The sequence below is a fragment of the Sorex fumeus genome, unplaced genomic scaffold, assembly GCF_029834395.1.
Source record: "Sorex fumeus unplaced genomic scaffold, SorFum_2.1 ptg000095l, whole genome shotgun sequence".
Taxonomy (NCBI): domain Eukaryota; kingdom Metazoa; phylum Chordata; class Mammalia; order Eulipotyphla; family Soricidae; genus Sorex; species Sorex fumeus.
The window spans coordinates 892,030-1,015,025 of NW_026606152.1; the positions used below are offsets into that span (position 1 = coordinate 892,030).

The 122,996-nt window shown below is 65.3% G+C and overlaps 2 protein-coding genes across 2 annotated transcripts; both read right to left on the reverse strand.

Moving 5' to 3' along the window:
- Positions 1-1,472: 1,472 nt before the first annotated feature.
- On the reverse strand, positions 1,473-5,564 carry FCN2 (ficolin 2). The gene is made up of 7 exons (XM_056132670.1): positions 5,486-5,564; positions 5,125-5,241; positions 4,587-4,700; positions 3,014-3,144; positions 2,653-2,782; positions 2,302-2,436; positions 1,473-1,723 (listed from the first exon to the last, which is right to left on the reverse strand). Exons 1-7 carry the CDS (start codon positions 5,562-5,564, stop codon positions 1,473-1,475), a joined length of 957 nt encoding a protein of 318 aa, XP_055988645.1.
- A 767-nt stretch (positions 5,565-6,331) lies between these two features.
- On the reverse strand, positions 6,332-78,516 carry COL5A1 (collagen type V alpha 1 chain). Its single transcript, XM_056132719.1, has 66 exons — positions 78,397-78,516; positions 61,308-61,475; positions 59,499-59,712; positions 58,545-58,707; positions 56,602-56,733; positions 49,566-49,703; positions 48,869-49,102; positions 48,405-48,566; positions 48,248-48,304; positions 45,351-45,392; positions 45,176-45,238; positions 43,617-43,691; positions 43,349-43,441; positions 42,885-42,941; positions 42,272-42,325; positions 42,009-42,062; positions 41,203-41,256; positions 40,719-40,772; positions 40,149-40,202; positions 39,421-39,465; positions 38,409-38,462; positions 37,699-37,743; positions 37,396-37,449; positions 37,277-37,321; positions 36,887-36,940; positions 34,966-35,010; positions 34,547-34,600; positions 33,602-33,646; positions 33,107-33,160; positions 32,909-33,016; positions 32,384-32,437; positions 31,786-31,839; positions 30,795-30,839; positions 30,654-30,707; positions 30,089-30,133; positions 29,869-29,922; positions 29,200-29,253; positions 28,570-28,623; positions 28,079-28,186; positions 26,296-26,385; positions 26,158-26,211; positions 25,656-25,763; positions 24,665-24,772; positions 24,196-24,249; positions 22,570-22,623; positions 22,387-22,494; positions 22,102-22,155; positions 21,865-21,972; positions 21,163-21,216; positions 19,724-19,831; positions 19,265-19,318; positions 19,070-19,123; positions 18,679-18,732; positions 18,171-18,224; positions 17,708-17,815; positions 17,578-17,631; positions 17,447-17,500; positions 16,830-16,937; positions 16,286-16,339; positions 15,934-15,969; positions 15,711-15,764; positions 14,919-15,174; positions 14,580-14,692; positions 12,758-12,826; positions 10,682-10,915; positions 6,332-7,359 (listed from the first exon to the last, which is right to left on the reverse strand). Exons 1-66 carry the CDS (start codon positions 78,491-78,493, stop codon positions 7,213-7,215), a joined length of 5,493 nt encoding a protein of 1,830 aa, XP_055988694.1. The 5' UTR covers positions 78,494-78,516; the 3' UTR covers positions 6,332-7,212.
- Between the last annotated feature and the right edge of the window lie 44,480 nt (positions 78,517-122,996).

Consider the following 122,996-nt stretch of genomic DNA (forward strand, 5'->3'; position numbering starts at 1 on the left):
GATGGATGCTGAGAGTGTGAGGGTGCCTGTGACCTGCCAGATATGCCCGCCTTCAGCCCCCACATCCTGGGGAGGCCAGTGGCCCCGGAACCGGGCAGGGACTGGCCGGAAGTGGGGCTGGGCACAGACGGGGGCTCACACAGGCTGTCTGCCCTGAGAGACCTGGCAGGGGGCCTCGGGGACGCCTGTGCCCGGGCCCCCGCCGGAATGGCTGCCCATGTGGGAGCCTTAGGAGCAGTGTGCGAGGTGGTGGGTGCCCCCCACGCCGGCAGTCCCCCACTGCAGGCCGTCCCCACCTCCCCGGGCCCCACCCCCTTTAAAAAGGAATATTCTAGAGACGGGAGTACTGGGCAAGGCTGCATGGTGGCACAGGGCAGGGGCCACCTCAACCGGGCAGGGCCCAGGCCTGCAGCACCTGGACTGTCCTGGTTGGCCGGGAATCGCAGCGAGGACACCGTGGGGCCTCCAGGACTACCCCCTGCCCCCAACAAAATTCCAAATGTGCAAAGCCCGGAAAGGTGCAGGAGCAAGGGCTTTCTCCCCCTGGCACCTGCTGGCACCTGCCAGCCACGCAGGGCCCCCGCGTGCCCCGGTGGGAGGTGCGGCCGAGCGTGGGGGCTGGGGCGTCTTCGGGCGCGCCTGGTGGGAGGGAGGCAGGAGGTCCAGCAGGAGAGTGCTCACGGCCCAGCGCTTTCTCCTTTGCTCCTAGTTACTTTGGTTCCTTGGGGGGAGGGTTGGGCCACAGCAGGGGTCTCTCGGGGCTGATCCTGGCCCCTCTGGCTGCTTTCAGAACACGCATGTGCTTGGGCTGCCACACCCCAAGGCCTCGGTGTCCCCTGTGGGGCCCCGCGCCCCCTCCCCGCAATCAGGTAAAGAGCGAGCGCCAGGCGCCCGGCATCCCTTGCGTCCTTGCCCCGTTCTGTTCTGTCTCATGGCCACCAGGCACTCAGAATCTGCTCCCGGTGCTTCTCGGCCCATGCTAGGCCCCAGGCCCACCCAGGGGGTGGGGATCGGGGTCCCCCACCGGGCCAGCCTGCACTCTGCCCCTTGAGCTCTGGTGAACGCGGGCAGGTCAGCGTGGGGGGACAGGCAGGGCAGGGTGGCCAGTGTGCTCCAGCTGTTCACTCCAAACCCCGGGAGGGCTGGTGGAGGGCTGGTGTCCCCCACCCCGCGTCTCCCCTTCCCTGTGGATGGCGCTGGCTTTGGCTCCGTGTCAAGGGAACCAGGCAGGGGACAGAGATCTGCTCACTTCACCGGACACCCCAGAGTGCCCCGTCGTGGAGGGTCGATCCCCCACCCAGCCCCCCACTCCCAGACATGCCGCCAGAGCCTCCAGTCAGGAGCAAACACTTTTACATCACGAGTGAGGTGCAGAGCTTGCGGGAAACATGGGTAGCTAGAGGGGTCTTAAGCAAGCCGGGAATCGGGGAGGGCGGGGCATGCCCCTCCAGGCTGTGACCCCCACAGTGCCCCTAGGTGGGCCACAGCTTCATCTCCGACGCCTTGTAGCTGTAGTGGAAGCCCTTCCCCTTATGCCAGTTGATGCCATTGGCGAAACTCTCGTGTTCCCCGCCCAGGTAGCGGCCGTTGAGGTTGGACCAGTGGCAGTTTTCGTACCACCAGGCCCCCTGGTATACCTTGGCGCAGTGGCCCGAGGTGCTCTTGTCATTGTCCCTGTCCTTGGTGGAGAACTTATGGCCATGATGTGGAGTCAGGGAGTCGCCTACGAGAGACAGGGGGACCTGGGACCACCTGCTGGGCCCCCCACTTGCTCCTGGACCCTCTGGCCTTCCCACCCCCCATGCAGACGCAGTGCTAGGGATGGGCTGGGGCTGGCAGGCACGGGGGGGGGCAGAGGCGCAGGACCAGCTGCTGGGGATGGGTCCTCCCCAGACCAAGACCCCCACCACACCAGGGCCCATTTCTGCCCCAAGGCCTCTCTGCCCCCCCCTCCAGCTCTGCTCCCTAGGGGCAGGCTCAGCAGTAGTCTCGATCTGCAAATGCAGGTGTGCCCCATGTTGGCTTGGAGGCACCGAGGGGCTGACACCCACCACGGGCATAGGTCCAGACTTCATGGGGCCTGGGGGGACCCCAGTGTGCTGGGCACGGCCCCCTTGTGAGAGGGGTTTTAGCCCTGAGGAAAGGGACCACTCAGCAGGTGGGCACCCCTAAGTCCCAACTCCAGGCGTAGGGTGGGGCCCAGGGCCCACAACCAAGCTGCACGGAGCTGCTGACGCCACCTGCAGGGCATATGGAGAAGTGCACCCAGAGCGGGCGGGGAGGGGTGAGCGGGACCCTCACCTGCATTGCCCTGCAGGAAGGGCCCCAGGATCAGCTTGTAGTGCTCTCTCTCGCTCCCCATCTTGAAAGACCTGTAGTGGGCAAACTGGCTCTCGTTCTTGAAGTCAACCAGGTCCACTCGCAGCTCCCAGGTGCCTGTGGGCAGTGGCCAGCGGGTCACCCCAGCCCACGGACTGTGCCCAGAGTGGGGAGCAGGAGGGGGCAGTGCTGAGCCTCAGGGGCCCCAGATCCACGTCAGGGGATGCAGGGACCCTGGGGGCCGCCCCTCCTGAGAGAGTGACGATGGGGTGAGGGCCGCGCGTCCCTCCTGAGACAGTGATGATGAGGTGAGGGTCGCCCGCCCTGGCCTACCCTGGGAGGTCAGCGTGTGGATGTTCTCGTTGCCCAGCCAGAACTCGCTCTGCTGGCTGCCGAAGCCCTGCCGGTAGGACGCCCATTCCCGGTAGAAGTCCACGGAGCCGTCGATGCAGCGCTGGAAGACCTGGGGTGGGTGGGGGTCGGGTCGGGGGCCAGGAGGAGTGGGTGGGGGGCAGGGGAGCAGGGGTCGGGTCACCTCAGCACCTCCCCCAACGTGGGTCCCCGGGTGCTCCCGGCCTTGGGGCCCAAGGACTCTGCTCCCGCACTGGCCGGGAGATGGGGGACAGTCGCCCTTGCCTGTGTCCCGCTGGGCAGCAATCTCAGCCCCGCGGGGCCCCGTCCCGCTGCCACTCACGGTCCAGCCCCCGCCATCGGTGTCCATGTCACACAGCACCACCAGGGGCCGGCAGTCGGGCAGGAAGATGGTGTACCAGCCACTGAGGGCCTGTCCCCTGGACAGCACCTGGCGGCAGCTCCGCGGGCCTGGGCAGGCGGGTGATGTCAGGTTAGGGGACACAGGTGGACCCTGGTGTGGACACTGGCTGGGGGTTAGGTCCTGGGAGTGGGCACTGCAGGGTGGCCCTGGATGAGCTGGACGCCAGGGGCTAGATCCTGGGGGTGGACCTGGGGGGGCCTGGAAGGTGGACACAGAGGGACAGACCCTGGGAGCACAGGACTGCGCATCTCTGACACGTGACAGGCCTGGCACAGAGTGAGGCGGCCCGGACCCCCTCCCAGGCCCTGGACGCTGTGTACCCACCTGAGAGGCAGCGCTCGGCCACCCAGGAGGCTCCTGCGGAGACACAGGGGCACTACTAGGGAACATATGACCCTCTCCCCAGCTCTGACCTCTGTGCCCTGTTCCCTGACCCCCACACCCCATGCCAGACTCCCAGGGTCACTGTGGCCTTGCTGGGCTCCTGGGGAAACTGAGGCCTGAGCCTGTCTCTAGGCCAGCATCCTCTGGGGACAGCTGGGACAGGCTCCCTGTCGTGGCAGCTGTGGGGAGTCTGGGGTGCGGTGGGGGTCTGGGCACTAAATGGGCCCTTTGTCCACTGACACCAGAGTTTCCACAGTGAAAGCGGTGGCAGAGTCCCCTGGACGGTTGCCGGATTCAGGCCTCACCGCGACTTCAGGGGCCCCGTGGGCATGACGGGGACACACATAGTTCACCCTGTGTCAGCTCCTGCTCCCCAAGCCCTTTGTAAGAGGGGGAGGGGCCTCAAGGGGACTCAGTTCCTGGGTCATGGTTCTCTCCTTTCCCCAGACATTTTGCAAGGGAACATTCTAGAACATACCATGGACACCATTAATTGTATCATACACATAGACCAGATCTGTGTCCATGGGTGGAACGCACTTGTGTCCGGACCAACTTGTGGACCAGAGTGAGTCCAGTTCCTCCTTGTCTCTGCTGTCCTTGACTCCAATGTCTGGGAACTGTGCAGGCCTCAAGGACAGCCCAGGGGCAGAGTCAGGCCTCAAGGAGGGGGGGCGGGGTTAGGGCTCCTGCTTAGGGTCCCCCAGGACATCTCTTGCTGGCGAAGACCCCTCCCATCGTCCCTGGGGCCCTTGTCCCTGCCCCCAGACTGCTGTCCCAGCAGGGTTGTTGTCCCCGACCCCACCTCCCCTCCACACACATCCAGCCTGAAGTCCTGGCTGGACCCTTGTCCTCTCACCCCACACCCCATGTCCCAGCAGGGCCCTTGTCCTAGCCACAGGCAGTCCCTGCCCACAGCCCCAGCTCATCTTTCTCCCCCCCAGGGTCACTGCTGAGGGGAGCCGCTGTCCGGATCTCCCTCCCTTGGGTGCAGTGTGGCCCCGAGAGGGGGCCTGGCCCCACCTGGTTCTCCCAGGAAGGAGCTGTGTTTGCTTAGCTGTGCTGAGGCGGGTCTCCGCATGGGGGGTGGGAAGGGAGCTGTGTCCCCTGGGGCAGGCCCAGCTCTGGAAAAAGGACCCCTTGGTTCCCCCACTCAGGGTTTTCTTACCTTTGGGCCCAGGGGGTCCTGCCTTTCCGGGGGGTCCAGAGAGGCCCCGTTCCCCTGCAAATCCAAGGCACATCCTTGACTTCAGCTACGGGGGGGGGCTGGGTCCCCTGGGATACCGTGCTCCCCCGGGGGCTGTTTGGGGCTGATATTTGCCAGGGCTGGTCTCTGGGGCTCCTGGGGCAGGAAGCAGGAAAGGGTCCCCCAGCACCCAGGCACAGGGGCCCCGGGACCAGGTTGCAGACCCGCTTCAGCCCTCCTCTGAAACATGAATCGGGGAGCCCCTAATTTCCGGGTCTCCCCTCTGCATCCTGCCCTGGACAGCCCGGGACTCCGAGGGGGAGAGGGGTCAGCCCCTCAGCTGCAGCCCATCTGGCAGCTGATTGGGACTGAAGGGGCGCGGGGGGCTTCAGGGCTGGATCCCCTGGTCGGCTCAGCCCTAGCCTGGGGGAGACCTGTGCGGGCCGGCGGGGCCACCTACCGTTCCTTCCTGCCATGCCGGCCTCTCCCTTGGGACCCGGGGGCCCAGGCAGTCCTGGGCAGTCTCGGAGGATGCTGAGTTTGTCGGCGCTGCCATCCAGTCCCAGCACCTTCACCTCTGCGGACACACAGCGCTTGTCGGCCCCCGCCCACCCCGGCTTCGGGCGCCTGCCACGGCGCCAGGTCAGGTAGGTGGCAGTGACCCTAGGAGTGTGCCCAGCTACCCAGGCTGCCAGGGGCCCTCGGCTGCCCCTCGGGGCCTGTGTCTGGTGCCCTGGGGGAGGAGGGGTGGGATGAGCGTCATGGTGGGCGCCAAGCTGTGTCTGGGGCGCCCCCGCCCCTCACCCGTCAGCTGAGCTCACCTGGGCAGGTCTGGGTGCCGCAGAGCCCCGCAGAACACAGCAGTACCAGTGCCAGCACCGCCGCCCGGCCGCGCCCCATGCTCCCGGCCGGCGGCCAGCGGGGTCTTTCCTCTTATATGGCCCTTGGGACCTCGAGCTCTGCCCTGGGGTGCTCCTGCCCGCTGTGGCGCCAGCTCCCCCACCCTCAGGAAGACCCCAAGGTCAGCGGCAGATCCTGGGGTGCTCTCATCCACTGTGAGAGTGGGGTAAGGAAAAAACAGGAATTCGTCTCTGCAGAAGGAGCCTTAGAGGGTGGCTGGCCTTGCCCACAGCCGGGCCAGGTTTGATCCCAGCACCCCCCACGGTTCCCCGAGCCTGCCAGGAATGATCCCTGAGCACGGTCAGGAGTCAGCCCTGATTATCGTGGGGTCTGAGCCGCTGAAAAGAGAAAAGGAAAATTTGACTATGAGAAAAAAAAATTTTTACATGTGTAGGCCTTACCTAAATGAAATTCATTTAAACTGCAAAATATATTAGCATGGAATTTTTTAAGTTTATTAATGACAGGTACGACATGGTTTTTACCACAATGAGATCCAAGTATAAAATTTAATGCAATATATTTTGGGTTCCAGAGTTGAAAACTTATGTAAATGAGAATAGGCACTTTATTGTGTCCTATTGATTTTAATTTCCTTATTTATACAGGTGACAATCCCATAGCAATCACAAATTGGCTTTCACTGGTTTATTTTCTGAGCATTTTATTTGCCATTTCTTTAAGTGCGGTTGGAGGAGCAACATAAAGTCAGTCAATCTGTTCCGAGCCTCCTTAGGGGGCGCTGGGGCTGGAGGGCGGCTGGGGACTCCGGTGGGGACACCGCGTGCCGGAGACAACTGTGTTGTGAGCAACTTGGTCAATCGCGGTGTTTTCATAAAAATCCAGTTTCAAAAATGACTCCAGGAGACCCGATGCAAATATAAGAAGTGATTTTATTGCAATATACCGTCGCCAGGGGTCTGGGGAGAATGACACGTTTGACTTCAATAGAAACGACATCAGCTTGGGAGGGCCAACGGAGGGCGGGGAGAGGTCTGGACAGAATCACATGACCTAGATACGGCCACTTCTCGGACCTGGCCTTCCCGGCAGAGGTCACGGCAAGGACGGGCATCCTGGCCCCAGACTCGCCCCGGAGGGTCCCAGGGAGCCTGGAGCTGCGGGGCGGGCGGCGGTCGCCCTCCCCCCGGCCCGCGGCCAGCCTGCTCTTCACAGTAAAGGGGCTGCCTCTCCCGGCTGGCCCCTGGGGTCCTCGTGTCCGGCCGGCCACGCCGAGGGCAGTCCAGTCTGCGCCGCCGCGGCCCCCGCGAGGCAGCAGCTCCACCCGGTCCCGGTCCGAACCCCGGAGTTAGCACCACGCGCACGGGGTCCCCGGCGGATGGGCCTGCCCCGGCCGCAGCAGGCCGCGAGTGTCCCCTGGGGGCCACGGCCGGCACCCCCCGTGGCACCCAGAGGCCTGTCCACGCAGATAGCACCACGAAGGAGTGTACGAAAGAGCACCGAGTTGCAGTGAACGGCCACGGCTGCCCGTGGTGCCGCCCCCGGCGGGGGTCTGCGGGGGGCTCAGGACCCGAGCGTCAACACCTCGGTCTCCCGGGCGCGGGGGTCTAGGTCATGTGATTCCGCGGCTCGGGCGAGGGACCCCGCGACGGCGCTGAGGTCAGAGGTTGGTTGGGCCGGGCGGCTCCTAGCCCAGGAAGCAAGCCGGGCCCACTTCGAACCCGAACTTCTGGTTCGCTTCTCCGAAGTCGTTGAACATGAGGTCCACGACGGGCACCTGCTCCACCTTGGGGGTGTCCAGCTCCAGCACGGTCTTCTGGTAGCCTTTCCTGGTCTGCGCGGGGAAGGGGCGCCAGTCAGGGGGGCGGGGAGGGGCGCCCCCCCACCGAGATTCGCCCCAAGTCGGCCCCAGCGATGGAACATTCCAGACGCCAGAGCCTGGTCTGAGAGTGACCAGCAGGGACAGCAGGACCAGCAGGCTGTGTCAACGTTGTGGGGAGGGGGCTGGCCAAGGCCAGGAGGGGGACGGGCGGCTGGGCAGAGGGGGTATGCCCAAGGGGGCTTTGGGTCCTGGGGGGAGGGTCTGATCCAGGCTGCCCGGCCCCGGCTGGCCCCGCCCCTCCACGCCCCGCCCCCCACCCCGCCCCTGACTGGAACAGGCCTCCCAGAGCGGGAACTAGCCCGCAGGGGTGGGGGGGCGCCCCTTCCTGCCCCAGAAGGCACCGGTGCTGAACTGGCAGGATGGCTTCTCCCAGATTGATGGGCCCACCGCTCCCGATCGCCGGAGCGCTGCGAGGGGCGTACTTAAGGCAGGGCATGCTGGCAGTTAGGGGGTCCTACCCAGGAGCCATAAACAACCATTAGTAGCCAGCAACGGGACCCCCGTGTGCACAGCTGCTAAGACACGGGAAGTACGGGGTGGTTCCTTGAGCATCTGGCCACCCTCCACTCAGCGCGACCCCCCAACCCACCACACATGAGAGTGTGAGGGGCCAGGTCGGGGGTCCTGGGACCTGGTTCCTATGCACGCATGGACAGCAGTCTCTCTGGGAGGGTGGAGGGCGGCTGCTGCTGCCATGGCCTGGTGGGGGGCACTGGACCTCCAGTATGAGTCCCCCTTAAGTGGCAAGACACTGACCTTCCAAATCACGCCTGGATGCATTGGGGTGGGCCGCACTTCCTTCCACAGGTGCTCCCTCACGCCCCCCATACCCCATCACCACCCTCTGCCCACCAGCTGCTCCCCAATCTCGGGCAGTGCCCCCACCCTGCCTGGACACCTCTCTGCTTTTCCAGGACACCACCCACTCCTTCCAGAGTGAAGATGTCGGGGTGGGGGCCAGTGTCCTGTGGGCGTAGCTCTGGGCTCCCAAGTCTGCTCTGGTCACCCCAGGACATGCCAGCTTAGAAGGGACCCCTGCTGGGGCTGACCAGTAAGGGCATGAGCCTGGCAGGCCATGCTCAGCTCGGGGTGGCCCAGGAGATGACCATGGCAGTGACCTTCAATGTGTGGTCCTTCACCCCATGGGTGACTGTGTCTCCAGGGGAGGGCTGGCATCGTGGGTCAAGGCAGGGGTCACTGCTCTACGTCCTGCAGTGTGTGACACCCTGACCCTACCCCACACATGCACACAAACATGCACACGAATGCAGGCACACATGCATGTGCACACACATGCACCGCCCACAGAAAGTACATGCAAATGCAACAGCCGCACACATGTGCGGACACACAACACACACCTGCCTACACCACTTGGGCTCTCACATACCAGTCTGTGATAGTTGCTATTTTAATTTCTTGTGATCTGCTGTAACAGCTAGTCAAAGACAGCGCGGCCTCGAGGCTTCCTGTGCAGCTCTGGCCTGACAGCACGGGCTGCTGTCCGCTTAGATAGGCCGGGACCACATCCTGTTTTCTAGTATTCCTCCAGGATGTGTGGGGAAAATTATTTTTAGGGGGCTTTGGGTCACACCCGGTGGAATCAGGGGACCAAGTGGGGTGCTGGGCACTGAACCCGGGTCAGCCGGCCCACTGTGTCTGTCTCTGTGCTCCTGACAGTCTTGGTTTAACCTCCCGACAATGCTGTGAGCCGTGACGCTGTGCGGCCCTTCCCTTCGGAAGGCGGCTTTGGAGCAGAGATGCCGCCTGCGTCCAATCAGCTGTCAAGGGGGTCGAGTCGTGACGTGCCCTGGGCACATGACGGGGAGACACGACGTGTCCTGTGCCCCTTGATCTCGGCTAACTCACTGAGCAAAACAATACCCCTCCCCACATGTGTCCACACACTACACATACACACACGCATGACTCATACGCACATACACATATCACTCACATACATATAAATATACATACCTCATACACAACATACCACGCGTACACAGATCTCTCTTTCTCCCTCTCACAAACACCCCTCAACACACACACACACACACACACACACACACGCACACACACCCCCCCCACAATGAGGGGATTATCTGGCCCCAAGGGCTGCAGAGTTGTGGTGGAGAACCAGCCGCCACCTTGTGTGACTCTGATTTTGGGCCTCACACCCTGGCGTGCCCGGGGCCTGTCCTGCTCTGTGCTCAGGCCTCTCCTGCGGGGCTCAGGGGCCCTGTGTGGTGCTGGGCCTTGAGGCGGGGCCGTGCCCCTGCGGGTCTCCCCCCACGGCTTTCAGCAGTGGACCCGGAGCACAGCTGGAAGCACGGTGGCTGCGCGGGGGCGGTGGGGAGCACGCGGGGCTGCAGGAGAGCCACGAGGCCCAGGCAAGGCTTGTGGCTGGCCCGAGAGGGAGTGGGGGGCACTTTGGGCGTTGGTACTGCCAGGATGGGGATCCTGGCTGGCCCTGCCGCTGCCCGAGCCCCTGGGCCCGCCCACGTCACCAGCTGACCCAGCGGAGCTCCGAGAGCAGCAGGCAGCCCCTGGGCACCCAGCCGGCAGCTGTCCCTCCAGGACTGGCCTTCCAGAAGCCAGTCACCATGGACAGCTGCCCTTCCTGCTGGGAAAATGGACGCCCAGGGAAGCCCAGGCTAGAGCCGCGGCCCCGACCTCGGGGGTCCTGGTGTCCCCTCAGTGCCGGGGCCCTGGTGTCCGCGGTGCTTCTGTGCGGGCAGCTCACAGCTGGGCGCTCCTTCCAGCCTCCCTGGCTGCGCTCCCAGAAGGGCCCGGGCGGTGCTATTATTATCTGCCTGTGAGGGGGCGCGGTGGAGGGTGATCTCACCGCTGCCCCCCACTTCCTGGAAGCAGGCCGGGCCACGTGAGGAGTGTGAGCAGGGGCGGGGGACGGAGGCCCCGTGTTCCCAGACCCCCCCCCCAGGCTCCCTCTGATCCCCACGGGGATGCGCAAGGCCCCACACGTGCCTCAGTCTCGGGAAGGAGGACAGGGCATCACGCGCAGGACACACCGGGGAGCCCTCCCCAGCTCCCTTCAGGCACGGGGGTGGGGGGGAAGATTCCCCCCCATCAGGGCAGCGCAGGGCTCAGGACCAGCCTGGACTGTGCCTACTCAGACGGGGTCGGGCTGGGCAACAAGGGGGTCTCGGGCGGGGGCTGCGGGGGGCGTGCCGCGGGCTTCCTGCTGGAGGTGGCCCAGGCACTGGGGTGTCTGGAGAACAGGTGGTTCGAGGAGGCCCCGCCCGCGGCCACTCACCGCGCAGCCGTCCACCAGCGCGCGGATGTACGGGCTGTTGTCGTAGGAGATTTCCTCGTCGTTGGAGCCCAGGACGCGGATGGCCTTGTCGTAGCTGCCCGTGGCTGCGTCCTGCCAGGCCACCGACTGATAGCAGTTGTAGGTGATGTTCTGCCGGGCGGACGCGCTCAGGAGCCGCAGGAAGGTCATCTGCACCACACCCACCGGGGTGCCCTCCGCGTCCACGTATGAGAGCTGTGGACACAGTGGGCGCTCAGTGCCAGGGCAGCTCCCGGCCCACCTGCCTCACTGCCCTGTGCCCGGGCCACAACCACGAGATGCCACCGGGAAACCTGAGCCCCGCCGCACTGCCCCGTCCGGGCTCTCATGGACCCACGCTCGTGGCCTGCAGCAACCTGAGGAACCATTTGCTCTGCTCCACCTGCTGGACCTTCCCCACCCTCCACGGATCAGTTCAGGCCACCTCCTCCAGGAAGCCTGCCTGGCTCGTGTCAGTCTTTTCTGCCAGGCCACCAGTCTCAGGAGGCCAGCACTGCTGTGGCACCTGGCCAGCCCCCTCCCTGAACTGTGCGGCCCTGAGGGCGGTGCTGGGCACAGGCGTCCTGTCCCAATGCCCCAGGCAGAGGAGAGGCGCTCAGGAGACCCCGAACCACGACAGGCACCACAGTGGCCTGTGTCACGCGTTTCGGCTGAGAGCCGCTAGGTACTGCCGCCTCGAGCTCCTTCCTGTGCCCAGGGGCCCACCACAGCGGTCAGCGACCGGCTCCTGCTGAGTGGGGGCCCCCGGCCCTGATTCAGTCCCACCCTGCCGGGGAGCAAGTGAGAAGGAGGAGGAGGAGGAGGAGAAGGAGGAGGAAGGGAGAAGGTGAGGAGGGGGAGGGGAGGGAAAGGAGGGAAAGGAGGAGGGGGAGGAGGAAGGGGGAAGGTGGGGAAGGGAGGGAAGGGGGAGGAGGAGGAGGGAAGGGGAAGAGGGAGAGGAGGAGGAGGAGGAAAGGGCCACTGCCCACAGCCACGGCTCTGGTGACGCAGGGCGAGGCGGGAGCAGCCCCGGCCCCTGGAGAGGAGACGCATATACCGACCGACCGAGCACTGGCGTCTGCTGTCGAGGCTCCTGGGACTGTGACTGACTCGGGAGCATGCAGGGATGGCCAGCGGGGACCCAGACACAGAAGGACCTGAACCCGGTGCCGCCCCCACCAGGGTTCCCGGGTCCCAGCGGGTGTGGGGGCTGCTTGTCCTTACGGGGAGGCACCTGAGCCAGCGGCGGCCGGTGGCTCCTCCCTCTACCCCTCCCCCCCTTATGCCAGTGGGGGTCTGTCAGGGTGCCCCAAGGCTCTGGGCCTTCCGGGAGGCTCCTCTGTGTAGCCTTGGGCTCCACCGGGAGTGGAGAACATTCCAGAAGGCAAACTCATCGGTGCCTGCACAAGCCCCGTGTCCAGGGGACCAGAGAGGGCGGCATTTGGGGCTGGATGCTGACAATGGCGTGCCGGCCGTTTTCTCAGAGAAGGGGGTGGGGACCCTGGCTGGGGGAGGCGGTGAGTGTCATGGTTGCAGGAAGGGCCCCATGGGTCCAGCAGCCACCATCCCTTCGCCCCTGCACCGCGTCCCCAACGCTGTCCCCTCCACCCTCCCTCCAAGTGGGGGCCGGGTCAGGTCCTTCTGCGTGCCAGTCACTTGGCGAGGAGCACAGGGAGCGGGGGATGGGCACAGGGCGAAGCGGTGGTGGCGGCCAGGGCTGGGCAGGAGGCCTGGGGGCTGCAGGCACGGGGCGGGGAGGGGGCCCGCGCCATGACCCCGGGCGACAGTGGCCTTTCACCCGCAAGAGGACGCCCGGTTCCGTGCAGCCCGCAGGCCTGCTGGCTCTGACCCGGCCGGGTGCCATGCTGGCAGGGTCAGCGCTGCAGTGGGTGGCCCTCGGGGGCCAGGAGGGGCAGGCTCCTGCCCACAGCGCCATGCATGGGTCCAGCGCAGAACATCAACTCCCGGCAGTGTCCAGGCCAGGCCCAAGGGCGCCGACACCCGGCGGCTGCAAGCTGGTGCGGTGGCTCGGCCAAGCAGGGCAGTGCGGCCACTTACCAGGGACCCGCGCTTGTACTGACTATACCAGGTGGACGGCCGCTCTCGGGGCCAGCGGGCCAGCTTACTCTGGAAGATAGGAGATGGCGTGAAGGCGGCCGCGCAGGCGCTTACCAGTTTACCGCGCTTGAACTCGCTGAACCAGGAACCCGGGTTTTCCTTGGGCCAAGAAGTGATTCTGGCCTGGGCGGGCCACGGCGGGGGGAGAGAGAGAAAGGAGGGTCACTGCCGGAAGTGCGGGGCGTGTGCTCAGCATGTGGCTATGGTGCAGTGATGGACTGTGACTGTGTGGGTCAGAGTGGGCAGTGCCCGGCTTGTGTGGAGGGCGGGGAGTGTGCTGTGTGGTTGTGTGTCTCCTGTCCCGGTGTGGGTGTGTAGCTGTGTGTGGTGTGACTGTATGTCCCTGTGTGGGTGTGCAGCTGCGTGTGTGTGACTGTGTGTTCCTGTGTGTAGCTGTGTGTGTGGTGTGACTATGTGTCCCTGTGTGGGTGTGTAGCTGTGTGTGGTGTGACTGTGTGTCTCTGTATGGGTGTGTAATTGTGTGTGTGTGGTGTGACTATGTGTCCCTGTGTGGGTATGTGTCTGTGTGTGCGGTGTGACTGTGTGTCTCTGTGTGGGTGTGTATTTGTGTGTGTGTGGTGTGACTGTGTGTCCCTGTGTGGGTGTGTAGCTTCTGTCCCCGTGTGTCCGTGTGTGCCCAGGGATCCATGGAGTCAGGGCTGATGTCTCCCCAGGAGTGTGACTCCTCCACGGGGGTGGTGTCCATGGCTGGTCTCTGGGCCAGGCCCGGCCCAGCCTCCAGTGCTGTGGAATGGACAGACGAGAAAGGCCTCCTCCTCCTGGAGGCCCACAGCTGGGCTGCTCCCGGCCGGTGGTTCCCGCCGGGCCCAAGAGCCCTGGGCTTAGGCCCAGCTCCAACCTCCTCTGAGCTGCCGAGACGTCCAGGCGGCCACCAGCACGGGGGCCGCCCCAGCCCTGCACACGCATGCAGACGTGCCCTGGGAGCGGGACGGGTGCCCAGCGTCTGTGCGGCAGTGGCGCCGGGGGCTCCTGGGCACCCCCCACTCCTCCCCAGTATGGGCACCGCCTGCCTGTCCTATACACATGCACACACGTACACGCACATGCCCATCCACGCACACACATACATGTCACAGCTGTCCACACAGACTCATGCACACATGATGCACGTCTGCCCACCCCCCACCTTCTACCCTCCCCCACAACAGCCCCAACCCCCGCAAGTCACTCGCAGACCAATGCCCCGCCTGTCTCGGGACCCCTCCTTGCCTCCTACCGCACTCTGGGAGGCTCGGGGCCCGACAGAGCCCGAAGGCCGGAGAGTCTCGCCTTGAAGGACCTGAACAGACCCCAGCCCCAGGCGCCCACGCCCCTCCTTGGGACTGACCCACCCCCAGGCCCTTGATGGTGACACTGGGAGATGTCAGGGTATTGTCAGGAAGATGGCCGGGTAAAGTCGGGGTGACACCAGGTAAGGGGGTGATGTCGGGGGATACTGGGGTGATGGCCGGGTGATGGCTGATGTTGGGGTGCTGTCAGGGTGATGTTGGGGTGACAGCTAGGAGATGTCAGGGTGATGGTGGGTGATATCAGGGTGTTGTCAGGGTGATCCCGGGAGATGTCGGGGTGATGTCAGGTGATGCTGGGGTGCTGTCAGGGTAGTGTCAGGTGTTTTGGGGATGATGTCAAGGTGACACTGGATGATGGCCAGGTGGTGTTGGGGTGACGTTGGGTGATGTCGAGGTGTCGCTCTCTGCCAGTACCAGCCGTCAGGAGTCCCTGGAGCCGCACCCAGACTCACCCCCTCGGACTTCTTGTCGGGGAACACACAGGTGGCACCTCCGCCCGTGAAGTTGCAGTAGACTTTAAAGGAGTCCCCAGAGCAGCCCTGGTTGGGGTCCACCCAGTATTCACCTGTTTGGGGCAGGGGTGGTCAGTCCCAGCCCTGGCTGGGGTCCGCCAGTATTCCCTGCAGGGGTGCGTCAGCCCCACAGCCCCAGGTGTGTAGAGTTGAAGGTGCAGCCTCACCGCAGTCAGCCAGCATCGGCCTGGGGCCAGCGGGTGGTCCCGTGGAGACCCCTCTCTCCCCGCCACGGTGCCCCCCAGCCCCTTGCCACAACCCCCTCTTCAGGTGCCCTACCGTCCGGGAAGTCGGGGTGGCAGAGCTGCAGGTCCTTGCAGCTGCGGGCCGGGTTCTGCTGGGTGCCCAGGGGCCGCTTCATCTGCTCGATCTCCATCTTCAGGGAGTTGAGGGAGCCGAACACCTCCTCCATGCCGTCCGCGTAGTCCACGTAGCTGTCGCCCTCCGCCTCGTCCAGCAGCTGGCTGGCGTCGATGTTCCTCCGGGTGCGCGAGGCGTGCATGGGCAGCGGCTGGATGACCTCGCCCGGGGGGCCCTGCAGGATGCGGCGGCCGGCCGGTGGCCGGGCCAGGTGTTGGCCGCCCTCTGCTCAGCCACGCCCACCCGGCACAGGGGGCGGCTCACCCGCCCCCAACTCTGCCCGCAGCCGGGCCCACGCCACCAACCTGACACCACATCCACGCACACACATGCGCACAGACACATGTACAGACATGCAAACACATAGGTGTGTGCAATACATGCATGCACATGAGCAGAATGTGTGCACGAGGCACATGTACACAGAGAAACACACAGGCGTGTGCAGACACACATGCATACGCACCGTAAAGTTCTGTGCACGAACACGCATGCACACATGAGCAGACACGTGGGCAAGACACGGGCACACAGACACGTGACAGGTAAGTGCAGGCGTGTGCACACATGTATGCCCTCATGCATGTGGACCTGCACATGCACACGTGTGCTCCCCTCCCCCACACCAACATGACTCTTCAGCTCTGCCCACCCCCAGGGTCTAGAAAGTTCCCCCCAAACCTGGACACCCCCCGGCGTTCAGTCACTCACCGGTGGGCCAGGTGGGCCTGGATGACCTGCCTCACCCTTGGGGCCAGTTGGACCCTGGGGACAACGAGAAAAGAGGAAAAGGCCTGCGGTCATGGGAGGGGACACGCCATGGTCATGGGGAGGGGACGCGTCTTGGCCGTGGGGAGGGGTCGGCCTGTGGCCGTGTGAGGGGACACGCAGTGGCTGTGTGCCGGCCCCCAGAGCCTGGCATCAGGATACTTACCGAGGAGCCCTTGGCACCTTTGGGCCCGGGGGGACCCTGGAGGGAGCAGAGGGAGGGCGTCAGGAACAGGTGCCCCCCCACCTCCCACACCCCCGTGAGTTGCCGCTCACCCACTTCCAGCAACCTTCGCTTGTGCCTGCTGGACCCGTCCACATGGGGACAGAGGGGACCGAGTCCCCCACACCCCCAGACCTAGGCCTTGGCCCATGAATCCACATCCTGGGGGGAACCCGAGGTCGAGCCTCCACAAATGACTTCAGGGCCACTTTCTCGTCACTCTGCTGGATCCAGGGCCCAGCCCCCACCTTCCGGCCGACTGTCCCACCCCCCGGGCTGACCACCCCACACATACCGGCATGCCAGGGGGTCCAGGGGGGCCGAGGGGGCCGGAGGGACCAGTGATACCCTGGGAAGGCACAGGAAGGGCAGGGTTAGGAGCACAGCACGGGCAGGCAGGGGCAGGCACGGCTTTCCTGGGGCTGGTTGGTGGCTCCCATGCGGGCGGCACCTGCAGCTCTGCAAACCCCCAGACTGACCCCCACAGTGACCCACCCCAGAGTGACCCCGACTCTGTGACCCACCCCAGAGTGACCCCCACACTGTGACCCAACCCAGAGTGACCCCCACACTGTGACCCACCCCAGAATGACCCTGACTCTGTGACCCACCCCAAGTGACCCCCACACTGTGACCCAACCCAGAGTGACCCCCACACTGTGACCCACCCCAGAGTGACACTGACACTGCTTCCCTGGGCCTGTGGGAACTTCTGGCATTCATGGGGCCCAGGGAGCCCCAAAAGGGCCCATACCCAGGGGTCCCGGCTAGTTCCTGCCCGGGATGAGCCCGGAGGCAGCAGGGTGGACACTGGGGGCGCCCAGCCCCTCCTGGCGCACCTGTTCTCCCTTGGGGCCCGAGGAGCCCTGGGGGCCAGGGAGCCCGCGGTCGCCCTTCTCTCCCTGTTCTCCCGGGGGTCCGATGAGGCCGATCAAGCCCGGGTGACCCTGTGGGGACAAGCATGGGGGTTCAGGTGCTGAGGCCATGCAGACATGGGTTGGAGCTCCGGGGCGGGCGGGAGGCCAAGGCTGGGGGGCTCTGGGCGCACATGTGCCGTGCTGCTCTGCAGAGGGCCCCCACAAACTCTGTTGGCGCTGTGAGCTTGGGAGGCTCTGAGCTGCATAGCCTCACCTGAGGGGGCACGGGGCCCCACCGGGTGTGCGCAGCAGACGAGAGTCTGCAGGAACCTCAGTGGAGGGAAGGCAGCGCCCGTGCCACACTGCGGGCCCACACAGGGTGTTGGGATAGACAGGGCATTGGGGCAGACAGGGCAGCATTGGGACAGGCAGGGCTTGGGGTGGGGGGGTGTATGGGGCATTGGGGATAGGTGGGGCGTTGGGACAGATGGGGCGTTGGAGATGGGGCATTGGGGATGGACGGGGCATTGGGACGAACAGGGCAGAGCCAGTCGGAGCCACTGGGGAAGGCCGAGCCTCAGGACACTCGGCCTCCTCACCTTCTCCCCCTTGGGGCCGGAGTCTCCTTTGAGGCCGGGGAGTCCTGGGGGGCCCTGCAGGGGAGACAGGCATGAGCACGGAGAGCCGAGTCCCCTGCGCCCCACACCCTCCCACGGCAGTGTGAACTCACCATGGGCCCGGGGGGCCCGTCAGCGCCCGGGGATCCTGGGAGGCCTTGCTCACCCTGAAACACAGCGGAGCCCTTGAGCCCCTGCACCCACCCTGCCCCGCCCCTCCCCTGCTGCCCCACGGCCCCTCACCACGGGGCCAGGGATCCCCCGCAGGCCGTCGGGGCCCGGCTTCCCGGGCGCGCCCTGGGGTCCGATGGGGCCAGTCTTCCCAGGAGGCCCTTCCAGGCCGGCTTCTCCCTGCGGACGGGGGAGGGGTCACTGAGGAGGAACAGGCAGCTGCCCGAGGGGCCCAGCACCCCCACCCTGCCGCTCCCCTCCCCAGAACTCGCAGACCTCAGCTGGGCAGGGCCCTGAGCTGGGCAGGGCAGGCTGACCCTCGAGGGGCTTCAGGGAGACGGAGCGTCTCCAGAGCCTGAGGGGTGACGGTGGGTCCCTGCCTGCACCCCATGAGGTAGGGGGCGGCCCCCACAGCCCCCACACTCAGTGTCCACCCTGAGGGAGGTCTGGCACTGTGGGGGCACCGCTGCCTCAATCCTGGCTGGGCCCGCCCCTCCCCCAGCCCCAGCCCTTAGCCCCCCGCACCGTGAGTTACCTTGGCGCCTTTCTCCCCCTGTCTGCCTTCGGGCCCTGCGGGGCCGGGGGGACCCTGCAACAGGAGGATGCTGGTGACTGGCGAGGTGGGCTGGCGGGTGGGTGGGGGCCCCAGACCCCTGCTCCAACAGAGGACCCCGCGGAAACTCTGGGGACACTGCCCACTGCACTTGAGGCCCAGGGCCTCGGGTACTGCAAGCCCAGGACACAAGGCGCGAGGTGCTTGTGGGGGGTTCTCCAGGGTGGTGGGACCCACGGTGTTGGCCGGGAGCTCCTGCAGGAGACACCTCCACCTGGCAGACCTCAGGTCTGCACACGGGCACGGTGGGCCCACCGGTGCCTCAATCTCCACTTGGTTCTGGAGATGCTCAGAGCTCCTGGGTCTGGGTGCTGAGGCACGATCATGGGGTGAGCACCAGGGACCAAGCAGTGGGTGTGAGCACTGGATAAGGAGTAGTGTGAGCACAGGGCGGGGAGGGTGGCCGCGTGGGAGCTGGAAGTTCACTCACCCTCTTTCCTGGAGGTCCGGAGGGACCAGGCTCCCCAGTGGGGCCCGGGGAGCCCTGAGGGAGAGAGGCGTGGTTAGGGGGGCCGCAGCTGGCCCCGACTCTGCCCCGCGCTCCCACACTTCACACAGAACACAGAGGAGCGGCCCCCCGCGGCCTCCCTCCCACAGACGTGCACCCCAAGATGCAGGCGCGTCCCCCAGGCCTGGCGGTACAGCAGGCTGCTGGGTGTCACGGTTGGCTGGGGTGGCCACGTTCCCGACCCAGGGTCAGGTCAGACTTCACGTGGTGCATGACCCCGCTGGAGGGGCCCTGAGCATGGCGCTGCCCAGCAGTGACCTGGGGGCACTTCCCAGGGGCCAGACCCTGATGTCAGGGCTGCGGGTGGGCTCACCGTCTGCCCTGGCTCTCCGTCGTCTCCTTTGTCGCCGGGTGGCCCATCTTGACCCTGCGAGGACAGAGCAGGCGCTCGGACCCTGCCCCAAGGCACACGGGGGCTGAGCCCCCACTCAGGGTGAGTAGAGGAAGGGCAGGGGGTGGGCGCGGGCACTCAGAGTGACGGGGGTGGGGCTGTGCCCCAGACACCTACCGCAGGGCCAGGCTCTCCGGGGGGCCCGGGGTCACCAGGAAAACCAACAGGGCCCTAGAACGGAAAAAGCGTCACGTCCATGCAGGTCTTGGCTCATGGCTACGCCAGGCAACTTCCAGAACATTCCCCAGTCCGAGGCTACAGGCTTTCTCCCTCTATGCAGCCACCAAGGAGCTTTCTGGGGGGCCCACATGTCCTGTACCTCGAGCTTAGACTGAAGCACCCCCTGCTTCCAGAGCATTCCATGGGCCCTACTGCAGCACGATCCAGACCTCCACAGGCTACTGGGGGGCTCCTGGGGGCGCCCACCCCCACTGGTCTCTCCTGGGAGACCCCCACCCCAGCCGGCCTCTTCTGGGGGCTCCGGTGCCCAGGGGAAAGCTGGGAGCTTCAGGACCCCTGTCCTCGCAGGGGTGGGCACCGCGTGGCGGGTCCCACCACACCTAAGGCCACACTCACCGGGCTGCCCTTCGGGCCGTCGTCTCCAGGGGGACCTTTGGGTCCAGGGGGTCCAGCAGCGCCAGAGGGGCCCGACTCTCCCTTCTCGCCCCTCTCCCCTTTGGGTCCCTAGAGGAAAGAGGCATGTTCTCCAGCTGAGCACACACGCCCGAAGCCCCGATGGGCATGGAGGGGCCCTGGGCATGCGCCGTGGCTCAGCCTCACCCCCGACATGCACACACACTCACACACACTCACGCACTCACACATACTCACATGCAAACGCACAATCACATGCAAATTCACACTCATGTACTCACATGCTCACGCACTCACTCACAGGCACATGCACACTCATATACACTCACATGCAAACGCACACTCACACGCAAATACACACTTATGCACTCACATGCAAATACACTCAAGCAGACTCACCCACAGTCATGCACATGTACTCACATGCACACATATTCTCATGCACACGCATTCACACACATGCACACATGCACTCACATGCACACGCACAAGCAAACTCACTGGCACTCGCGCACTGGTACACTCACATGCATTGACATGCACACACACATGCATGTGCACACTCACACAAGGCTGAGGGCTGCCTCCCAGCACTGGCAGCAGTGGCACCAATACCACAGTCACCCAGGTACAGCCCCAGGGCAGACGGGCAGTCTGGGAAGCAGAGCCGTGTGCCTGCAAAGGCTGGAGGCCACCTGGGGAAGACGGGGACCCGCAGAGCCAACATCGGTGGCCCAGGGCCAGATGGGGGTAGCACTCAGCCAGCTGAGTCACGGGTTTCATTCATACCTGCATGCACACACATGAACAGACATGCACGGATGCGAATTACGCGTCCGTGTGTGTGGACCTGACCCTGCGAGGACAGAGCAGGCGCTGTATGTATGCATACATGTGTACATGGCAGAGTGTGCCCACAAGCACACAGATGCACACGTGCACATGGAGAGGCATGCGAGGTACATGTAAGACATGCACAGACTGGTAGATGTACTCAGAGACACATATGGAGATGTGTGCAGAGACATGCACATGCATGTATTCACAGAGTGTGCACACACACATGTAGAGTCACATGCACAAACACACATGGAGAGTTGTGCACAAAGACACGTTTGTACACAGGCATATGTGTGCACGTGGAGAGTCGTGTATACCTGGAGAGGTGCACACATACACACAGGTACGTGGAAAGTCACACAGACACATTTTGTATGGAGTTGTGCACACAAACACACCTGTGCCCAGTAGAGATATAAACATAGGCATACACAAGCAGACGAAAAGGCGTGCACACAAGCACACACGTGCACAGGAGAGATGTGCACACAGGCACACACACCACACATATGTACACATGAGAGATGCACACACAGGCACGCTCACCCCTCCCTGTTTCATGCTGTCTTCCTAGCACTCACCGGGGGCCCCCCTTCTCCAGGAAGGCCGGGGTCTCCAGCTTCACCGGGCTCACCCTGAGAAGGAGAGACCTGTGGTCACCGAGAGGCAGACGGGGAGGAGGGTGGTGACAGCCAGGTCCTCTGGCTGCTCCTGGGATCGGACAGGAGGTAGATGCAGGCAGGGACATGGAACCCACAACCTAGAGCTCCAGGGACACCACCAAGGGTGCTCAGGTGGGGGCTGGGGGCAGGGGCTGTGCAGGCTACGTGGAGGGGCAGTGGCGGATGGCACCTCCCAGCAGGTCACCAGGTTTCATAGGAAACGAGCCACGATGTGGACTTGGCCCAGTCTCAAAGGCCAGAGTCTGAACATTCCAGAACATTCTGCAGTAAGGCAACCGCCAGGGACAACAAAGGTTTTCACGCGGGTACATGTGAACTCCGACCAGGGTCCCAGCTGGGCACGGCACAGGCACCACACACGTTTGACCAGGTACACAGGTGCCCGCATGTGGCTGGGCCACACGGACCCAGGGACCAGCATGCTGAGCCGGGCCCTGCCACTGCCAAGGACAGTCAGGGATGGAGCCAGGGACAGGGCTGGACACTGATGTGGTCAGGGCAGGAGTGGGGATGGGGCAGGCGGGGCAGGCCAGAAGCTCATGCCCGGCCCCAGGGCAGTCGCCTGCATGGCACGGCAGGCCCTCGTCCCACTGCTGTCACCTTTTCTCCCACGGCTCCAGGGTTGCCGATGCCTCCAGGAGGACCCTGAGGCCCGTCAGCACCTGGGGATCCGGAGGGTCCTCGGGGGCCGGGGGGACCTGGAGGGCCCTGCGAGAGAAAGGAGGCACCATGAGCACAGAGAAACGCCAGCTGCCCGGCCCTGGCCACCGGGCACTCACCACTGCCCCTCCCGGCCAGCTCTCACTGCTGTCCCCCAGGCCCCTGGCCAGCACTCACCATCTGCCCCACGTCCCCAGTCTCGCCCTTCTCGCCCGGGGGTCCCGGCAGGCCCTGTGACAGAGGGTGGGCTGAGACATGCAGGGCTGAGACTACCCCTTCCACCTCCCCAGCCCCTCCCCGGGTGACCCCCTCGCCCACCCACCCCGTTTCCCTAAGGAGGTGACCCTGCAGGGGTGTGTGACAGGACTGACCCCTGCCCTGCCCACAAGAGCACCAGGCCCCGGGGGACAGGGAGGGGCGGGAAGGGCGGAGTGCGGGGAAGGCGGACAGTTGTGCTGGTACCTGGAGCCCCACGGGCCCGGGGGGCCCCGGGAAGCCTCGGGGTCCTTCGTCCCCTTTCTGCCCGAAGAGGCCCTGCTGGCCGCGAGGCCCCGGCTCGCCGTCGGCTCCCTGCAGACGAGCAACGGGGGTCAGGCGATCCTGCTGCGCCTGGGGCTCGGCCCCCCAGGTTGTCCCGCTACTTACCGAGGGGCCCGGCTGTCCAATGGGGCCTTGTGGACCAGTGGGCCCAGGGGGACCCTGTGGGGAGAGACAGGGAGGGCGGGCGGCCAGGGTGGTCAGCTCTCAGCAGCATCAGGGCCTCGCTGGGGGCCGTCACCACCCCCACACTCCACAGCAGGCCTGGGAGCCGCTGGGCTGGGGTCAAGGCCCTCTCATGGCCCTGGCTCCACGTCCTTTGCCTGCAGTGACCCCTGACCCCATGCAGGTCCCCAAACACGACACTGGCCCAGGGGTGGGGGACAGGGCTGCCAGGGGCTGCTAGGACACTGTCCTTGGGAAGACATTCCCACAGGACATGGTCCTAGTCCCCGAGGCCTGGGCACGGGACCGGGGCACTGGGGACAGACCTGGGCACGGGGACAGGGCGCCAAGGGCATACACAGGCAGCACACACACAGGCACTCCCCACTCACACACGCACAGCACACACCCACAAACACATAGGTACACACTCCCACACATACAAACATAGCATACACCCACAAACACAGGTACACACCCATGCATACAGGCGTGCACCCCCATACACACGGATGCATATACACGGAGACACGGAGATGCACCTGACACATACACACAGATACACACCCACAAACATACCCCAGATACTCATGTAGTACCTTATTCGTACAAACAGGCACACGTATACCCCATGCATACACAAGTCCTGGTCCTGGTCCTGGTCCTCCCGTTGTTCATCGATTTGCTCGAGCGGGCCCAGTAACGTCTCCATCATGAGACTTGTTGTTACTGTGTTTGGCATATCGAATACGTCACGGATAGCTTGCCAGGCTCTGCCAGGCTCTGCCGTGCGGGAGAGATACTCTCGGTAGCTTGCCGGGCTCTCCGAGACGGGCGGAGGAATCGAACTCGGGTCGGCCATGTTGGCCACTTGTAAGGCAAACACCCTACCGCTGTGCTATCGCACAAGTAGTAACCACAAAAAGGCACACCCCAATTACACATATAGCACACCCCCCATGCACACATACAGATACATAGCCATGTACACACCAGCATACACATACACACGTGCTCCCAGATACACATTCCCCCATACATGTAAAGCGATACACACCACAGGTCCATATGTACCCCCCTGTGTACACACACAGAGAGGTGCCCAGCACACCAGACTCGCCCCAAGCACACATGCACGGATATGCACCCACCCACAGACACAAGCACACGTGCATGTCACATACTCACTACATCACAAACATGCTCATGTGTCCCACACGTGCAAACACGTGTGGAGACACCCAAGCAGACCCTCCCATGGACACAATGCTCACATGTGCCTGTACCACATGCACACATCATGCGCACACGTGTACACAGCTGGCGGCAGGCACATACACCTGTGTGTGCACAGATGCGCACGCACGGAAACACACATATGAACAGACATTCACGATCCAGCAGACACGCCAGAGTGCACATGTGCCCTGATTCCTCCACGTCAGCCATGGGCACTGTCACGGGCACACGTGTGCACAGCAGGCGGGACCGGGTGGGAGCCCCCCGCCGCTTCCTGGGGGCCACGGGGCTCGGCAGTGACCCCACCCCACCGAGCAGATGTGCGCCTACCTGCTCGCCTTTGTCGCCTTTGCTCCCCTTCTGTCCGGGCTCCCCGATCTCCCCCTGCGGACACGTGGGGACCCCGTGAGCCACAGCAGCGCAGCCCCCAGCGGCCCCTCCCCGCGAGCGCCTCCGGGCACAATTTCATTCCCTCTGGGAGGCTGAAAGGAACGTCTGGATCTGACGCTCGGGGCCGCAGCAGATTGGAAAATGTGGTAAAGATGCTGATGAAAATATTTACTCTGGTGTCAAACGCACGACAGGCCGCGGAGGAACAGACGCCCCAGTCACTTGGCTCGGGAGCCGCCAGCCCGCGGCCCCGGGCGCTGTCACCGAGGGCTGTCACGCACGCTCGGGGACTGCGGGACTCCCACTCAGTCCCCGCTGGAGACCGACCCGCACACGGGGACACGGGTGGGCGCCCCCAAGCCACCCCCCGCCGCATGGCTGCCCCTCCCCCCGCGGCACCGCTGCTCACCTTGTCTCCGTCCTCCCCGGGGGGACCCACGGGGCCAGCGGGACCCGGCAGCCCCACGGGACCCTGGAGACCGTCTCGGCCAGCAGGGCCTGCAGGTCCTTTCTCGCCCTAGAGCAGAGGAAAGACCCCCGTCAACACAGGCCCAGTGGGGGTGCATCCTACCTGCAGCGGGGCGCTGCAGGGAAGGGCTGGGGCAGGAAGGGCCTGCTGACAGGGAGGGCCCACGACGGGAAGGGCCCACGGACGGGAAGAGCCCACGAACGGGAAGGGCCCACGGATGGGAAGGGCTCACAGGCAGGAAGGGCCCACGGACAGGAAGGGCCCACAGACAGGAAGGGCCCACAGACAGACAGGGCCCACAGACAGGAAGGGCCCACAGACAGGAAGGGCCCAGGAGCAGGAAGGGCCCAGGAGCAGGAAGTCAGTGCTTGGAGAGAACCCGTCACCACAGTCCTGACAGACTTCAGCTGGGGGCACTGAGGGCAACCAGGCCAGCCCCCACACCCTCTTGTTCACTGAGTCAGAGGCAGGGGTACTCTTGCCGGTGGGGAAACTGAGGCCTGATCTGTAAACAGCTGAGCTAACCCCAAGACGCCCCATCCCACATGGCACTTGGTCGCCCGTGGGGTCCTGGGAAGCACCCGTCCTGCCCGTGAGTCAGGCCCAGGGAGGGTCCCCGCCCCTGGAGGTGACCTGATAACCTTCCTGACAGAGCCCAGGCCGGGGGGAGCCGGGAGAACATACACAAAGGGCAGGGGGCAGGGTGGGGGCACGGCGACCCCCAGATGTGTGCGGATAGGCAGGGGCTCGCTGGGGCCCGTTGGGGCAGACTCGGAGCTGTGGGCTTCCCCCAGGGACACAGCTGAGCTTGGCACTGGGGCCTGAAGAGGCCGGTCTCCCCTGATGTGCTCGGGTCACCGTCCACCCCCGCCCTCCGGGGACGAGATGGGCACTGCCCAGCGCCTGGGCCGAGACTGGCCGACGTACTCACCGGTGCGCCCTTCTCTCCAGCTGGCCCTGGAGGCCCCTGAGGCCCGGGTCTCCCCGGGATCCCGATGGGTCCTGCAGCCCCAGCCGGGCCTCGCTCTCCTGGGGAGCCCTGTGGGCACAGAGCGGCCATCAGCACGGGGCGCCTGCCAGGCCGGCCCCCAGCGCAGACTCAGCTACGTTTCCCCGGCCCAGCCGGGCGCCCCCAGTTCCAGCCAGAGTGCCAGGAACACGCCCTGGTGCCCGCCTGGCCCTCTGGGCCCTGCCCTTTCCCGGGGTCCCGCCACCCATGCCGCACACGTCCAGTGGGCCAGCAAGGGTGAGTTACGCCTCACGCCTTTACACACGCACCCCCCAACTCTCAAACAGGGGTTTTGTTTCACACTTGGGTAGTGGGTGGGATTGTGAGAGGGGGGCCCAGGAGTCGCCTGGCCCCCAGACTGCAGTGGGGGGCTCTGCGCTCCAGGAGGCCTGTGGTGGGGGAGGACCAGGAGGCCGCTACTCACCGCGGGGCCGGGAGGTCCGGGGGGACCCTCGCTGCCCTTGAGTCCCAGCGCCCCCTGCGGGACAAAGAGCACGTGATGAGGCTGGGGCAGCCCCCGCCACGGTCTGCCCCGCCCCCCGCAACCCCAGACCCCACTTACCACTGGACCCGGAAGTCCTCGATCTCCGGGGAAGCCGCGTAGTCCTGGGGGGCCGTCTTTCCCGGGGATGCCGGCGGGACCTGGGTCTCCCTGCAATGAGAGGCAGAGGTTCCTGAGGCGGTCTCGAGCCGCCAAGTGCGGCGAGCTGATCGAATGGGGTCTGCCTGGGGGCCCCGGTGGTGCTGGTGCTAAAGGAAGCCAAGTTAGAGCCGGCAACTCCCAGCTCACCTGGGAGCACCCCACAACTCACACAGAGCACGGGCCAGCTCACAGGCGGAGCACCTTCCAACTCATGGGAGCAAGGCCCAACTCACACAGGAGCACTCCAAGGTCTAGAAGGTGAGCTCACCTGGGGGAGTACTCCCAGTCCCGAGGGAGGCTCAAGTAGGCTGGCTGTGTGGGGTTCGGGGATGGACACCTGTGACTTACAGTGCTCCGCGGAGCCACACAACACCCCGAATGTCCTCTGGGCCCAACTGGGCTGAGCAGGAGCTGAGGGTCAGTGGCTGACCTCAGCCTGTCCTTCCCCTGCCGTGGGTAGGGCTCTGAGAGCACTGGGCAGGGCTCTGAGAGCACTCCTCGATGCCCAAGGTCCACGCAACACTGCGATCTTCCGGAAACTCCCTGGAGTCTGTGTGAGCGTGGGGTCTCCAAGCTCTTGGCTTCCCCTTCAAACTCAGGGAGCCCCATTTACGGCTGCAGATGCTGACCTACTGCAGCTGCGCCTGCATCACTGCCCTGCGTCTCTCCGTCCTGCATGTGTCTTGCATCTCTGTCCTGCATCTCTCTGTCCTGCATGTGTCCTGCATCTTTGCCCTGCATCTCTCCATCCTGCACGTGTCCTGCATCTCTGCCCTGCATCTCTCTATCCTGCACGTGTCCTGCATCTCTGCCCTGCATCTCTCCATCCTGCACGTGTCCTGCATTTCTGCCCTGCATCTCTCCATCCTGCACGTGTCCTGCATCTCTGCACCTGCTCCTCTCTGGATAACTCTTGCTGCCTCAGTAATTACGCCCTCGGTGTACCTGACTCTCATCTCTGCGCCTGCATCAGGGCTCTGTCTGTCTGTCTGTCTTCTTGCGTCTCACTGGACCCGTATCCGTCTGCAGCGACGTTTCCCTGAGCCGCATTCAGAGCTCTGCTGCCCGCGCCAGCCCCTGGCCCTGCTCGACCCACACGCGTGACCTCGGAACCGCGCAGACTCGGCCAGCCGCTGCCCTCTCGCGCACGCGCGTGCCCACGTGTGTATTTCTGCAAGCACTGTGCATTGGCTCGGTGGCACGGGCCACGGACTCGGGCACTTTCCTCAGGTTCCCCTTTCTGCTGTTGGCTATTTCCATGCCGCACTCTTCTGTGTGGTTCCCGGAGGAACCTGGAGGGACGGCGACTTGTTAGACGCTGACTCGCAGGCTGTGTCCCGGCTGCCCAAGAGAGCCGCTGGGAGGGCAGGAGGCGTGCGTGCTCGCTCTAGCTCTCTCTCTCCCTCTCTCTTCCTCCCTTTCTCTCTCTCTCTCTCTCTCACACGTTGGGCACTCATGAGGGGCCCCTTCCGCTCCATCCGTGTCAGGTGTGGAGTCTCCTGCGACTGACCCATTTCCGGTGTGACAGAGGACAGGCTCGGGACACGGCCCGCATGGCTGCCCCCTGCCGCGGCCCCACCCACTGCCGCTCAGGCCCACCCTGAAGTGACCACGCTAATGGCTTAGGGCAAAGAGGGAGGAAACGCCCCAGCGCGGAAACTGTCCCTCGGGAGAGCGGCCTAGGGGAGGAGTGGTCACTTACCTTTGTCCCTTCTTTCCCAGCCACGCCCGGGAGCCCCTGTTCACCGGGGGGCCCCGGGGGCCCCGGGTGGCCACGCTCGCCCATGGGACCCGTCTCTCCGGTGGGGCCCTGTGGGAGAACAGCGAGAGCGGGTCAGTCCAGATCGCCCGTGGTGGTCGCGGCCCAGCCCGCCAGCTCCGTTCTGGGTTGCGGGGCTCCGCCATCTGGCTCCCCCCTGCAGCCCACCCGCCGCTTCCCACCAGCCAGATGAGAGGGCGTGTCAGCAGTGAGACCGGCAGGAGCGCCGCAGTCACTCAGTGGCCACAGCAGCAGGCATGACACCCAGAGACAAGGGCTGGCCATGCAACCCACTGAGCAGTCCACCCTGGCCTGGTGCCCCCACCCCCACCGTGGGCGTGGCAGGGGCCTTGGGGGGCAGCGGCGGGAGGAGGCTCCTGCCCGGACTGATGCCAGCCGCAAAGCCCAGGGCAGGAGCCTGGATCAGAACTCACCTGAGGGCCAACCACCCCGGGGGGCCCTGGGGGGCCGGTCTTGCCTTGGAAACCCTGTGGAGGGAGGAGCCACACTGAGGACGGCCCGTACCCCGAGCCCAGCTGCGCCCGAGCTGCACTGACCCGAGGGGGGTGAGTAAAGCCTGCTTGCCTCCTGCACGGGCCCAGCAAGCCCCGGCCCTGCCCGTACCCACACACCCCTGCAGGGAGAAGGGAGGGGTGGGGCGTCCACCAGGCCGGGGCCAGAGGGTGATGGGCAGGCACATAAGGGCCTGTCCCCAACCCGGCGGGAACCATCCCCGGTGCCGGGATCTCAGGGGGCCATGGAGGAGCCCTGGGCCCACGTTGGAGTGTGAGGCCCGGCCTCATCTCCAGCCGGGACGGCACAGGGGGAGGGTCTTCCTCCCAGGAGCAGTGTCCTTCCCACAGACAGCCGGCGGCTGCTTCCCTCAGCGACATGAAGGGGACAGTTGTCCCCAACAGGCCGCAGCCACACCAGGCAGCTCCCACGTGGCCACTTTCCAATGGAAACGCTGTCCCTCGGGCGTGAGCACCCCCTCTGGCCTGGGCGCCGCCCGCCTTCAGCTTGGGCCTGAAGCGGGAGACTTGGGGGCCCCAGCGCCCACTTACCGTCTCTCCTCTCTGTCCAGGGTGTCCGGGGAGCCCGTCCTTGCCCGGGGGGCCCTGGAGAGATAGGGAAGGAGGGTCGTGGGTGCCGAGGGCAGGCCTGGGACTGTCACCCATGGGGACAGCTCAGAGACAGGACAGAGCCGCGGTCTCAGAGCAGCCCCAGCCCCCAGAGGACGGAGGACCCCAGGCCGAGGCTCCTAGAGCACCCCCCTTCTCCGTGGGCACGGCCCACATCCCCACGTGCCAGCCAGGGTCTCTCGCCCGACTCTCGGGATGTGGGTCGGGGCGGCTATGAGCCGGGGACCTCCTCGCCCCTGGAACTGGCCCCAGGCAGGCTGGCAACTTTTTTTCTGGGTGGTGGGCACCCTCCCCCTGGAGGACCAGCCTCCCACGCTGAGGCTCGGAGCGCCCACACCAGGGAGCCACGCCCAATGCCACAGACCCCGAGAGTCTAAGGATGGCCTGAGATACGGACGTTCAGAGCCACCTACGACTTCTCTGGGTGCAGAGAACAGGGTGGCACGTGGGGGAAATCCAACGAGCCTGGACATGGTCACTGTGGGCTTGCGGGAGGGACAGGTGGGCAGGGGCGTGGGGGACACCCTGACTGCCTGTGACCCCTGGCCAAGGCGGCTCCTGGAACGCGGGGAGAGAACGTGCGTGACTTACGGGGGGGCCCTTGGGTCCAGGAAAGCCTGTGGGTCCTTGGGGTCCGTTGGGTCCCTGGGGACAGAGAGTGGTCAGGTGCCAGGAGGGACTGCAGCCCCCATCTGTCCACAGGCAGCGGGCCACGCCGAGGGGACGCAGCCCGGAAGGGGGCCCCCGAGTCTCGCTCCCCCACCCTGCTGGGAGGAAGAACGGGGCCCGACTCCTGGCCCCAGACACGCACCCGCTCCCCGGGAGGGCCAGCCGGGCCATCTCCTCCGGAGTTGCCCTAGAAGGGGAGAGGGAAGCGGTGGCAAGTGTCCGTCAGACGGGTGGGCGCAGCTGCAGGCCAGCGGTGTCTTGGCCATCTCCGGCCCCTGCCCCGACCGCTGCCCATGGCGCCTGGGGGGGTGTCAGCAGGGCCAAGCCGGTCCCACGCCCACACCGGGCACAGCTGCCAGACCCCAACTCCGACGGCCATGCTCGTCCCAGGAGACGGTGATAGCAGACAGCATCTTGCGGCAGCCCCGAGGCAGACAAGGGCTTGCAGGTGCCCGGGGGGCCCAGACAGGACCGAGAACCCCATGGCTGGCTCCTGGCTGGGCCCCCAGAGGCGACGTGGGGGGATGAGGCGAGAGCTGGGCAGTCTGCACGTCCGGACCCTCCATGCGAGGGCCTGCGTCCACCCCACCGGACCCTGTTTCCTAGGCCCCAGGAAACGGAGGGCCCATCCCACCCACCCTTGCAGCACAGTCTCAACTGGGGACTCGGGGGACCGCTCACCCCGAGCCCCAGGGGCAGAAACGTACCTTGGGGCCAGGTTTCCCGGTGATGCCCCGGGGGCCTCTCTCTCCCCTCGGGCCCTAGACCGACAGAGAGTGGTCAGCTCAAGTCCCAGACCCCGCGAGACCCCCAGGCACTCCATGGAACATGCTCCCCACTCCAGTTACCGTCGGTCCCCGCTGGCCGCGTGGCCCCGGCTTGCCCGGCGTGCCCTAGAACCAGAGGGGGTTGAGTCACTGAGGTCCCCCGCCCCCCGCAGGGCCCTGTCCACGCCACAGACCAGGCCAGGCCCGTGGCACTCGCCGCGCCGGGATAGTGCCGCCCCCTCTCGCGCCCCCCTTCTTCCTTAGTGGGGGATCATTATTGCAAGAAAAGGGAGCAGAGTCCACCCTTTCATACATAATTCACTTCTGCTACTGTAAGAATATTAGCCATTAAATTTTCAACAGGCTCTGCCGACGAGGAAAGCTGCAATTTAATACATAAATCATCGCGCGAGGCCCTTGCTTCTCCTCTAATAGAATTTAGGTTCCTTTTTTCTTAGAGGTTGTTTGCATTTTCCAAAGCACAGCAAACAGGCCCTCCCAGCCGCGGGCTCGGGGCACCAGGACTCTGAAACCCTCTCTCTGCTCCCTGCCAATGCCAAGGGACCAAGGGGACGAGGCCTTGAAGCACTGTCAGGTCACCCCAGAAATGCCCAAAGTTCCTGCCGGCTGCGCGTCAGGCATTTCCCGGGGGCACTGGCGGGCAGGCCCTGGGGGCCTTTTCCCACTGTCTCTCCCCAGGACTCTTGACCCCCAGCTGGCCCCTCTAGCATGGACTGATCCCTTCAGGGCAAAACCCACTGTGCCCACAGCTCAGAGGGGAGCATCCCTGGGGGCTGGCTCCATTCTGGTCCCCGTCTGGGACCCTGCAGCCCCTGCACCATTCTGGGGTTCCCAGGGACGCTTCAGGGCATTTCAATGGGAGGGAGGACCCACCCCAGCCCAGCGGCTCGGACAGAAACACAAGGGGGCACCCGCCCAGCTCCTGTGGTCACATGGAGGGACGGGGTGGGGGCCCTGGGGGTCCTGCATGGCGATGGCCCAGCTGCCGTGCTCAGCCTCTGGAGAGTCGCTCTGCTAACAGCCCACGCGGGTCTCCAGACCCCGTCCTTACCCGGCCGCCTTTCTCTCCGTTGGCGCCAGGAAACCCCGCGAATCCGATAGAGCCCTGAAAGAGAGCGGGCCGGAGGGAGTGTGGTCACCGTTGAGGCCACCAGCCACCCTCCGTCCATCCCTCCATTGCCTGCCCGCCCTCCGTCCATTCATACCCTCACCCCTTGCCCACCCCCGAAACCGCCTCTGCGCCCCTGACCACCTGCTCCTTACACAGTCTCGAGTTTCCCAGAGTCCAAATCTCAGAACTGAGCCCTGCCGCCCCACGCTCCACCCGCCCCTTGCAGCGGGGACGCTGCGACCCCGTGCCCCGACACTTTGCTCCTGGGCTCTAGGCACAGCCCGCACTGGCAGGTCGGTCCCTGGGGGTCTCCGCTCCCCCGGAGGGGCCCATCTGCACTGGGGGCTCCCCGGGGCCTGCATCTGCCTGGCCCTGCCCCCTGCCCCGCCCCACTGGTCTCCGGCCCCTTCCCCCCAGCCCCGGCCCCTTGATGCCTCATCAGGGCCTCCCGCCGCCCCCACAACCCCCGGTGTCAGCGTATGAGCAGGCAGGGCCACTGTCATCGGCCTGGCACAAGGGGGGTCCCTCGGGCACTTACCTTCGGTCCCTGCCTGCCAGGGTAGCCCGGGAGTCCCGGTACGCCGAGTTTCCCCTGCAGGGACAATCCGCACTCAGGGCTCGTCTGCGCCCCCATGTCGGCACCCCCCCACGCAGCCCCCTGGTGGGACAGGAGGGGGCACACGGGAGCAGGGAGCTGCGGGCTCGAACCCCGACCCTCAGCAGCTGGGCCTGGGGGCGGGGCCGGGCAGGGGGCATAGACTGCAGGTGGCAACGGGCGGGAGCGTGGGGCCCGCCGGATCCGGCCACTGCCCACTGTCCACACACCAGTGCCAGGCGCCACCCACTGTCCACGCGATGGATCTGACAAGGGCAGGAGACTAGGTGGGAGCGAGGCGGGGCTCAGAGCCCCAATTTCACGGGTAGCAGGACTGAGACCATCGAGCTCTGTGACCCACCAGAGGAAGGACCCCCCAGAAATGCCCGCGGGGCCTGACCCGGTGGGGCTCATCCTGACGGACACAGCCCACAGCCCAGGACGCGGCCCGCTCCCACTGCCCCCTACCTTCTCCCCTGGGGGACCCAGGGGCCCAGGGTCACCGTTGGGGCCCCCACGACCCTTCGGGCCCTCAGGACCATCTTCTCCACGGGGGCCAGGTGGACCGATCTCCCCCTGCGATTCAGAGAAGGGGAGGTGAGGGCCTGGCTCCAGAGCCAGCCCCTGGCCCCCCACCCTGACCCCTCTCCCCGGCCCCTTACTCACCCGGTCACCCTTGATGCCCATGTCCCCCTTGAATCCAGGGAAACCGTCTTCACCCTGAGGGGAACAGAGCCCAGCTGGGACCGAGACCCCAAGCTGCGGGGTGCCAGGGCCACGAGGGGCGCCCAAGACCCTCCACTGGACCCGCCCGCCCCAGACTGTCCTCAGGCCCTCCGACGTCGGGGAGCACGGAAGCCCCCAGGGAGGCGGGGAGGCCCCGGCAGGCTGCATGATCAGGGCCAGTGAGGCCAGAGGCCACAGGTCACCCACGCTGGGAACAGGCCTGGCCCTGCTCAGCTCCCCACCGCTGCCGGCTGCCCCTCCAGCCACGCCCAGAAACGGGGCCGGGGGGCTGGGGGGTGTCATGGTCGCCCCATGGTGAGGCCGCCTCCGACTCCACAGCCGCGACCTCTGGTCTGGACACACGTCCCCAGACAGGCTGCGGGACCGGTGGGTGTGGCTGAGGGCGGGGCCTCATGGGCTCTGCGCAGCACCCACCTTCTCGCCCTTGGTGCCCTTCAGGCCGCGGATGCCATCTGCCCCCTGCAGAACAGAGAAGGGGAGTCTCAGCCCTTGGCCGCACAGGAGGGTCTCTCCCTCCCTCAGCTGGGCCTGACCATGCCCAGACTCCAGCCAACTCGCTGCCTCGCTGGTGAGTGCCCGGGGGCTGAGCCCAGAGCACAGCGCTGCTCCCTGAACAGTGCTCCCAGGCTGTAGCCATGAACCCCAGGACCCTCTGGATGAGGGGCAGGGGCGGCACCACGTGCCCCCAGTACCAGCAAGGGTGGCCCCAGGCACCCACGTCACCTAAGAATCAGGGGTGACAGGACCCCTTACCTGCCCCGTGGAGAAAGGAAGCTCAGGGGGGCTCCTGCCCTCCCCTCGCAACCCTGGCAGGGATGAGGCCAGTGCTGAGGCCAGCGACCCCCCAGGCACAGCTAAGCCCCCCCCTCACCCACCCGCCAGGCCCTGAGAAGCGGATTCCGTCGCAAGCTGAGGCCCAGGAGCCATGTCCAGGCCGCGGGCTGCAGCGCCCTCTGGTGACCGGAGCCCAGGAGGCAGCAGGGACTGACACGGGAGGGCCGTACCCTGGGGCAGGTGCCTGGCTGGGGTGGGAGCTGGGGTGCTCAGATCAGCCCGTGTCAGGGGGCAGGTTTTGGGCAGCTCCCAGGGGCATGGGGACAACAGCTCACCTAGACCATGCAGATGGTGGACGGGACTCCCAGAACCTCCCTGGGCCGACAGCCACTGTCTGTCACGGGCTTGGGCCCTGGGGGGCCCAGGTCATCCCCATCCTGACCCCACAGGGCGCCCTCAGCCCTGCCCCCTCAGCCCTGCGCCCTGTGCCCTGTGCCCTGAGCCCTGAACCCTCAGCCCTGCACCCTCAGCCCTGCGTCCCAACTCTGAGGCGGAGGGATGGGGTGTCTTCACAGCAGGACTTACCTTCACTCCCCGAGGGCCGGGGTAGCCGAGTGGGCCCTGGGGCCCAGGGGGGCCCTGAAAGAGAAGGAAGGAGGTGCTGAGTCTCTCCTGACACCCTCCTGACCCCCGCAGGTAGGGGCTCTGCGGGGCTGTGCACAGGAATGCGATGCTCTGCTTCCTTCTTGAAGGGGCCCTGGCCTGGGCAGCAGGGAGATGACAGCCCCTGGCCCGCGGGACCCCACACTGCAGCATGCAGCCCACCCTCATCCACACTCAGTGCCAGCCCCCCACCATGGGGGAAGGGGGATGTCACCTAGGCGGGGGGGCCCCTGGGACACACAGCCGGGAGCTCGGGCACCAGGTTCAGGTGCCAGAGCACTGGGCAGGGAGTCCAAGGCTGTGTCTGCTGCAGGGGGCTGAGTGGAAGCCCAGTGACCCACCTGGCCGCCTTTCTCACCAGGAGGCCCTTCTTTGCCGGGGTGTCCCTGTGGGAGAAAGACGCTGGTCAGAGCTGTCAGCCCTGCGGGGGAGGACAGAAGCCGGGGCTCGACCTAGGGCCCTGGGGGGGGGCTGGGGGGACCAGTGAGGTCAGCGCCGCGCCCACCGCTCCTGACCAGCACCTAGCTAGCGGGCCAGCCGGCGGGCTTTCTCTGGAAACCACACTGCTGAGGCCTAATTAGGAGGCACAATTACGTGTTTGTGTGAATTACAGGGTGCAGATGACACGGTGCTAAACACTTGTCCTCGTCTCTTCACTGCCGGCCCCGTGGGAGCTGCCACGGCGCTCAGACGCCGAGACAGAGGCGTCCCACAGCCACACCGACCGCCTGGCCGGTCTTTAGTGGGTTACTGAAGCAGTAAATACCAGGTCAGCAGCTCTGGTCTCACCCAGGGGAGCTCCAGGCAGGAACAACACGGCCTGCCGCAGCTTCTGGGCGGAGCAGGGCTGACCCTCCCACACGCACACACCCCACGAGTGCCTGCTCACTCGCGGCACACACTCACATGCACTGGACACACACCCCCACCCTGCATGCTCACCGCGCTCAACACACACGGACAATACACGCCCCCACACATGCACACATCCCACTCACAGGCACCGCACATGTCCTGCACACAGAGCGGACACAGAGACGCATGCGCACACGGCCCACCAGCATGGACAGGCACACCCAGGCACACGCCACGCACATGCACACACGTTAGGCCACTCACACCTGCGCACATGCACTCCCGCTCACAGACCCCGGCACACACGTGCACTCTCACGGGCCCCGGCCCGCGCGGCCCCACACCGGATCCGGCACTTGCAGCTATTTTGGGGCATCTAATTTGGCTGCACAGCTGTGCACTCACGCTGCAGACACACTTGCTGATCCCCCTCCCTCCCTGGGTGCTAAAAATACGGCCTGGCACATGCAGTGCCCCCCCAACTCGGCACGTGACGGCCTGGAGCGGGCCCAGCACTTCCCGCCTGGGTCTCGGCTCTGGGCCCCGAGCGTGCAAGCCCCCGGGGAGAGCCGGGTCACACATCCGGGCCCGCCGGGGCTTTGGCTTCCCAGCCACCGCGCGGGAGGACGAGGGCTGCGTGTGGGAGCCGGTGCGTGTGAGTGAGTGCTCATGTGAGCGCGTGTGCGGGTGGGACGTATGTGTGTGCGTGAGAACACGTGTATGTATGTGTGAATATGCGTGAGTGCACGCACATGAGCACGAGTGTGCAAACACGTATTAGGTGTGACAGTGTGGGTGTGTGTGTCTGCAGGTTGTGTACGTGTGAGTCCACATAGAGCATGTGTGTGAGTATGCAAATGTGAGTGTGTGAGCGTATGTGTGAATGTATGAGTGCAAATATGTGTGTATGTGCCACTGTATGTGAGTCTGCGTGTGGGACACGTAAGTGATTGTGCGTATGTGTGAGAATGAGTCTGTACGTGGAGTACGTATGTGAATGTGTGCATGTGGGCATGTGTGAGTGAATGTGTGAGGATGGTCTGGATGGAGCACATGTATAAATCTGTATTAGCAGGTACACGTGTGTAAACGTACATGAGTGCGACTACGTGTGTCTATGTGACCGTGTGTGATTACATGTGAGCGTGTGCATGTGTGTCTCTGTGACTGCATGTTTGTGTCTGTGCGACTGCGTGTGTGTCTGTGTGTGACTGTGTGTCTGTATGCCTGAGTGATTACATGTGTGTGCGTGACTGTATGTGTGACCGCATGTGTCTCTGTGTGACTGCATATATACCTGTGTGACTGTGACTGCATGTGTGTGTCTGTGTGAGTGTCTGTGTGACTGCGTGTGTGTCTGTATGTGCACACATGGGCATGCAGGGGTGCGGCAGGTAGGGCACTCACCGGGGGTCCATCGGCACCGGGCATTCCTGGGAGGCCTGGTTTGCCCAGGGGGCCCTAGAACAAAGCAGAGATGCCTGAGCTGGGTTCATTCCCCAGGGCCTGGGACTCTGAATTCTCGCCTAGAGACTCCCAGACAGCTCTGTGGGACCCTGGGTCTCGGGGGGCTTGAAGACCTGAACTAAAGCAGGACATATTTGGGGTGGCCAGACACCCAAGGTCTGGCTCTTGGGCACGCGTGGAGAGCAGCACCCCTGCCCGGCAGGCAGCCGGGGTGGGGAGCACGGGAAGGAAGGTGAGGCCCCCGAGAGGGCAGAGGCGAGGCCCTCCCACCCTCCCATCAGCACCCGGCTCAGTTCCAGATGGGGCCCTGCACACAGCCCCGCCGCCTACCTTGTCCCCTGGAGGGCCGATGGCGCCCTGGGGTCCTGGCAGGCCCTAGGAGGAAGAAGGGACAGGTGAGCCCACCATGGACACCCCCGCCCGCCTCACCCCTCGCTTCCGCCACTCACCTGGGCGCCAGGGTTACCCTGCTGTCCCGGGGGACCGGGCTCTCCCTGCGGGCCCTGCAAGAAACAGCAAAGGCATGAGGGGCCCAGAAGGCTGTAGGCTGGCCAGCTCCCACCCGGACGGACAGGGCGCCAGGCACATGGCAGGACCAGGGGGTCACTGGCCTGCTCCGGACGCTCCTGACCCTGGGCAGGTAGGAAACAACCTCCGGGCACTGGCCTGGGCCTCAGCCTTCCCGCCCTGGCTACAGCAGGTCCCTCCCGGGCACTGGCCATGGGGCAGGACAGGGACCCCGAGACACTCACCACATTGCCTTTGGGGCCCGTCTGGCCATCCATGCCCGTCACGCCCTGCAGGAAGGAACCCGCTGAGTGCCAGGAAGGAGCAGTGACCGCGGGAAGCAGTGACCATGGGGAGCAGTGACCGTGGGGGCAAAGTAACCACGGGGAGCGATGGCCATGGGGAAGCAGTGACCGTGGGGAGCAGTGACCATGGGGAGCAGTGACCGTGGGGGCAGAGTGACCACAGGGAGTAGTGACCGCAGGGAGCACTGACACCACAAGGGAGCAGTGAGAAAAGGACTTCAGGGACCGTAGGACCTAGAAGCAAGTAGTGACCACGGGAAGCGAACAGTGACCATGGAGCGTGGGGACCGTGCGGGCTGGGCCAGGCCACTCTCTCCTCCAGGCCGAGAGCCAGGCTCTGGGAGATCCCGGCCAGGCGTGGTTGGGGGAAGCTGTGAGACTCAGGGGGACAGAAGAGGGTCCCAAGAGTGGCAGCAATGAGTCCAGCCTCAGAGGATGGAAGGCAGGCGAGTACCGCCTTTCAAAACTTTCCAGAAGCTGCTGGAAATGCTTCCAGGCAGAGAAAAACTGGTGTGCTGGGAAAGTGTTTGACACAGCTCCTGTGGGGGCTGGGTCAGCGCGCGTGTCCCAGGCCCATGGTGGCAGGTGGGCAGTGGAGGGGGTGAGGGAGGGGGGGCAGGGGAAGACATGCAGGGGGGATGCAGACTTACGGGTGGGCCGGGAGGGCCTGGGGGGCCCTTGGGGCCCAGAAGACCACGTGGCCCCTGCAAGAGAGAAGAGTGAGGGGCTCCGTCTAGTCCATGCTCCCTGTGACCCCGGGGCCCGCCCCTCGCTCCACCCTGCATCCTCACTGGGTGCTCAGGGCCTGCTGAAAGTTCAGATGGGGCTGAAGGGCCGGGAGCCCCACCCTGCCTGGGGGACCATCAACCTGTCGGCCACACTGGGCCTCGAACCGGGCCTGAGTCCCCTCACTGGAGCTGTGGGCCCAGGGCCACGCGGGGGGGACAGCCCGGGCGCTCGTCCTGACCGGAGGCTCGGACAGGGGCCCTGGACTTCCCTGGACGGCATGTCCACCCTGAGCCAGGTCCCACCCTCTGCGGCACGTGTGGGTGCAGGGCTGCCTTCCCCTCCACCGGCCTGCGAAGGAGCCGGGAGCAGTGCCAAGTCCCGGGTCAGATCCCGCCGGCCTGGCGAGCCTGCGGTGCCGCCGGCTTCTCCCCACAGCCACGCTTTCTCCCCAGGTAATGCCGCCAGCCGCAAAGGCAGCAGGACGGGGGAACAGAACCAGCTGGAGAGCGAAGGGACTCGGGTCCTTGTCCTCAGGAGGCTTGGCCTAAACAGAGCCCCCTGGGGACAGGACTTCCTGCCACTAGCAGGGTGCCGTGGGAACTGGGGGCCAGGGCAGCCCTGAGCCCCCACTGACACCACCGGCAGCACCTGCGCCCAGATGAGCCGCGGGTGACCCCCGGAGTGGGGCCCAACACCCACACCTCAGGACAGACCCCAACACCCACCATGCAGCCGCACCCCGGAACAGACCCCGCCCAGCCTGGCAGGAAGGGACAGACACATAAGCGTGAGCCCCTTGCCCCCTGCCCGATCTGCTCGCCCTTCAGCCGCCCTTTGGCTCGGGTCCCAGGCTGAGCGCTCTCTGAGCAGTGCTCCGAGGGGACGGGGTCCTGTCCGCCCGCCAGGGAGTCAGCCAGCGGCCAGCACACTTACGGGCTCCCCAGGCAGGCCGCGGGGGCCGACTTCTCCATCGTCACCCTGGGGAAAGCAAGGGGCAGGGACTTAGGAAGCCCGAGCTGGGGACTGCACGGGGGCCGCGGCGCAAGCAGCGGGGACCGAGGAGGGAGCTGGGCCTTGATGGGACGGGTGCAGACGGTGCCCGGGAACAGGTGGGGGGAGGGGCCGGAGGAGGGAGGGCTCTGATGCAGAGGTGATGGGTGGACTGGCGGGGGCGCTGATGGACGGTGACAGATGCTGGATGGGTGGGTGGGTGGCGGGTGGCAGATAATGTGACGGTGCTGGGACAAGCGCCTCGTGGACAGTGAGCCTGTGGGTGACCGGGATGGACGGACATGCCACCGCCGTGCCGACTGGGAGTCCAGCTCTGTGGACATGTGCCCAGTGCACAGTGAGGCCAGTGGCACAAGCGTCAGGGGACGGGAACACGACTGGCAGGTGACGGGGCGGGCAGGACCAGCGGGTGTCCAGCACCCGAGATGGTGGGGGGCAGGAGACTGAAGGACACAGAGCCCCGTGGCCTCAGTCCTGTGGCCGAGCACCAAGGCATGTGATCTGCAGACCCTGCTGTCCCCGCCAGAGCCCTGGAGCCCAGCCCCTGCCTGCCCGTCCGTGCCTGCCTGCCCCTGAAGCTGCCCAGCCTGTGCTGTGGGAGCCAGGTGGGCGCCAAGACCCCCCGGGGGGGCCCAGGCACAAGCACTTACCCTGTCTCCATCGTCACCTGGGGGGCCCGGGGGGCCAGAAGGGCCAGGGTCGCCCTAGGAAATGACAGGAGTCATCTGAGGCACAGCCCCGCCCCGCACTGACCCCTGAACCCTGACCCGAAGGCGTCCACAGGTCACAGACGTTCTGGGGGCTCCAGCGAGCAGGAGGGCTCATGCTGACCGCAGGGACTGGGCGCTCCTGGTGGGGTGCCGGACAGGCCCCCGGTGGGACACCAGACGCTGAGGGTCTCTACTGCCACCACCAGCCCCAAGTGCCCACTGCCCCATCTGGACACTGCCGGGCCACAGCACCTATGGTCCCCTCATGCCTCTGCCCACAGCAGAGCCCAGAGCCTGCCCCCGGGCGAGCCCAGAGGCTGCAGGGGTGCAGGCAGAGCCTCCGGGGTGCGGGCAGACCTGCCCCACGGGGAGGGCGGTCCCCATGTGGACATCATGGCCTCTCAGGGTCTACTGGCCCGGGTGCAGGCACGATGCCCAGAGCAGTCCCCAGATTGCCCCCAGGGCCGTCAGACAGGACACACCTGTGCCCAGGACTGCGATGACACTTACCCGGTGACCCTTCTCCCCAGGCAGCCCAGCCAGGCCGTCGAAGCCCCGGTCACCCTGTGGGAGGAGAGAGGCCGGTTCTGAGTCTGCTCAGCTCCGCCTCCTGGGAGGGGGCACTGCGGGCCCCCACCTGCCCACACCTGGCCAGACCCCAACCCCTCACCCCAACACCAGCGACAGCCGCAGAGAGGCTCATCACAGGGCCCCGTGGACAGGTGCTGAATCAGAGGGCACTGGCCTGTCCTGCCCCTCTGGGGCGGGTGGGGTCCTGCAGGCACAGGGACCCACCCTTCCTCCACCCCATCCCCACCCACCCGGCACTGCCAGCCACCTCTACAGAGAGCTGAGGGGCGCCTATCCAGGCTGCTAGAGGAGCCGCTGACCAAGAGGGGCCCAGAAGCTTTCCCCACCCTGTGGCCCTGGACCCTGCCAGCCAGTCTGTTCGCTCAGGACATGGGGCAGTGCGCGGTGGGCAGAGGGCACCTACCTTGGGGCCCGTCTGGCCGGGCATTCCCCGGGCTCCATCACTCCCAGCCCGGCCCTGGAATAGAGGAGGCAGGTGGCACCGCAAAGCTGGGCTCAGCGGCTTCTTGGGGCCAAGTGGGAGCCCCCGCATGTGCCCCCCACCTGCATGCAGGGGGATCCCCAGGCCAAACACCTGAGCCCCTCGTGCCCAGAGCACCCCCTCCCTAAACAGGGGGCCCGGTGCTGGGGAAACCACCCTGAGGCCACACAGCACCCGCAGACAGGGCCTCAGAAGTGGACCTCCCTAGACACTGGCTTCTGCAGAAAGGGGGAAGCCAGGTCAGTCACCCTGACCACAGTGCAGGCCACAGCAGGGAAGGGCAGGCAGGGTTGGCCCAGCAGGAATGGGCAGGGCATATGGGTGGAGCCAGGTGTGGGTGGGACATCTGGGCGGGTGGGGCCAAGAATGGGCGGGGCACCTGGGTGGGCGGGGCCAGGGGTGGGCGGGGCACCCGGTGGGTGGAGCCGGGAATGGGCGGGGCATCTGGGTGGGCAGAGCCAGGTTGGCGGGGCACCCGGGTGAGTGGAGCCGGGAATGGGCGGGACATTCGGGTAGGGTCAGGGTGGGCAGGGCCAGAAACAGGCGGGTTTTGAGGTGGGCAGGGCCATGGAGTGGGCAGGTGTCCCATCTGTGTCCACAGTCAGGTGGACATGAGCCATGGACCGGGCTCGTGGGCCTTGGGCAGCAGAGCCTGGTGTGCCGGTTGGGTTGGGTGTGACACTGGCCCTTGCAAGAGCCCCTGTGCCCCCTTGCCGGCCGACACTCACCCTTCTGCCCGGCTTTCCTGTGGGGCCAGGCGGGCCCTGCACGCCGCGGGGACCCTGTCCAGAGTCACAGTACAAAGGTTCAGTGTCAGACTTGTGCTCTCCAAGGAAAAAGCAAATCCCTGTTCCCAGTTTTCCTCTGGACCTGGGATGCCCTCCCACCGGCAAGAGACCAGGGACAGAGAGCACCAGCACATCACACCCACCGCCACCCCCTCCTCGGAGACCCCTGACCTGAGTCATCTCCAAAGTGGGGAGCTGCGTACCTGAGGCCCCATGTCTCCAGGCTCACCCTTCAAGCCGCCACTCCCGGGGGGGCCCTAGGGAGACAGGGTGCGGTTGGGGTGGCAGGCGGGAGCCCCTGGGGACAAGCAGATGTTCTGCTGTCCCTCTCCCACAGCTCCCCATGCCCGAGCACCCTAAACAGACAGAAACAGAGCATAGGTGCGGGGTGGGGGCAGGGGGCGCAGGGAGGAGCAGGGAGCTGGGGGAGGGGCGGGGAGGAGGGGGAGGGAAGAGGGGGAGAGGAGAGGGGGACGGGCAGCCCTCTGCGGGGAGCTGGGTGTGGAACCCCCCTTGCAGTGTAAGCCCCGAGGTCCCGAGCCTGGTCAGAGCAGGGGTGCAGCAGAGCGAGGATGACCGTGTGGGTCCTGGCCTGTGATTTATGAGAACCCCAAAGAGGCCGGGAACTCCGGGGTCAGAGCAAAAGGCAAAAGCAATGGGTGCCTGTGTGGGGTTCCATGGCCCAGGCCACACCCCCCGGCCACTCCCCAAAGAGATGTTAACAGTGGCTGTGGGCAGGAAGGAGCACTGCCTCAGGTACGGGCACAGAGGGTCCCCAAGCCCCCCACAGCACCCACCCCGCAGCTGTCCACTCACCACAGGGCCTGGCCTCCCTGTGAGTCCCATCGGGCCAGCTGGGCCACGCAAGGCCAGCTGCAAGAGAACAGGGGGACGCTGAGTTTGGGGGTCTCACTCCGGCAAGGGATCCAGGAGGACCCCAGCAGGTCACAGGGCCCAAGAACCTCCACCAGCTCCCAGAGGTCCTGGGCCAGCCGCCAGGAAGGGCCGAGGGAAGGCCCAAGGAGGGTGGGGCTCCGTCCACCCGGGACGTGGGGCTCCTGACCGGGGCCTCTGCACCCCCACTCGCACGGGGAGGGGTGCCTTAGCCTGCACACCCCCGGAGCAGCTCCCAGCCCTGCTGGGGTGTCACCAACAGATACCCGTTTCCTTCCCGAGGTTGGGCCTAGCAAACGGCCCCCGGCGCCCGCCCCCCCCATCCCCCACCCGTCCCAGGGCCCAGGGAGCCTCCGGCACTGAGGATCCCCGCCCAGCCTGCTCACCCGGGCCTGCTGCAGAATGGCCTGAGCCTGTGACTCCTGCGCCGACACCATGGGGCCTTTGGAGCCTGCATCGCCGCCGCCCCCAAACCGGAACTGCAGGTGGAAGACCAGGGGTCACCAGGGGGCACCTGGCGGCCACTCAGACCCCAGGGCCGAGGGGTGGGTCATCAAGGCGCCCTTGGCTTCCTTCTGGGGCCAGAGCCGGGGGCCCAGTGGCCTCCTGGGAAGGGGACAGCGCCCAGTCCCCGCCACCCGCAGAAGCCCTTACAGGGAGCATCAGCATCGTCCCAGGGGGCCCGGGAAGCCCGTCAGCTCCTGGCAGGCCTGGACGTCCAGGGGGGCCCTGCAGGAAGAGGGGACAGAAGGTCAGTGCGAGGCCTGCAGAGGGGCGGGAGCGTCAGCCCTGGTCAAGCACAGGAACAATGCCTGCACCCCTAGGCAAGGAACGTTCTGGAACCCAAGCCCAGAGCTGCCGGTTCCCTGCGGGGGAGGAGGGGTAAGGGGCTCTGGGAGGGTCCGGGGAAGACAGCACTTCCGGGCAGAAGGGCACGGGCGGGGAGGTGCGCGGGGGGCACCCCTGGGCACACACCCCTCCCTGTCAGCACAGCTGGGTCTGGCCGAGGGGAGCCAGGCTGGGGCGTCCCTTGCTTCGACAGAAACGGGGCCACACAAGTAGAGGCCACGCAGCGGGACAGGGTCCTGGGGTCGGATTCCACCTGGGCCCAACGGCAGCCACATCCCTCAAATCCTGCTCACCTGGTCTGAAGTTGGGACCCCAAGCATGCCGGAGCTGCCCCCCCCCTGGACTGTGCGGCTGTCCGGCTCATGGGGCAAGCTCCCGGCGGGCCGGGGGGCTTAGCACCAAGACCCACTGCTGCTCCCCAAGGAAACCGGACCCACAGCCACACCCCCACATCCCAGCTGCCCCGACCCTGCCCTGGGGAGGCTGTCCTGGAAGTTTCCAGCAGGGGGTGCCCACGAGGCACCCGTTCCCTGCACTGGCCGCTCAGGGGGGCAGGTCCCTGGTTCGGCCATGACCCTGCGACCCCGCGCTGGGAAGTCACCAGGCTCCACGAGCCTGGGGGGTGCGCACTGGCTCTCTGGGAAATCAGCCCACTGTGTGCCAAGGACCTCGGCGGAGCACCCTCGAGCGTTTGGCATCTGCGGTGTCGTGCGCCCGCCTCCTGGCCTGTGGCCCGCCTGGGAGTGGTTTCTCTGGTGCGCACGCCCCTTCCCTGGCGGCTGGGAGTAAAGGTGGGGGTGGGCTGCCCCGGAGGGTCCTCCCAGTCAAGCCTGTTTTCCGGGGAGACTCTGCCTCTCGCCAGCTTGTGGGTCGGGGCTCTGGCCACAGGAGGTGCTAGCCTCCACGCCAGCTGCTCACTCAGAGAAGGGGGACACGCTGCCCCCGCGGGGCCGGGAGCTGAGCCTGGCCCCGATACAGAGGCCCACGGGCACTGTGCCTCCCACAGCCTCAGGGAAGACACCCCCACCCACCCTTGGGAGCTGCTGACCCCAGCACACAGGGGTCAACGGGACTGCTGTACCCCCGGGTCCCACCAGGGGGCACAACAGACCGGTGATCCCTGGCCAGCTGGGGAGGCCCTGCCCCCTGGACCGAGGTCCAGCAGGCAGCCCCTTGGCAGACCCCAGCCTGACGGCGGGTTCCCAGCCAGTGAGGAAGGGGCCACGGAGATAGCCCCGTCCCTCCAGCCACCACGGCTGAGGCAGCTGCGCCACAAGGGGGGCACAGGCGGCCCCCGGGGGCTCTGCAAGTGTCTGCTCCGGCGGCAGGGAGGGGGTAGGACACGGCCGCGGGGTCACCCTCACCCGCTCTCCAGGATCGCCCACTTGGCCGGTGGGACCTGTCGTTCCGGGAGGTCCTGGGAGACCCTGGAGGAAAAGCAAGTGAGGAGAGCGTTGGGGGCTCAGCCGCCCCAGACGCCAGCGCCCGCCCCCACCAGCACAAGCCCCTCCACACAGCCCTGGGGCTGCAGCTACTCACCGCGGGGCCTTCGGGGCCAGGGGGGCCCTCGATGAGCATCCCCTGCGGGAAACACACGTGAGACCCCTGCCCACAGCCGAAGTCCGGGCCAGTATCGGCCCCCCCCCTCTGGCCCCGCCCCTCCCCACCGGGGCCCTTCCCTTCCCGGGCCCCTCCCCAGCCAGGCCACCTTCTCTGGCTCAGAGCACTTAGGCCTGGGAGGCCGTGTGAGCAGCACCAGGCCCCAGAGCGCTCACACTCACTTCAGCCCCCTTCGGGAGCAGCACCCCCCCCCCCCCGAGAGCAGCCGGACACTGCACCCTGAAGGGATTCAGGCACGGGCTGGGGGCAGGGCTCAGGGTCCATCTGTCTGGCCTTCCTGCTGGGCAGGCCCCGGCTGTGTGGGCCATGGCGCCAGGGGCAGGGCAGAGAGAGGGAGAACACCCCAAGTCCAACGGCACATTCAGCTGCCCTGGACTACTTGGGGCCATTCTAGACTGTGCTAGACTATTCTGAGGGTTCCAGAGTAATCTTCCAGAGTAAAAGGCCCTCAAGACCTATTTGTGACCTGTTTCCCAGGGGGTAAAGACTGCCCCCCCAACCAGAGAGCCCCAGGGCTGCAGAGCACCAGGCTGGGGCATCAGTCAGGGGCCAGGACCCCCGTCCCTGCAGAGGACTGCACCAGCATCGGTGCCCAGAGCTCATGACCCTCCCCTGCTTCCGCGGACAAAGGCAGCAAGAAGGCCCAGATGGGCGAGGTCGGGCGTGGGGTTGGGGGCTCCCCATTCACAGCAGCCCTGGGAAGTGCCCGCCGCCACCACAGGGCGGCACTGCTGAGGCCAGATGCCAGCAAGGCCAGCCTCGGCGGGTGTGCCCACAGCACAAGCCTCACGGACACCCGGGGGACAGGGGCCCGCTGACCTTGGCCCTCCCCGCTGAGGGGTGCCCTGGCCTTTGGGGGGCTGCCTGCTGGATAACATTGAGGGTCTGGATCTAGGCGGGGACATGGGGGACCCACGGTGAGTGACCGCGGGGGGTTCCCAGAGCCGGGTCGCAGGGCGCCTCCCCTTCGGGAGGCTCAGGGGAGCTGAGGAGGGGGCGCAACCCGCCTTAGGTCCACATGGCGTCTCAGGGGACCCGGCCATCTGCTCATGTGGAGCTGAGGCTGAGGACGGCTGGCGACCAGCCAGGTGGAGAGGCGCCAACTGTTTACACAGCTCCGGGGGGCGGGGGCTTCCTAACTGCTTCCAGATGTGAGGCCCCTGACGCCCCCGTGGGCGCACCTCAGGGCCCTTCCCCCACCCCAGGCCCAGTGTCCCCCCGCTTCCAGGGGAGGCCTGGTCAGGCTTGGCCCAGACCGGCCCGTATCCCTACAGCACTGCTTAACGGGGACAAAAGGACGGGACGCAGCCAAAGCCCCTCCATCTGGTGACTGACTCCCTGTCCCTCCCAGGCACTGCCACCAGCGTCCCCTGGGGAAAGCCCCAGTGCAGGGGGTCCTCAGCGGGAATACAGCGGCTGTGTTCCTGCACTCTGCACTCACCACTACTCTGCACAGCCTCACGCAGCCTGGACCCCCAGAATCTCTGCAACCCAGCCTCACACAGCCCACTCCAGTACCCCTCAGCCCACCCCGGCACCCCCCAGCCCATCCCGGAACCCCTCAGCCCACCCCGGCACCCCTCAGCCCTTCCCGGAACCCCTCAACCCCTCAGCTCACCCCGGAACCCCTCAGCCCACCCCAGCACCCCTCAGCCCACCCCGGAACCCCTCAGACCAGCACCCTGCAGGCAGCTGAGGCCCCGCCAGCGCTGGAGGGGACGGGACACAGCCGGAAGCTGTGGGTGCCCCCACACCCCCACACCGTGTAGCTGTGGGTCCTTCCCTGGTCAGGCCTAGCAGGAGAGCTTCGACCCGCCCCAGACCTCCTGCGCGGGTCTCTAGAAGCTTCTGCAGACCAGGAGCAGGACCAAGCCTGAGAACTTGGCTGACCCTCCCGCACTGGGAGCCTCAGAGCTGGTCATGTCCTGCGGCCCTGGCCAGGGGGTTCCCAGCTGCACGCAGACCACCTGTCTCCATCCCAGGACCCCACGGTCAGCGCATTCCAGGAGCCCCAACTTCTCTTCCTGCATCAACGCCCCCGGGATGTGCCCTGGCAGCTCCCCTGCTGTGACCCCAGACTGGCCGGAGGACAAGACACTGGCCTCCGGCGCATCCCAGGAAGATGCACACTTGTCAGTGTGCATGTGTGTGTTAATGTGTGTGCACGTATGTGTGTGTAAGTGAATAAGTGAGTGTGCATGTGTGTGACTGAATTTACATGTGTGCGTGTGTGTGCGTGTGTGTGCATGAATGCATGTGCATGTGCAATGTGTGCATGTGTTCATGTGCGTGCATGCATGACTGTGTGCATATGCATGAGTGTATGCATATGTGTGTGTGCGTGTGTGTGCGTGTGTGTGTGCATGAGTGTGTGTGTGCACGTACATGTGTGTGGCCTCCACAGCCAGCCCCAGCCCCTGGTCTGAGGCTGGCACCACTCAGTGGCCACCGCCTGCCCCCACTCCATGTGCTTGGCTCCTGTCTGGGGACATGGGTTTCTGAGAACACTCAGTGGGCCCCTGAGCTCCCAGCCAGGCCCTCCGCCCTGGGAGGCTGATCAAGCTACCACAGGGCTGGGCCCGGGCAGTCACAGGGTCTGTGGTTTCCAGTGACCCTCCCAGTCCATCCTGGGACGCCCAAGTCTCCTTGTCACCCAAAAGAAACCATGAGGTGACAAAACCGCCCCAGGGTGCTGTGGCCACCACCCTAAGGGGCCCAGACAGCCCTGCCCGAGGGTCTGTGCATATCAAGGGTACGGGCTCGTGGGGACACAGCCACCTCCCAAGCGACCCCAGATCCCCAGAGGGGCTCCTTACCGGCTCGATGATGGCCGGCTCGCCCTTCTGCCCCTTCTCACCACGGGGTCCTCCAATCTGGGGTACCGGAGCCCAGCGGGGGTGCGAGAAGAGCCCGTCAGAACACGTGGCCCGGCCCGGCACCCACCCCTGCCCGGGAGCCCCGGGTGCCCCTCACCCCCTCATAGATGGTGTCCTGGTTGGCCGGCATGCCTGGCCCAACCTCCGACGGGGAGATGGTGGGGTCGTAGTAGGGGTCATAGTAGTTCTCGTCCAGGCCCCGGATGGTTTCCTCTGTGAACTCCCCATCTAGAACATTCTTTCCATCCTCTGGAGCTGGCTGGGGGGCGTGGGGGAAGGGTCACCACAGAGGACAAGGCCACCCAGATGTCCCTCCCTCCTCGACCCCGGGTCTCCGGCTGCAGCCACGATCACCCCAGACCCACCTATGGCCCCGACATGTGCGACGGGGACCGAGCCTGACTCCCCGTGGCAGGGAGCCCACGTGGATGGGTAGCACCCCGCAAAGTCCCCGGCCTTCCCACCCACTCCCCCGGACCCCAAGAGACAAGGGTGGGCCCGTCCCAGAACACATGACAGGGCCCTGCGGCTGGTGTCCTGGGGGGCGGGGGCAGCACTCACATTCGAGGTGTTGGTGGGCAGCCTCGTGCTCGTGGGCGCCCCCACCCCTGCCCCGGGGTCAGGGGGCTGGTCAGGGCCCTCGCCGTAGCTGTCCTCGTAGGGGGGCGGCGTGTAGTAGTCCTCGATGGGCACATAATCATACTCCCCCAGAGCCGCGTCCGGGTCCTCGTCCTTCCCGGGACCCTCACTCGGGCCGGGCACATGCGGGGCGTCTGTGGGCGGGGGGGTCTGCTCCTGCGGGTCCAGCAGAGACGGGCTGAGCTGGGAGACAGTGAGGTCTGTGGCCGGCCAGGAGCCCCCGCACTCTGACGGGGCTGCCCTTAGAAGGTGACGGGCCCTCCAAGGCTGCACTGGCTCCACAATGCCGGGCACGCGGTCACCCACAGCCAAGCCCCCAAACTGTGTTGCTGTTCCCATCTGACTCAGCTGAGGGTGGCAGGTGGCAGCAGCGGCTCATCCCGGAGGTCGCTCCCCCCACTCCAGCCCCCCAGGCCACACCTGGACTGGACGCCAGTGCCCGGTCACCTGCGGGGACCATCTCCCACACTGCAGTGTGTGCGAAAGACCAACAGCCTCTCAGCCAAGCCACTGCCGTGGCCCCTGCCCCATCTCTGTAGCCCACCCAGCTCCCCCCTGCCCGTGGCCCCTGCCCCCACCTTTGTAGCCCACCCCACGCCCACCATGGGAGGCCCCCAACCTCAGCCGTCTGCGTGGTCTCCCTCGCAACCTCCTCGGGCTCCTTAGTGGGTGCCGGCTCCTTGCTAGACTCGTCCGTATCTTCATAGTAGGGGTACTCGTAGTAATAGGTGTCCCCTTCACCGTCTCCTTCCGGGTACTGAAAAGGAAAGGCCATGAAGGGCCTCATCCCTTGGCAGGGGCAGCCATGGGTGTGAAGGGCACCAGAGCTGGGCCCAGTCCACGCATGAGCCCCAGACTGACCCCTCAGGACACACAGGCCCAAGAAAAGCCCAAGGAAGAGGGAAGACCTGGGCCCCTCAGAGCCCCTCAGAGTCCTCACAAGCCCCTCAGCCCCTCACAGCCCTTCACAGTCCCTCAGAGCCCCTCACAGCCCCTCAGAGTCCTCACAAGCCCCTCAGCCCTTCAGAGCCCCTACAGCCCCTCACAGCCTCTCAGTGTCCTCACAAGCCCATCAGCCCCTCACAGTCCCTCACAGTCCCTCACAGCCCCTCACAGCCCCTCACAGTCCTCACAAGCCCCTCAGCCCCTCAGAGTCCCTCCAGCCCCTTACAGTCCCTCACTGCCCCTCAGATTCCTCACAAGTCCCTCAGCCCCTCAGAGCCCATCACAGTACCTCAGAGCCCCTCAGAGCCTTTCACAGACCCTCAGAGCCCCTCAGAGTCCTCACAAGCCCCTCAACCCCTCAGAGCCCCTCACAGTCCCTCAGAGCCCCTCAGAGTCCTCACAAGCCCCTCAGCCCCTCAGAGCCCCTCACAGTCCCTCAGAGCCCCTCAGAGTCCTCACAAGCCCCTCAGCCCCTCAGAGCCCCTCACAGTCCCTCAGAGCCCCTCAGAGTCCTCACAAGCCCCTCAGCCCCTCAGAGCCCCTCACAGTCCCTCAGAGCCCCTCACAGCCCCTCACAGTCCTCACAAGCCCCTCAGCCCCTCAGAGCCCCTCCAGCTCCTCACAGCCCCTCACAGCCCCTCAGATTCCTCACAAGCCCCTCAGCGCCTCAGAGCCCCTCACAGTCCCTCAGAGCCTCTCAGAGCCCTTCACAGACCCTCACAGCCCCTCAGAGTCCTCACAAGCCCCTCAGAGCCCCTCACAGTCCCTCAGAGCCCCTCAGAGTCCTCACAAGCCCCTCAGCCCCTCAGAGCCCCTCACAGCCTCTCACAAGCCCTCAGAGACCCTCAGAGCCCCTCACAGACCCTCACAGCCCCTCAGAGTCCCCACAAGCCCCTCAGCCCCTCAGAGCCCCGCACAGCCTCTCACAGGCCCTCAGCGCCTCACAAGCCCCTCAGAGCCCCTCAGAAACCCTCAGAGCTCTGCCAGCCCCTCACAGGCCCTCACAGTCCCTCAGAGCCCCTCACAGCCCCTCAGAGTCCTCACAAGCTCCTCAGCCCTTCAGAGCCCCTACAGCCCCTCACAGCCCCTCAGAGTCCTCACGAGCCCCTCAGAGCCCCTCAGAGTCCTCACAAGCCCCTGGGCCCCTCAGAGCCCCTCACAGTCCCTCAGAGCCCCTCACAGCCCCTCACAGTCCTCACAAGCCCCTCAGCCCCTCAGAGCCCCTCCAGCTCCTCACAGCCCCTCACAGCCCCTCAGATTCCTCACAAGCCCCTCAGCGCCTCAGAGCCCCTCACAGTCCCTCAGAGCCCCTCAGAGCCCTTCACAGACCCTCACAGCCCCTCAGAGTCCTCACAAGCCCCTCAGAGCCCCTCACAGTCCCTCAGAGCCCCTCAGAGTCCTCACAAGCCCCTCAGCCCCTCAGCCCCTCAGAGCCCCTCACAGCCTCTCACAAGCCCTCAGAGACCCTCAGAGCCCCTCACAGACCCTCACAGCCCCTCAGAGTCCCCACAAGCCCCTCAGCCCCTCAGAGCCCCGCACAGCCTCTCACAGGCCCTCAGCGCCTCACAAGCCCCTCAGAGCCCCTCAGAAACCCTCAGAGCTCTGCCAGCCCCTCACAGCCCCTCACAGTCCCTCAGAGCCCCTCACAGCCCCTCAGAGTCCTCACAAGCTCCTCAGCCCTTCAGAGCCCCTACAGCCCCTCACAGCCCCTCAGAGTCCTCACGAGCCCCTCAGAGCCCCTACAGCCCCTCAGAGTCCCTCGGAGTCCTCACAAGCCCCTGGGCCCCTCAGAGCCCCTCACAGTCCCTCAGAGCCCCTCAGAGTCCTCACAAGCCCCTCAGCCCCTCAGAGCCCCTCACAGTCCCTCAGAGCCCCTCACAGCCCCTCACAGTCCTCACAAGCCCCTCAGCCCCTCAGAGCCCCTCCAGCTCCTCACAGTCCCTCACAGCCCCTCAGATTCCTCACAAGCCCCTCAGAGCCCCTCACAGTCCCTCAGAGCCCCTCAGAGTCCTCACAAGCCCCTCAGCCCCTCAGAGCCCCTCACAGCCTCTCACAAGCCCTCAGAGACCCTCAGAGCCCCTCACAGACCCTCACAGCCCCTCAGAGTCCCCACAAGCCCCTCAGCCCCTCAGAGCCCCGCACAGCCTCTCACAGGCCCTCAGCGCCTCACAAGCCCCTCAGAGCCCCTCAGAAACCCTCAGAGCTCTGCCAGCCCCTCAAAGCCCCTCACAGTCCCTCACAGCCCCTCACAGCCCCTCACAGCCCTCACAAGCCCCTCAGCCCCTCAGAGCCCCTCCAGCTCCTCACAGCCCCTCACAGCCCCTCAGATTCCTCACAAGCCCCTCAGAGCCCCTCACAGTCCCTCAGAGCCCCTCAGAGTCCTCACAAGCCCCTCAGCCCCTCAGAGCCCCTCACAGCCTCTCACAAGCCCTCAGAGACCCTCAGAGCCCCTCACAGACCCTCACAGCCCCTCAGAGTCCCCACAAGCCCCTCAGAGCCCCTCACAGTCCCTCAGAGCCCCTCAGAGTCCTCACAAGCCCCTCAGCCCCTCAGAGCCCCTCACAGCCTCTCACAAGCCCTCAGAGACCCTCAGAGCCCCTCACAGACCCTCACAGCCCCTCAGAGTCCCCACAAGCCCCTCAGCCCCTCAGAGCCCCGCACAGCCTCTCACAGGCCCTCAGCGCCTCACAAGCCCCTCAGAGCCCCTCAGAAACCCTCAGAGCTCTGCCAGCCCCTCACAGCCCCTCACAGTCCCTCACAGCCCCTCACAGCCCCTCAGAGTCCTCACAAGCCCCTCAGCCCCTCAGAGCCCCTCACAGTCCCTCAGAGCCCCTCACAGCCCCTCACAGTCCTCACAAGCCCCTCAGCCCCTCAGAGCCCCTCCAGCTCCTCACAGTCCCTCACAGCCCCTCAGATTCCTCACAAGCCCCTCAGAGCCCCTCACAGTCCCTCAGAGCCCCTCAGAGTCCTCACAAGCCCCTCAGCCCCTCAGAGCCCCTCACAGCCTCTCACAAGCCCTCAGAGACCCTCAGAGCCCCTCACAGCCCCTCACAGCCCCTCAGAGTCCCCACAAGCCCCTCAGCCCCTCAGAGCCCCGCACAGCCTCTCACAGGCCCTCAGCGCCTCACAAGCCCCTCAGAGCCCCTCAGAAACCCTCAGAGCTCTGCCAGCCCCTCAAAGCCCCTCACAGTCCCTCACAGCCCCTCACAGCCCCTCACAGCCCTCACAAGCCCCTCAGCCCCTCAGAGCCCCTCCAGCTCCTCACAGCCCCTCACAGCCCCTCAGATTCCTCACAAGCCCCTCAGAGCCCCTCACAGTCCCTCAGAGCCCCTCAGAGTCCTCACAAGCCCCTCAGCCCCTCAGAGCCCCTCACAGCCTCTCACAAGCCCTCAGAGACCCTCAGAGCCCCTCACAGACCCTCACAGCCCCTCAGAGTCCCCACAAGCCCCTCAGAGCCCCTCACAGTCCCTCAGAGCCCCTCAGAGTCCTCACAAGCCCCTCAGCCCCTCAGAGCCCCTCACAGCCTCTCACAAGCCCTCAGAGACCCTCAGAGCCCCTCACAGACCCTCACAGCCCCTCAGAGTCCCCACAAGCCCCTCAGCCCCTCAGAGCCCCTCACAGCCTCTCACAGGCCCTCAGCGCCTCACAAGCCCCTCAGAGCCCCTCAGAAACCCTCAGAGCTCTGCCAGCCCCTCACAGCCCCTCACAGTCCCTCACAGCCCCTCACAGCCCCTCAGAGTCCTCACAAGCCCCTCAGCCCCTCAGAGCCCCTCACAGTCCCTCAGAGCCCCTCACAGCCCCTCACAGTCCTCACAAGCCCCTCAGCCCCTCAGAGCCCCTCCAGCTCCTCAGAGCCCCTCACAGCCCCTCAGCCCCTCAGAGCCCCTCACAGTCCCTCAGAGCCCCTCACAGCCCCTCACAGTCCTCACAAGCCCCTCAGCCCCTCAGAGCCCCTCCAGCTCCTCACAGTCCCTCACAGCCCCTCAGATTCCTCACAAGCCCCTCAGAGCCCCTCACAGTCCCTCAGAGCCCCTCAGAGTCCTCACAAGCCCCTCAGCCCCTCAGAGCCCCTCACAGCCTCTCACAAGCCCTCAGAGACCCTCAGAGCCCCTCACAGCCCCTCACAGCCCCTCAGAGTCCCCACAAGCCCCTCAGCCCCTCAGAGCCCCGCACAGCCTCTCACAGGCCCTCAGCGCCTCACAAGCCCCTCAGAGCCCCTCAGAAACCCTCAGAGCTCTGCCAGCCCCTCAAAGCCCCTCACAGTCCCTCACAGCCCCTCACAGCCCCTCACAGCCCTCACAAGCCCCTCAGCCCCTCAGAGCCCCTCCAGCTCCTCACAGCCCCTCACAGCCCCTCAGATTCCTCACAAGCCCCTCAGAGCCCCTCACAGTCCCTCAGAGCCCCTCAGAGTCCTCACAAGCCCCTCAGCCCCTCAGAGCCCCTCACAGCCTCTCACAAGCCCTCAGAGACCCTCAGAGCCCCTCACAGACCCTCACAGCCCCTCAGAGTCCCCACAAGCCCCTCAGAGCCCCTCACAGTCCCTCAGAGCCCCTCAGAGTCCTCACAAGCCCCTCAGCCCCTCAGAGCCCCTCACAGCCTCTCACAAGCCCTCAGAGACCCTCAGAGCCCCTCACAGACCCTCACAGCCCCTCAGAGTCCCCACAAGCCCCTCAGCCCCTCAGAGCCCCGCACAGCCTCTCACAGGCCCTCAGCGCCTCACAAGCCCCTCAGAGCCCCTCAGAAACCCTCAGAGCTCTGCCAGCCCCTCACAGCCCCTCACAGTCCCTCACAGCCCCTCACAGCCCCTCAGAGTCCTCACAAGCCCCTCAGCCCCTCAGAGCCCCTCACAGTCCCTCAGAGCCCCTCACAGCCCCTCACAGTCCTCACAAGCCCCTCAGCCCCTCAGAGCCCCTCCAGCTCCTCACAGTCCCTCACAGCCCCTCAGATTCCTCACAAGCCCCTCAGAGCCCCTCACAGTCCCTCAGAGCCCCTCAGAGTCCTCACAAGCCCCTCAGCCCCTCAGAGCCCCTCACAGCCTCTCACAAGCCCTCAGAGACCCTCAGAGCCCCTCACAGACCCTCACAGCCCCTCAGAGTCCCCACAAGCCCCTCAGCCCCTCAGAGCCCCGCACAGCCTCTCACAGGCCCTCAGCGCCTCACAAGCCCCTCAGAGCCCCTCAGAAACCCTCAGAGCTCTGCCAGCCCCTCACAGCCCCTCACAGTCCCTCACAGCCCCTCACAGCCCCTCAGAGTCCTCACAAGCCCCTCAGCCCCTCAGAGCCCCTCACAGTCCCTCAGAGCCCCTCACAGCCCCTCACAGTCCTCACAAGCCCCTCAGCCCCTCAGAGCCCCTCCAGCTCCTCAGAGCCCCTCACAGCCCCTCAGCCCCTCAGAGCCCCTCACAGTCCCTCAGAGCCCCTCACAGCCCCTCACAGTCCTCACAAGCCCCTCAGCCCCTCAGAGCCCCTCCAGCTCCTCACAGCCCCTCACAGCCCCTCAGATTCCTCACAAGCCCCTCAGCGCCTCAGAGCCCCTCACAGTCCCTCAGAGCCCCTCAGAGCCCTTCACAGCCCCTCACAGCCCCTCAGAGTCCTCACAAGCCCCTCAGAGCCCCTAACAGTCCCTCAGAGCCCCTCTGAGTCCTCACAAGCCCCTCAGCCCCTCAGCCCCTCAGAGCCCCTCACAGCCTCTCACAAGCCCTCAGAGACCCTCAGAGCCCCTCACAGACCCTCACAGCCCCTCAGAGTCCCCACAAGCCCCTCAGCCCCTCAGAGCCCCGCACAGCCTCTCACAGGCCCTCAGCGCCTCACAAGCCCCTCAGAGCCCCTCAGAAACCCTCAGAGCTCTGCCAGCCCCTCACAGCCCCTCACAGTCCCTCAGAGCCCCTCACAGCCCCTCAGAGTCCTCACAAGCTCCTCAGCCCTTCAGAGCCCCTACAGCCCCTCACAGCCCCTCAGAGTCCTCACGAGCCCCTCAGAGCCCCTACAGCCCCTCAGAGTCCCTCGGAGTCCTCACAAGCCCCTGGGCCCCTCAGAGCCCCTCACAGTCCCTCAGAGCCCCTCAGAGTCCTCACAAGCCCCTCAGCCCCTCAGAGCCCCTCACAGTCCCTCACAGCCCCTCACAGCCCCTCACAGTCCTCACAAGCCCCTCAGCCCCTCAGAGCCCCTCCAGCTCCTCACAGCCCCTCACAGCCCCTCACAGCCCCTCAGATTCCTCACAAGCCCCTTAGTGCCTCAGAGCCCCTCACAGTCCCTCAGAGCCCCTCAGAGCCCTTCACAGACCCTCACAGCCCCTCAGAGTCCTCACAAGCCCCTCAGAGCCCCTCACAGTCCCTCAGAGCCCCTCAGAGTCCTCACAAGCCCCTCAGCCCCTCAGAGCCCCTCACAGCCTCTCACAAGCCCTCAGAGACCCTCAGAGCCCCTCACAGACCCTCACAGCCCCTCAGAGTCCCCACAAGCCCCTCAGCCCCTCAGAGCCCCGCACAGCCTCTCACAGGCCCTCAGCGCCTCACAAGCCCCTCAGAGCCCCTCAGAAACCCTCAGAGCTCTGCCAGCCCCTCCAGCCCCTCCGAGCCCTCCCAGCTCGATCCTGGCGCCCTGCCCCCGACTGTGGGTGCTGCCCAGAGTCCCAGGGGAAAGCCTGGAGCCGCCCCTCAGGGGCCGCAGCGCCCAGCGCACAGAGGAGGCAGGGCCCAGGGATGCGGTCACTCACGTATTCGTCGGGGTTGGGGTCCTGCGACTGCGGTGTGTCGGGGGCGGCCGTGTCGCAGTCGGGGCTGTAGTGCTCGCAGTAGTCATAGGCGGCGCGCGGGTCCGAGACCAGCAGCAGCTGCTGGATGTCGCCCTGCAGTAGGATCCAGGCCGCGAGCGTCAGGGGGCCGCCAAGACCGAGACGGGCTCCCTCACGGTGGGGGTCCCCGGCGAGCTCCGGGGTGGCTCCCCAAGGCACAGACGCGGGGCAGGGCACGGGGCCTCTGTCCCCTCCCTCCCAGGGACCCCACCCCCCTCCCCGGGCTCGCACCCGGGTCCAGAGAGCCGGGCAGCTCTCGGCACACGGGGGCCCCCAGCACCGCGGGCCTGCTGATCCCCAAGCCGGAGCCATGTGTGGGCACCGTGACATCTTGGGGTCGGGACCCAGGGCCGCCGCCTGAGTGCCGGGTGAGCCAGCAGCGTCCCTGCCCAGTCTAGACCCCCGGCCCTGACAGCGAGACGCGCCAACTGCGGTTCCTGCGGCCCCTTCACCACCCCACGGCTGGTGCGGGGAGAAGTGGGCTCACCAGCTGCGGCCTCTCCCTGCCCCCCATGGCAGAGGTGCCTCGCCCAAACACCCAGTCTCTGAGGACGCGCCCCCACGAGGCACCCAGGCCCCTCCCGCCCCACGCTAACAGGCCCTGGGGACACCCGGCACTGGGCTGCATCTGAGCCTGTCACCACGTCCCGGCAGGACGGTGAGGAGGACAAGGGCTGATGTGGTGATGGAGGTGAGGACGGAGAGGGGGATGAGGAGGGGATGCGGTGGTGGAGGTGAGGGCGGTGAGACAGAAGCTTCCGGTTCTGGTGGGGGGAGTCCCCCTCCCGCAAGGAAACGCTCCCCAAAGCAGAAACAGAGAAGCAGTGCTCCCCTCCCCTCCCCTCCCACACTCCCCTCCCCTCCCCTCCTCTCCTCACCCCTTCCCTTACCTCCAAAGCCCATATTCACATGTGGTCCCTGGCCCCAGCTGACCCCCTCTCAGGACAGTGGGGGGAGGGGGGTAAGTAATCTTTGTGAACCAGAGTAAGATCTACCGCAGGGTGAGAGCATGGCGGTGACAGCTCCTGAGATTGAGTCCGACACTCAGTGAGGACTACTTAGGTCAGCAACATCACGGCCACCACTGTTCGCACCTCCTCATCCTCCTCACCGTCCTCACCTCCATCACCATCCTCAACGTCCTCAACTCCACCACCTCCATCGCCACCACGATGCAATCACTACCACCACTCCCATCGTCACCATCATCTTCTACACCATTATCATCCCCTTCACCACAGCTTCCGCCATCACCTCCACGCCACCACCATCACTGTCAGCACCATCAGCTCCATCACGGCTCTCACCTCCACCATGTGCGCCATGACCATGCCCACCGCCTCCACCAACACAGTCACCCTGTCTGGCACCAGCTCTATTCCCAGGGGTGACTGGCCACCGGGACGTGAGTGAGCACAGCAGTGCCGGTCACTTGGTGCCTCTTCAGGAGAGAGCCCACTGTCCGAGGAAGACCTGGACCCGCCCCCAGGCATCTCAAGACCTGCCACACCACATCCCACGCCCAGCGCCCTGAGCAGTCAGCGGGAGACCATGCTGTGCGGACCAGGTACGTCCACGCACAGCGGGGACCTTCCTCCCTGCGCCCCACCTGACTCAGAGCACGGAACCCCCAGGGGAGCACAGAATCCCCGGCGACCCTCAACGCTGTCTGTGGCAGGGGCCAGGAGCTGGTCTCCACTGCCCGCGACCTTTGGGCCTCCTGGGCAGAGAGGCACGCAGGAGTCCACTGCACAGAGAGACAAGCTGACCGGAGCCCCGGGTCCCACCTGGAGAGAGCCAAGAGTCGCCCCCGTGCCCCCTCCTGGCCTCACCGAGGAGACCCCAGCGCCCGACCCCGCACTCACCTCAAACACCTCCTCGTCCAGGATGCGAGTGCCGAAGACGATGATGCCGTTGGTGTCGATGAGCGGGTGGTCGCTGCGGGCCAGGAACTTGGTGGCCTTCTTCTCGCAGTCCAGCACCAGTGTGACATTTTTCTTATGCACGCTGAGGGCGATCCGGTGCCACCTGGGGGGCAACACAGAGTGGGGCTGGGGTGCGGCACCCTGAGAGGGAACCCTGACCGCCAGGCGCCCGACTCAGAGCTGCACCCTGACTGGCGGCAGCCCGGGGGGTGGGCGCGCATCTGGAGTCGGTTCCAGCACGTCCACGTCTGTGTCTGAACCATGCGGACAACCTAAGGGCTTCCTGGAACGGCCGGTGGGGCCCCCACTAGCCCCAAAGCCAGCGCCTGAGGCACTTCTCTGTGGGGGAGACGGAGGCAGGGGCCGGAAAGGGCGGAATACAGCAGGCAGGGCACTTGCACCTGCACCACACATGCCCCTGACCCGCTCCAGGAGGGATCCCTGAGCGCAGAGCCAGAGGAAGTCCCAGGCACTGATGGGGTGGCCGCAAAATCAAACAGGAAGAGGAGCCGGAGTGATAGCACAGTGGGGAGGGCGTTTGCCTTGCATGCTGCCGACCCGGGTTTGACACCCGACATCCCATATGGTCCCCTGAGCACCATCAAGAGTGGTTCCTGAGCGCAGAGCCAGGAGCAACCCCTGAGCAATACTGGGTGTGACCCAAAAAGAAAAAAAAATCCAACAGAAAGAACGCCCATCCCAGTGCCAGAGAGGTGAGACCGGCGCCCAGGTGCTTCCTGCTCTGCGCCCTGCCCACTTGCAGACCACCCCCCCACCCCGCACACTCACCCTCCCCCCGCCCAACCCCACCCACCCTGCACACACGCCCCCCCTGGCCCGGCCGCCCCACCCGCCCCGTACTGGGAGCCCCGCGGGACAGAAGGCGTCACTCACTTGCCATCAGACAGGTTGATGCCCCTGAAGAGCGGGTAGTCCTCGGGGCCCGGCTTCCCCGTGTGGTCCTCGTAGAGGAAGACGGGCGAGCGGCCCAACTCCAGGCCCAGCTGCTGGATGCCCTGCTCATTGTAGATGGACACCAGGAAGGCCTGGCTGCCCCTCTTGGCCTTCACAGTGGTGAGGATGGAGAAGTCCTCGGGGAACGCAGAGGCTGGAACAGAGCACCGAGGTGAGAAGACAGTGGGGGAGGCCCCAGCCCTGCCCGGCCACCAGGGGCGAGTGTCACCTTGATCACTCAGCTTCTGACGCCCTTCCTGGCACCCCGTGGCCAAGCACACCCCCCTCAAGACTCAGTTCAAACACAAACTCACTTGGCCCCGCAGGAACCAGACTCAACGCCCTCTTCTCACTTCTGACACCTCCAAACATCGGTGTCTGAACCACACAAGCTCCCTCAGGCAGGGCATTTGCTAAGGCACCTTGGTGCCCTGCAGACCCCCTGGAGGCGGAGAGAGACCCCCGGGCAGGGCAGTCGGGCTGGAGCCCAGGCGTCTGCACGCCTCGAGAGTACAGACAGCCCTCTGCCGGGGGCAGCCCAAGGGGCCCGAGCATGCTGGCATGCAGCTGCATTTAATGGAGCATCTAGTGGAGGCGCCTAGTACAAACAGCCCCGCGGGTGCAGAGGCCTCAGCTATGGACAAACCTTACAGAACCGGGAGCTACGGGACAGCAGAGCGACAGGCCGAGGCTGGCTCTGGGGCCCGTGCACCATGCGGGGTGAAGGGAGAGAGCTGGGCTGGTCCCGCCCCGCTGGCCCACACCTGGAGGGCACTTCAGAAGAGGGTGCAAGCCACGGGGCTCCCAGAGAGAGGACAGCACTGAGACCTGTATCCAGGCGGAAGACGGGAGGTGCTGGTCACCGGGACCACTGTGGGACATGCCGGCTCAGGGCCTGGCGCAGAGGGGCCCCCAAGAAGCCGGCCACAACCCCTCCAGTTTGTGGGTGTCCTGAGCCTCGGTGACCAAACTGTGTGTCCAGGACTGCCATCTCCTTCTCAGGAGCCAGGGGACAGCCTCAGGCCAGGCCAGCAGCTGTCGCTGTGGACACAGCGGCCACCAAAAGCTTCCGAGGCAGGAGCCCTCTGGGGACCCAAAGCAGGGGGTGGCACCCACAGGTGCATGGTGGCTTGGAGGGTCACACCCAAGGCCGCAGAGGACAAGGACAAGCTGTTGTGGACAAGGACACGCTGTTGGCCCCTGGAGAAGGGTCACTGCACAACAGTCTCAGTGCCTCGGGATGTGCTGGACTCGGGCCCGAGTGGCCATGGCCAGCAAGTCCCAGTGGCCCGCAGCTCTACTCTCAGGATGACGGTGGCTGGGGTGAATGCTTTGGGGACAGCGGCTCCCGCGGGCAGCCGGGCAGAGTCGGGACACGGGCAGCACAACGCGGCCACTTGTGAGGACAGCCTGGCTCAGGGTCACGCAGAGGCCAGCACAGCCTCCTGGTCCCTGGGCTGCGGACCGGCATCTGCGCAGGGGGCCCTGCAGTGACCAGCCTCCCCACCTGGCCCCCCAAGGGAGCATGTGCTGGGAAGGGAGACGAATCACTGCCCGTGCGCCAGGTGGGCGGGGGCAGGCGCAGCCTGGGCACGCGGGTTCTCAGAGCCGGCGGGCTTCGCCTCACCCACAGTCCCTGCTGCCTCCCGAACGCCGGTCCCTGCCACAGGGTGCCGTGACCACGTCTGGGGAGACGCCTGCCAGGAAGCGAGGGACCCCTCCCCGGGCCCAGCACGCAGCCCCTCTTACTGGGGTACAGCTGCTTCGTGGGTGCGCTGAGTTGGGCGTCCTTGGTCACCCGGTAGGCCACATCCGGGCCTCTGGACGATCGCCGTGTCGGGCAGAAGCCAGTGGTCTTGGAGATGCCATCAGGCAGGTTGTGGAAATCTAGAACTTTCAGGAGATCTGCCTGCTGGGCTGCAAGAGCAAAGGGCACAGGTGAGCACCCACCAGGCAGCAGGGAGGGGAGGGCCATGAGGGGAGCGGGCTAGTGGTGGGGGCGGGGCTAGCAGTGGAGGGGCAGGGCTAGGGGCGGGGTTAGTGGTGGAGGGGCGGGGTTAGTGAGGACTGGGTGAGTTGGAGGGACTAGGTATGGGCAGGGGGACCTGTTCCCAGAGGAAGCCGCTGTGTGCCCGAGGGCCTGCTGGCTGTGGGGTGGGACAGCTCTGCTGGGGGACAGCTGGGTCTGTTCCTGCAGCAGCCTCGCCCTGGAGCATCACCTCGGCCCCCATTGAGGCGGCAGCAGCGCCCACCCTCCACTGCCACCCCCACCTGGCCTTCTGGAGCCCCTCTCCCTGGGGCCCTAGGGAAGCCCCTCAAGGAAGCTTCTAGAACCACTCCTGCCTATAGAAAAATTGGCCTTCCTTGCTTGGTGAGCACCCCCACACAGTCCACACAGCAGACAGGGTCCTGCATCCCTTCCAGAAAGTTCCTGTCTCTCTAGGGGATGCGGGGGTGAGGAAGAGGATTTGCTGCAGGTCCCCCACACAGCAGGTTGGCTGTGCCCTGCATCCCTCATGTCACCCCAGCCCCTGGCTGACTGAGGCAGTAACGGCCCTGGGCACAGTCCTGCCACGGGACATTCAACCCCCATGCCCAGCAGAGGCCCCAACTCCAACAGAGAATCCCACATCCTACAGAGACTCTCACATTCAACAGAGACCCCCCCCATGTTCAACAGAGATCCCCACATCCTACAAAGACCCCCACATCCAACAGAGACCCCCAACTCCAACAGAGGTCCCCAGCCCCAACAGAGACCCCCACATCCAACAGAGACCCCCAACTCCAAAGGAGGCCCCCAATTCCAACAGAGACCCCCAACTCCCATGGTGGCCCCCAACTCCAACAGAGCCCCCACATCTTACAGAGACCCTCATGTCCAACAGAGACACCCGGCCGCCATCCAGGCAGGGAAAACTCAGCCTGGGGTCCCAGAGCAGATGCTGCAGCTGACACAGCCCGGGGGACCCACATGCTCAGTACGAGGGGGCGACATGAGCCCCCCGCCGGGAGCTGGCTGCCAGCCCACCCAGCAGCCCTGCAGGCAGCACAGACCCCAACCCACCAGACTAGGAAGTTCCATGGGCTTTTCCACCAGGAACTAGGAATCCTGTCAGCTGTGCTGGCCTGACCTGGGATGAGCCTGGTCTGCCGGTGGCCGGCTCTGGGCTGTGGACAGACCGGTGCAAGGGTAGACGGGCTTCCTCTCTGCTGGAGCGCCCGAAGCTAGCTGTACCTGAAGGAGCATCAGCAAGACCCACTAGGTAGGACCTTGGGAGAGTGGGGCTGGTCTCAGCGATGTCCACTGTGGCCGCAGCAGCAGGAAGGCCCACCTGCAAGGGGGTCCTGCCCTCCCCGTGAGTCACTTACCAGCAGTTCCTCACCCCCGCTCCAGCTTCCATACCCAGGGCCTGGGGGACGCGGTGGGCACATGCCCGGTGAGGGACGCTGCCCCCTTGCTTCCCAAGACCCTGCGGCCAGCTCTGCCCCCGAGTGGGCAGGAGGTCACTGCTCCCCCAAGTCAGCGGGTCACAGGAGGCGGCCAGCACATCCCCAGCAGGAGCAGCGCAGGCCGATCCCTGCCTCAGGGTGCCGCCACCCCTGCCTTGCATTCAGGGCTCAGAGACGTGGGGGGGGGGGGGACCTGGGCGCGAGGGGGCCAGCAGGCGGGGGGGACTTGCACGGGGCCGGTGCGTGCTCTGGATGCTGTGGAGGCCCCAAGTCGGCCCACAGTGGGGTCCATCCCAGGGACGGGCCCCTCCCTCCTGGTACCCTACACCTGGCCGGGCTCCTGCTCGCTTGGCCACAGGGCAGGGGCAGGTCTGGTGCCTGGACATCCCGCCTGCCAGCAGCGTGGGAAGCAGCGGCCGTGCCAGCCCTCTGGCGGCTCACGGGCCGCAGACAGCAGTGCCAGCCCTGGCCAGCCCAAGGCCTAGCTGCAAGCCCAGTGGCGTCCAGGAGAGGATCAAAGGCTGTAGGCCCGATCGGGGCTGATGTGCTTCCCAGATGCCAGCTGGGGAAGCCGTTTCCTCGGCCGAGGGACACAGAACATTTTCCCAGACCTGGCCGAAGCCCTCCCCAGCCGGCGGTCCAGTCGGAGGACCTGGAGGGGGCAGCACAGGTCGTGGTCGCCCTCCAGCCCCGGGTCCCACCCATCGTCCCCCACTTCAGAGAAAGGACATGGGGGCTTTCTGTACAGAAGACCCCCTCGTCCATGGCAGGCTGGGATCTGTGCCCACCACCCCAAAGCCGCCATTAGGTGGTAGAGGTGGACAAGGGTCTGCGCCCAGACCACGGGGCCCAGAGGTCGGCACTGTGGACAGGCCCTGCACAGCGCTGAGCAGGAGGGTCCCATAGCCCGCACCCGCCCGCCAGCCGCACTCACCCAGCAGGTCCCGGGGCACCCTTGCTGCTCCTCCGCCGCCCTCGCAGCCCCCTACGCTGTGACATACACCCACCCATTGGGTAGCTCTGCCGTGTAGGGACGGGGTGACCCCTCCTGGCTGGCTCAGAGGGGCTGCAGACCCCCTTCCAATGGAGACGCACAGGCTGTAATCCCAGTGCACTGCCCTGAATCCACGGCCGTCACCCCCCAAGTCCTGGTCCCAGGGTACAGCACCGAGTACCCAGGCCCAAAACAACACCCGGGGAGGGGCGGGGGGGGGGGGGGGGGCGGGGGGGGGGCGACCTGCAGGCAAGGCTGGCAGGAGGGCCCTGCTCCACCAGGGGGCGCTGCACACCTGCAGCAGAGCAGAGCCAGGGGCACCGCCAGGAATCAGGAGGAGGCCCAAGCTCTCAGCTAGAGGCCAGGACCCTCAGCGCACACGTGTGCATGCACACACTAACATGTGATGCAGGGAACATGACACGCACTCATGCGCGAACACGTAGGAGCGTCACACATGACACGTGCACACTAACATGTTACACACGAGCACACATATGTGCCCTAATGTGCTGCTTGGGCACCAGCTATGGCAGTCATACATGCACTAGCATGTGCTGTGCCAGTGCGTACACACATGCACACTGTGTACATGCTGGCATGTCAGACACGGGGACGCAGGTCACCCTGGGGCCGGAGGCAGGGGCGGGGGAGGAACTTGGGGAGTAGGAAGGGGCCCTGGGGCCCTGATAGGAGCACCAGGCCTGATCTGCCGGGTCTCAGCAGCCAGGACCCCCGGCATGAGCCCCCGTCCCACAGGCACCTGCCGCTTGGGCCCCATGGTGCCCGGGGCCTGTGTCCCTGCCTGTCCCTCCTCAGCACAGGACCCAGCGGAACGGGCCCGGCTGCAAACCTGCCCGGGGCAGGAGGCCCTGCGGGCACTGTCAGCAGCAGCCAGGGGTGGACTCGCTGGCCAGGGGGGAGCCGGGTGATTGATCTGTTTCCTCCGAAGAAGTGGGGATGGGGGGCTGTGAGCACGGCCTGCGGTGTGGCCCCTGGAGGCCCCAGGAGTAGGTGGCAGCCCTGGTGCCCAGCCCCGCTCCGGGTCTGGAGCTGGTGCTCTGGGCCCATGCACAGCTCGGATGTCAAGACACAGAGAAGCGTCAGGGCCCCGGGCCTGGGAGCACAGGACCATGAGCAGTGCCCGGCCTCAGCTCCTTGCCTGGGGGGATGGGACCCGACAGGCCTGGGCGGCCCCTCACAGCCCAGAGGGGGCCTGGAGCAGGAGCTGGGAGCACTGCGCGGACAGGGTCACTCTGAATGTCAGTGGGAGAGCAGCTGTGGGCCCCAGCCCAGCGCAGGGAGTCGAGCCGAGGGAGAAACGGGGCCCGGGGAGAAACACGACGAGTCCAGGAGCCGGGCGGGGGCAGGCAGGTGGCTCTGCGGTGCCCCCCCCCCCCCAGAGACTCACAGTGAGGACAGACACGGGGCAGAGGGTGAGCTGGGCAGGAAGGGGTGTCTGGGGTCCCCACAGACACACCCAGACACGGACGCAACGGGGAGTCGCACCCCCTTTCCACATGGAAACAAGCCAAGACTCCACCGCGGGCCCCGTCAAACAGGCAGGGCTGAGTCGAGGAGGGCCGGGGGGGCAGAGCCCCTCCAGTCCCCTGAGCAGGCTTCCAGGTGGCCCCGATTCTCCAGAGGTGGGGGCCACCCCCTTTTCAGAGCCTCACAGACACTGCCAGGTCGGGGGGAGCTGGGAAGTCCCCGAGGGTCCTTGAGAGCAGAGACCCCTTTTGGAATGACATCCCTGCCCAGGGTAGGTGCGGGTGCTGACGGGCAACCCCCGGCACCCAAATACCTGCTGGAGAGACAGGACTGTGGGCGCCTGGTGGCAGGGCCACTGGGGCTGCAGCTAACGGGGACACCACTGGCCAGGGTACCCTGGGGATGGATGGGTGGAGCCCCAATGCCAGCTTCTTCCACCGCCACCCTCGGGTCCGCCCCCACCAAGAGAAGGCGGGAGAACACTGCCCCCCAAGTGTGGGTGCCAGGACATGCAGTTCAGGGGGGCAGATGCAAGTCGGGGTGGGGAGGGACGGGCACCAGGTTTCCAGTTGACAGCGCCCGCGGCACAGGTGTCAGACCCCACAGGGAGCCAACAGGAACACTGAGGTGCAGACCCCACACACACTCCAGGGCCAGGCCCAGGGGCCACTTCCCGGGAACCAGGGACCTCTGGCCCACCACGGGAAATGCCATGAGACCCCTCAGGGGCGCCCACATTGAGGGCCAAGGGGCACAGTGCTCACGGGTGTCCCCAGCGGTGATCGGAGCTGGAGCGAAGAGAAAAGCTCACCCCCCATCAGGGTTCCGTCTCCCAGGGGCCCCCCACATCAGGGGATACGCCTCTGGGAGGCCCCCATCAGGGTTCCATCCCCCGGGAGCCCCCATCAGGGATCCGTCTGCGGGAGCCGAGCCCAGGAGCCCACACACATTGGTGATCTGAGTCATTCTCTCCACACGGATCAGGGTCGTGGCCAGGCCGCCACCACTGACGACTCTCAGGCAAGCTCAGAGCAGGCCAAGCTGCAGGGCCCAAGGACGAAGGCTGGGGACACGGGCTTAGGGGCCCCAAGCCAGCGCCACAGCGAAGGGACGGATCCCCACCTCACCCCACCTCCTACCCAGATCTTTGTCTGTGGGTTTCCAGGCACCTATGGAGAGGAGGGCCACTGCCTGCCCATGAGGGAAATTCCCTCCTGGTCCACGGCCCCCGCCCCAACCTCATCCACGGAACCCCAGGTTCTCGCCCACAGCCCTGGACACCTCATCCACATGCCCTGTCTATGTCCTCCCCCCGCAGTCTCACCCCCCCAGCATCTCCCACCCCCCAGTATCTCCCAACCCCAGTACCTCCCACCCCCGTATCTGGCACAGCGCTGTCTGGGCTGGGGTCTGGGCCAGCACTGAACTGTCTCATCTCCTCCCAACGCTCCCATGTATTCCTGGGGCGACACGGTGGACGACGCTTCAGAGCTGCTGCCGCCGGGGTCCAGCCTGCGTGTTCACCTCTCGCTCCATCTCTTGACCCTCCACTGCCAGGGTCCCCCTGAGATTCCCCCTTGTGGGGTCTGTGAGCGAGCGGGGCGTGTCCCCCAGGGAGGAATCCCAACAGACAGGGGCGCTCACCGCATCCTCCCTGAGCACAGACACTGCAGAGCAGCATGGACCCTGACTGGAAAGCGAGCACCTCAGGATGATGCCGAGCCCCAAGAAGCACCTGACCCACAGCCTCGTCTGTCTAGACAAGGGGCCACAGTCGCTGTTTCCTCCTCTATGCTGGGGGGGCATGCAGGCCCAGTGGAGTGGGACGTACACCCCCCCAGCGGCAAAGCCCAAAGCGATCACTTCCTCCCTCCTCCTCCCTCCCTTCCTTCCCCATTTCCCTTCCCTTCCTTCCTTCCTGTCGGAAATCCCGAAACAAACCCCAGACTCACACCCACAGGCCAAGTTCTCCATCCCCGAGGTGTGAGCCGCCCCCCCCCACCCCCTTCCACCCTCTGCTCCTCCTGGGCCTCGGCTGCCGAGGGCCTGCAGGTGCCCACGGGGCCAGCACTGCCTGGAGTGCAGATGTCACAGGCGCTGCCCCGGAAGGCCCCAGGGACCGGCCTGACATTTGCGGGGAGGGTGGGGCTCGGCCAGCTGCCCGCTGAAGTGGCGTGAGGCCAGTGCGATGCTGGCAGTCCGTCCTGCCCACACCCACTGGCATTTGCCTCGAAATCCTCGCCCGAGTCAACCTCCTAGAAATGCAGGAACTTCGGGACAGCAGCGCCCTCTCAGGTGGCTGGGCAAGTGGCCTCACAGCAGCGTCCCCAGAGTCACCCTCAGGGCACCGCTTGCAGAACCAGGGACCCATCCCCGAGCTGCTCTATCCTGCAACAGCATAGGGGGCCCCCGACACACACACACACACACACACACACACGCACACACACGCACATACACAAACACACACGCACACATACACACACTCACACACACTCAGGACACGGGCTGCGGTGGGCACTAATGGCCTTCATGGCCCACTGGGACAGTGCCCAACCCCAAGACCATGGCCATGGCCAGGCAGACAGAGACCTCAAGGGAAGGGTCAAGGCTGAGCAAGTGTCCAGAGTCCCTTGGGAAGTGACACCCCAGTGGGCAGACAGGGTACCCCCAGCACCCAAGGGTGCCCCCCACACCCAGTGGCAGCTCCAGTAGCAGCTGGGCCCAGGAGATGGCAGCAGCAGGAATCGCCCAGTGTCCACTGGGTAGCTGGCCACAGGCATCCCCCAAACTCATACTGGAATCCCCCAACCCCACAGAGCTCCCTGGACCATGCAGTGGGAGGGGGGGTGGCTGGGATGCGGGAAAGGGGCTCCCCAGGCCGCCAGCTTGTTCCTCCACACCCGCCCTACTGCCCCCCACGCCGCCCTCTCGCTCTTGGCCTCCAGTCTCAGAACCTGGAGAAACACTGATCCCAAGTCAGAGGGTCTTGGGAACGTTTGAGCTGCCGAAAGAGACCAAGAAAAAGGAAAATCGTGAGCTCAAAGACACCCCGCTTCCAGCGCCCGACCAGGCCGCACGTCCCTCAAAACCTGCCAGCGGCCTCACTGTGCCAGCCCAGATGGAGCTCAAGGATCAGGGCCAGGTGCCACCCCAGGAGCACTCAACCACACCGCACAACACACGAGCCATGCGGGTGCCGGGGACTGAGCGAGGCGCCGCAGACACCCCTGGGAGCACTGCCACAGAAGTCCGGGTGGACAAACGGGAAGGGCAGGATGCGGGGGGGGGGGGCACCCAGGGCTGAGGGGAAAGAAGGGGCGGCTGGGGGAGGCGGAGCCAGCAGATGAACGGAGGGAGGAAGACCAGCGACCAGTGGCAGATGGTGGGTGGATGGTGGACAGACAGGCGGGTGGACGGGCACACGGGCGATGGGCGGATGAGGATGAGTATGGACGGGTGCATGGCTGGAGGGTGGACGGTAGGAGGGTGGGCACATGGAAGTACGGGACGGTATGGAAGGGACGAATGAGAAGCGGGAGGCACGGAGGGGATGGGGAAGGTGGTCGGGGATGTGGGGGGTGAGTGGGGGGGTGTGAGTAGACGGTGGGCCGGAGGATGGGGAGTGGGTGGAGGATGGGCGGGGATGGGCAGGAGGATGGGTGGGCACGTGTATGGGTGGGTGGTGGCAGACGGGGTCATGTGGATCGAGGGATGGCGTATGGGAGGGAGGGTGGGCGGGTGCTGCGTGGACGAGCAGGTCAGTGACTGCATGATGGGGGCTGGGTGGGTGAACAGAGGATCTTCTGCTCCCCAAGCCCCACGCCTGACAGGTCCCACGTGTGGGGGGCTCTGTCTCAGAGGGCCCCCCGCATGCCACAACCCACCTGCAGGCTGGTGCTCACTCGGGCTCTCACAGGCTGAACCTGCGACGTGGCTTTCAGCCATCTGGCCACTACACACCATTTCTCCTGGCCGCATCACCAGGCTTTCTGATGCCATGACTGTCCGCCCCCCCCCCCAGAGACCCAGGGACCCTCAACTCTCCAGCTTCGCTGCCAGCAACTCAGCAGGCCCTGCTGCCCACCACAGCCACGGGATGTGGGGGGACGCCTCTGGCCCGCCCCACAGCCACCTCCCGCAGGGACGGTGAGGGCCTCAGGGAGGGGCCCCGGGAGTGTCCACGGAGCCGGCCAGGGCCTGGCTACGGAGGCCTCAGAGAGGGGCCCGTGAGCACCACATGTGAGCACTTTCTGAGCAGAGAAGCCCTGGGGCGGGCCGGGGCGGCCGTGTGACTTGGACCAGGGGAAGGACCAAGCACGAGCCAGGTGGCCAGGAAGGAAGTGGAGAAGCCCCGTTGGGCCCTCCCCGGGGCCGCTCGGTGCCAGGGACATGGCAGCCAACAGCCACGCTGACGCGGGGCGAGGGGTACTCAGAGCCCTGCTTGGGGGGTTACTGGGGTGGCCGGAAGCAGCCCAAAGCAAAGCGAGGCACACACCACCCTCGGCGGCTGAGCCCAGAGCACGGAGGCCACCGGACCTGACCCCTGTCCCAGGAGGGCTCTGAGCACGACCTCCTGCGCCAGACCACCCAGCCCCCCCAGGGACAGGCCCACCCCCACCCTTGAGAACAGAGCAGCGGGGCTGACGGGATCGCGCGGACGAGGAAGCGCAGGCAGGAGCTGGCGGAATGTAAGGAATCCGACGCACTGACACCGCTGATAGGGTGAGACACTGAGTCTGGAACGAGCGCCTGGGAAGACTCATCCGAGGACAGCCGCCGAGGGGGCAGGAGCGGGGGTGGGGTGGGAGAGTTGCCCAGAGCCCCCGCAGGTCCGGGTCTGGTCTGTGGCGTCACAGGGCAGTTTCTCAGGCCGGGGCGGATGGAGCAAAACCCACTGGTGCAAAGTCCGAGCTCCCAGCAGCACGTGTGCTCCATGGGATGCACACGAGGGACGGAGCGACGGGGACTGGGCCTAAACAGATGCTGGCACACACAAACATGCACACACATGCATGTACGCACAGGCACACACACAAAACCGATGCAAGCACATGCGCGCGTGTGTATACAAACTTGAGCGTGCACGCACATGTGTGTAAAGGTGCACGGGCACCCAGATTCACACAGATGTAACTGTTCACAAGCATGCATGTACGAATTTGCACAGGTACACGTGTGTGCCTGCAGTATGGAATCACGCGCAGGAGTGAGCGAAGACTCCTGACACAGGCAGAGACACACTAACAGGCAGGTGTACACTTCTAGGGGTACCCAGGGGAGACCTGGGGGATAGAGGTGCTGTCTGTGGAGGTGAGGCCCTGAGACACCTCCAATGACCCCTGAGCTCCTGGTCCCAGGAAAGGAGCCGAGCCACTCTGGACAGACAGCGCTGTTCCCTCAGCCTGCCCAGGGTCAAGGCGATGACCCTCCTCTCAAAGGACTACTGAGTTACCCAGGAGCAGATCCCCTGGGCTCAGGAGGGGCCAGTTGTCGCCACCCCTACTGTCCACTTCCTGGGGGAGCGCTAGGGTGTCCCCCACACCTTCTCACCGCACGCCCCAGAGGCCGGCACCTCAATTCACATGTGCAGGAACTGAGGCAGGGCCTTGTCATGATTCCCCCCGCCCCACACTCCCTGACAGACACACACACACACACACACACACACACGCACGCACGCACCCTGTCCCACTGCACCAGGAGTGGTGGTCACAGTACCGCACCAGGTCTCCAGGGGTACCGCGCCTGCTGGCCCTCCTCGTCCTGGGTGTGACCCCCACCAGGCTGGGACCCAGGCCCAAGCGGCCCCACTCCCAGGCCCACCTGCCCAGGCCATGCGGGGCGGGCGGGCTCTCCAGCTGAGCCTGCCTGCTTCCCCCGCAATGATGCTCCTCTGATGCCGAGCTAGGGCCTGCCCGGCCAGACCCTCACCCCCCGACGGCTGCTCCAGCCCCGTCTCGGGTGGGGTCAGTCCCTCCCTCGCTAGGAACAGACATGGCGACCTGGCACTGGTCTCCTGCAGCGCTCAGCTCTGGCACGAAAATGGAAAAAGTGACTCAGAAATCAGAACGGGCAGCTTGCCCCGGAGCAACACGCCGCTGCCACCAGCCCGGCCGCCGGCCAGGAACGTGGGGGCCCGGAAGTCAGGTTCCAGCCGCCAGCCCTGGGCCTTGGAGACACACCGGACCCCCCACTGTCCTCCCTCCCCAGAACAGGCTGCCGAGGGCAGACCCCAGGGGCGAGGAAGGTGGACCAGCTCCAGGGAGCACAAGACGCTCGCCCAGACGGGGCTCGTCCCCACGAAAGGTGTCCCCTGCCCGAAACAGCACAGAAGGAAGCAAAGCTCTGGGAATCTGCTGACCTGAGAATCTTCTCAAGCGCCAGCTGACCTTTTGACCCTCAGTCCCATTCTGGAGGGCTGGCTCGGAGGGGCCTGGGACTGCCTCCCCCGGGCTGTCACCCGGCCTGCCCCAGCCCCCACGCCCGCCAGGGCTCAGAAGCTGGCCCTGCCTGCAGCCCCTCCCTGGGACCCAGGGATCCCTCTCGGGCCAGGCAGCTGTTTGCAATCGGGAGGGGAGCGGAGGCTGCACGCAGGGGGGACCAGGGCGTGTGAGGACAGGCGCTTCCCAGGGACCCGCGGGGGCCCCAGCTCTGCCCGGCTCAGCCACGGCGGCCGCAGCACGGACAGCAGGAAGGAGCGTGGTCTTCTGAGGCTGGTGGGGACGGATGGGTGGGGCCGGGGGTACAGCTGAGGCCTCGCAGGTGTCAGGCCCAGGGTTCCGTCCCCCGCGCCCAACCAACAACCCAAAACTGCAGCTTGCCAGTCACTCGGGTGTGGGTCCGGGGCAGCAGTCACACTGCGGGGACCGTGCCAGCCCCACACACCCCTTCTCGGCATCTCAGAACTAACTGGAGGAGCACTGTGCCCAGAGTCCCCAGGAGTGGCTGCCACAGACCTCCCCCTCCCCGCTGCAGGCCACCAGGCACCGTCCCTGACCCCGTCCCAGCCCAGATAGGGTCCACTCCCCAACTTCCCCTCCCAGCAGCTGTGACGCCCAGGAGCCCCCCCCAAGTCCGCTGGATCTCAGTTCCTGCTACTGCGACACAGCGCCCAGGCCCAGCTCCCCCGGGCACCGTCCGGTCAGGGCAGAGCAGGTGCCCTGAGGTGCCAAGCTGGCCACCGCCCCTCCCTGTCCCTGTCCCCACCCCCGCCGGTGCCCCTGTGGCCTCCTCTGAGCTTGAGCGAACCTTCCACAGTGGCTTCTACAACCCAAACTCCACTACAATAGCGGGGTTCGCAGGAGAACAGGGGGCGCACGGCTGCGGGGGCACTCGCACCCCTCCTGCACCTCCGACTCAGCGCATCCCCAAACAGGAGGTGCCCGCCGCTGCTCAGACCCCCGTGCCCCCCAGAGCTGCCCTTCCAGCAACAGGGAACCCCTGCTGAGCCCCTTGCCCAGAGCTGCACCCCCACTTGGCAGCACGGCTGTCCTCCGGGAGCCCCCTAGAGCGAGGCATTTGGGTGGGGAGCTGCAGCCCCCTGTCAGTCAGTCACTGGGGTGCCCGGGCCGGGGGGCTCAGGACACTGGCAGGGTGCCCCACCTGGCACCTAATGCCCCAGAAGTGACCTGATGCTTAAGAGGCCCAGGGCACCCTCTGTGCCCCCAGAATCAGCCCCTCAGAGCCACAGGCCGAGGCCAACTCAGCACACGTGGCAAAGCCCACGGCAGAACTGTCCTGGTCACTGAGCCATGATGCCTCCCGGCTTCTATGCCTGTGTCACCGAGGGGAAACTGAGGCACAGAGCAGCGCTGCCACACTCAGCCCCCAGCCCACAGGACTGGGCCCATTTGCCTCCCTGTCCCCGACCTTCCGCACCCCCAGGATCGAGCCCCCGTTGGGGTGGGCAGCATCGGTGGGAAGGGCACATGGGCAGATGGCACATGGCGGCCCATCAGGGTGGAGGGTCTCCAAAGCGTGGTCCACACTCCCAAGAACGTGGCAGGAAAGCAGCTTCCGCTGTCGCCCCAGGCCACTGAGGCAGACTCAGGAGTCAGCAGCTGGTCCCCGTACGACTTTCGGGGCGGCTCAAGGAAACCAGCGTCCACCATGGAGGAGGAGACCGCAGCCCGAGAGCCGAGCCCTTTCCTGTGCCCCCAACTCTCGCCCCACCACCCTCACTGCAGCACTCTGGGGGTCCGTGGGGCAGCCTCAGTCGCGCCCACAACACCCCCGGGGGACTCTCCCTGTGGCCCCTGACTCAAGCAAGGGGGTGCTCTGGTGAGTGAACACCGGCCCTGCATGCACCCCGAGGCCCCGGGTCCCACAGCTCCACTGAGCCCGAGATCCCCTGCAGGCAGGCAAGGCCTTGGTGCCTTGGGGGAGGCTGAATCCGAGCTTGGAGCTTCGCAGGGCTCCACGGTTCCCTGGGAAGTGACCAGAGGAGGGCTAGGCCTTCTGGCTCTGGGGGCAGTACCCCTTCTTCGCGCAAAGCCACAGGCCCACCCCTCTCCTGGGAGAAGCATAAAGCTGCACCCTACTCCTTCCCTCCTCCAGGGGTGTCCCGAAGTGCAAGAAGCATGCGCACGGGGCAGCCACTGGCAAGCCCGTGGGGACCGAGACTATGTCCCCCAAAGGTACCCCTGCCCTGACTCAGCACGCCAAATCAGACTGAGGGCCAGGCCCAGGCTGTGAGTCCGCTGAGCAGGCCCCTGGGGCCCACGGGTACACAGCTGTTCCCGGGGGCCTCTCGTTGGCCGTGATTGGGGTCTCTTTCAGGGACCCTGGTGTCCATGAGATCCTTCCATTCAGTCCTTCCCGGGCTCTGACCGTGAAGACAGTATTGTAATGGCATGACAGCACCTGGTGGAGTGTGCTAGTGTGGGGAGGTGGGGACCCCAAGACCCCCGTACATCCACACACAGTGGCCACCACACCTAACCCAGGGCTGCTGGGATGGTCACAAGGACCTGCAGGTAACTCCAAAGCCAATGCCAACAGGTGCTGGGGTGGACACAGAGGGAAGACCCATCTGTCGACCTGGGGCCTCTCCCCAAGGAGAGACCCCTCCCCAAAACTTCAAGTAAGAAAGCAGGTTGTTCTCTGGTTGGTGCCTCCTTGGAATGTGCGTGGCTCCTCTGATTGGCTGATGTCTCACTAGGCTAAGAGCTGCCTCGCACTAATTGGCCAGTTTCTCACTAGGCTAGGCGCTGCCTCGCTCTGATTGGCCGGTTTCTCACTAGGCTAGCCGTTGCCTCGCTCTCATTGGCTGGTGTCTCACTCGGCTAGGCGCTGACTCGCTCTGATTGGCCGGTGTCCTGCAGCTGACGGGCCTACTGGGTGCGAGCTACTGCTCAGGGGTCTGGCTGAGCCCGTTGGCTCACCCAGTGCCCCGCTCGCCCTGCGGGCCCCGGGAAGCACCCCTGGCCGGCGCCCCTCCACCTCGGGGCCTCTGCGTGGGCCTCGCCTGGCAGCCCAGCGCTCCGCCGCGTCCCGGGCCGGGTTTCCCCGAAAGAGCCGGCGGGAACTAGAGAGCGCGGCTGACGCAGGCGCACCGCGGCCGGAAAGTGGGTCAGACTGCGGTCTGCTGGGCTGAGTCACCCGGGGCGCCCTGATGTGGGCTGCGCCACGGCGCCACAGCGCGGGACGGGTGGAGCCACAGCCCGCGGGGAGCCGGGACCCTCCCGCACTGCTTCCCGCACCTGGGGCCCGCAGGCCCCGCCTGCTCAGGCACGCACCGGCCCGCACATGGATGCAGGCATGCACACACCGCCCACACACATGGAAGCAGGCACGCGCCCCGTCCCCTACACACGCACACATACACACAGATGTAGGCACGCACGCAAGACACATGGATACAGGCACACACCCAGCCCGCAAATACGCATGCACGCTCATACCCGCACACAAGGACACTAGCATTCACCCAGCGCACATGCACACAGGCATGCAGACTCCCACCTGGACGCACCGACACCCCCCAGTGCTCCACCCCGCAAACCACCAGGGTCCTGGAGGTGGGATGGGGCAGGTCCACTCCCCTCTGTGAATCCCAGCTCTTCCTCCTAAAGTGGGGTGACCTCCTCTAGCTCACACAGGGGTTGGGCTGGACCGCCATGCCCAGCACGAGCAGTGGGGAGGGGGCCGCAGGCTCAACCGCACGCAGGGAGCCCACAAGACCCCAAAAGCAGGGCAATCCCAGCTGTCCAGCAGAGAGGGGAACTAAGGCCATGTGCTCAGAGCCGCGAGGTCCACTCTGACACATCCTGGGGTGAAGTGTGGCAGGGTTGCCCCTACCGGGTCAGGGGCGGCACCAGGGGTGCAGGGGATGAGTGCCTGGAACACATGTCACCCCCCGGCCCCCAACAGGCCTCACAGGGGGGCACAGGGGGCCCTGAGCTGTGGGGCACAGCCCCGCCTCTGCAGCCACACCCCCCTCTCCCTTGTATGAGAGGCTGCAGCTGGGCAGCCAAACCTGGACCCCCTCACTGCCAGGGACACCCACCACAGAGACCGGCCCCCCAAGCTCACTGGCCTCCCTCTGTGCTGAGAAGGGCCTCCCACACCCCTCTCCCCACGCTCCTCACCCTAGCCACACCCACTTGACCCCACAAACTCACTGCCGAACAGAAAAACCAAAGCAAGCCCCAGAGATGCACCAGGACCTCCCGGGGCCAGTGTCGGGGCAGACGCTCCGCCCACCCTCAAGAGGGGCAGCCAGCCAGAGACAGGAGCAGAGTTGGGAGGACCAACGGACAGACTGGCAGGAAGGGACAGCACCCACATCGGCCCTGGCCACGCCCTACACCTCAAGGCTCCACCCCTACCTCTGCTCTCCACCACCCCAGGCTGCAGACAGGGCTTCCGGGAGGGGTGTGCAGGGGTGTGCGGGGAGCAAGGAGCCGGCACCCCGCCAAGGGAGCTTTAGAAGGTGCTGGAATGGAGGAGGGGGGAGCCAAGGAGGAAGAAGGCAGGAGGAGGGAGGGAGGAAGGAAGAAGGGAGGGAGGATGGAGAGGAGGAATGGAAGAGAGGGAGAGGGAAGGAGAGGAGGGAGAGGAGGGGGAGAGAAGGAGGAAAGTAGAGGGAGAAGGAGGGAGGAGAGGAGGAGGGAAGGAGGCGAGGGAGGAGGAGAGGTGGGGAGAGGGTGGAGGAGGGAGGGGCTGCAGGCTGAGGCCCAGCGCCTCCTGTGTCGGGTCATCTCTGGGTCTGCACCCCTGACCTGAGCAGGCAGCGGCTGTCCTGGGAGCCGAGGGCCACATGTGGAAGGTGAAGCACCCATAGCGGAGCGGGGAGGGGCCACGCCGGTCCGGCTGAGCTCGGGCCCAGAGCCTGGTCCCCGCTCTGGGTTCGGGGCCTTCTGGGGTGCGCCCCGCCCTCCGCTGCCGGGCCTCTGCGTGATCGGCGACGGTCCAGAGGGGACGCCCGCCCGAAGCCTCCCAGGGCTCAGAGCGTGGTGGCCGTCTGCCCTGCGGCTGCTGTCCCCACCCCAGGGCAGACAGAGATAGGGGCACAGGGCCGAGCTGCTGGCTCAGCTGAAGGATGGGGCGTCGGCTCTGACCAGCACCCCGGGGAGGATCGGGCACTGCCCTGAGCCACTGCCGTGGCCCCACCGCCACCCAGGCTGGCCCCGAGCCGGGAGGCCGAGGTCTGGGGGCTGCTGGGCTGAGGCCCCCGCCCGCCCCCGCTGTGGGCTGCAGGAGGCCGGGCCAAGCGTGGAAAGGACGGTCTGCAGCCAGCTTGATTGAGTCAGAGGAAACTTAACCATTCGAGGCCAGGAGCCCCACCAAACTTGGAAGAGTCTTCCCACAAAATCCGTGCAAAAGGCGCCACGTGACGAGCGCCGGCCAACGCCGAGCTGCGGAGATGACCTCAATTTCCAAATATTGGGGTCATGTTTCAGTTCCCATCGTCGGCTTTGCCCGTTACAGCTGTAATCGGCCCCAAATGCAATATTCCTTCTCATTCCTTCACACACTTGGCCCCAGGAAGGTAGTGAGCTGCGTGTCCGCATGTTCAGAGCAAACTCGGAAAACATCTGGCAGCTGTGGGGGGTGGGGGGGGTTGGCTGGCCCAGGACCCCTCCGCCCGCCCCAGCCAGGGCGGACAATGACGCACGCCCCCCACCCAGGCCTGGAACACAGAAACCCACCCAGAACCAGACTCTTCCCATGCTTCTCCAGGGGCCCAGGCAGTCCGGGTGCCCCGGCCCCCAGCCCCCGCGCCGCCCCCACAGACAGGGGGCCCCTGGAGGGGGCAGCCCAGCCCCAGCCCTGCTGATGCTCTCTCCACAGGCGCCCCCAGCCTTGGGGGTGGTGACCCCGCGACGGGCTCCTCCCCAGGCTCTGAGTCATCAGAGGAGCCAGGCAGGACAGGGCCAAGTGCGGGGGTGCCCACGAGTGACCAGACCACAAGACACCCCCGAACTACAACTCTTGCCCGCAAGCCCCACTGCCCCGGCCTGCGGCTGACCCGGGGCCACCCAGGGCCCCAAGCCAGAGCCTGCTCCCCATGAGGTGCCCGGGCACCGCTGCGCGGGCAGGAGAGGGGCCGGGACGGAGCCCCCTCCCCGCGCTCCGCCGTCCGGCAGGGAAGGGTCTCCCGGGCCGGCCCCAGCGGCGGGCCGGTCCAGGCTGCACCCGGCGCCCTGCGCCCACCTGCCCAGGGGACTCGAGCGTCCAGGGCGTGTCCTCGCGCCCAGAGGGGCTCCGAGCGCCCGCGCCCCCCGCCTCGGCTGGCTGGCAGGGGCGGGCCGGCCCCGCCCTCCCACTCGGCGCTGCCGTCGGGGGTCCCGGGGCCCGTTTCCGGAGCCGCGGGCCGCCGCGGGCGCCCCTCCGCGGGGCGGGGGTCTGCCGGGAGCCCCGCGCCGGCCCGGGGGGCGCTGGGCCGGCGCTTACCTGCGCGGCCGGGCAGCGGCGCCCAGAGCAGCAGCAGCAGCGGCAGCAGGCGGGCCGGCCGCGGGGCGCGCGCTTTCCAGCGGGTGTGGACGTCCATGCCGGCGGCGGGCGGGCTAGGCGGGCATGAGGGGCCGCCGAGGCGGCGGCGGGGCAGCGCGCGCACTGGCGCCGGGAGCCCGCTGCGCTCCGAGCCGCTCGCAGCCGCCGGCCGTCCGCGGGCCGAGTGCGGGGCCCGCGGCCGCCGCGCACTTTTCCCCCCGCGCCCGCCCTCCGGCCGCGCGGGCCAATCAGCGCGCGGGCCCGGCCCGGCCCCGCCTGCCACTGGGCGCCGCGGGCGGGGGCGGGGCGAGGGGCGGGGCGAGGGCAGGGAGGGGCGGGGCGGGCGGGACCCCGCGCCTCCCGCCCGCGCCCGCGCCGGACCCCCGCCCTCCCGGCCCGACGGCAGACGGCGCCCGGCCCGAGCCAGGGAGAAGCTGGCCGGGACCCCCGCCCGCATCCCAGCCCCGCCGTCCGAGCCGGTGACTCAGGCCACGTCGGCGGGGCCGCTCCCCGCCCCGCGGGACCTCGCAGGGGCCAGGGGCACGGAGGGAGCCGCCACGGCGCGGACCGGGGCGGGGGCGGCCGGCGGGCTCCGTGGGGGCTGCCCCCTGCCCAGGGCCCGGGGAGCCCCTCAGGCCCCTCCCCGGGGCGCCGTAACGGGCCCGCAACGCCTCCCCGGCCCCGGACGCGCCCCCGACGCCCGGGCGGACCCCCGGGACGGCCCCCAAACGCCCCGGGTGCCCCGCGGGTGGGCCCAGGAGTAGGCGGCCCCCAGGGAGCGGGCGAAGCCAGCTCTTCTCTCCTTCCCTCTATCCATCAGCCACGGGCGTGTGGTGCCTGCGAGAGCGGGAGTGTGTGCTGGACTCCAGTGCGTGAGCTGTGTGTGCTGTCTGCACGGGAGAGGGTGCGTGTGACTGTGTGCCATACGTGTGCCGTGAGAGCATTGTGTGTCATGGGAGAACATGTTTATGTGCAACACATGTGAGTGAGTGTAACATACTCATGTGTGAGTGTGACATGAGTGCATGAGTGTGAGCATGTGTGTGCTATGCACATGCTGGTGGGAGCATTGTGGCATACATGTGTGTGGCATCCACATGCATGCAGGAGCCAGTGTGTAGATGATGAGTGTATGTGCACGTTTGTGACTGAGCTTGCGTGTGTGTACATGATTACACAGGTGAGAATGTTTATGTGCAGTACTTGTGTAAGAGTGTGTGTACTGTACTCATGTGAGTATAACATGCATGCATGAGTGCCAGCACATCTGTTGTGCACATACATGTGAATGTATGTCAAACATGTGTTTTAACATGCACATGCATGTATGAGAATGTGGGCATGTGCGGGCGTGTGTGGGTGTGACATACATGTGTGTATGACATACACATGCATGTGATGCACTTGTGCAAGCGAAAGCATGTTTATGTGCAATACACATGTGTGAGAGTGTATAACATACTCATGTGTGATGTGTATGCATGAGTGTCAGCATGTGTGTGCTAACCACCGGCCTTTGAGACCATGTGTGCCATACATATGTATGAGTGTGTGGTGACACATGCATGTGTGAGAGGGTGTGTATGTGATGTGTGTGAGCATGTGGGTATGTGATATGCATGTATACAGCTATGCATACATGTGTGGGTGTGTGTATGTAATTACTTGTGCATGTGTGAGTGTATATTGGCATGCATGTATGTGTGAGAGGGTGTTTATGTGATATACATGTGATGACATGTGTATGACATGCATGTGTGTGTATGTGATGTACATGAGTATGTGTGTGACATATGCGCGAACATGTGTATGTGACACACGTGTGAGTGCAGGCGCGTATATGAGGGTGCGTGTCAGGGTAAGCAGGAGCCCTAGTGAGGAGACCTCCGCGGCCTGGTCACTGGATTTCTGTTGCCTTCCAGGGATTTGGGGTCCCAAGCCTGGGCCCCTGGGGGCATCTGCCGGTCCTTCCCGCCTGTGGGTCTTAGAGGTGGCCACGCCTTGGCAAGTCCCTCAGAGCTGCCTCTGGGCAGTGATCAGCCCGACCGGAGGCAATTCTGTTCTACCAGGAGGATCAGAGAGAAGCCTAGGGGGTCAGACCCTAATCCAGGCTCTGGGAAAGTATTCATACTTGGTCAGACTCGGGGCACAGCAAGAGGAAGCCCTGGGGGGGCCTGCTCCCCCAACCCAAGTGGTGTGCTCCCCGAGAGACCGAGAGCCCCCACGCCCATGTCCTTGTCTTCACGGGCTGATGCCGCCTTCCCTGAAGGGGCCCCAGGGCAAGCCATCCCTGTCCCTGAAGACCTGCTGGACCTCAGGGCTCATGCTCTGGACGGGTCTGCGCCCCAAGAAGGCACCCACCTGTAGCCCAGCCGCACACGGACGCCCAGACTCTCACACCTTCAGTCAGGAGACCCCGGGCCTCATGCCTCAGACCCTCCGCTGCCCCCTGCCGAGTGGGGTGACAGAGTGCCCTGGGGACAGGGGCTTAGGGAGAAGCCAGGCGGCCAGTGAGGAGCCCAGCATTCACTTCCTGCACAGCACGGCCTGCTGAAGGCCCGGATGGAGCTGCCGGGAGCAGCGCAGACATGGGCGCACCCCTCCTAGGGCCTGGTTTCTGAGGGGGCCAGTATGGGCGGCAGGCCCAGCCCCCCGAACTGGGGCCATGGGACCCCTGACCCCACGTCGCTCAAAGAAGTTGTGTCTCCTTGCTTCCCCTCACCCCAGGGCAGGGAGGCCCCCCCACACCCCACCCCAGTCCCTCCCTGGTTTTCACCAAGGAGCTGCACCCCCAGACTCACAGTCCTGCAGAGACCAGCCCCGCGGGGGGCGTCACCGCCCAGACCCAGCCTGGGCGGCTCTCCAGGCAGCCGTGTGGCCAGAGGAAATGGGGGCCAACCCGGGGGCCCCACACCAGAACTCACGCTGTGTCCCCCACCCTGTCCCCAGCGGGGCCTGCATCAACCAGGGGCTCAGCAGTGGGCCAGGCTGGGGGGTGGCCCTCTCCTTTGTAGGGAAGATAGGGGTATGGGCCAGCGACAGGACAGCAGGGAGGGCGGGCGCTGCCCATGCAAGCCAGCCAGCCAGGCTCCATTCCCCACCCCGCATAAGGTCCCCCAGCTCTGACAGGTGAGCCTGGAGCAGCTGGGGGCAGCCCAGCCCACAGCTCCCTGCTGGACACGTGGACAAGGCAGGTGGCCCCCAGCTTCCAGTGGCCTCGGCAGAGCTGCACAGGTCACGCAGTGATCCGCCCTTCCCCAGGTCACTGGGCAGTCAAGAGGGTGGGTCTGGGCGCAGGGTGGCTCCGAGGAACCTCTCTGGGGCGCAGGTCAGGCCTATCCCCCACACACCCAGGCATGGGCCCCATCCTCCCCGTGCACCCACCAGACACCCTCACCCTCTCCAGGGCATGGGCCATGGGGGGTGGTGAGCAGAGGCTCCTCCCACAGGGGTTGGAGGGCACAGCTCAGGGTTCCAGGAGCAGCCCACGGGGCGCACCTTCTGGGAACCTGGAGGGAAGGAGACGAGAGCCCAGGGAGGGACCCTTCAAAAAAGAACAGCTGGATCAGCTGGGGTTCTAGAAAGATCTATACTGCGAGCAGATACACAGGCTGACTGGATGAGGCGGGAGTTGGGCTGGTGCCACTGGGGACCTGAGACCTTCTGTCCCATCTCACAGGTGACAACCCCAACGACTGCCAGTCTAGGAGCCCGTGGTCCCAGGGTCACCCCCTAATGCAGCGCATTTCTCCGCAGGTGCCCCGAGGAGCAAGCCCACCTGAACTGTGATGAAGCCTGTGTCTCTTTGGGACGGGGCTGTCACAAGCACCCTCCGCGGGCCCTCCGCGGCCAGCAGCGCCAGGCTCCCCAGAGGACAAATGTCACATCCCAGACGCGTGACCAGACGCTCTCCTGGCCCGAGATAGAGGCGGTGCCTGGGCCCATCACCCACCTCTGCCCTGCCAGCCGCTCTTCGGGGTTCGGGTGCAGCCACCCTACTTCTCCAACGGCACCAGGGCTGGGCCTGCAGGGACGGGGTGCTCCTCCTCTCCAGAGCCTCCGGCCGGGCCACAGCTCCATCTGCAGGGGTCTGCTCCTGGGGGGCCCTTCTGTCCTCTGCACTTCTGGGTGCCCCTGCAGGCGTCCCCGCCCCAGGCCGTGATCTGGAGTGTGGCCCAGGTATCCACAGGCCCGGGTGCTGTCCTGGCCCGGATTCCCCTCGTGGGCACCCCGCGTGCGTGCAAGGGCGCAGGGCTCCGGGCCATGCCCTGACTCAACTTCTTTCCAGCAGGACCGACTTTCATTTGTTTTCATTGTTCATATTAAATGTTTTCCAAGGAAATAGCTCCCAGATTAGACTTTCTTCCGTAAGAGGAAATAAAAGGAAATATAGAATTTAAAATGAGCCTCACAGAAGCGTGTCCGGCTAGGCACCCGCTGAGGGGGTGGGGGCAGGTGGCTCGGATGCCCTGAGGAGGCGGAACAGGGCACAGCCTCCCGCACCCTCCAAGCCTCGGGGCTGAGCACTGGCAGGTGAGCACCTGGGCTCACCGTAGTGACAGGAAGGGGCCTGAGGCAGGGGAGCAGTCACGCAGCCAGGACCCCCATCCTGCTGTCCTGCTTCGGGGGTCCCCAGGCCACCTGCTGCAACTGCTACGGCAGCCCCAGTGGCTCCTGGTGAGCAGGTCCCAGGCCGCGTTTGCACGTCCTTACAGAGGAACCATGACAGTACTGCAGGGAGGCCTGGCAGGTGTCTCACCCAGGTTTGAAGTCCCGTTTCCCACAGGGTCCCCGAGCCCCGCCAGGAGTGACCCCTGAACACAGAGCTAGGAGTAAACCACTATCAGGTGTGGCCCCAAAACCAGAATCAAGAATAATGGGAGGCGGAAGCCCAGGGCAGGCTGACACGAGAGCTGCAGTGACCGTGACTGGACGAGGAGCAGGAGTCTCTGCCCCAGGGGAGGGACACAGGAAGAAGTGCCCGGGGCCGAGATGGGGGGGGGGGGGGAACAGAGCCAGGGATGGAGTCAGGACAGAGCCAGGGGATGGAATTGGGGACAAAGCCGGGGACAGAGCCGGAGACAGAGCCGGGGACGGAACCGGGGACCTGGCTCTGTGAGGGTCTGTCTGTGCCCCAAGCCAAGGTCTGGGTCACTTGTAGCAGGGACCCCTGGGAACTAACGGCCAGGCCGGGCAGAGCACAGGCCTTGGGCATTGGATATCAGAGGCTGTGGAGTCCTGAGTCCACTGGGCTCCTATGGGGTGGGCAGCAGAACCCCCAGAGCCAGTGTGCTGCTGGGCTGCCGACTTCCAGCTGAGCAGACCCAGCACATGGTCCCTCGACCGTGCAGGCTGCGGCAAGTCCTCTGTGCTGGTCACTCTGTGTCCCGGACCCCACGGGGGTCTTCCATGTCCCGGGATCTACGCCTCACGCCCACTCCTGATCAGACATGCTCCGGGAGGGAAAGGAGGCATATGGGGGGCGGGGGGCTCAACAGCCCCAAGCCTGGCGAGGTGCCGGCCCCCCAAAACATACCCGGAGGCCTCCCAAGGTGTAGAAGAAAGCCGCCGAGCCAAGGATTGCCGCCACCAGGGGCACAGACTTCAGCAGCCATGTGGGGACAGTGCCCCCCACACGAGGGGTTGCTGAGCCTCAAGGCTGGGGGCCAAGTGGGGGTGACAGTGCTGGTGGCATTGCCAAGGGCCCTGACTGGAAGGGACCAAGCGGGGGCTGGGGCCAGGGTGGGGCGGCCTGCAGGCGGGAGCCGGGCCCCTGGGCCTACTGCGCGCTGACCACTTCTGAGGCCTCCTCCTAGGGGGGACACTTGCACTTCCCCGGCCAGCAGGAGAGTCTTGGTCACCCCTGGCCATGAGGCAGGCACACAGGGATGTCCATAGATGCCCCATCAGCAAGACCAAAGGGCACCACTCAGAGACGCCCCCAGCGGGCCAAGGGGCTGGCGCGGGCTGGGCGTCAAGCCCTGGGGGGAAGCGTGAGCCCAGCTGGCAGGACCCAGGGGCCAGAGTGCCAACCTGCTCCGAGTGGGGGACGAGCACACGGCTGGGCAGGCCTGACCTGCCCTCCTCTGGCCTGGGACCGGGCGCACTCTGGAGCGGGCGTGGGTCTGCAGGACGCCGACTGCAGCTCCCGCCTGGCTGCCCTGGGTCTCGGGGTGGCCATGAGACCCAAGCCCCCTTCCTTCTCCCCAGGGGGTGGAACTTCCGGCCCTTAGCCAGGCCCACCCAGCACACCCTAGGCTGAGCACAGTCTACGACCACTGGGCATGTGAGGCCGGCCGAGCTTGCATCCCATGGATACGCACGTGTTGGGGCGCTGGCAGTCCCCACTGCACGGGCTTGTCCTGGACGCCAGGCAGCCTTGTTCTGGAGCGGAGGACGGGGCACCCTGGGACGTGGACACAGACAACCCGGCCGTGCCCAGCAGGAACCCCCATTCCCATATCCGAGGAGCTTCTAGCACTAAGCCCGCGGTCTGACCCGGGGCTCTGCGGGGGACCGGGAGGGAGACCCCCGCCCCAGGAGTCGCTCTCACGCTGTGTCCACTCAGCGGGAGCCCGGGCCTCCAGAACATTCTCAATGAAAGGGCTTTCCGGCGGCGCCCGCCGCCCCGAGCCAGAAACTCGCTCTTGAAAATGAATCAGGGGGTGTTGGCTGGAGCCGGCCGTGAGCGGATGTCTGTCCTCTGTCCATTCAGCCTGTGCGGCCGCTCCGCGCTCGCTCCTGCTGGAAAACTCATCAGCATGACTCAGGCCGTGCCCGGCCGCGGCCCCTCCAGCCGCCCTCCCCCATGCCGGCCCAGGCAGGCCCCACGCACCCCCCCCACAGGCCCCCGGCTGCCGCAGCCACCACACCAGATGCTGGGCCCATGCGAGCTGGGCAGTGCGGCCCAGCCCTCTGTGTCCAGCAGCCAGGGAGTGTCCTCTCGCCTGAGCAGCGGCTGGCACTGCCCGCTGCCCTTGCAGGAGGCACAGGGAGGACACAGCTGCCAGGGGGCTGGGGAGCAGCTCACTACAGCGTGGGGTGGGGACATCCAACTCGCAGGGAGACACCGATGGGGGATGGAGAGAAGGGGGAGGGGAGGGGGGAAGGGGAAGGGGCCGAAAGTAAGAGGGAGAGGAGGGGTGGGAGAGGAAGGGAGGGGAAGGGGTGGGGGGACAAAAGGGGGAGGGTGAGAAAGAGGGTGGGAAGGAGGGAGGGTGGGGAGGAGAGAAGGGGGAGAGGAAGGGAGGGGGAAGGAGGAAGGTGAAGGGAAGGAGGGGAGGAGGGGTGGGCCCTGATGGGGTCTAGGCTGCATGTCGGGCTGGAGGGCTGCAGAGAGGGCGGCCCCCAGGGGCCGAGTCTGCCCTCAACTGTGAGTTCTGTTAGAACCACCAGAACCACCAGAAACGCCAGCAGATCCCCCTCCTGGGCCTGGCCCAGCTCTGGTTCTGGGCCGGGTGTCTGGAGAGGGGGCCGTGGGGTGGGGGTGGGCCGGCTGCTCCCCTGGCTCTCACCCTCCCCCAGCTCTTCATGGGGCGTCCCACACTCACGGCAAAACCAACAACCTCTCTCTCAGAGGGACAAAGGGACCTCCTCGCCCGGGCCTGCGGGTGGGCACTACCCTGCCCCGCACCCCCAGATCTGCCTTATTGAGCTGCGGCGCTGAGTGGGGGGGCCCCGAGCTGCCCCCGCTGTCGCCGCTGCCCCCCGACCCTGGTCCCTCTGCCCTGGCCTACAGGGAGTCTGGGCTATGGACGTCTCTACCATCGCTCCCGGGTGCCTGCGGGTGCCAGCTCACCACGGGCCAGCCGTGCCACTGTGAACAAACCACAGGCCGAGTGCCAGATCGCGTCTCTGCACAGTGAGTGGGCTCCCCGCTGCACTGCACTGCCACTCACCGGGAACACAGAGCGCTGGACTGGCCACAGCACTCTCGCCAGCCTGTCAGCGCCTCAGTGCTGGGGGACCCTCACCCTGCACCCTGATATCTCCAGCCCTGGCCCCAGGACACTGTTCCTGGGACCCCCACTCCAGGAAAGCACGCAGACCGCGGATCATGTGCACACCTGCACCCTCAGAGCCCGGAGGGCGTGGACAGGACACTCTGACGCCACAGACGTGGCCCCGGCCTACCGGCCACCAGCCCCTCAGATGGTGCCTCTTCCCTGCAAGCAGGAGCCTGGGGGTCAGCGGCCTGTGGCAGGGCAGGCACATGGCCACTCGGGTTGCATCCGAGAGCAGGATGCGCAGTGGGCAGGGCAAGGGCACGAGCCCAGCAGTCCTGGTGACAGGCCAGGGTGGCCACAGGGAAACGCAGGGGCCGAGAGGGGCAGAGCAGCAGCCCTCCCACCTCCCTCCCTGCGGCCACTCCGGGTCCTTGATGGACAGGGCAGAGGAGAGGCCCTGGGCAGTACTCCTGGGAGATACTGGTTGGGGGTACCCAGGGAGTCAGGGACAGGCAACTCCCAGCTCAGCACCACTCGGCGCCCTCACCCCACCCAAGGGGTGGCTTAGTAGGGCCAGGACCCCCAGCCCCGCCCTGCTTTGACACCCCAGGAGGAGGTGGACACGGGGGCTGGGTCCCCAGACACGTGCTCCCGGGGAGATGCAGCCCGCTCGCCCTGTGGGGTGCAGACACCTCCCGCCATCCTGGCCGCATGGAGGGAGGCCCCCCACAGCTGGGGGCTGCAGGATCTGAGCTGCAGGACCCCGACAGCTGGCCACAGGGCTAGGAGGACGGGCCCTCACAAGGCACCGTGTCCTTCCCCACCTGGCAGCGGAGACTGAGGCAGGAACTGCCGCTGGGGGCGCAGGATGCCGGGAGGGGTCTCAGCGCTGAGGCTGCCAGCCCGTGGTCACGTGGGGACAGTGTGGGCACAGCCTCCCCGGGCCTCTCCTGGGTGTGTGTGAGGGGCACGGCACTGAGGCCGGGCCGGGGAGGCAGCTGCGTCCTGGCCACCCTAGGAGTCCTGCTGGGAGGTCCTTCCTGGCACAACCCCCGCGCCCTGGAGACACACTCTCCCGTGGGTGCGGTGGTACTTCCTGTCCCCCGGAGCAGGACCACTCTGCTCTGGCTGGCTACTCCCTCCTGCAGAGGCAGCTCCGACTCATGGGCAGTGCGGACGCCCGGGGCATGGGCACTGCACTTCCCCTCGCTCGAGACCAGGCCCTGCCCGTCGGCCAGTTGCCTCCTGCTAAATGCCCGTTCCAGTTCTCTGCCTACTTCCGCCATGGTTTTCTCCCTTTCACGCGTCTGGCGACTCCCCTGGTTCCTGGCGCGGCGCATTGGGGGACAATATGGACATCTTTGGAGCTGGGGAGGCGGATCAATGTCTCTCCGCAGGTCGCTGGTCGGGGCACCTGGGCGCTGCGCGGGCAGAGGCCGTTTCCCTCGTCTTGGACGCCTGGGACCCGCCTTGAACGCCCTGGGACCCGCCACCCACACTCCGCGCCTGGAGCACCACAGGGCATTGCACGGGGCCCGCCTGGCAACGCCTGCGACTCCACGGAGAAGCGCAGTGCAGTCGGCGGGAGAGCGTCAAAGAGGGACTGAATAAGTCTCAGGCCCTGCTGCTACTTTGGGTCAATGGGCTCCAGACACGCCTCTTTGCAGGAGGCTCAGAGGCTCTCGACCAGGGCCCTGGGCTGGGGGCTGCCGGGAGAGCACTCGCTGCCTCCCTCCCCCTGCCACAGAACCCTTAGGAATGGGGGCGGGGGAAGGGCCCGCACATTCCTGCCCGAGAGCCCACCCGAACCTCCTCACTCTGCCGCCCACCCCTCCCCCAATACCCTAGCCCCCCCCCACCCCCCCGTTCCTAAGGCTCACGGCCCCTCTTGGTCCCAGCCCACAGCTGTTTTCCCATGACATGGCAGACTTAACCGCCTCGGTTTCCAGATCATTCCTGAGTCAGCAGAGGAAATTCTCCCCCATGTCGCTCTTTTTTTCAGACCCCCTCAGGAACTTACAATCCCTGGATCTCCTACATAAATATTCAATCACGAAACTTTTCATGATACAAACCACACACACACACACGCACACACATCACACACATCACACACACGCATGCACACACACATTACATACATGCACACACGCATCACACACAGGCAGACACATGCACACACATGCATCACACACATACACACATTTATCACACACATCATACATACACGCATATCACACACATGCATCACACACACGCACACATGCATCACACACACACATGCACACACTCATCACACACAGCCCTGAACACACACTCACACCCTCACCTACATACACACACATGACCATCTCACCAGACACAACACACAGCACACACCCCACCCCACCGGAACACACACAGACCGTACAGCTCCACTGTACACCACATACAGCATGTGCACTGCAACACACATAAAACATGCATAAAACATACAACACACGTGTCACCGAGTCCATACATGCTGGAGACTCGGTGTGAGTCCGCCCTGCTGCCCACCTGCACACCCTCCTTCTCTGCGTTTACTTGGACCTCCTCTTCCATTCCCAAGAGACCTGCACCTCCCCCCTGCAGGGCCCTGCCCCATGGGCCCCTGCGCCCACGACACCAGGGCATCGGCGAGCAGCCACCAAGCTAGACCAGTGCGGAACCCTTCTGCCCTCCAAAGGACGCCATCCCTCTCATCCAGAAGTTCCCATTTCGCCCTCCACACTACGGTGCCGGCTCTCCCTCAGGCCCGCGGCTGCACTGCTGGGGTGATTTCCTTCCTGCCGGCTCATCTCATCCCAGGGGTTGCTGGGAGGACGGGCCCAGCACCCATCGGCTCCCAGGGGCCTCCCTCTGTGCCAGGTTGTGCAAGTGCTTCCCACAGCGTGGCGGGGGCGTCTGTCTCTGCACCGCCACGCCGGCCCGCTGACCCCCTTTCCTGGGACATGTCTCAGACCCAAGCGTCCGTCCTGTGCCTGTCTGCGGGCAGCCCTGGGCGGGACGGGGCCCTCTTGTCCCTGAGGCAGCCACTCCTGCTTACCCAGGAGATGCGGGATGGCGTGTGCCACGTAAGCCTTCCCCAGGTCCTCGGGTGTCCTGCCGGCCGTCAGCGCCAGGGGAGGGGCCTCAGTGGCTACAGGGGACGGTTTCCTGCTAGACACGCATCAGCATCTCGTCTCCCACCAGCCCCTGGGGCTGGACCAGGGATTCAAGTTCATGGACGAACTGTCCCTGCCTGGCCCAGACATGCTTCCTATCATGAACCCTGGCATGTCCTTGGCATATCACAGGCCAGCTTGCACGCTCTGCGCTTCCGAATCAGATGGCTGGGAGGGGTGACAACTGCCGGCTCGGGCCTCTCTGGGCCGGGAGAGCTGGAGACCGGTGTCGTGTCAGTTCTCGGAAGTCGGGACCCAGCCCTGTGTGCGCCCAGACTCTCCTCCTCCTGCAGAGACCCCTCGAGCCCGGCCCAGTCCACCATGCAGCTGACATCCCCCAGCCATGTCCATCCCCTGTGGGCATCACGGGAGGTGGAGAGCCAGAAAGGGACGAAGGCTCTGGCCCAGCACGTGGCTGACCCCTCCAGTCTCCAGCCCTAAGGAGGAGCCCGGGGCACCGCGGTGTAGCCCCCAGGAGAAAGCTCTAGACACTTGCACACTCGCTGGTTTCCAGAGCCGTGAGGGCAGCTTCTGTCTCTGTAGCCTGCACACATTGACCGCCTGCGCCCCGGCCAGCGTCCCCAGTGTGGCCAGGGGACGGGCTGTCCCTCCTGCCCACGCTGGGCCCGCTCCCGGGGCCCCACTCCCGGAGGGAGATGAGGGGGATTATTCCACGGGGTTCCTCGAGGCTGGTCTCAAGGGGCATCCACGTGGTCACAGGGATCCCTCTGAGTCAAGGACTCCAAAGTGCCGCCCAGCCCTTGGCCCTGCAGGGCTGCTCCCCCGGGGTCTCCCTCAGAGCCAGCCCCCCGCAGGCAGGTCCTGCTGCCCCAGCCGGGTTATGGGATCCGCCCACCTCACCGGCTGGCTTTGGCTCTGCATCTCCCAGGTGAGCCCTGAGGCAGTGGTGCCTGTGACCCGGGCTGGGGCATGGACACGAGCCAACGGTCACCTGGGACAGGCACGCAGACCGGTTCTCGAACACGGTCCTACGGGGACCAACTTTCTGTGCTTCCAACAACCCCTTCCTTCCTGGACATTTAAACAAAGCATTTCTAACGCGAATTCAGAAAAAAAAATAAAACCCAAGAGTTTGGAGGGACAAAGATAGTGAATAGGCCCAGCCCTGGGCCCCTGCGGAGACAAGGTGGGGCCTAGACTGCTGGGCCAGGAAGAGGGGCAACAGTCACCATGGAAACCACCCTCTGTCCATCCGGAAACAGTCGCAGTGTGGAGTGGGGGTAGTGAGGGCCAGGGTTGATAGCTTCATGTCCAGGGACCGCCCACACCTGGAGAAGGCCACACCCGCAGGCCTTGGGGTGCTTGGGGGATGGTGGTCTGTCCCAGGCATCACGATGTTGGGTGCTGGTTAAGGGGGGCACAGCAGGAGGGGGTGGGAAGTGCCTGAAACTTCGCTTGGTTTTTCTGCGAATCTAAAACTTACTGTGGCGAACATGAATGGATCTGCCTCCATCACTGGGCACACGAGACCCAAACGTGTGTGCATACGTGTGTGTGTGTGTGTGTGTGTGTGTGTGTATGCATGTGTGTGAGAGAGTTTGAGAATGAAACCAAAGTTGAGTGTGAATAAATGAAACCTAGGGGCTGGAGAGATAGCACAGCGGGTAGGGCGTTTGCCTTGCACGCCGCTGACCTGGGTTCGATTCCCAGCATCCCATATGGTCCCCTGAGCATCGCCAGGAGTAACTCCTGAGTACAGAGCCAGGAGGAACCCCCTGTGCATCGCCGGGTGTGACCCAAAAAGCAAAAAATAAATAAATAAATAAATAAATAATGAAACCTGGTTTGGGGGGTCGTTGTTTGTCTCTTATTGGGCCACACCCAGTGGTGTGGGGGGCTTCCTGGCTCTGCACTCAGGAATAGCTCCTGGGGGGCATACGGGGTGCTGGGGATCGGACCCAGGCTGGTCACATGCACGGCAAGAGCCGTCCCGCTGTGCTATGGCCTGGCCCCTGAACGGATGAAGTCTAAATTCCAACACAAACCCAGTGCCACGCCCAGTGCTGCACGACACGCTGGCCCAAGAAGGCTGCCCCTTCCCCGGGCCTCGGGACAATCGGGCAGTGAGCAGCGCCCGGACGCGGATCTCAGGATCTGGGGCTGGGGACGCTCAGGCGCTTCTTGGCCTGGAGCACGCCAGGGCACCCAGGCAAGGGTCAGGGCAGGGGCTTGGGGAAGGGTGGACATTTCCCCTGGAGCCCCCCCCCGCACTCTCCCCCTCGCCCACCCCTTCCCTGGCCTGAATCTCTCTGTAGCTGACATCCCCGGACCCCCCAATGATATCGGGGCCCTCTGGGGAGCAGCCTCATCCTGGGGCCCTGCCCAGCACTGGTGCCTGACCCTGAGGAGAGAGTGGCCGTGCCTGACCAGGCTGGAGCAGAACCTGCCTGGCCCCGGGAAAGGACCCCGGGAAAGCCACCCCCGCCACCGAGGACCACCCCAGGAGACGGTGGCAGGTCCCTGCGTGAGTCAGGGCACTGAGGGCCGCTCAGTCTCATCCACCCCCGGCCCAGCCCCTCTGCCCTGAGGCTGCGGGGTCTGTCTGCGCAGGGATGCTGGGGACCGGGACAGGATATGGGGTACGTCTCCCCTCCCCCCAGGTGGGAGCTGGGGACCGCTCCTCGCGGAGCCGCCAGGCTTAGCCCTCGTTCCAGAAATTCCTCCCTGGGTCTGGACGTGACTCATGCTCTGGGTTTGGAAAAAGTTGCAGCATCAAAGCTGAAGGAGGTCTGGGGCCTCCCCGAGGGGGCGGGAGCACAGACCGTCCGCGGACAGGACTCGGCTTTCCCGGAAATCTCTGTCTCTCCCCTGAAGCGCCTCAAGCGAGCCGCGGCCGGCTCTGGCTCTGACGCTCCGGGGAGCCCCCAGGATGGCCAAGGGGCCCGGCTTTCGGGGACAGCAGCCCCTCACGGAAAGCACCCAGACCCCCAAGTGGAGCCCCAGCAGAGGGGACGGCTGTGACCCCACGAGGCCAGGCCTCCAGTGGGGAAGCCCCTCCCTTCCATACAGAGAAACTGAGGCGGGGGCCTAGCACGACAGACACTCCAGAAAGTTCCTTGAATCCTTTCCATTTTCCACCCAAATCCACAGAACCTCAGGGCCCCCCCTTTCCCCTGCAGGCGTCTTTCTAGAAGGATCCATGCTGTGTCTGGCCCCAGGATGAGGCCCCCTCCCGAGTGCCTGTCCGCCCACCCGGAGCCTTTGCGGGGCACCGATCAAGACCCCAGCTAGAGGGGCCGGAGCAATAGTGCAGCAGGGGGGTGTCTGCCGGAACCCCATATGGTCCCCGAGTCCTGCCTGGAGGGACCCTGAGCTTCACTGAGTGTGGCCCCCAAAACAAATCAAAAGAAAAAAAAGACCCCGACTTGCTGAGCTCCCACATCACGGGGCCGGCGGGCGGGGGCGGAGGGTGCTCACGGGAGCCCCAGCCCGATTTCACATCCTCTCCCTGACCAGGGGGACGGTCTGTACCCATCTGCAGCCCACCAGGGGCCTCTCCTGCCCCAGCCCACAAGAGTGCTGAGGGGCGAGGGCAGAAGGGGCCCTGGGGCGGACGAGCTGCCCCCCCCCCGCCCCTGCCCTTGCTGCCTCTGCCCCCTCCCTCCCCCTCACCCCTCCCTCCGCCTGTCTCTCCTCCGCCTGGCTAACTCTCTCTCTCTCTCTCTCTTTCTCTCTCTCTCTCTGACCCAGACAACACTCTGGTCCCCGGGAGCCGAGCCACCGGCTTGTAAGGCTGCAGAAGCCGCATGTTTGAGGTGCTTGGGAACCACACCCTCTTTCTCGGGCAACGGGACCGAACAAGCCGCGTTTGGGGGTTCGCCCTCTCCTTGGACTAGAGCCCTCGGGCCCTGGGTGCCCAGCCAGGAGCCCCTGAGCCCCCAGACTTCTGGCCAGGGCTTGGAGGGGGTGCCGCCGGTCAGGGAGGGGCCACTGGCCGCGCCTCCGCCAGGACCGGGGGCCGCGGTGCTGCTGGGGACACGGGTCGTGACTCAGCGCCAGGGTCCAGCTGCAGCCCCGGGAGACACAGCTCCTGTCCTCATGCCGCGTGGCAGGATGCAGCCGGGGCGGGCCAGGGCTGTGCGCGGCTTTTCCTAACCCGCCATTTGTGGGCGCAGCCGGCGGCCCGAGGGCCACAGACTCTGGGCCACGTGAGTCGGCCGGGCTACGCCAATGAGCCAGGGACACCCCAAGACGCCCCAGAAAGCAAACTCGCTCCAACCAGGGCCGGGCTCCTGCTGTGTGCTTGGGGGTCCAGAGCTGGGGTGGCCGCTAGGAGCCAGCCACTGGAACTCAGGCCCAGAGAAACTGCAGGGGCGGCAGCAATAAGGTCCTGCAGGGCGAGGCCGGCCTGGGTTTGGTGGTGCAGGCCAGGTGCGGGTCTGGGAACTGCTCCCCTCCCTCCAGGGTCATCTCCAGGAACTCACGTCCTGCCCCCACCCCAGCGCAGGGTCAGCGAGTGGTGGAGTGGCGGTTTCGGGGGCCCCCGACCCTGACCCAGCTCCGAGACAGAGTGGGGGCGCGGGGCGGGGGAGGCGCCTGCCTGCTGAGTCACAGCAGATGTGTGAGCCGCAGACGGGAGGGTCTGGGGGGGTGGACAAAGGCTGCGGGAAGGCCCTCAGTGGCCAGCAGCCAGATCAAATCCGGGACCATCTGAAACCAGGAACATTCTGTCTCTGGAATCCCGGCGGCTAAGCAGAAGTCCAGGCACTCGGAGGCCGGGCAGGGTGTGGCCAGCTGGCGCCTGGCTGGACCCGCCTTGGGGTGCGGAGATCAATAACCCACTTTCAGAATGGGGTCCCTCAGTTCCTGACACAATAGGGCCCAGAAGCCGCCGGCGAGCGGGAGGGGTGCGGCCGGGACGGGGCACCCCCAGTGGCTGCCAACGGGGGCCGACTTCCGAGGAGTCCGGGACGGGGGTCCTGCTGCTGTGACCTCGGGGGGCGGCCACGGGGCATGGACAGTACGAGGCCCCGGAGCTGGTGCCCACAGAGCCTGCCTTGAAAAAACTAGAACAGTGCTCGGCCTAATTTGTTCCAGAAGGCCCGGCTGGATGGCTACTGTCAGTCGATTTCTTCATTATCCCAGGGCATGTTTTTGGCCCAAAGACGGGGGAGGCCAAGCAGGAAAGAGCCCGTAAGTGTCTGGGGCCTGGGCAGGCCCGCGGGGGGGTTGGAAGAGACACGTAACCGAGAATGAATGAAGCGGCAAGAACCGTGGGAACCCGCAGGACGGGGCTCTGCAGAGTGACCAGCCATGGCACAGCCAGGGGCCCCCGCAGGCCGGTGGGAGGGGTGGGGCACGGGGTGGGGGGAGCAGGGGAGCACAGGGGAGCACAGGGTAGTGCAGGGAGCACGGGGCAGGGCAGGGAGCACCGGGATCAGGGGAGTACGGCCGAGCGTGCCCTGACTTTCCCCGGACACAGCAGCTGCCCGGCAGATCCCCATGCTGGCTGAGGGGGCAGGAGAAGATTCCATCCGAGGTACCGGGCGAGCTTGGGGTGGCGGGTGGCTCAGGAGCCGGGCCCTGGACCTGGCTGGACCTGGCGAGAGTCCCAAGCGGAAGGTCTACCTGCCAGGGGACCCCTCGCCCATGGGGCGCAGCCCAGGCCAGCGTGCCCTTCGTGTCTCACCCTGTGGACCAGGGGCTAGAGAGGGTCCTCCCGGGGCCGGCGGCGACCACCTGAGGCATCAGCAGAGCGCGGCTGATCCTGCGCCCCAGGGTGCTCAGGGGGGTGGTGGAGCAGGAACGGGAACCAGGGGCATCTCTAACGTGGACGTGTCCAGGGAGCCAAGTGGTGGTGCAGCCAGCCCGATCAAACTCACTGCTCCACACGCCTGCAGGACAGGGGCCCAGTGGGCACAGAGCTGCTGCCTCCACATCGGACGCAAGGCCAAGGGTCCCGGAGCCTCCCCAGGGTTACTCGGGGCCAAAGGCCCCATGTCCTCTCAGGGTTACTCGGGGTAAAGGGCCCCAGCAAAAACTGGACAGTTAGCTGCAAAAAAGTGAATTCTGACCTCTGTCTAATGCCAGGCACAAAAGTCAGATCCAAGTGGATTAAAGACCTCAATATCAGACCTGCATCCATCGGTACGTGGAGAGAAATGTAAGCAGAACCCTCTGAGACGTTGAAGCTCAAGGCGTCTTTAAGGATGAAACACCACTGACCAAGCAAATGGAAACGAACATAAACAAACGGGACTACATCAAACTAAGACTCTTCTGCACCTCAAAAGAAACAGTGAACAAAATACAGAGAGAGCCCACAGACTGGGAAAGAATATTTACCCAATACCCATCTGATAAGGGGTTAATATCTTGTACTAGTAGAATTGTACAAGAAAAAACCTCCAATCCCATCAAAAAATGGGGAGAAGAAATGAACAGAAGCTTCCTCAAAAAAGAAATACAAATGGCCAAAAGGCACATGAGAAAATGCTCCCATCGCTAATCATCAGGCAGATGCAAATCAAAACAATGAGATACCATCTCACACCACAGAGACTGGCACACATCGAAAAGAACAAGAACAAACAGTGCTGGCGCGAATGTGGGGAGAAAGGGTCTCTCTTTGATTGTTGGTGGGAATGCCAACTGGCCCAGCCTCTCTGGAAAACAATATGGGCATTCCTTCAAAAACTAGAAATTGAGGTTCCATCTGACCCAGTAATACCACTTCTGGTAATATATCCCAAGGGTGTAAAAAAGCTCAGTAGAAATGACATCTGCACCTGTATGTTCATTGCAGCACTGTTCACAATAGCCAGAATCTGGAAACAACCCAAGTGCCCGAAAACAGACGACTGGTTAAAGAAACTTTGGTATATCTACACAATAGAGTACTATGCAGCTGTTAGGAAAGATGAAGTCATGAAATTTGCTTGTAAATGGATAGTCATGGAGAATATCATGCTAAGTGAAATGAGTCAGAAAGAGAGGGACAGAAATAGAATGACTGCACTCATTTGTGGAATATAAAATAACATAATATGAGACTGACACCCAAGGACAGTAGAGACAAGGGCCAGGAAGATTGCTCCACGGATGGAGGCCTGTCTCATGAGCTGGGGGAGAAGGCAGCTGGGATAGAGAAGGGATCACTAAGTCGATGATGGTTGGAGGGATCGCTCGGCGTGGGAGATGTGTGCTGAGAGTAGATAAAGGACCAAACGTGATGGCCTCTCAGTGTCTGTATGGCAAACCATGATGCCCAGAAGTAGAGAGAGAGTATGGGGGAAAATTGTTTGCCATGGAGGCCGGGGAGGGGTGGAGGGGGGTAATACTGAGGACATTGGTGGTGGGGAATGTGCACTGGTGGAGGGATGGGTGTCTGATCATTGTTTGACGGAAACTCAAACATGAAAGCTTGTAACTGTAGTTCACTGTGATTCAACTTTTTTTTTTTTAAAGGACTCAGCATCCTGTCAAGTTACTCGGGGTCAAAGGTCCCAGCATCCTCTCTCAGGGTCCTTTCAGCTGCCCTCAGGCCCTGTTTTGAGCCTGGCTCGGGGTCCTCGCCCCTCACTGTTCAAACCCCTTTGGGAGTGCGAGATCAGAGCAGGCCAGAGAATCCGCAGCGGGAGGGCCTTCGCCTACATGCGGCCGACCCAGGTTTGATGCCAGCAACTACACGGCCGCCCGAGCTCTGCCAGGAGATATTCCTGAGTGCAGAGCTGGGGTCAGCCCTAGCATTGCCGGGTATGACCCAACTAAAGCAGAACAGCGTGGAAGAGATCAGGGTGAGAAGGAAAGGCCTTGAGCGGGAGGCCCCGCTGACCCACACAGCTTCCTCCGGGCCTTGCTCTCGGGGACCCCGGGCCCCTTGCTTTGCTGACAGACCCTGAGAACCAGCCCTGTGAGCTTCCTTCCTCCTCCCTTTGTTCTCTCCCATGGGCCCTCAGTGCTGTCCTCTCTCCTGCACACCTGGATTCTGAAAATTATCCTAATTCTGGGCAGTCAGGAAGATCGTACAGCAGGTAAGGTGCTTGCCTTGCACGTGGCTGACCCGCATCCAACTCCTGGCCACCTGTAAGGTCCCCCAAGCCTGCCAGGAATGATCCCTGAGCACTAAGCCAGGAGTAAACTCTGAGCACCGTTGGTTGTAGCCCCAAGACCAAAACTAAAAATTATTCTAACACTGGAATGTGCCACAGAGAAGAATGCCCACGTTATTACAAAGAAACTTTCCCTATATCCTGCGAATACGGACGCTCCCCGGGCAGGACAGAGAAGCCCTGAGCCCCGCTCCAGCCGCCCACCCCTGGCACGGACCCCTGTCAGCTTCACCTGCCTCACCCTGATGACACGGCGCCAAACACCTGGTGCCCTACGTTGTGGGCTCAACGGGACCTATATGGACCCCTGGAGTCGCCCCTTGCAGCTGGGTCATCCTCCCTCGGGTGACATTCGGGGGCCTCTGTGAGCTGTTTTCAGGGGTCCCTCGTGATACTGGGGAGCCCATGGTGGCTGCCTGCTCCATGCCCCTCCTGCATCCCCACTGGCTCCTCCCATGGGGTCCCCATCCAGGGCCACCTGTGGCAGGGCCTTCTCTGGGCACTGTGGGCTGGCCATAGCCCTAGGCGGGCATCGCTGTGTCCGAGGCCCAGGGCCAACTCTGAGGGTCCGAATGGAGCTGCAAGGCGGGCCCTGTGGAAGCCACTGTCCGGTATGTCCCTGCAGCCACAGGACCCTCACCCTCCGGCTCAGAATCTCAACTTCCAGCCCCTCCACAGCTCCCAGGCTCCGCGGGAGCGACACCCAGCCCCCTCCAGCCTGCCCAAGACCCACAGGCCACCACAGAGAAGGACAGCAGACACCCTGGCCAGGACGGGAGCCCTGGGGAGCCTTTCAGCAGGCCCAGAGATGGCAAGCAAGAGGCACAAGGTCACACAGCAAACAAGGTGGGCAGGGAACAGCCCCCCCAGTGGGTCTGTGTGTGCTCTGGGACCCCGAAACCACCCCATCCCCACCTACCCAGGCACTCGAGAACCCCAAATCCACTTTGTCCCCACCCTCCGAGACACTCAGGTCCCCAGAGCCACCGCTGCTTCTCAGGCGCTCGGAGCCGCCTCCCCAGAGGGCAGGCGGGGCAAGTGGGGATCAGCCAAGGGTCGGGGGCCCCGGAGGAGCATTCTGAAGGCACTTGGTATGCCCAGAGTTCTGCACGGACTGACACGCGAGGCCAGCTCCCAAGCGCAGACCCAGCCCGCTGCCGCCCGCCTCATGTGGGAGCAGCCTGGCTCAGGGACTTGGGGTGCAGATCTCCCCGCGGGCTGGCGAGAGCGGCCCGGGGGACAGCACTACTGCGCCTCCCACCCGCGGCCCTCTCAGGTGCACCGCAGGTTAGCCCCGGTGGCTCCTGCCTCTCTGCTTGCTAACGGGGTCCCCTCCTCCACGGGGACAGTCCCAGCACTCAGCCAGCCGCGGGCCCTGCTACCGAGGTTCTGTGGGTGCTGTGGACCCCAGACGCCAGGGCCGGGCCCCCGCCCACACATGGCTCCCTCGCTCCTCCCTCACGCTCCAGTGCCACGGGTTTCTAGAGAGATCCTGCACACGCCAGGGCTCCTACGATGTGAGAGTGTGTGAGAGAGAGACAGGGTGTGTGTGTGTGTGTGTGTGTGTGAGAGAGAGAGAGAGAGAGAGAGAGAGATGGGGGGCCAGTGCGCGTGCGCGCGACCCTTGGCCCATCTAGAGCACCTAGAGGTGCAACAGACGTAGAAGGTTCTGAGAGGCGGGGCTGGAGTGATAGCACAGCGGGTAGGGCGTTCGATTCCCAGCATCCCATATGGTCCCCCGAGCACCACCAGGAGTAATTCCTGAGTGCATGAGCCAGGAATAACCCCTGTGCATCGCCGGGTGTGACCCAAAAGGCAAAAAAAAAAAGAAGGTGCTGAGAGGCATGAGTCCAGGGGCACGACCCCTCACTGTGGCTATCGGGGATCCCACACACTCGCCCTCGCTGCCCTCCTGCACTCACAGGATGCCCGCGGGAGCCCTGCCAGGCTGTGCGTAGGGGAGACGGGGCCTGGGTGTCTGCGGAAAGCAGGGGTGGGACAACGCAGCCAGCCGCCCCTCTGGAGCCGGGTCGGGGAGTGTGCATGTGCGTGTATGTGTGCAAACATGGGCATAGGTGCACACAGCCCTGCTCAGAGCAACACAAAGCTGAGAAAACACAGAGCCCAGGGACGCACCTCAGGGCCCAGGCTCAGGGACACCCCCTCACCCCAGAAGAGGCTGAAAGGTCCGTCACACAGGCCCACCTGCTCCCACACCCAAATTCCCAGGGGCTCTGTGCTCACGAGGGCTCTGGGTCAGGCTGGGCCGGGGAGGGGTGCAGGGACATGGGAACACGTCCCCCCAACCCAGCTCCCGCAGGACCGCAGGGTCCTCTGCAGTGAGATTACGATCCTGAGCCGGCAGCCCACAGAAGCCCCAGGGTAGGGGCGCCATGGCACAGGGGGAGGGGGGACTCAAGGAACGGAGTCGGGGTCTGAGCCCTGCAGACCCTGGAGTCTGGACCCTGGGTCCAGCGTGTGGGCCGGACCTCATGGGAGTCTGGGTCTGGGTCGACGCCCCAGGCCCGTGTCTGTACCTGTGGGCCGGACCTCACAGCAGGGCCCATGTGGGGACCATGGGCCTGGGTTGGCGTCCGTGGGCCTGGGTTGGCGTCCGTGGGTTCGGGTCAGCATCTGTGAGTCTGGGTCGGGCGCTGAGCTGGGGCCTGTCTGTGCCAAGATGCCACAGCTCAGGGGGGCACAGAACTGGGCTGTCTGACCAGCTTCCCACCAGAGCCTGAGAACTACATAGTATTTCCAGGGAGAGGCTGGCAGGAAACTGAGTCCCCCCATCGCTGCCCCGATAGCCGCATAGCCGCACCCACACATGTTCCCTGCACCCAGGAGGCCGCCTGCCCATGGCAGTGACCACCAGGGCACGGCCCAAAGGAAACGAAGGACCAGAGAGCCGCGGCTTCCTGCTGGCTCTGCGGACGCGTCCCCAGGTGCCCAGTGTTCTGGCCACTCCCCACGCTGGGCTGTCCCAGGATGGCCAGGGCAGACCGGGCGTGAGGGTGACCTCAGCCTGTGTGCCCCAGACAAGGCAGCTGCTCCAGCTTCTTGGGACCACCGGGCCCGGGACAGGACCCCGCAGCTGGAGTCCACCTGGGAGACACCCGCAGGCCCACTGGACAGGCCTGCTGGCCGAGGACACAGACCCCTCAGCACACAGACCCCTGGGACACGAACCCCCCAGCCCTGAGCCCCACTTGGGCCCTGCCCACAAGGTCCGCCCTCCTGGAGGAGCAGGGGACCCGCCCCCTGACCACTGCCCACTCAGCCCCTTCCCTGCAATCATCTCCTGTAATTTCCTCTCCTGCCACAACTCAGCCCCCCCACACCCCCCACCCCCGCCCGCTCAGCCCACCACGGCCCAGGGCACAGGAGGGGCCAGAGCGAAGCCTAATCGGTCCCCGTGCCAGGCTCGGTGGCCACAGATGGCACAAGCACGTTTTTAGACGGTGAGTCAGATTAATAGCGGGTTTTAATCAGCCCGGGGAGGGGCACCAGGAGGGGGCAGGGCCGGAGGACCCTCAGCCAGGCTCCCGAGGAGGCCACGCCCCCCAGGAGCAAGGCACGGGAGCGGGCAGCGCCTGGGTCTTGGGGGCGATTTGGCACCCGGTCCAGACCAGGAAGCTCCAGGCTCTGCCCACGGGACCCCCAGTTCCACCTTCGCCTACTGTGGGGCTGCTGTGCCCCACCTCAGCCTGTGTCCTGCTGTGTCCCTATATCCTGGGGTCGCCTGCCCCCCGGACATGCCCGCCTGTGGGTGATGTGCCCCGGGGATGGTGCAGGCCACCAACAGGCCCTGCCTGAGACTGTCCTGGGCAGTCACCAAGGCCTGTCACCAAGGCCTGTACGAGGAGTGGCGGCCCCAGACTGTCAGGAAGGACGAGGCGGAAAGGGGGTCCCTGGGCCCAGAGCAGGTTAAGTCAGGCCAGTCTCGGTGCAGTCCCCAACCCCCCAGACTAGCAGCTCGGGAGGGGAGGGTGGGGGCGTTTCCAGGGAGGAAGCCTTGGCGTGGACAGAAGCCAACGGGGCGGGGGTCCCGCTGTATGTAGACTGTGGGTGCCAGGCTGCGTCAGGGGCCCCCATTTGTACTGGCCACAGAGCCTGGACAGCAGCCAGCCGGGCAGAGCAAAATCCCCCCAGGCTGCGGGGGTCCAGGTCTCAGCAACAGCTGCCAGCACGTGTCCCCGCGTGTGGGCCCCAGGGCAGAGCAGGGCAGGACAGACCCGCACACCTAAGCTGCGGGTCAGGAGTGGCCCACGCTGGGTTGTCGAGTGTCTAGCTGCAGAGCTGGCCAGGGAATGTCCTGGTGCCCGATGGCCATGGGCTGTCTTCACCGAGACCCCGGAACTCGCAGGTCCAAGAGCCAGGGAAGGTGCCATGGGGGACCCTGCCCCGGCGGGCGCCTCCAGTCACGAGGAAGGTCCAGGGGGTCCCTGCCGCCACCTCAGCCCCCGATGGCATCAGAGCACAGCACCAGGCACGATCCCCGGGGCTGCCCCGGCAGGAGGTGTGCGAGGGGACTTTGCTTTAATTCCCAAAAACATGGAGCTGGGGGCTGGGGTTGTAGGAAGCAGGGGGTTGGGGTTCTAGGAGGCGGGGGTGGGGTTCTAGGAGGCGGGGGGGCTGCGGGCTGGGGGCGGGGGCTGGGGTTCTAGGAGGCGGGGAAGCTGGCTTTCTCCCACAACCATTCCCAAGAATCCAGATCAAATCCTGCTTCTAGGATGTGACCCCCACCTCGAGCCTTGGGGCTCAGAGCCTCCCTCCCTTCTAGCCTTCAGCCTGGACCGGGGGTACTGTAGGCAGTGGCCTTGGGGGAGACCCCACAAGCTCCAGAGCCCAGCCGCCCTGGGCGAGGCTGGCTACGAGCCCCCCTCCCCATCTGCGAGGCTTCCAGGAGAAGGGCCCCCGGCTCTGGCTACGTGGCGGGTTGGCTCGTCCACAGCGTGTGTGCGGACGTGGCGGGCGTGCTTTTAATTAGGCGTCCGAGGAGCTGGGGGCTGAGCGCTCGCCCAGCGCCTGTGCAGGCCCCAGCCGCACGTAGCCTCGGGAAGCGCCCCTCCCCGGCCGGCCCCGCCAAGCCTGTCCCGGGGGACGCGCTGAGGTTTTCGGAGAAGTCAGCCCGGCCCAGGGCTCCCTCGGCTGTGGAGTCAGGCTCCTGCATGGACATCGGCCTGCTGCCACGCGCAGGACCACACAGTGGGTGCCAGCACCTGGGCAGGCCTCACAGGACCCGGGGGTCACCAGCGCCCCCTCGGCCCGGCAGGTCCCCAGAAGGGCTTTCCGCGACAGAGGCCATGGGTAGAGCGACGTTGTCCCCTCCTGAAGCCACCAGGGACCCGCTGCAGCCCGTGGGGAGTGCCGGGTCCCCGTGGGAGGAGGGTCGTCATGGCAACATCCTGGCAGGCCTGGCACTACCCCCCCCACCCCCCAGTGCGGCTTCTGTTTATGGAGAGGCCGTGACACGCGTCCCCCGCACCATACCTCACTCGGAAAGAATGCCAGCCCACCAGGGCCAAGCCCCCCTTCCAGCGCAGCCCGCGGGGAACCCCACGCCCTGCGCTCCCGGAGGAGGAAGGCCAAACCCACAGCTCCGCACCGCTGGGTCCGAATGATCCAGCCCAGACTGAGGCCCCGCGGAGACTCTGCCTGGGACCCCCCCGAGACTCGGACCCGGGGGCACACACGGGCCTCCTCAAAGCACGAGGGGCACGCGGGGGGAGATCCTCTTTGAGACTTTTCAAGGCAAAGAAGCAGCCTGGCGGTGGGGGCTTGTGGGAGTGGGGGTGGGGCTGTACTCGGGGTCCCCAGCCTGGTGGACAGCAGCCCTGCTTCCGCACGGGTCTCTGGGCACTGCCCGGAAGTCCAGATGTTCCCTGGACACGGGACAGCGGAGAGGTGAGCCCGGAAGCTACCGAGGGTGGCGGAGCTCCCTGAAGGGACCTGCACCCCGTCCCCCGCTGCGGCCCTCTGGGCCAGGCCAGCCCTGCAGCTGTGCTGGGCCCCGTTTAGAAAGGAAGAGGAAAAAAGTGAAGTTTGCCGCTGAACAGCCCTGTGGGGGAGGACTGCTCGCGGCCGCGGGGGGGGGGGGGGGGGGGGGCGGGGAGGGGAGAGTGTCCTCCTTCCGCTGAGCCCCTCCGCAGAGGCCCTTCCCGGTGACTCAGGGCCCTGGTATGCTGCGGAGGAAATCGGCTCCTCCAGCCCCGGCCGCACCTCCCTGCACTGCGCTCAGAGCCGGCAGCAGCTGGGCCGGGGGCAGTGCTCCGGCCCCCCACCACCTTCCACAGCTGTGATGACACAGAAAGGAAGCGAGCCTGGGACCCCGAGCCCTTTCTTGGAGAGCGTGGACAGCCCAGCCCGACTCCTGCCGCAGGGGAGGCCCGGAGCGCTGGGCGGCTGGGGGGTGGGCAGGGTGGGCAGATCTGGAGAGGTGGGCAGCGTGGCCGCCCCCAGGGACGGTGGGGGCGAGGGGACATCTGCAACAGGGTGACCGAATCAGGAGCCGGGACGGAGAGTGGTCAGCCCCTGGACCCCAGCGGCTGCCCCCGGGAGCCCGCCACGGCCCACTTGGGCTGGACTCGGTGCCAGCCGATGTGGGCAGCGCAAGGCGGCCCCCGAGCACGAGGCTCTGGTCACAGGAGTGGAGACCAGGTCCCTCAGGAGGAGATCAGTGCCCGGCCTCCCTCTGACCGAGGACAGGGGAAACCATCTCAGCCTGAGTGTGCGGGCAGTACCACATGCGCCCAGGCTGTCCCGGGGGCCACGGCACAGGCTGAGGGCCCGCGCAGCAGGAAGGGCCGAGCTGAGAGGCGCTCGGGACCCCACAAAATAGTGCTGGGGACATTAAACTGAACAGGGAGAAGAGGACGGCTCCCCCGAGCACACGTGCAGTTTCTCGCACACAGGCACTGCTGCGTGTCCGTGCGTAGGCTGCGCAGGGAGATGTGCGGGCACCGGGAGTCACCAGCCACCACGTACGTGCCTGAGCGTGCACGCCTCTCTGCGTTTAGTGTATATGCACGGTGTGTGCCTCTGTGTGCGCGGGTCTCTGTGTATTAGTGTGTAGGTGCTATGAGTTGTACCTGTGTGCAGGAACTGTACATGCTTTTAGTGCATATGTGCTATGAGTGTACATGCGCAGATATGTTCCATGTATGGTTGCCATGTGTACACGTGTGTAGTTGCGTTTCATGTGTGGGTGCATGTGTGCGCGTGTGCAGGTGTGTTTGATGCACGGGTGTAAAAAATATATCTTACACGTGCGGAGGAGGGATGTGAAGATGATGATGTGTGGTTGGCGGACTCTCGGGCAGCTCTTTCTCGCTGCCCAGTTTCCGTGCTCTCGAGCTGCTGTGCATGGACTGGGTCGGGATGGCTCCTCCTTTGTGCTTCGCTTCTGTGGTGCTGCCGTGCTCTCTTCTGTCTGCCTCTCTATTTCTGACTCTGTCTCTGTAGTCTCTCTCTGTTCTCTTCCGATCTCTCTCTCTCTCTCTCTCTCTCTCTCTCTCTCTGGAGCCCTTCGCTCAGGATTCTGACTCTCTCCCTATGGATTCTGACTCGCCCCTGGATTCTGACTCTGCCTCCCTCCGCTCTTACGGTCTTAGTTTATACAGCAATCACAGAGGGTGGTGACACAAAGGTAGGTTGAACGTTAACAAATCAACAAAAAGAGGTAAGACCACTCCTGGCAGGAGATTCACTCAAGGATAAAATCTCATCTAAAGAGTACTCTGGAGTACTAGGGATCCGCTTAAGGGCGGGATCCCATTCAGGGTGTGTGACTTTCTTCTGTGTGACTTTCTTCTTTCCTCAGCTAGTAATCCACTTAAATAATTGTAGCAAATCTACTTCTAATATTTCTAGCAATGTCATTCTGTATGAGCACAGTAAGAAACATATCAACTTAAAGCTTGGTTCTTCCTGAGGACGTCTTGCCACAGTCCTCAGGCCAGGTTAGTCTCCCTAACCCCAGCAGGGTCCTAGTCTCGTCGTTACTTTTGGATCATGACAGCATTTGTCTATGATCATGCTATCAACATATAGTTGAGTATTGTGGATCGTGGCGCTTTGGCCTGGCCCATTTCAATGCCAGGGTAGCTCACAGCTTGCCCTGGTTCCATTCAGTCCCTTGTCGGGACCCTGCTTTTGGGGTGCTAGGAACTAAGGGCAACTGAGTCGAGCGCAGATGCCCAGGAGTAAATATTATTGGAGTCAATCAACTCCCAAGTTACAAAGCATAATATTAACTGCCTTCCTGTGTCCATACAGAAAGGACATGGCTTTAAGGTAAACTAAGTTCCCTGCGGCAAGGCTGAAAGGACAGACTCATTGTTATCCTACATATGGGTGCTATGTGTGCATGTGTGCAGGCGTGTCCCATCTGTGGGTGTTGTGTGTGCACGTGTGTGTGTTCCATGTGTGGGCGCTGTGTTTTTTGCCTGCATATGTGACTATGTCACCCATATTTGCAAGTTCAAAGAACTGGACAAAATGCTTTGCTGGGATCAGCCTGGCTTTATATTGCTTCCCCAGCCCCGGGTCTGTCGGGTCCCATGGGACAAGTGGGCAGTACGAGAGTCAGGGGAACGATTCCACGAGAGACACCCGCCGACCCACACAAACCTCCTGTATCTGCTGGTCCCGCCTCAGGGCCTCCAGCCTGGATGGGGACCTGCCGGGGCCAAGGCCGGCCGCAAGGGTGTGCACTCACAGAGGCCAGGACAGGGCATCCTGTCATGGCTTCTCCCTCCTGCTCTCTCGCTTGACCGAGCCCGTGCCCTGCAGACCCGGCCCTGGGATCCTGTAGCACCTCAGTCCTTACACGCGGCCATGGGGCTCCCTCCCCAGACAGGCCATGGCCCCTCAAGCCCACAGAGCCCCGAGCTGGTTGGTCAGTTGGGTGTGACCCTGTGGCCTGCTGGACCTCTGCTCCCTGGCCACATCGAACCACTGCATGCAGCCTCTTCCAGGAAGTACATTGCTGGGAGCTGGAGCCCAGCCAGACCCACCCCCACCCGGCAGAGGTTCCAGGGGACGGTTCCCACTCACTGAGCCTCAGTGTGAATAGAGGCTTTGTCCTATGGGTGAACTGGGGGTCTCGGGTCGGTCGTGGAAGGCCACTGTGGGGCCACTCTGGCCTGGCTCCAGCCTGTCCTGCCCACGATGGCTCTTGCTCTCCAAAGCCTGGCCCGCCTCAGCCGCGTAGCCCCGAGAAGCATCAGCCTTGTGAGGGGCTCCAGCCCAGGGTGAGCCCAGGAGCCCACACTGAAGCCCCCCGCCCCACCCCAAGCATCGCCAGGACCCAAGGACACGAGGAGCGCATCCTGGATGGGACCCCAGCTCCACTGTGCCTGGGTTTTTGGGCTGCTGGGGAATGGGCTGGATCAGGCACCCCCTCCTGCACACAAAGAACTGACCACCTAGAAACATCCCCTTGGGTCCCCAGGACCGGCTACACCTGTCAGGGGGTGGTGCCAGGCAGGTTCGGCGCCCCGAGGGCCTCTATTTCCCCACACAATACAAGGTTCCCATCCCGCCCTTCCTCCTAGGGCATCTGTGTGGAAGGCCGGGCACTTGGGGAGGGACAGGGGAGAGGCAGCCTCAGATGCATGGAATGCAGTTGGGGCGAGCCCCCTGAGGGGCTTCCTGCAGCCCCGAGGAGCCCAGCACCAGGCCAAGTCCATAGCCAGTGGCTGCCCCCACCCCGGCCACAGCTGGGCAGCAGCTGCCGCCCGGACCTCCCACTGCCCGCACACCCTTTGCCCGTGTTCTCTGCTCCAGCTGGAATTGGCTCTGAATGGTAAATATTTGATTCCCATCTGTGAGGCTCCCTCCACGGCGTGAACACAACGTGGGAAATACCTCTCCCCTGGACTGGCCAGGAGGACACGCCACCAGGCAGCCAAGCGCTCAGTGCCACGGGAACCCACCAGCGCCCGCTGACCTAGCCACTGGGGTGTGATATCACCGGGTAGGGGCCCCATCCAGGGCTGGTTTCAGCTGCCCCCTCCCCTGGCTGGCACACTCTTCAAAGTCAGGGGCACAGGCGGCTAGCAAGGACTCAGAAGCACCCCCCCCAGGTGACCAGCTGCCAGCCCTTAGCCCCACTCGGCCTCCTGGCAGAGAAGCATCTAGAACTATGATGGGAATTCAGCCATCACCAGCTCTGGGAGGGGCCCAGAGTCCTGCAGCCTCCAACCAATGACAGGCCTCCAGGCTGCGGAGCTGGGCGTGGTCCAGGTCCCGTGCAGGTGAGTTCCCGGGCTCCCTCCCTGGCTCTGGACCTGCTCACACTTGACACTGGCCTGGCCCACACCCGGGGCAGCAGCTGGGTAGAAAACCCAGCCTGCGCCCAAGGGATCTGCCACGGAATCCCCTGCTGCCTGCCTCAGTTTCCCCACCTGTAGAGTGAAAACCAGGGCATGGTCTTGTGGCGTCATGGGCGTGAGTGTGGGCTCGCACCGACCCCCTGGCCCAGGTGCCTGGCTGGTTCATCAGACTTCACGTGGTGAAACAAACGGCTGGGAAAGAGGGTGGGGGCAGTGACAGGCGGAGGGCTCTGTGCCCCCACGGAGGGTGGAGGCTCAGAGCACCAGGCCGGTGACTGGCCGCTGGGGGCAGGACGATGGGACACGCCGCCCAGCTCTCCCCGAGAGAATCCTCAGAGTCACGGAACAGCTGTGCTGACTGCCAGTGACCCCGGGCTGCCGGCCCCCACGCTCACCCCAGATGGGGGCCCTGTGCCAGCTGAGACGGGGCCAAAACCCCACCCAGCACAGCCTGTCCACGTTGCAGGCCCGCTCCCAGACTGTGCTAGGCTGAGGCCGAGCACCAAGTTCAGGGCTGGGAGGCATCTGTGCACTCCGCCAGCTCCATCCCCCTCCCCATCCCACAGCTCTACCCCATGCACCCTGAACCCCTATGAGTACCCCCTCACCCCACTCCCTGCCACCCCCTTCCGGCAGGCTTTGCTCCCCCACCCCGTACCCCCTCTCACCCCTCTCTGAGTCCCCCCATTTTCACTGTCCCCCACTCCCTGTCATCATTCTGTCCACAAAGGCTCAGACTCATCCTGACAAACTCCCAGAACAGCTGGGCACAACCACGAAGGTGTTGGGGTCCCCGCACAGCCCAGGATTCCATGTCAGGGGTGTCCCTGGCACCCGTGGGTTCTTCCCCTGAAAACAGCCAGGCGGGGGAGCCCCTGGCCTGAGGCACCAAGGAGGGGCCTTGCGGCCACAACCCCCAGCGGGAGCCCCCGGAGCTCTCCGAGGTCCGGAGCTTCATGGGGAGCCCCGCCACGGAGGGTGCCCTGCAGCAGCCGCCCCTCCCCGACCAGGCTCAGCTGCCTCTGCTGCCTCTCAGGGGCCGGGGCAGCTCTGCCCTCGCCACGGGTGTCGATAAGGACCCAGCACGGCTGGTGCCAGTGTCCCCTTCCTTTCCTCCCCAGCAGCGCCAGGCTCCTTGAGTGCATGTTCCTGTTTGGGTGTGTGTGCACTCTGCATGTTCATGTGTGTGCCTGTATGTGGATGGCCGTGAGGGCAGCGTGAGGGCCCCACCAGGCTGTGCCTGGTCCCTCCACCTTCCCCGTTTGCTAAGCTCCTGCCAGCGTCCTCCTCACCCTTCCTCCCAGCCCCAATGCTCACTCTCTCCCCCCATTCTGTTCTTTTCGAGTTTTTTTTTCTTTTTGGGTCACACCCGGCGATGCTCAGGGGTTACTCCTGGCTCATGCACTCAAGAATCACTCCTGGCGGTGCTCGGGGGACCATATGGGACGCTGGGAATCGAACCTGTGTTGGCCATGTTGGCTGCGTGCAAGGCAAACGCCCTACCCACTGTGCTATCGCTCCAGCCCCTCTTTTCGAGTTTTGAGGGGGCCCCTTTCCTTCCCTGGATGAGCCTGTGACAGAGGAGCAGAACAGGAGCCCCAGCCTCATGCGCCCCAGAACAGCTGGGGTGGTCTAGTGGGCAGAGCACAGGCTGGCTCTGACTCCCACTGCCTAGGAACTGGGGGGTCTGGGGAGCCCCAGGGGCTGGGGCTTGAGGGGTGAGTTCTGCAGCAGCTCTGCTCCTGCTCTGGGGAGGTGGGAGATGATGTGGGGCTTTACGGGGGGCCTGCAGTGCTAGCAGCCCCCTACCCCACACTCCCCCATCTGCAGCCTCTGGGAGGGACACAGGGCAGGCAGCTGAGGCAGCAGGCAGCCTGGGGTGTGTCAGGACTGGTGGGCTTGGGGTGGGGCTGAGAGGGCAGAGACAGCTGGGAGGAGGGAGATGGGGAGGGAGGAGGGAACGGAGTGGGGGGAAAGGGGAGAGCAAAGGGGGGGGAAGGAGCACCAAGTGGGGTGAGCTTGCTGGGCTGGAACCTGTGAGACACCAGAGGCTCTGCACTGCGCCTCACATGGCAGAGCGTGGGATGTGAGCCCCGTCTCCAGGCGCTGCAGAAACGAGAGTCCGACCGGGATGGAACAGATGAGGTGAGTCTTAGGGCCATGCCTGTGCGAGTGTATCACGTGCATATATGTATGTGTGCACGCCTCTGTCCACATGTGTGTTCATGCCTGTATGTGCTTGTGAGTCCCTGCATGTGTGAACACTTGTGTTTGTGTGCATGCATGTAAAGGCACCTCTGTGTGCCTGCACATGTGTGTGCACACGTGTTTGTGCACATGAACGTGCCTCTGTGTATGCACGTGTTTGCATGTATGTAAAGGTGATGTATGCATGTATGTGTGTGCATATATGCTTATGTATGCATGTGAGCATGTCTCTGTGGGCACATATGTGTGCACACATGTTTGTATATGCATGTGAAGGAATTTCTGTGTTCATACATGTTTGTGTGTATTTGAGGGTTCCTCTATGCACATGTGTGTGCATGTTTGTACAGGTGAGGGGCCTCTACTGTGCACATGTGTGCAAGCATGTTTGTGTGTGCATGATAGGGTCCTCTGTGTACTGTGGATCCACATGTGCATATATGCTTGTGTGTACATGTGCATGTGTGTGCATGTGAGGGTGCCTCTGCACTTGTTTGTGCATGTGTTCATGTATGCACAGTCCCTGTGGGGACGGCCTGGGGGACACCATCATTAAGTTTCAGCAGAATTCACTGGGGTCTCTTTGTAAGAACCTGGCCGAGGCCAAGAGACACAGGTGCCTTGTACTCAGCCACCTCAGCTCTATCCCCAGGCCCTATAGACTCCCCGTGAGCACTGTGGGGTGCAGCCCTGGGGGCCCCCCTGGGTCCCCACATGGAACCAGGGATCACCGGGAAGGGCCCCAGTCTCCTGAGCACCCTGTAGGAGACCAGGGGTGGGTAGACCCACATGGAAATGAGGGGCCCGTGCACTAAGGGGTCTTGAGCAACCAGGACCCCAGTGCCAGCTTCTAGTTTCCCCTGGAGGACTGAGTTCACAGTTCTGCGAGGCTCCCCACAATTTCCAGGAAGCTGAGTGCGTGACTCCGGTGGGCTTGGGGTGGGGCTGGTGGAGCTGTCACCTTGGAATTCCAGCAGGCCCCAAACGTTGGCCGGTTGGAGGTGAACCAGGGTCCAAGGCTGCAACCTGGAGACCTTTCTGCAGGTGCAAAGTCCAAGTGATGGTCACTCTGGAGCAGGGGTGAGGGGGGAAGCGCCCAGGGGCAGGCAGTCCCTCCGGTGACCATCACTCCATTCCTTGGGCTTGGTGAACCCCGAGTCGGACATACGGGGCAGCGACACTAGTCACATCTTGGGGGTCTGCAGTTCGCCCATGTCCAGAGGCCAGAGCAAGAGTCATGAGTGGCTAATGCGCCCCCAGAGGGAGACCAGAGCTGGGGTGCCTGCAGACCCCGCCTCGCTGGATCGAGCAGACAGGCTGGTGGGAGGGTGGGGGCCTCTGAGTGACGTCCCGAGGGGCGATCTCTGAAGGGGAGCAGGAGCGAGGGAGGACCTCAGAGAGCAGAAGGATGTGGGCGGAACCAGGAGAAACTAGGTAGCCGTGGGTCAGACACCACAACACGCGAAGACCTCGAGGACCCGGAACGCATCCTGGGCCGGAAGCGCAGACTAGAAGGGGCCTTTGGTGCTGCCTGGGTGGGCTTGGCGAGCCTGTGGGCGTGGTGTCCCTGGGTGGACTTGGCTTCCTGGGAGGCCAGGGCGTGCCTGTGGGCGGGGCGTGCCTGGATGGGTGAGTGTGGCCTGGTGGGCGTGGTCATGGGTGGGGTGGGCGGGGCTTGGCTGGGTGGGCGGGGCTGGCAGGCTGTGCATGGTGAGTGGATCTCTACACCTCACCTGGGCACTAGTGGCTAGGGCCCCCGATTCCATAACTCTGGGAATCAGGCCTTTGCAGATGCAATGAGGGCTGGTAGAGGTGAAGTGGAGAGTGTCTGGAGGGAGGGCGGGGCAGGGAGAGGCCCTGAGGGGCCCTGAGCAGCGTGCGGGGCTCCGGGCGCCCTCCTCTGGCCTGACTGCAGCACTGCCCCCCAGGTCCCCTCAGAGGAGAGCCACCTGGCGCTGGGCGCTGGCCGGGATGACCACTCCCCCACCCCACCCCGCACCAGAGTTCTCTGTTCCAGACCCAGGCCTCCCACCCATCATTCGGCCAGTGCCCCTTAGCGTAGTGTGCCTCGATTTCCCCACCCTGGCTGCTGTGTCAGGAACAGTGACTTCCCCATCAGGGGGTCTGGCGGCTATGTGCCCTTCAGCCCTGGGCAGGGAGGGCGAGTAGGCTGGGGCCCAGTGTCCAGGGGACGGGTCAACCTCCGACCTCTGGGACACACAGGGGAGCCCCTTAGCCCCTCCCCCTGCAGCCCCGGCAGCCCTGCAGCGGGCCCCTCCGCTAGCTCGCTTGCATGACTCAGCCGCGGCCTCCCACCGAGTGCGAGCCAGCCAGCCAGGATGCTGGCGCCACGTGGCCAAGTCGCCACGTCCCCACGTCCGCCCTGACAGAACCAGGCAGAGCTGGGACTTGGCAGGGCAGGGATGAGGCGGGGGTCCCGCATCCCAACCGCTCTGTGGCCACCCACCTCCCGAGGTTCCTCCTCGGCCCACTCCATCCCGTCTCTGCGGCTGCGGCTGTGGGTCTGGGTCTGGACGCAGAAACGTGCCTGGCGGGTCCTGCAGAGGCAGAGCCCGAGTGGGGCCAGCCTGTGTCCCCCAGCCCCCCTGCCTCTACTCTGAGTGGGCTGTGGGGTTCTTGCCTAGAAGGGACACATGGGAGGCCCAGAGCCCCTCCTTGGGCTGTCTCCTGGGGGTGCCCTGCATCCACAACACCAGCCCATCCACCCCGGCATGGGGTGAGAGGCTGAAGCTGAAGTGTTGGACCAGCCCCAGCAGGTCTTCCTGGCACCCCAAAAGGCCCAAAGCCCTGGCCAGGGTGGGGCCCCCCGATGGGCAGCTCTCCACTGCAGAGCCCGCAGAGGCTCCAGCCGTTCTGGAGCGCGTGCAGGGGACCAAGGACCCTTGCTCAGGTTCTTTCCTGGGGCAGCTCACTAGCTCCCAGACTTGATGACGCCGACAGCTGCAGGGGGCAGAGGACTGGGGTGGGGAGGCAGCAGAGGCCCCAGCTGGGGGTCACCAGGACTCTAGTCTCCAAGTGGCTGGGGGCATCCCTGTGGCCAGCGGGTCCTGGGGGGGCAAGAGAACCGTCGGGCTGAGTCTAAGCCCCCCGGCTCCTGTGTGCCCTGAGCCCGTAGGGGGCAACATGGGAATGAGGGTCCCGGGGTCCAGTGGCACGTCGGTAAGATGAGGGACACTTCCCTGCCAGCTGCCCTTATGTCCACCCTGCTGGCCCAGGAGAGGCGCCCCCAAAGCTGTCCCCACAGGTCCCTCAGGCTGCGGAGATGTGGCAGGCGCAGGCCGTGTCCGAGTGGGGGGGCACCGGCCCGTCGGTATCTGGGTTCTGTCCCTGTCCCGGCCCATCTTTAGCTGCGGCATTGGGCATCAGCGGGGCCTCCGCGGTTGCCTTGCGTCACTCCCCACACTTCCTCGGCTTTCTCCGCTTCCTCCGGAACCGTCCACACTCGCCACCAACACGCTGCCCGGCCAGTACCCCCTGAAGAGCCGGTGCCTGCCAAGCCATCTCCTGCGTCCCCCCAACTTTGCCCACCGCTGCCATCGGAACAGTTCCCAGAAATCCGCAAGTGCCAGGGTCTAGCTCTGTCTGTCCTAGAGACTAGGCCGTGCCTGCATCCGGGGACGTGGGACTGCGCTGACCGCTGGCCTGGCCACCAACAGGAGGCTCACAGCTGTTGCCTCAGGATCCTCAGGGCCATGAAGGAGAGTAGTGGGAACAGTGAGCCGGGACACTCCACTCCGCAGCGGGAGCGGAGGGAGCGCACAGCCCCTAGGACAGAAACTCCCAGAGTCATGAGTAAATATCCCAGGACCCCGATATGGCCATGACCCCAGGTTTTGGGGTCCCTCTTGGTAACAGAGTGGCCAACGATTAGTGGGGACAGAGGCGGGCAGCTGGGAACAGGGCAGTGCTGGGGCGGGGCCCAGCGAGTCTTGCCTACTGGCAGTGGGGTGCCCCCACCCCAAACTGAGACCCCCAGCAGGGTTCCCTGCACCTGGGGGCCTGAGGACCCCCAGATCTCTGTAGGGCACCCCACGACTCGGCCTGGCTTTCCTGCTGTGCGGTGACTGAGCCCCAGGCCCGCCCCCCCTCAGCGGCTCTGACTGTGGCTCCTCTTCCCAGACCCAGGGTGGTTCCGGGGTCATGCACTTGGTCTGTGGGTCTGTTTGCTCTGGGGAGACAAAGAGCTTGGGGCCAGCAGGCCAGCGCCTGGGGAAGGTGTCGGCCCGTGTCCGCTCCTGCCGCTCCTCTCCTCAGTGCCCCTGGCCCACTGTCAGCCGCACCTCAGAAGGGGACGTTGGGCCAGGCCAGGGAGCCCACGGGCCTCTCGGTAGCTGAGTGGGGCCCGGCCCTGCATCACACACACACACCCTGTCACCTTCCTGTGTCCTCTCAGGGTCCCAGGTCCCCTTCGTCCCAGCAGGGGCTGAGGCTGGCAGGGGCCACAGTGCCCTGTGCCCGGCAGTGGGCCTTGCCGCCCGTGTCGTGGACAGCTCGGCTCTCCCTGTCCCTGCAGCAGGAGGAGGCTGCAGGCCGGCAGTCACCCCTCTGCAGAGCCAGCAGCCAGGAGATGAGGGTGGCCCCTCCCCGCCAGGGCCCAGTCCCTCCTGCCAGCCTCCCTGAGCCCTGGCACCGACACACTGCCCCCCACCGGGGAGCACAGGTGTCCCTTCTGCCAGGGGTGAGGGTGGGGGCCATCCCAGCTCCACTCCCCAACTCCTACTTGCCCATCAAACTGGCTCAAATGCCACCTCCTCTGGGAAGCCCTCGCCAATCTCCAGGACAAGTTCTTCCCACAGAGCTGCACCCCGGCCTTCTTGGCATGCCTCACCCCGTTGACTGCTCAGGCCATGCTGACAGGCTCAACCTCTTGCTTCCACATGGCTGGCTTCCTGGGGCAGACACACTGGGGATCTGCCCCCCGGCTCTGCATGGGAAGCTGTGTGCAGGGTAAGAAAGGGCCGGAGGAAGGAAGGGCTGGCGCCCGGGCACCCAGCTCTGCGCCGGCTCTCGGTGCTGGTGGGCAGCGACCTGCGGTCCCGAGGGCCCGACCCTCAAGCGCACCAGCGCTCCCTCCCGCGCAGACACGGCTTATCTTCGAGGGTTGCACAAAGCAGCCTCGCCCGAGCCTCCCCAGCAGCTGGCGGCGGGCGGGGCGGCAGGGTGAGCTCACAGCCTAATGGGGAGCAGATGTGCCTGGCGGGGCGGAGCTGCCGGCTTCTCTCGCGCCCCGCCGGGCCAGGCCGGCTCCAGGACCACCTCCATCCTCCCCGAACAGAACCCTAAACGCCTTTCTGGGGTTTTGTTGTTATTTGGGGCTCGGGGTGTGATTTTTCTTTTTTTTCTTTGGTTTACGGGCTACGCCTGGCGCTTACTCCTGGTTCTGTGCTCGGCGATCACCACTGTGCTGCTCAGGGGACCGTGTGGGTGCAGGGCTGAACGCGGGTGAGCTGCATGCAAGGCGAGTGCCTTTGCCCTGAGCTACTCTCTGGCCCCAGTCCCACCTTTCTGGCACCTTCCATGACCCACAAGTCCCTGCTCAGGGGGCTCCAGCGAGAGTCTGGGCTCCAGCTGGCTGGCCGGCCCATGGCCAGCACTTACACAGCAGCCCGGGGACAGAGGCGGGTGGCGACGGGGACAGGAGGGGGCAGGCACCGTGCCTTAACCCTGTGTCCCGTCACCCAGGCGAGCAGGACCCCGGGGCCCCCCACACCAGCATCTCAGGGAGACCCCCGGGGGGAGGGCGTGGAGGAACAATGGCGGACGGGAGCCCCAGGGCCGTGGGCAGCAGGGGGTGCCCGAGAGACCACAGGACCCCAGCCCCGCACTCCCAGTCCAACAGAACCCAGAGGCCAGGTCCGAGTCAGGCCCGGAAATGCCTGCATGGAGCCCTGGTGGCACATGGGCACTGAACCCAGGGCCAGGCCACCTCTGAAAGCAGACTAGTCCACACAGCACACCAGGAACAGCCCCGTCTACACCACACACCGGGAAACACCATTTACACCACCCACCAGGAAACACTGTCTATACCACTCACCAGGAAACACCACCGTCTACACCACACACTGGGAAACACCATCCACATCACCCACCAGGAAACACCACCATCTACACCACCCACCAGGAAACACCACCGTCTACATCACCCACAAGGAAACACTGTCTACACCTCCCACCAGGAAACACCACCGTCTACACCACCCACCAGGAAACACTGTCTACTCCACCCACCAGGAAACACCATCTACACCACCCACCAGAAAATACCACCATCTACACCACCCACCAGGAAACACCACTGTCTACGCCACCCACCACCACACTCACCCTATCTCTGGCCTCGTAAGTAAAGTGCAGGTGAAGCCCCCCACAGGCTCAGGCAGGAAGATAGCACGGCCAGGGAGAAGGTCCCACCAGAATCCTGGAGAGACGGATGGACGGGGGCCAGTCACCTCAGGTACACGTGTGCGGGAGCACCTTGGGGCCCTACCTGAGGGAAGCCCACCACTGCTCCTCGTGATGTTGGTGGCCGCACTGCAGAGAGCAGAGCCCGCACACCCATGGGCAGGACAGACCCTCACAGACCCCCCCAGCAGGCCCTCACACATGTCAGGGTCCCTCAGGCACATGGGGGTCCTGCCCACCTCGGGGCCACGGCAGCTGGGCTCTGGCTTGGGCAGGAGCAGCGCTGGACTCCAACTCAAACCCCAAATTCCCTGGACAGCCCAAGGGCGGAGGGTGGGAGCCTGGCTCAGTCACAGGGGTACCTGCTGCAGAGCCCCAGCCCCCATGCCGGGCAGGGACCCCTGTGGACAGGGCTGGGGGGCCAGCCAGCCCCGCCCCTGCCCAAGATCTTCTGAGGGGTGGGTGTATGCCCAGGGGCACAACTCCCAGCCCTACTGAGGAGCAAGAGGAGGAGGGCCAGGGAGGAGGGCCAAGAAGAAGGGGTGAGGGGCAGGAGACGGAGTACACTGAGTTGGGCACTTGCCTTGCATGTGACTGACCTGGGTCCGAGCCCCAGCATCCCATATGGTGCCCACACCACCAGGAGTGATGCATGAGCACTGCCAGATGTGGCCCAAAGGGGAAAAAAGGAGGGGTGAGGAGGAGGTGCAGGGAGGAGTGGGAAGGAAGGTGAGAAGGGGTGAGGACGGGCAGGAGGGTGAGGAGGAGAGGCCTGGAGGAGGAGTGAGAAAAAGGGGTGAGGAGGAGGGATGATAAGGTCTGAGGAAAAGGGATGGGAGGAGGGGGGAGCGGGCAGGGAGGAGGGGGGAGGGCGGGGTGGGGAGGGGGAAGAGGTTGGGGGGCGGGGGAGGGCAGCTGGGCTCAGCCTCGAACCCCTCCCATTTCGCTCAGGTCCCTCCTCCCAGGAGCTGGCAGGCGGGCGAGTGCGCCACATTTTCCCAGATGTTTTAAACATTGTTTTGGCAACGCAGCGGCTCCGTCCGGCCGACAGAACAAGCTGGACGGGCGTCAGGGCCCGCCTGGCTCCCCGCAGCGCCTGCTCCTGGCTTGGCCGCCGCACCTCCGCCCGGCTGCCAGACACGCAAACGGCCGGCTCCCGGGCCAAAACACACCTCAGCCGAGTCCGTCTGAGTCCCAGGGCCGGGTGTCAGGTCCTGGGTCCCAAAGCCAACCGGGCGTGGCCCTCCCGGGAAACTGAGGCCAGTGGGGCCGAATGCTGGAGCCTCAGAGGGCTGTGGTGGGTGTCGGAGTGCTCAGGACCCGGGGCCGTTCACCTGGCTATTCTGGGGGTCCTGGGGAGGCCTCGGCAGAGACACCCCTCCCTGCATCCCTGCCTGCACCAGTGGGTGCCCCGGCGTGGAGGAGGCAATGCCTCTCCAGGAGATGAACGGGCGTCTGTGACCAGCCTCAAACAGGCTCCCCCATCCCACAGGCCCCACGACCCGACCTGGAGGTGCCATGCTGCCTCCCTCAATGCCCTAGCCTCGCGAGGCCTGTTTCCCAGATGGGCAAAGTGGATTTGTTCTAGAAGATTCTGAAGGAGAGTCGTGACTTGGGGACCTGGGGGTGGAGGGCACAGTCTGGTCTGTTGTGCACCCAACCTGGCCGGCCCCTGCCCCAGGCCTCGCACGCCCTCACCACCGGCTCCCCCAGACAGAGCAAGACCCCAGCTGCCCGGTCTGCCTGGTCAGTCACAGGCACCCTGTCGGGGTGCCCAGTAAAGAGGGGCCCAGACACAGGGGCTCAGGACCAAGTCGAGGTGCGTCCCACTGGGCTTCAGCAGGAGGTTCGGGGTGGGGGCGCCCCACCGCACCCTCCCTTGGCGTACAGACCCCTGACCTCATTCAGTGAACCCCCACCCCAAGAAAGGAGCGTGCTGGTGCGGGTGGCCCTGCCCTCTGACCCCAGCTGCCGCCTCTCCAGGGAAGCAGCCAACAGCAGCCCCTGCCAAGCCCCGCCTGTGGCTGGCCGCGGGGCCCCAGCTCCTGCCAAACAGCTACTTTCCACGGAAAAAATGTCTCCAGACCCCCGAGGCCAGCCCGCCCATGACTCAAAGCTCGGCAGCCACAGTCACCCAGGGACAGGGCCGCCTCCGCCCAGCAGGCACAAGCCCCCAACCCGGACTCCCGGCAGTGGAAGGGTGGCCAGCGTGGCCCCCCACGCCCGGGGCGTTGCCCAGGGAGGCCCTGCAGGCTGCTCCGGGGGCTCTGGCCTCCGGCACCGCCGCTCAGAGCTGACCAGGCCTCAAGGTGCCGGACCCCGAGCCAGCTGGGCTGAGCCTCCCACTCTGCTGTCCGGCCCTCACTGCCTCACAAGGGGGCCCAGCAGCCTGGAGTGGTCCCCCTTTTTGAGCACTGGGGGCCGCGGCAGCTTCTGTGCTCTGGGCCCTGTCCCTCTCTGGGGGACTCTGAAACCTGAGGGCAGTCACCTGAGAGCCCCCCCATATACAGGCCTGGTGGGGACAGGCTCCAAAGACCAGCCTTGGGGATGGGGTCCCCTGACCGCCCTGTGCTTTTGGGGTCCTGCTGTCCACGGCTGCCATTCCCCCAGCATCCCCCGATATGCCGTGACAATGGGCACACTCGGCACACAGCACTCAGGGGGCACGAACAGGGACACACAAGGGGCACACAGCGTATACATAGGGACACAGCGGGACACACGAGGCACACACGGGGCCTGAGCCCCAGGCCAAGTTCATGCCTCTGCAAAGAGGAATCACATGGCGGCCCCATCCGCCTCTCCTTTCCCCACGTCCCTTGACCCCAGGCAGAGGATGATCTGCCAGCCCCGCACAGCCCCCACAGCCCGCATAGCCCCCAGGCCCCCCAATTCTCATAGGCCTGCAGACCCCACAGCCCTCCTCAGCCCCTCAGACCCCACAGTCCTCCTCGGCCCCCCAGAGCCCCCAGCCTCAAAGCTTCACCCTGAGTTAGCTGAAGGCGGCCCCAAGGGACCGCTCGGGGAGCAGATTAGCTCAGGGCGCTGGAGGTCACATCCCCTGGGGGAGCCCCGGGGGAGCCCCTGGGCGTGGCCCTGGCCTTGCTCGGTCGCCGCTCCGGAGCAGGGCGTTGGTGGGCCGGGGGCCCCCGCCAAGCTCCGGGAGGCTGCAGACCCCTACCGGCGGCCACAGTGCGTCCGGCCATTGGTCAAACGGGGGCGCGGGCGGGCGGCCGGGTGGCCCTTCGCTGGACACGGCCGGGCCCAGCCCAGCCCGGGGTGCGCGTCCAGCGCGGCAATGCTGCCCTCTGCTGGCGGAGGCGCGGGGACGGGACCCGACCGATGCCCCGCGGACGCGCGCCCCAAGGTCCCAGCAGGCCAGTCCGGTTGGGGTCCCAGCGCCCGGTCCAGGGTGCCCGAGAGGAACCGGGCAGCGCTCGGGCGAGGCCGCGGGTGGCCTCCGCGTCTCCCGCCGCCCCCGCAGGCCGCGCGCGAGGCCCCGCGGGGCGTGGCGGGGCGCCGAGCGGCCCTGGAGCCCGGAACCTCCCCAGCGCGCACGGTCGCTCGGCGAGGCTGGGGGGCCCCGACTGGGCCCGCGGAGAGCGCCGCCCGCCGCCGGCACGGAGAACTGCACCCGCGCACCCGCCCGCTCCGCCTCGGCCGCGGGGAGGCGGGCGCGGGCGGGGCGGGGCGGACTCCGGGCGGCTCCCGGCGACCAGCAGAGCCAAAGCAGCACGGCCCGGCGCTGACCAGGCCAGGCGAGAGCCTGACCCTCTGGCTGTCCTGCCTCCGCCCCTGCAGCCGGAGAGGGCCGCGGCCCCCGGCGCAGACTCTCCTCAGACCGCGGAACCAGCCAGGCCGGGCACCGCCTCCGGTGCCCAGAGAGACCTGGATGTCCACAGCGGGGCCTGGGTGGTCCTGCGCGGGGCGGGAGGCCTGGAATGGGGCACCCCAGAACCACCCTAGCTCACCTGCCTGTCGGGGGCCCTTTTCCAATCGTGTGGCCTCTTCCTTGCACCGAGTCCCCGGTTCCTGCCAACGTGATCCCTCCCGCGCCCCCCAGGACCTCAGGAAGGACACCTGGGACCGTCTCCACGCGTTGCGCCCGGCTTCGCTCCCACGCCCACTCTGGGTGCTGACCACGCTCCTGCCAGGGGCAACCTGGTCGGACCTCACACGTCCCTGCGCTTAGCCTGCGCCCGCCAGCTGTGGACCCCGCTCTCAGGCAGCCTGAGGAGGACCCTCGTGGAAAGTGCCACGGACCCCTTGAGGCCAGAAGGGCCGCCACCTGCCCACGCCCCCCCTCCACCTGAGTGCCCCTTTGATGCAGCACAGCTGGCCCTCGTCTGGCCCATCTCTCGGGTGCTGACCCTGAGCTCTGCGTGTGGATGGAGTGTGAGACACGGACCCCCGCACTGGGCCCACCCCTGGCCCAGGGGGGTGGAGGCGGCTCCGGATTGGTGCCCCTACGTAGGGGGATTCCCCAAGCCCAAGAAGTCCGCAGAAGACTGGCTCAGGCCTGGAGCAGGTGTGCAAGGGGCCCTGTGCCGTCAGCATGGCCCCGCCCACACCAAGCACCGCCCCACAGCCCCGCCCACACCAAGCACGCCCCGCCCACGACAGGCCCCGCCCTCTCTGGCCCCGCCCGCATCGAGTCCCCACCCATCCAAAGTCCTGCCCGCTGCAGCGGCCCTGCCCCTACCAAGTTCTAAACCCAGGACCCCCACCCCATCCCATCCTCTGCCTGTCGCCAGACCCCACGTTTTTTTTTTTTTTTGCTTTTTGGGTGACACCCAGCGATGCTCAGGGGTTACTCCTGGCTCTGCACTCAGGAATTACTCCTGGCGATGCTTGGGGGACCATATGGGTTCAATTCCCATTCCATTCTGGGAATTGAACCCGGGTCGGCCGCGTGCAAGCTCTCCACTATGCTATTGCTACAGCCCAGACCCCACTTATTCTGGTGCACAGTGACACCTGTCCGGCCCTGCCTCCCCTGAAGAACTGCTCCGAGTCAGGACAGGGCTCAGAGGCGAAGGGGCAACCGTGACAGTCTGCCTGGCCTCTGGATCCGGAAGGGGACATAGGGCGGGAGGGGGAGCCCAGACCCCGTGCCCGCTGTGCTCCCTGCAGCGCTCGCCGCATCCCGCCTGCCCCTCCCACACCCCGGACACCCTCACAGCCTCACACTCTCACAGCTGTCGCTGTCTCCTGGGGAAACTGGTCCCACATGGGGCCACTGCGGGGTCCGGGCCACACTCGCCAGTGTAGGGGTGCAGGCGCGGTGCCGCTCTGCTTCTGAGATCGCGGCTTGGCAGCAGGCGCTGCTCCCTGGGGTGACGAGAACAGCCCGCAGCCGCCTCCACACCCTTTGGAGAGCAGGGCGCCCCGTTACAACTCAGTCTGGCTCTGGCCCTGGGGCCTGAGTGGTAGGTCCCAGTCCCACCCCTGTGCCAGCACCGGTTAATGCCCAGTCCCTGGCACGGGGCCCCTAGGGCATTTGCGGGGCGCGGGGCTGGGGGTGAGGCTGCCGGCTTGCCCAGCGCTGTGATCCTGTCCGCTCCCTCCCTGCGTGGGGCCGAACCCCGGCAGCCCCACGCCGGCCCCCGCACAGCACCAAGTGGCCTAGGGAGAGTTGGGGGTCCCCATGCTGCCCTGCGGCTTGGCAGTCTGGGGGGCTCAGCTGTCCTCTCCTGCCAAATATCCCCCACCCTGGCTTGGAGTCCTGAGCCGGGAAGTGGGGCGCGACTTGGCACTGGGGGTCACTGCACCGCCACGGGGCAGCCAGAGACCCAGCGGGGGGACATGCAGACCCCACTCTCCTGAAACTGCTGAGTCTGCTGTCTGAGACCCATGCCAACAGGGACGCCCGGACAGAAGGGTGGACGGAGACAACCACGCAGGTCAGCAGTGGCCAGGCAATGCCCTGCCCTCCCTGGTGCCGGCGGTGCCACTGGCAGGGCCCCCAGTCAGCCCTGGGGTCAGGGGCTCTGTGGGGAGCCCTCAGGGCAGGCCGAGGGGTGCTGGCAGTGAATCCACCCGAGTGGAATGGATCAGTTAGTGGACGGACAAGCCCCTTCCACCACCCGCGGCCCCCCAGCACAGCCCCTAACTCTCTAGGTCCAGTCTTGCCCTTGGATTTTCAGCTTCCAGAAATGACTTTTGGCATCCTCTCTTCCGGATGACCCCTGCGACTCAAATGCTGGCTGTGTTCAGGAGGGGACCCTACCCCCTTACTCAGGTCCAGCCACTCTTGGGAGAGCAGGGGTCAGACTTCAGTTTCTGGGGTACCCAAGGCCTGCATCCCCCTTCCTCATAGCCACTGCTGTTTGCTGCAGGGACATGGAAACTGAGACCCAGTGTGGCAGGACCCATGTCCTGACCTGG

Bases quoted from the DNA above. Each gene is read 5' to 3' on its own strand.
- FCN2 (XM_056132670.1), bottom strand. From the start codon at position 5,564: ATGGGGCGCGGCCGGGCGGCGGTGCTGGCACTGGTACTGCTGTGTTCT. The intron at 5,242-5,485 runs GTGAGCTCAGCT...GTGTGTCCGCAG, and splicing joins CGGCACCCAGACCTGCCCAG to AGGTGAAGGTGCTGGGACTG. The intron at 4,701-5,124 runs GTAGGTGGCCCC...TTGGATTTGCAG, and splicing joins CGGCATGGCAGGAAGGAACG to GGGAACGGGGCCTCTCTGGA.
- COL5A1 (XM_056132719.1), bottom strand. From the start codon at position 78,493: ATGGACGTCCACACCCGCTGGAAAGCGCGCGCCCCGCGGCCGGCCCGC. The intron at 42,326-42,884 runs GTGAGTGGACAG...CTGTCTCCCTAG, and splicing joins CAGGGAGGCCAGGCCCTGTG to GGCCCCCCCGGGAGTGGCGG. The intron at 26,212-26,295 runs GTAAGTGGGGTC...TTTGTCCCGCAG, and splicing joins GAGGACTTCCGGGTCCAGTG to GGGGCGCTGGGACTCAAGGG.